This window comes from Barbus barbus (genome assembly GCF_936440315.1).
Source record: "Barbus barbus genome assembly, chromosome: 25".
In the NCBI taxonomy this organism is placed as follows: Eukaryota; Metazoa; Chordata; class Actinopteri; order Cypriniformes; family Cyprinidae; genus Barbus; species Barbus barbus.
The window spans coordinates 22,751,863-22,896,041 of NC_136753.1; the positions used below are offsets into that span (position 1 = coordinate 22,751,863).

General features: G+C 36.1%; 3 protein-coding genes across 6 annotated transcripts; all 3 read left to right on the forward strand.

The window, feature by feature from the left end:
* The first annotated feature begins 18,500 nt into the window (after positions 1-18,500).
* Positions 18,501-34,587, forward strand: mst1ra (macrophage stimulating 1 receptor a). Of its 3 annotated transcripts, none has more exons than XM_079376584.1 (21): positions 18,501-18,750; positions 19,371-20,641; positions 23,121-23,294; positions 24,020-24,145; positions 24,299-24,469; positions 25,468-25,628; positions 27,701-27,836; positions 28,028-28,164; positions 28,298-28,468; positions 28,580-28,673; positions 28,752-28,961; positions 29,499-29,645; positions 29,741-29,894; positions 30,106-30,195; positions 30,343-30,549; positions 30,664-30,744; positions 31,082-31,263; positions 32,132-32,241; positions 32,389-32,554; positions 32,687-32,823; positions 33,326-34,587. In XM_079376584.1, exons 2-21 carry the CDS (start codon positions 19,445-19,447, stop codon positions 33,540-33,542), a joined length of 4,068 nt encoding a protein of 1,355 aa, XP_079232710.1. In that variant the 5' UTR covers positions 18,501-18,750; positions 19,371-19,444; the 3' UTR covers positions 33,543-34,587. The 3 variants fall into 3 exon arrangements, with proteins under 3 accessions (XP_079232710.1, XP_079232709.1, XP_079232708.1); XM_079376583.1 differs by having other exon boundaries at positions 18,530-18,761; XM_079376582.1 differs by having other exon boundaries at positions 18,561-18,761; positions 30,367-30,549.
* A 19,058-nt stretch (positions 34,588-53,645) lies between these two features.
* On the forward strand, positions 53,646-76,983 carry camkva (CaM kinase-like vesicle-associated a). The gene is made up of 11 exons (XM_079378335.1): positions 53,646-53,776; positions 71,294-71,396; positions 71,596-71,727; positions 71,961-72,035; positions 72,548-72,686; positions 72,984-73,104; positions 73,996-74,071; positions 74,423-74,559; positions 74,654-74,732; positions 74,828-74,915; positions 75,047-76,983. The coding sequence occupies exons 2-11, from the start codon at positions 71,302-71,304 to the stop codon at positions 75,308-75,310; spliced, it is 1,206 nt and encodes a 401-aa protein (XP_079234461.1). The 5' UTR covers positions 53,646-53,776; positions 71,294-71,301; the 3' UTR covers positions 75,311-76,983.
* Positions 76,984-77,301: 318 nt separating this feature from the next.
* rbm6 (RNA binding motif protein 6) lies at positions 77,302-93,157 on the forward strand. Of its 2 annotated transcripts, none has more exons than XM_079376675.1 (23): positions 77,302-77,358; positions 78,026-78,132; positions 78,875-80,417; positions 80,764-80,853; positions 80,999-81,068; positions 82,247-82,320; positions 85,160-85,231; positions 85,322-85,610; positions 85,705-85,862; positions 85,965-86,065; positions 86,201-86,264; positions 86,551-86,638; positions 88,062-88,126; positions 88,239-88,362; positions 88,474-88,571; positions 88,666-88,950; positions 89,043-89,189; positions 89,959-90,030; positions 90,241-90,477; positions 90,759-90,833; positions 92,305-92,381; positions 92,479-92,530; positions 92,623-93,157. In XM_079376675.1, the coding sequence occupies exons 2-23, from the start codon at positions 78,086-78,088 to the stop codon at positions 92,713-92,715; spliced, it is 3,921 nt and encodes a 1,306-aa protein (XP_079232801.1). In that variant the 5' UTR covers positions 77,302-77,358; positions 78,026-78,085; the 3' UTR covers positions 92,716-93,157. The 2 variants fall into 2 exon arrangements, with proteins under 2 accessions (XP_079232801.1, XP_079232802.1); XM_079376676.1 differs by having other exon boundaries at positions 77,327-77,358; positions 78,006-78,132.
* The last annotated feature ends 51,022 nt before the right edge of the window (positions 93,158-144,179 follow it).

Consider the following 144,179-nt stretch of genomic DNA (forward strand, 5'->3'; position numbering starts at 1 on the left):
CTGATTTGGCTGTGTCTGGTTGTACATGCTGTACATAGACACTTGCTTAAATGTATTGCAGCACATCTCATGCACAGCACTTCCCTTTAAAATGAGTTTTGCAGAACATGCTGGTATCATAATAAGGACATACTCAAGCATATTTTTAACAAGAAAATTTTAAATGCCAAATATTTTTTTAAGGAATGTCCAGGGTTCAAAACAATAGCAGCTGTCTATTACCATAGATTATGATTAAAATTATTATTAAAATGCACTTGGAAGGAGCAAGGCATTACAGAATGTTTGAATTTTTCAGCTTGTATTTATTTGTTTGTGTCTGCCAAATGCATAAATGTTAATATGCTTATAATATTGACGTGTTATTTGAGCTCTAAAGTTGTCTTTGTAAAATAAGTAAATGTGTATTTTTGTAAAAACATAAATAAAAATTAAATAAAATTCTTGGTAAATCAATTATGTAAATATTGCTTTTGTAAAGAAAAAATATTTTTTGCAAAGAAAAATAAAATGAACATTAAATGAAAATATAAATCTATTAAATGTGCAAAAACAGTGTTAATAACTTTGTAAAACATTTGTAAAGTAGCCATAACATAAAGTATAAATATTATTTCTAGCAAATATGCAAGTACATTATTAGAATTAAACAATTTGTAGCTTGTTATAAGTTATTAAAATGTAATTTTTTAATTTACAGTTTACTTGCATGTGTCATCATAGACTTCCACTATTATAGCACTTTTTTGTTTGTTTTTATGATATAATTATTTTATGTGGTAATGGACAGCAGTCTTGCATTGTAACATTCCTGTAACCTACATAATTTTGGAGATTTATATATATATATATATATATATATATATATATATATATATATTTAAGAAATTGCAAAAAGGACATGAACAGAAATACAGTTTTCGCTTTTATAGATGTAACTATTCTCCCCCAGTCTGTTTTTTGGAGGTGTGAATGTGTGGTCTATTCTCAAGCCATTGCAAGTTGGAACACAGTGTACTAGACAAGCTTCCCATGCTGTGAGTAACCAGCACTATGCATTTCTTCATTTTAAAATGGATGACAAAACCAGAGAAAACACTGCATTCCTTTAAGATTTCAAAACAGACAAGGGACTGTTTTATTGAGTTGGTCAACCAATGGGAAAGAGTTAGAGACAGGCAAAGAGATAACATAGTACACAGAAGAGCAGACTGCCTACGCTCTGTGCCAGAGATGGCCTTTAGTGTGCCAGTCCGTGTTCGGTTTATATATAAACATGGTGAACCCCCATGAAAGGGCATGCAGAAATACAGAGCAATTTAGTAGTGCTGTAGTCATGCTCACACAAAGGGAATAAACCCCGTGATTTATGCAAAAGCCCACACAGACATCCAGCGTCCACATCCACATATCACTCACCCATAACCACCCACACTTCAAACATCCAACACAAATGCCACCCACCCCTCTCATCCCTCCAAGCACACCTGTCTGTTCTTCTCCGTTATCCTTGACGGCAGTGAACTCGAGGCATTAGGTGCTCACATACACAGTGGCTTCAAATATTGTGTTCAGTCAGTCTTATAAATGAACATATTGCAATGGAATGCAACAAAAATCCAATTACATGGATCAAGATATCACCAAAAAAGGGTTGCTTTTTTGGTAAATGATAAAACAATAATTTTGCACTCATTTATACCATGCAAAATGAAAATAAAAAGCATTTGAAGACTAAAATGAGCAGATGGTTTAAAGGCATTGCAAAAATATTGTATTTGTATTGTAATTGGGAATTTTTATCTCACAGTTTGGACATTTTTTTCACAATTCTGAATTTATAGCTCACAATTTGGGTTTTGTTTCTTGCATCTCTGAGAATTTAGAATAGCTTTTACTTTGTTATAATTGTTATTGAGATATAAACAGAATGACAAGAATTCAGGCTTTTTTTTTCTTCAAGTTCTGAGTTTATATTTCACAATTTAGTTTTTTTCCCACCACAAAATAAAAATGTAATTGGGACTTTTTATCTCCCAACTAAAATTTCATAAATACCTTTTTCATTTTTTATTCGGGGACAGAAACAGTCTTCCAAATGATATTTTGTTGTCTAAAGTAGTGATTTTATTTTTTATTTTTTCATTTAATCCAAATGAACAAAACAAAATACAGAATTACAATCTTCTGACCCCAACACATACAATGAAGTTAAAATAATGATAATAATAACATTTTAATTAAAAACATATACACAGATACACTCATATATACATACAGTACATGTATACGTAAACACAATAATTTAATAAATAAAATAATAACAGTAATAAATGAAAGAGAAAATTATATAAATGTAGTGAAATTTATTATTTTGAAGTGTTGCGTAAATATTCAAATACTTTTCGGGGCCACTGTATATTAAAAGAAAAATTCCATTGAACATCATAGACTGAAGGACAATGATCTCATCGCATTCTGGCAGAGATGCAGAGATGAATTCATGCATTGCTTGGATTGCAAAAAGAAAACAGTGGCTGAGATGTGATTTCATGCATTGTTACCCTGACATATCTGGTTTGTTTATCTTCCGTGTATAATGTGATATGTTAGAAGAAATAACGAACAAAGAGTGAATGAATCAAGGAGGAAGAGGGAAACAAAAATAGAAAGGGACATGGTAACTGTAAACCTCACTTCAACCGAAGTGGGATCCCCCCGAAGTCCCCTTCCCTTTTCGTTCAGCAGTCTTTCAGTCTCCCCTTTCATCCCCACATAGGCACAGCATGTCTCTATGAAAAGAAAATAGGTCTGTGTGTGCATGTGCTGCTGGATTATGAGGGTATGATAGGGCTAACAGAGTCAACAGTGATCTTCATATAAGGTTATTTGTTTACTACACTACACTCAATACTGCTTATTTAAGCTTACAGTCAGTTGAGGGTGCTTGATACATATCAGTAAGCTACTGGTTATTGCCCGATATTAGAGATACAGTATATTGGATATTTCAATTGTGCATGCTTCAGTTCTCTATTTTTACAATTATATCACCTTTGCTTCATCTAAACCCCACTGTAATTGCAACTTTTAAAACACTGATAATTTATTAAAACTGTTAAAGGTCAATATCAAAAATAATATTTTTTTATGCTGTAAATAGATTCACTTAAAACAGTTTATTTTAATATACTGTATAATAATAGTTCTTCATTTTAAATTAAAACAATACTTAATACGGATTAAAAAATACTATCCAACTAGTCATATAATTGAACACTCAAGACATCACAATAAATAGGCTTTTATTTTTTATTTAATTTAAAAAAATGAGAATGCTTCCCATCTTTTTTCATACTTAGAAAGTTAAATTTTACAATTATTTCTGTTTTCCATCAGTCTATCATGACTAAGTTATTGTTGTTCTGAAGCCTTTACTTTGTGATGTTATCCAGTCCCCTGGTTAGTGACGTTAATGGTTGTTGGTTTGAGACCAGCAAGTTTTAGGGGCCGGCATGAGCACAGCTTCTTCCAGAAATGGAACATACGGTCCAGATTGTACAAGAAAAGTGGCTTGGGACCAACGATTAGGAAGTCAATCATAATGTTCCAATTAAATGTAGGTCAAAGTCTCTAATGGTAAAGAAATGGCTTTCTTTTACAGAAGACCAACTCTAATATCACTGCTACTGGAGCTATTCAGAAAAGGCATCTAATTATATATCACATCCTCTTTCCATGAACTGTGCAAAGAAAGGCAGCTTTCAACACCTTCTCCGTGATGGCTGCCCTAGGTCTCGCGTCCCACATGAGAACTGAAAAACAGGGGATTGTGTGTTCCTTGAAGTCTTTGGGAATCTGGATCGATGGCAGGGAATGTTAGAGATCATGATCTTTTTCAGTTCACTAATGTAAGAGGTTAATTTAGTGTCATCGCTGTTCAGTCTTCTGGTGTCTTCAGTTTAGAGTTACAGCTGATGAGCCGAGCTGAAAATGAAACGTTGTTTGACGAATCCATGCACTTAGTTTACTCGCAGCATATGTATGTACGTACGTTAAAATGCCTCTGCTTCTTAGCCATATCTAAACTTGACATGACACTCTAGGGTATCGTTACTGACGTGATTACCAACCTCCCAAGTTTGGTGAAGTCATCCAAAGGCTATCCAAGACTCATCGGATTGTCTGGAAGGTCTGGACGTCACAGCCAGAATTAAGGCCAGGGTTTAGATACCAGAGACAAGGCTGTGTGGAGGGAGACACAGTACCACCACTGACTGGGTGGTACTAAGGGAAACCGTTCCTCTTATGCAGTGCAGGAGTAAGACGTCTGTATTACATTCTCCAACTGGTTTTAACTTAGAATGTTTTTTATTTATAATAATAATAATAATACTACATTTTATTTGTAGTGCACTTTCTAAAGCCAAAGCGCAACAGTGTGATACAAACAGAAACAACAAATAAAAACAATATAACAAATTAATTAAATAAATGGGTCTTAATCAACTTTTTAAAATATTCAAAATTTGAAGTATTTCTAATAGCAAAGGGAAGCACATTCCATAACTTGCATACAATTATATATTAATCGGTTGTGCATGCTCATTTACCATTATAACGTTATGATGACTAGCTTATAATTTGTATTGTTTTATTTTCAATTTAATTGAAACAAAGTGGTACAACATTTAAATTGATTATGAGCTATACCATGAAAAATAATTATGAGCTTATTGATATTAGCCAGAATTAAAATTTTGCTTAATCCCCCAATGTTACTCTCAGGTTTGGTTCAAATATACTGAATGTACTTCTGAAGAAACAATACTTGAAAGAACATTAATTTAATTCAATAATTGAATGTTTAATACTTTGTTTAATACCGGACTTTGTTAAAATCCCTAACCCGTATGAGAAATAGTTCTGGTAATCCTTAAGATCACAACTCTAATGCACCTGTACTGGGGCTTTCTGTGTGAAAGGTTGGTCAAACTGGGTTGACCTGAAACTAGCATCACTAATGACTTTGTCAATACACAACACTTGTAATCAATAGCAGTTTGGCTGTAATTAGTAGGTATGGTGCATAAAACCTGGGTCACTGGCATTGGCCTAGTTGGCTCTGAATTATACATGTGAGGAAGGGCCAGAGACAAGGTCATTCTTTGAAACTGGACCCCAGTAACACAAACCCTCCAACATGAGCAGGGAAAATGAGCACACACACTTACACACGCACCGATAGGGACACGCTTGCACAGCGGCACAAAGAAAGTCAAACAATTATACACACCCACAAAACCCATTTGTAGTGAAGCACTGTATACTAATTGGTTGGATATAGATATAAACAACCACCAGTCAGCAAGTTCTCACACACACCCACAAGACACACAGACTATCATTCTATCATCTATCCATATTATTGTATGTTGATATTATACAATATCTATCCATATTACTGTTTTACTGTCTCTTTTTATTCAATATATATCATTCTACATGACACATTTCTGTGTTCCTCTGGTCTGAAACTTTCAAACAACACATACAACTTTATTTACTTTAGTGTATTTGTGACTTGTCATTACTTGGATAATTTAAGAGATCATTCAGATCCTCTTTGTCATGTGACTACTTACAGGAGTGAACTGAAATCCTTTGTTTTGTATTTCTGGAGACATATTTAAAGCTAAATAATTCTTAATGCGGCATGAAGCACTGGGTTAGTCACACACTACACCAAACATGTGAGAGGTAAAATAAGATTAGGTTTTTGGGGAATCTCCGTCCACATAAATAAACTTTGATGTACAGGATGGACAAGACCTCCGCTTACATTAGGTACAAAAATCCACTGAAAAAGGAAGTTAAAGGGATAGTTCAACAAAAAATGAAATGGTGACAGACTTAGCTTTTTTTTTAATAAACGAACTCATTTTAAACAGTTCAATATCGTAGAAAACTGGTCTGAAGCCATTTTAAAAGAATAAGAGAGATACAATCAACCAAACACACGTATTTTATTCTGAGCCCGACTACTTCTGGAGAAACAACATAAGAGCAAATACTTTTTGAAAACCGAATAAAAGGCTGAGTGAAAGTGCTGCAATTATCCTGATGCTAATTGTATTGAACTACCCACTATTCAAAGAAGAACAATGTGCGCATCAAATCTGTCACATTTAAATCCATGTCCTAGTGATGCATATGGGGTGTATATTAAGACCCTACAATAATTAGCTTCATAATGGCTACATTGAGCTTATCTGCTGAATTAATTATAGGTCTGATGATTTGAAGCCGTGAACATGAGTCGGCCGCTTTGTTCCTGTCAATCCACCTGTAGAAATCCATGAATCAGTGTGCAACACAGAGATCTCTACAGCAGCCACATTAGCACTTTCAGAAATAATATGGGGAGGAGGAGGAGTGGACTTACATAACGCTACGATACACTGCAGCACGTGTTCTGGGTGAGACACAGACCAGGCAAAGACAAAACCAGATGTTCTGCGAGACACGTCTGGATAATGAAAGGACATTGGGCACGAATGGTTTCATAGGTCTGTTAAGTAAGAATGGTGAATGAAAGGATTGTATTTCTTCAGCAAAAAGAAGAAAGGAAAGATACGAGACAAACAAAAGGCATAAATGCTTTCTCCTGGAGCTGATAGATTGTTAATGTCTGAATCTCACTCAAAACAAGGTCCTTCTGGTCACATTCCATCAGCATGCATCCTACTCAGCCAGTTTAAGAATTCACTGAGCATCGCTCTCTCTTTTGTTCATGCATACGGTCGGTGTGAGACGGTAGCGGGTGCATATGAGTGTGTATAAGTGGTTTGGGGTGATGGCTATTAAGTGTTAGTGATTCCAGGAACAGCAGACAGCATGGGGTCTATTGATGCCTGTGACCCTCCTGCAGGGCTGGAACCATTCATCACACGCACTCACACACTTCTCTGTAGTCTCAATATTTGATCTAGATGGTTCTAGATAATGCAGCTCTTTTATAGAAAATGTTTTAGAGGCACAAAGTGTGAAAATTAACTGACTATTAATCAAGTGCCATTACTATTTACAAATACATAACTGCACAAAATTAGTTGATATAAAAAATAATTTCAAAATTGGTAAATGTTAAAAAAGTGAATAATAATAGTTTAATTGTATATTATCTCTGTCTTCATTTTATTATATTTTATTTAATTAACTGTAGCAGTAAGGGATATTTTTATTTATAGTTCAAGTGTATTGTATTTTATTTTATTGTATTATATATTTTATTTTATTTTTATTTATTTTGCCATGATGGACTTTCCAGGGTGTTTCCCTGCCTTCTGGCCGAGATGGCGGGATCCAGTATCTTTGTGCAGGACAAGTAGTCTAGAGGCTATTTTATTTTATTTTAACCTTGCATCTTTAATAGCGGAGTTAAAAATCCAGAAGGAATTGTTAGCACTGTTAGACTAAACCCCATATGTTATGTCTAGAGAGCACCCTGCTTTGAGCACCCACATTTCTGTTTCAGTTTAAACGCATGAAATGTCTTCACAAAGGCCTCAAGCTCCACCTGGGCATATGAATACCTCTACACACAGGAGAGAGTGAATCACCAGCATCCCACTGAAAATCACAGCAGCCACTCCTAAATATAAATATCTCACCCAGTCAGTTTTTGGTGAAACAGAGCCATAAAATCCACATTACCAGTATTTCTTGATTAAAATGCCAATGAGTGAATGGATCTGACATTAAGAATTCATTTAGAGTGACACACCATTAGGGTCAAGTGAAAGTAAACACTAGCCGTTGTTGGGCATTAAATTGCCTGCTTAAGATAAACATCTGTGTTTTAAAGACAGTCGTAGCTATACCATTGGATTGACTGGCGCAACCAATGTGATGAGTTATGTAACAGTGGCCATACAGGCTTCCCAAACAAATGGACCCATGGACCACATGACAGCACAAATCAAACTCATAGTTGTAAACTATATCCATTTTTGTTATGTGCCCCTACAAGCAAGTTCTTTGGTGTTTTTATAAAGAGCAATGACGCAGGCTAATGTAAAGGTCATACAACTGGGGCATGAGCCAAGCGTATCTCACAAGAATATCCAATAATTATGACGTTAGCAGTCCGCGGAGAGTCTATGTGTGTGGGTAGTTTATTTTTCACTCAGTCTCTCTTCGAGACAATGAGCCTTTTGCTCATCATACAATGGAGGATTATTCACATTCTGTTCTCAAACTCTTGACTTGTCCTCCTACACATTCGGGTGGAGAACTAATAATAATAATAATAATAATGTTATATTTGACTAGGCCAGTTTATGCTGGGCATTTGACTATTGACCTGTTTGCTGTGTACATCCTCTGTGATGATGACAACAGTGTTTGGGTAATTAAAGGTAATTAGAAGGACAAAGAATCCAAATACCCATTGAGCTAAAGTCAAAGAAAACTAATTACATATGAATAGAGGAAATCAGGCCTGATTGTCACACAGGAAATTTGTCACAAGGCCTATTAACGACAAGGTTTCAAAAGTACCAGGTTTCAAAAGAGTCAAAAGTACAGTTACACAAATGCTTGTTTCCTCAAGCAGGTTATTTTTTCAATGATTTGAAACAGCTAGTTTCATTAGGTCATTAACATTAGGTCTGCGTGTGTTTCTCAACACCAAGTACGCAAATTTCGGACTTGCATCCTTGGTAGTTCACCGCGGTTAAGTGAGCCTTCATCTGTGAACACCCGGTCAAGCCAGCCGCCACCTGGATCTAGTTGCATGTCTGTTTGTGGTATTATGGTACGGAGACACGAAGCGGCCAAAAATCTGACGAAGACCTATATTTCAGCGGTTATGAATTAAATGTGCCCCAAAATATATACCATTTCTAGGCGTGTTCCCCGAACTATAGCTTTTGGAGGTTGCTTACAGGTATACCTTCTCATGTGCGACGTTACCACATGCTGTCCATGAGGGTGGTGCTGAATTGGTTGATATTGATGGATCGAGAATGGATTATTCACTATGCAGGGGCTGCTTCAGTGCGTAATGTGAGAAAGCGGTGTTCTTTATAAAATAATTATTGATTTTAAATAAAGACACAGAGCTCTTTCCTGTTAGAATGAAACAACCTTGCATGAAACTTTTACTTTCACTTTGCAACATGCGTCATGTCAGGGAACAAAACCAAGAAAGATATATGCTCAGAGCACCTCCCAGTGGTCACCACATAAAACAAAGAAAAAAAACCTACATGCGTCACTGCTTAATAATTTAACAGCTTTTAACAAAAGAAAGAAAGAAGACTACTATGGTGGAGAAAAAAAGAGAGAAAGGGGAGAGGCGCCAGCAGCTGAATTTTGGGGCTGAGGGGGTAGCTCCATCGAGTTTGTCTCACCAACAAGATCTACAGGTACATCTCAAAAAATTAGAATATCGTGAAAAAGTTAATTTTTTCTTGCAACTTATTTCAAAAAGTTAAACTTTCATATATTTTAGATTCATTACATGTAAAGTAAAACATTTCAAAAGTTTTTTGTTTTAATTTTGATTAGAGCTTACAGCTCATGAAAGTCAAATCAGTATCTCAAAATATTAGAATATTTATATTTGAGTTTCAATTAATGACCATCCCTGCAGTATACATTCTGGGTATCTCTTGTTCTTTGAAACCACAATAATGGGGATAGCTGACTTGGCAATGATCCAGAAGACGAACATTGACGCCCTCCACAAAGAGGGTAAGTCACATAGGGTCATTACTGAAAGGTGTGGCTGTTTACAGAGTGCTGTATCAAAGCATATTAAATGCAAAGTTGACTGGAAGGAAGAATTTGGGTAGGAAAAGGTGCACAAGCAACAGGGATGACCACAACTTGAGAATACTGTCAAGCAAAGCTGATTCAAACACTTGGGAGAGCTTCACAAGGAGTGGACTGAAGTGCATCAAGAGTCACCACGCTCAAACGTCTTCAGGAAAAGGGCTACCAAGCCACTTCTGAACCAGAGACAACGTCAGAAGAGTCTTACCTGGGACTGTTGCTCAGTGGTCCAAAGTCCTCTTTTCAGATGAAAGTAAATTTAGCATTTCATTTGGAAATCAAGGTCCCAGAGTCTGGAGGAAGAGTGGGGAGGCACAGAATCCATGTTGCTTGAAGTCCAGTGTGAAGTTTCCACAGTCAGTGATGATTTGGGCTGCCATGTCATCTGCTGGTGTTGGTCCACTGTGTTTTCTGAAGTCCACAGTCAACGCAGCCATCTATCAGGAAATTTTAGAGCACTTCACGCTTCCTTCTGCTGACAAGCTTTATGGAAATGCTGATTTCATTTTCCAGCAGGACTTGGCGCCTGCCCACACTGCCAAAGGTACCAAAAGCTGGTTCAATGACCATGGTGTTACTGTGCTTGATTGGCCAGCAAACTTGCCTGACCTGAACCCCATAGAGAATCTATGGGGTATTGTCAAGAGGAGGATGAGAGACACCAGACCCAACAATGCACAAGACCGCTATCAAATCAACCTGGGCTTCCATTAGACCTGAGCAGTGCCACAGGCTGATTGCCTCCATGCCACGCCGCATTGATGCAGTAATTCATGCAAAAGGAGTGCATAGAAATGAACATACTTTTCAGTAGCCTGACATTTCTGTTTAAAATATTCTTTTTTTATTGATCTTATGTAATATTATAATTTTCTGAGACACTGAATTTTGGGTTTTCATTATCTATAAACCATAATCATCCAAATTTCAAGAAATAAAGGCTTGAAATATTTCACTCTATGTGTAATAAATCTATATAATATATGGGTTTAACTTTCTGAAATGAGTGACAAAAAATATTGACCTTTTTCATGATATTCAAATTTTTTGCGATGTACCTGTATAAGCTGTTGAATTTGCTGCTGTAGCAGGTGAATTTTTTTAAGAATTGCTGCTTCTTACATGGTAGCTAGGAGACTAAAGTTTTAGTGCACATAATTGCTCCACGGACAGCACCGTCTTTGATTTAGCTCAACCATTCCCTGTATCGCTGCCATAGTTTGACCAAACTCCCCCTTCAACCCCGAAATTCAACTGCTGGCGGCTCTCCTCTTTCTCTTTTCTCTGCCATATAGCTGTTGATGAAGGCATAATGCAGTTAGTGATATGCATGTTTAGTTTGTGCATGAGGTTGCGGGTTTCAAAATGAAAAAATTATATAAAAGATCCAGGGTTGGATTTAGTTTGCAATTTGGATTATTTTTATAAGATCGCATGATTCCTGATAAATGCCATTTCAACTATTTCTGAAATGCTTCTTGTTGGAAAGCAATCTGACCCGAATGGTCTTCTGTTGGACCTGTGCAGGCCTATGTTTTTTTTTTTCTTTTGTTAAAAGCTGTTAAATTATTAAGCAGTGATTCATGTAGGTTTTTTGTGTTTTATGCGGTGACCACTGGGAGGTGCTTTGGGCATATATTTTTCTTTCCTGATTTTGTTCCCTGACATGGTGTATGTTGCAAAGTGAAAGTACAATTTTCACGCAAGTTTGTTGCATTCTAACACGAAGGAGTTTTGTGTCTTTAACTAAAATCAACACTGCTTTTATAAAGATCTTTCTCACATAACGCACTGAAGCAGCCCCTGCATAGAGTGAATAATCCATTCTCGATCCATCGATATCAACCAATTCAGCACCACCCTCATGTACAGTACCTTGTGATGTCGTACGTAAGAAGGTATACCTGTAAGCAACCACCTAAGGTATAAGATATACCTTTAGAGTCTTCATAGTGTACTAACAGGCAACATTATCAGGAAACGCCACCAGTAATATAATGTATTGTGACAGATTTTGTCTTTAATTTTCTCCAAAAACTCTAAAGTAAAACCCAGTGAAAGTTGACACGGACAGAGTCTTGTGAGTCCTGAAGAAGAATGAATTGAAATTTTCATGGTAACTCTGAAGGAATTGGAATAATGCCTGTATAAATGTCAAGGAATGGTCAGTGCTTTAATGCATCGTGACAGACTTTGCCATTCATTTTCTCCCAAATTCTACAGTAAAATCTCATGAAACTCGACACAGACAGAGTCTTGGTCATTCTGAAGAAGAATGTATTAAAAATGTAATGTTAACTCTGAAGGAATTTGAATAATGCCTGTATAAATGTCAAGGAGTGCTAAAATGCATTGTGACAGACTTTGCCATTAATTTTCTCCCAAATTCGACAGTAAAACCCAGGGAAAGTTGACACCGATAGAGACTTGGTTGTTCTGAAAAAAAATTGACATTTTTGTATTAAATCTGAAGGAATTTGAATAATGCATGTAGAAAATAGTAGGTAATAATCAGTGCTATATGTATTTTAGCAGACTTTATGTTTATGGAAAACTCCACAGTATAATATATTTGAACATAATATAACTGTATCTTTTATCTTTTGGGGCACACTTAATTCATAACCGCTGAAATATATGTCTTTGTCAGCTTTTTGGCCGCTTCGTGTCTCCGTAGCGCAATACCACAAACAGACGTGCATCTAGATCCTGGTGGCGGCTGGCTTGACCGGGTGTTCACACTGTTTCCACAGACCAGTTTCAATTCAGATTAATAGTCCACTGCCCCAGGGTGTCACTCAGCCAGTTTCAAGACGATCTGATGTTGAATTATATAATAAAAGCCCTCCAAATCTCATATTCTATCTGCTCTGCCTGTGATTTGGGATGGCTCTAAAAATGGAAACTTCCTGTTTCCACAGACCAGTTTCAATTCAGATTGACAGTCCACTACCCCAGGATGTCACTCAGCCAGTTTCAAGACGATCTGATGTTGAATTACACAAGAAAAGCCCTCCAAATCTCATATTCTACTTGTTCTGCCTGTGATTTTGGATAGCTCTAAAAAAGGAAACAAAATTTAAGCTGTTCAAAAGCTCATACACTTCTTGTTTTCAAAGACCCCGTTCATTTCAGACTGATATTACAGTACACAGAATCACTCAGCCAATGGCTGATGAATTACACAATAAAAATGAATATAAAACACCCATAAAATGTCATATGGGTACATAGTTCTTTCCACTTTTTTTCTGATTAGTAATACACATTTTCCTGTTTTTACAGATGAGTATCCTTTAAAATGATATAGCGTCTGTTCAACTAAAAGTTTATTTCCAACAACAAGACACTCAAAAACGTGGAGATGACAGAGGATGCACAAGGAAGAAGTCATTCTTATGATCTGTAGTGCAACACTTAAATCAACTCTGTTGTAAAGACAACTCTGGAAGAGACATATGCCTATATGTTCTGCCATTTCATGGAGTTTGGGGGCACAAGTTTTTCAACTGTGTTGGACATCATTCTTAAATATCTTTGTTGTGTGTATGTATATATATATATATATATATATATATATATATATATATATATATATATATATATATATATATATATATTAATGTAATTGGGGTTTTAGCTGTGATTTTATTGACTTTTTATTTACTACTTATTTTATTTTGATGCTGTAAAGCACATCGGTCAGATGCTGCTGTTGTAAATGGTGCTATATAAATACATTAAAATTGAATTCATTCATTTATTCATTATTGACAGAGAAACTGGCTTAATAAATTAATGCTAGAGATCGCTTTTCCTTTGATCTGAGTTTTTACACGCTATTACCGCAACGCCTAGTGCATGCGCGCACCACAAAATAACGTGGGGCTAGACCGTGTTTTTCAAAGTGGAAGCTGGCCTGACCGCAGTTCTCTTCGGGATACATGAGCACTGAGCGCCCAGTGATCGCGTGGAACTCACGTCTCCGAAATCGGCGAAGCACATTTCAAATAGGCACTGTTTTTTTTATAAATAAACCGCAGATTTGAGTTTTAAACAACTACATTCTCGGCTGAAATACAGACGTCCAGTGTTGGCAGGCTTTAGCTGTTGCGGCGCGCAGGGTCCGGTGTAGACATGCTGTTACTCACCTATGGAGAAGAAACAACGCAACCTCGGCGTCCAATCGCAGGCCTTCCGCTCCTCGAGTTCTCTCCAGCGCTGGAAAGCTGATCCGATATGTACAAAGGTCCTACTTCGTGCCTTATCGTTCCACAGTCGTTTTCCTCTTTTGTTTTTTATCCGCCATCTCTATCTTTCTGTCGCTCGGCTCGGTTGTTCACTAAACGCTCTCTCCTTCATATCACGAGTAGACACGCCCCTTACTGCTGATTGGCTACAAGTTTGTTTTGGTACTCGGCCCGACTCAGTTTTTGAAAAATTGCTTACCCTGTCTTTAATGGATGGATTTGTTTCAAACATTCAGCTTTTTTCCTTTTGCTTTCTCCTGTGTAGATTGTCAGTCTTAATTTTTGGGTCTTAAAGATAGTCTTTAAAGATGGGTCTTAAAAATGCTTTAAGATAAGAGCTACTATCATAATGGTGGTATTTTTTACTGAAATATTGGAAACTTTGTTGTCAGGACCATGCATGTCAGGTTAGGGCAAGCTTGGATTTTCATGCATTTTAAATGTTTCAAGGCAATTACGGTAGAAATGTTCAACAGCTTTTTTTGTAGGCAAGAGACAAGTATGTGTCTATACAGAAACTGGCATTCAAAGTGCACTAAGTGCAAATATTTAATGAAGTAAGAGTGACAAATAGCCACCTCAGTCTCCTCTTTCTGTTATTCCAGAACAAATGTGCCAAGCACATGAAACATCTTGAATGCTCCATTATTATAGATCAAACGTGTGTTTCAGGTTTCAGACTTATTTAAGAGCTTCTCAGCTGGAGTTCATGGAAGTGAAAAAGGGAAATGGTGATGTTGGTTTACCTCATGCTGCTGCTTACCTTCAGACACATGTTTCTGTGCATGCATGATGTCACGCTATACACATGGAACTGAATGCAGAGTCTTCTTTTTCTTTGCTAACAATTGTTAATATATGTAGGTCTATTTAATAATAAACTTAAAAAGCATGATTTAATCCCTATTAAAGTCATTGCTGACGGGATATAAAGCATCATGCCATGATAAATCTATATAGATCTTGTACTGGTAAATAAATAATTGTCAGTAATTAATTGAGGAGTAAGATATGAGGAAATATGAGTCTGTTTCTGGTTCATTAACAAAAACTGTACATGCAATGTATTTTTATTTTCAAATAGGCTGTTACTGTAATGAAGGATGGAGCTGACAGCATAACTACAGCCTGTGAGTAAACTTTGTTTCCCATTGATTATGCAAAGAAAACATTGACAAAATAATTCTTAAAGGTTCAGCAGCAAATAACAGCTCATCTAATTTTAAGGGTCAGAAAGAAGATGGAAAGTGGTCATGTTACCATGGTAATCCTACCATTGTTTTTCAGTGAGACATGATTTTTTTTTTTTTTCCTGCCCTGGTTCATCTTTTCAACTTCAATCAATTTTCTGCTGTTTGGCAGTATCCTGCCTTCCTTCCTTCCATGTATCTAGTCATTGCCAGACTCACAGATCCAGCCAAGTACATTGAGAGAGGGGGAGTAAAGAGAGAGAGAGTCCGAAAGAGAAGCAAGACAGACAAATGTGCCTATATTGGTTTCAGTCATAACAAAATCAAGCTGCATATGCTGATTCAATGCATAAAATACAAATATTCAATAAAATTGCAAATTTTGTATGTCCCAAATTTGTCAGTTTGCCTTATAATGATTCTTCCTATTAAATGAACATAACTGAAGCACAGCATGCTTTCCTTTTTTATTGTTAGTGGTGCTTGCTTAACAGCAGCACTCATGTATTTCTCAAAACATGCAAAAATCTAGTTTTTTAATGCATTTTGCATTGTTCAAACGTAACCAGCAGCTGCTTTGGCAATACAATTGCAGCGTTATTTGTCATGCAAAGAAAGTACACTAAAACTGATAGAGAGAGAGTGAAAGAAGAAAGGAGAGAGGAATATTGTGTGTGTTTCTGTGACTGTTCCACAGTTATGCAAGCCAGAAGTAAAACGTCAAACTTGCCCAGTACAGCAGTGAAATAAATCACTGGATCAAAGTGACCGAAAGCGGATAGAGCTCCATGCTTCACAGCTGATTCATTGAGTTAGCAAATTGAATTAGTGACTTGTCTGTGGAAAAGCATCAGGAAGGGCTTTTAGAAAGTTGACTGTCTGTCAGAGAGTGTAATAAAGGGCAAAAGAGCATAAATAGGCTGCCCCCTGCTGGCTGTATTGAGAGGATGTGTTTTGTTACACCTCAAATTTGAAAATCTTAAAAATAAATGAAAACTGTGTAAAAAATAATGAGTTAATGATGATTTTCAGCAGCCATTACTCCAGTCTTCAGTGCCATAAATCATTCTAATAAGCTGATTTGGTGGTTAGTAGCAATGTTGAAACATTTTGAACAGCATTTATGTTATTTTGTAACATTAAAAATGTTTTCAATGTCACTTTGGATCAATTTAATGCATTCTTGCTGAATAAAAGTGTCCGTTTCTTTTTCTTTTACTTTTAACTGTACTTCAGCTAGACTTTGAAAGGTGGTCCATGAAAATATTAAGCAGCAAAAACTGTTTTCAACAGACAAAAATAAGAAATATTTCTTGAGCACCAAATCAGCAGCATATTAGAAAGATATTCTAATATGCCGAAAACATAATGATTAGAATGATAAAATAATATATAATTAACTTATAATAATATTTCACAATTGTACTGTTTTTACTATATTTTGATCAGTGCCGTCTTTGTTAGCATAAGAGACTTCTTTCAAAAACATTCAAAAGATGCATTTGAAAGACATGTTTAAAATGGACATAAAATAGTAAATAAAATGTCATAATTATGCTTACAGTTAGTTATAAAGTGAAAATAATGTTTTAAAATGGAAGCAAAAAACGTTTTTCCTCCCCTTTAAATGACCTCAGTGCTAACAGGCATAGACTTTAAACCCCAAAACCCTCATTTTGATTTCATGGGCTCTTTAGTCAGCTTACAATCATACAACCACTCTCTTTTTCTTTCTCTTGTTTTGGAAAGACTTTATGTATCACCCTCTTCCCCAGCTGAGGCCGGAGCTGCACCTTTGGACATTCAGAGACAGACAGAGGGAGAATAGCATTCACTCCGGCGTGAATGGCTATGACGCAAATTCCTGACCAATGTAGTTTACTGGCTACTGAGTTTAACAACAACTCTATTTCTAAACGTTCTGGCAAACAGACACTAACAGAAGAGATCTGAACAGACCCCAAACAGAGTTTGAGCTGACAAAAGGAAGTCTGGATGACCTTTGTGCCTCAACTAGCTGTCCAAAATGGGCTGTTCAGGCTAATAAGAGGCTGAGCTGTTCTCAAATGCAGTAATGAACAGAGAAGTACTTTCTCTGCAACTTTGGAAAGTTCTCTTTCAAGCAAAGTAACGCTAGTTGCAATGTACATGTAACTGATATTATATGTGTAACTGTAATTAATAACGGCAGCATCTACATTTACTATTTGTGTCATTTGTGTTTTATATTGCATTGCCACAAAATACTAACATATTTTGTGTGTGTTTTTAGTATTGCTCAATGCTTTGCAACATTAAAAAAAACAAAAGTAGACTGTGAGCATGCATATTTTATAGAATATTGTTTTAATGTCTTCATTTTCAAACAGGAATACATTTGGATAGCGTGCGTTACAAAAGCATTCTTAATTTAGGACGTGTTGTTTAAATTTACAGGTTGTGGCGCCACCATGTGGATACTGTGTTTCTAAAACCCGCAAATTGGAAGGATAGTTTCAAAACAGAATATATCGGTAATAATATTATATATTTTTAATACAATATAGTATCATTATCTATAGTATAGATAATATAATAAATAGAAAATGATAGGCCTATATTAAGTTTTAAATTAGCGGAACCAAAATGTAGCTAAATTATAAAACATTTGTACTGGGTCTTCTCTGAATTCTGCAGGTATATGAATCCCATTCTAGGCTACTAGTTCCTATTTTTTTTCTTTATATAAGCTATATATATATATATATATATATATATATTAATTACGTGATCATAAAAACATAATTATTTATAAATGATTTATTATTTATATATTTACACAAATACATGATTTTTTCTAAATATTTTGGAATAAGCTATTAGTAGTTGTTTTTTTTCTTAGACAGTGGAATTACTTAAGTGTATTACTGTGTGTGTAATACACTTATTACACACACAGTAATACCGCCCCCCCCCACCGCCCCCCAAACCCAGAATAGGCTATAGCCTGCAGCCTGCATGGGAAACTAAATTCCCTGCATTCCTTCAAAAATACTATTGAACCAAACTGCTCTGAAAACCACAAGCCGAGGAAATCCAAATGTTTGTAGACATATATATTTTATGCGCTTAAATGCTATTTAGACAAGGAAAGGGGTGTGCAAGCCGTCATTTGAAAGATAATCCCTGGGGAGATGTTTATGTTGGGGAAGGATTGAGCAACATCACTTCCTTATGAGGTGTTTAGGCGTGTTCTGTGAATGAGGGGTTGACCGCGTTCTCTATCTCATGCTAAATCGCTAGAAGTCGAAACTGACCTGTACGAAGAAACTAGTTAATCTTGTGAGTTCCCCTCCAGGTATTTACAACATTAAAAAAAGTGCAATCACTGTTGCCGTTTTCTGTGGAGTTTGTTTGTAATGGGAGTTTGACGTTTAACTGCGCACGCTCACTCTTCTTTGGAATTCGGGGAAAGAGGTAAAAGGCCACAGGTGAGCCTCAGGTAAATTCACATGCTTTTTATAATAAATAATGCATTTTCTCCTTTTAGTGCTCAGACGTTTTGTAACATACCCGCGAAACAGGTAACATTTTAGTTAATATTTAATTGTATATACCTAGTCTACCCTAAATGTCGGCTATTTACAATTCCGTGACCATGCGAAAATCAAAGCTGGTTACGGTGTGACATGTTTGTATATCGATTGTTATAAATTGCGCGTCAAGTTGCATATTATTCGTTAAAACGAGTAGGCTACTTTCCTAAAACCTACATTACTGTGAAAATCTTTCTTTTAAAGATATATTGCGTAATTACTCAGTCATCTTATGTCAAATTCGCAAAATTCCATAATATTGTATACAATTGATCCTATAACATTGAAATTAAAACATCATTTCATAATTTAATTTTAAAAGTAAAATGTGGTATCAAAAATCATTTTAATGAGGGTTGAATTGTTGTTCTTTAGCAGTCTTATTGCCAAGACTTACTGACAAGATACCGTAAACGGATGGAATAGATGTTCTGACATAATGATGAAAGCAACATTTTTACAATGTACATATTAATCTCTTTTTCTTCTGTTTTTGTCTTTTTTTCTATTCAAAGGTACTGGTTATCTTCATCATGTGTTAGCAGTAGCAGTGAAATCCATTCACCTCAGGGTACATAGAATAGCGGAGATGTTCATCAGCCCCAGGACCTTGTTAAAATGTGTCTGGTTGCAGATACATCTGACCTGTGCACTAAAATCATGTCCTATAGTCCCACAAATGAATGTAAACTTTTCTGTTACCTACTCTGCCTCTTTTTTCCAAACTGCAAAAGCCATACAGAACATAGTTGTAAATGAACATTTTAATGAGGTTTATGTGGCCTCTCAAAATATGGTTGAAGCCTTGGACAAAAATCTCACCAAACTATGGGAAATAAGGACTGGGCCAGTTGGCAGTCCAGATTGTGAAACCTGTCATTGTGATATAGAGAATGAACCGGGAACGCCACTGGACACAGATAACCAAGTTCTTGTTTTAGAGCCTCAGGGCTATTTTTACTGCCTGTACATCTGTGGGAGCACACAGTATGGAGTCTGTAACTTCCTTGACCTTAATCAAAGCGTAAAACCCTCAAAGCTTCAATGTTTGTTTGATAAAAGGGCCAACTTACCCTTAGCTTGTCCTGACTGTGTTGCTAGTCCTCTAGGAACAAAGGTCAGTGCGGTCACAGATGGTTTTTCAACGTACTTCTTTACAGCAGCTACCATCAATACCACCATTGCTAGATCTTTTGGCAAACAGTCCCTTTCTATTCGTCGCTTGCTTGCCACAGAAGACGGTTTCGACAGCCGAGTGAAGGGTCTGACAGTTCTTCCTGAATTTCAGGATACATTTACCATCGACTACATCTATACGTTCTCTACGCCAGAATATGTGTATTTCTTATCTGTACAGTGGGAGAGCCCGATGAAACCAAACGCCAAGTTGCAGACCCATCTTGGGCGGCTGCCGATCAAGGACAGCGAGCATTGGATGTACAGGGAAATCGTTCTGGAGTGCCGCTTTGAGCCCAAACGCAGGAAAAGGGACCCGTGGATTAAGGATATTGTGTACAACTCAGTTCAAGCCGCTCATTTCACTACGGCAGGCAAGGAGTTGGCTGATGAGCTAGGAGTGAAGATGGACAGCCCAATTCTTTATGGGGTGTTTGCTGAAACAGATGAAAAGGGGAATCCTATCAAAAAGTCTGCCTTGTGTGCATTTCTAATAGATAATGTAAACAGTGAGATTGAGAAAGGGGTTGTGTCCTGCTGTTCACATGGGACGGAGCGTCTCTCTCGGGGATTGTGCCATTTTCAGCCCTGTGAAATGTGCCCACATGAGGTGAGTTTGTATTTCTTACTAAATCTTCTTGATAATTGGCATTTCAATTTAAAGTTAGTTTGGTCTTTTTTATTAATAAATCCGTGTTTCTCCATCCTGCTCCTGAGAATCCATCCCCCCTCTTTAGATGTCTAGGGGGAGAGCTGGGTAGTAACCGATTACATGTAATCTGGATTACGTAATCAGGTTTCAAAAATTAAGTACTTGTAATTAGACTAAATTACATTTTAAAATACTCATAATCAGACTATAGATACTTTTTTTATTGCTTACACATTATTCACACAATGACAATAAATTATTCATAATTTATTGATTCTCCTTAATTCCTATTTTTCATCTTTTAAACATTTCATTTTAAACTAGTCTGCTTATACACTCAAAAAGTTTTCCAGTTTTTTGAGCATTCACACAAAGACCAGTCACTGGACCATTGAATTTACATCATTTCAGTTTTAAGAAGTGTTTTCTTAGCATTTCAACATTACATCAACTAATGTGATTTTTATTTGAACTGATTTGGTTCCGCAGATCTGACATCCCTGCCTAGCAATGCCCTAGCAACCCCCAAAACACTATAGTAACTTTTTAGCAATGACCTAGCAACCCCCAAACACCATAGCAAACCCCCAGAACATGCCAGGAACCTTATGAACCCCCACAGTAACATAATAGCAACCACACAACAACATGCCCTAGCAATGTTACAGCAACCCCCTGAACGCTCTGGCAACCACCTAGTAATGACCACTCAGATTACCTTAGCATCCACTTAGCAACATTGAATTGAACTAAGCCATTCTCAATATTATTTTGTCTTACTGAAAAGGCGAATGAGTAATTTTATGGCATTTTATGTTTCTACCTGAACTTCAAGACTTGTCCCCATCTTGTGTTTATTTAAAAGGGTTTATATAATTGATCTAGTTTATATTTCACAACCTATACCTTAAAAGGAGTGGATCATAAAATATTTGATGGTTAGTGAAGCCAGTTTCAGGAAATGACTCACACAAACATTTGATTTTGGTTTGAACTCAAATGTGGGGCTGCACTTGCTCAGGGATCACTCAGGCTTTATCATACACTTATTGCATGTGGTTTGGAAGTCTCTGTTGTGTTGCTCGATTCATGAAGTCACTTTTGTTTTGTAGATACCAGCCGGCACATGCTTGTACATGAACTGTAATACGTCATGCAATACCTTACTGTTAGACCGAATTTTCTGTGGCAGACGGTTGTGCTGAGTGTGGCTTTATCTCTCACAGTCTTAAACAGGCAATGAGCCAGAGCTGATAAATCAAAGAAAGCGTGTAGCGTCAGGATGTTCAATACTGACGTCAACAGTTTGTTTTTAACCAGTAGAAACAGAGATACTGAGGAGGTTGGCTGAAATAAAACCAGATTTACAATGCAAAACCTGTAGTTATAGATATGAATTTTAACACGTCCATTGTGAATAATTTCGGGACATTCCATCCTGTATATCTTATTTGCATCATTTTTGTGTTTTTCCTTTAATATTTGACTTTTTTATACATATTTTCCATTATTTTACAGAATATTTTAATCCGTTTATCAGTTGTTCTGGAAAAACAAAATCCTTTCCTTATTTACTCAATGATCCAAAGACAAATTCTGAAGAATGTGCTGATAACCACTGCAACACCAGACTGGAGATCTGGATCAGTCAGTTTCAAAAGCACATAATTCAGACAACAAAATAAAAATTTATATTATGAACTCTTATGAATGTGCCTCCTTGACAAAGGTCCAGATTTCCAGATGAACCACTTTAATTATACTTTTAAGTACCTTTACAGCCTTTTTGAAACATTGGAAAGTTGGAAAACTCTTTAAAATTTGTGCTCCATGGGAGCAAAAAAGTGAACATAAACGGCATGACAACATCTGCTCTTACATTTATTAATTTCTACAGTAATGGAAATGAAATCCTGACTGGACAGTACATGTTTGCTTTCTATTTATTCAGTGAGTGTTACCACATATCCCTCAAATCGTAATTTGGTACAAGGGTTCAAGCTTTAGGGGCAGGAAATCATTTATTACTGCCAGATGGTGTCTGTAGCCTTCCGTTTACAAGTTGTTGCTTCCTTTTCACTGGGGTTGCTGTTAAAGTGCATACATTTTTTCTGCCACAGTGTCACCCTTTTGAAGTTAGTAAAAAATCATAAACAAACATGGCACATGAAATGGACAATGAGGAAAAATGTTCATTTGAAAAAGTGTACGATAATGTTGTTGTTGTTGTTTTAACAATCTATTGAGCTCCAAATGCAGGCAGAACATATAGAGTGTATATTGTTGCAATTTTCATTTTGTCAGATTGGCACTTTCTGTGTATTCCGTGATTTTGTTTTTATGTATTTCTTGCTAAGCAACAAAAAGTTGCATGAAAAAAGTTTTTATATTCACTAAATATATTTATTCACTCAATATTTTGTTTTATTTTGTCTAGAACACAGATGATTTGACTTGCAACGCTGTCCCCACATTGGTGGCAAAGCCTTACTACAGAGTGGACTTCTTCAATAGGCGGATGAACGATGTGCTCTTCACTTCTATTCTGGTGACTACCATTGATACCAAGACTGTTGCACACATCGGCACGGATGATGGAAGGCTCTTTCAGGTTATTATGGCATCACTGTTTTTTGGTAGAAACTGGTTCCTTTTCAAATACTGTGAAAAGGGATTGGCATCATCTCATTCTCCTTAAATAGATATTTATATCTCACAATTCCTACTTTTTTCTGAGACATAAACTCACAGTTTTGGGGAAAAAGTCAGAATACTGAATATCTTGTAGTTCTGAGAAGAAAAGACTAAATTGACAATTGCAGAAAAAGTCAGAATTGTGATATAAAAAGTAACAATTTCCTTTATTTTTTAATTTTTATTCCATGACAGGAAAAAAACAGAAATGCAAGATGTAAACTCAAATTTCTGAGGATAAAAGTCACAATTGCAAGATGTAAATTCAGAATTGTGAGGGAAGAAGTCTGAATTCTGAGTTCATATGTTGTAATTACATTACATTACATATTGCGCAATTCCATAAAGGCTTCCACAGAATCCTCTTATTATTATTGGCTGAACATTAAGGTTCACATCTTTCCTGCTAGTCAGTGGCCAATATGATCATAAGCCAGGCACAATATGATCATAAGCCAGGCATTTGTTGGCTCCCTATATTGTATGGATACAGTGAAGGATTTTTGCCCTTTTAAGGACAAATATCATGTATATTTCATAACTGTGTAGCTGTGATTAAGTATCCTGTGTAGTTTTTGTCACATTCCTTGTTTATGTGTTAAGTTTTGACTCTTAACAGACAAAAAGTACTTTATTTTTCAGGTTATTCTGAGCAGATCATCCCTTGTAGTGTTTGCCAACTACTCTCTTGTGGAAGAAATGCAGAAAGTGTCACGAATAGCTGCCGTTCATTCTTCTGATTCTCTGCTCTTTGTCGTTGGAAACAAGGTATGCACGTTTATTCTGTACAGTTCAAAAGCTTATCAGCCATCAGTAGTGAATTAAAGGTTTAATGTTTAAAAATATACAGACTGAAAGTGACTCATAGTTTTCATCTGCATTTTTCTGTCAAACCGTTCTCTCTTCATCCTGTATGTGCAGCTGATAAATGTGTCTCCCAGAGGTCCAGGCTGTGCCCATTTCCTCAACTGTTCAGTGTGTTTAGCGGCCCCCAAGTTTATGGGATGTGGCTGGTGTGATGGAGTCTGTTCCCACATGCATCAGTGTAAGAATCAGTGGAGTAGCAACTCCTGCCCTCCAGTAATCACCCAGGTAACACATTGCATAATTGGGCAATAAATGTGACAATAAACTGTCTGTCTTTTAAGTTTGCTTTTATAATATACAGTGAATGTGTACTGATAATATGAAGGCTGCTTCAGAGTCATTGTAGTCATATCAGGGCAGGGCTGTATTAACAACCACAGTACCTGTTGGACTCTCACCCCTGTCTCACACTGGTCGGAATGCCAGCTTTGGCTGTGAAGTCATTTGCGTGAAACAAGTACCTTCATTTTGTAATATGTTTCACATATTAAAATAGTAAAATAAAAACAAACGGAAGTATGAAAATTATGTAGTGACACAAAATCACTACAGTAGTTTGTTAGTTACTACAAAAGTTTGTTAACAAACTATACAAATGTTTTATACTACCATTTAAAAGTTTAGCATCAGTAAGATTTTTTAAACCTTTGAAAGAATTAATATTAATATGATTTCTGAAGGAAGTAATGACTGCTCAAATTTCAGTTTTTCCATTAAATAAATAAATTACATTTTAAAATGTATCAAAATAGAAAATTACATTTTATATTGTAATAATATTTCACAACTTTTTTTTATTAAAGGTTTATTTTTGGCTTTATAACGATAGGACAGTGTAGATCTGAGAGGAAGAGGGGGGGGGGGGGGGGGGGGGGGGGGTCGAGTAAGGTCTGCGAGCCGGGATTCAAACCCGGGACACCCATAGCGCAACAGCGATGTATGTTGGCGCACTGCCCACGAGGCTATTGGCGCTGACTAATATTCCACAATATTACTATTTTTACTGTATTTCTTGTTAAATAAATGCAGCATTGGTGAGCATAAGAGACTTCTTACAAAAACATTTTAAAAAATGTACCAGACTTTTGAATGGTGGTGTAAATTTATATTTGCCTGTGCAAATTTCAAGCATCTAAGCAAAAGTGTTTTGTTTAAAAAGCTATTAAGAACTTTATGCACAACCCTAAAGCTTGATTTTTTTTTTTTGCACTTTTGCTTTTCAGTTTTTCCCAAGCATGGTGCCCTCAAATGGTAAGAGTGAAATCACTTTTTGCGGCTGGAACTTCCAGTCAGCTTCCCGACCTGCTATCACTCAAACCTTTCACCAGGTTAACGTGGGAAACAGTAGCTGCACTGTTATACCAGAAAAAAGCAGTAGCTCCCAGTAAGTAACTTTGTAGTTTCATTGTAGTTTCACATTGTAGTTCCTCCACAAAAAAATGATAAATACAGTAGAGTTCTTTCCTACTGTACTCTTCTTGACATCATCACCCCCCCCAAATATCCAATACCCTTAAGTTTATGTTACAGGCAGTGTTGGGTTAGTTACTCAAAGAATGTAATATATTACTCATTACTACTCATCGCTCCTTTCAGAACAAGTAATATTGTTACTTATTACTTTTTTGCAACAGTAATTATACACTACTTGTTACATTACTTTTTCTTCACGCCCCACAGAAGTTGTAACTGTGTATCTTCCACATAAAATTCTTCTAGAATGTTACTAATAACATTTCTGCCTCATCATTTGACCAAAATCCACATTGGATCGCAGTCAGAAGTTATTACAAACACTCAATAGTGATCGATAGTGACATTCAAGTAGAAGTGTTGTATTAATCTCATCAATTGCCATGTGTAGCTTTAAGCTAATTGTAATTTTTCCATTACCCATGAATGATTATATTTAATTATGTATTTTAACAAATAAAAAAAAAGTAGTGAAAGTAGTCCCCAGCTTTATCATAACTAGTTATGATAACATTTTATCATAATGTTATGATTATATCATAACACGGGAAGTCGTGGCCTAATGGTTAGAGAGTCGGACTCGTAATCGAAAGGTTGCGGGTTCGAGTCCCCGGCCGGCAGGGATTGTAGGTGGGGGGAGTGAATGTACAGCGCTCTCTCCACCTTCAATACCACGACTGAGGTGCCCTTGAGCAAGGCACCGAACCCCCAACTGCTCCCCGGGCATGGCTGCCCACTGCTCCGGGTGTGTGTTCACGGTGTGTGTGTGTGTGTGTGTGTGTGCATTTGTTCACTACTCACTGCTGTGTGTGTGCACTTGGATGGGTTAAACGCAGAGCACCAATTTCGAGTATGGGTCACCATACTTGACAATACGTCACGACTTTACTTTACTTTACTTACCTAGCTGTGAACTACTTTCAGGCACTGCATAATATCACTACGCCTGCTGCACCCATGGTACGGCAGCAAAGTTCCTTGATTATTACGCAGGAATGAGAGTATAGTTCCTAGCCATATCGGCCTAGAAAATCGCAACTTTTAATTTTCCGTCAGTCTTAGTACACGATGTAACTACAGAAGACTCAAGCTTTAAATAGGAAAATTATCGAAACTCTTTGGTCCTTTTTGAGCGAGTGGCTAATGGTCTAATCCAATTCAATGATCTGTGCTAAGCTAAGCTAAAAGTGCTACCGCCAGACCCGGAAATCTGAATGGATTCAAAAACGGTAAAACTCAACTGTTTCACTCTTGGGGAGTTGTAAAATGAGTGTTCCTTTAAGTCGCTGGGGTATATTTTTAGCAATAGCCAAAAATGCATTATATGGGTAAAAATTATTGTTATTTCTAATGATTTATGCCGAAAATCATTAGGATATTTAGTAAAGATAATGTTCTATGAAGATATTTTGTAAATTTCCTACTGTAAATATATGAAAACTTAATTGTTAATTAGTAATATGCATTGCTAAGAACTTGATTTGGACAACATTAAAGGCGATTTTCTGAATATTTAGATTGTTTTGCACCCAGATTCCAGATTTTCAAATAACGTTAGCTGTATCTCGGCCAAATATTGTCCTATCATAAGAAACCATACATCAATGGAAAGCTTATTTATTCAGCTTTTGGATGATGTATAAATCTCACTTTGGAAAAATTGACCATTACAACAGGTTTTGTGGTCCAGGGTCACATATGTGTTAATCAGTGTTAAGTATTATTTATATACCATTATAGTGTTTATTAATATTTCGAATAATCTTTTATTGTTATATTTTCAGTTTTAATTGTGATTTTAATTTACTTTTTGGTATGTCTAGTTGTTTACCTTTAACTTTGCCTTGTGTTTTTTGTTTTTCATCTGTTATTTTTATTAGATGTCAGGTTCATTTCAATGAATGCAAAACCAATTTTTATTAGTTTTAGTTAACAATAACAACTCTGGTATTCATAAATGTAATTTTTTCATTCTTCACTCAGGCTGGTGTGTAGGATTGATGGTGAGGTGTCAGGCCCGGAGAAAAATGTTGATATAACAATGCAAGTGGATGAAAAGAGTGTGGAAAGTGGATACTTCATCTCTGGGAAGGCTAGCACACAAGGCTTCAGTTTTGTGGTAATGAGCAGAACATTCTCAATCTTTAACTACTTAACTTAAATACGGTTTAACATATGGATAGAATATTAAGAAATAGTGGCTTGCAGTACTGCTGTTGATGAACTTGATAAATGCAAGCAAATTTCCTTTGTAGTATTTTGCCATTTTAGATTGATAAAGCTCTTATCATACCTCATATCTCTCATAAGACCCCAGAAATCACAGGTATCAGTCCAGGCTTAGGACCTAAGATTGGAGGAACCCTGATCACCCTGTCAGGAAAATATCTGGATGCTGGTGGAAGCAGAACGGTCAGCCTTGGAGACAGAATTTGCCCTGTTGAAAGGTTATTGTGCCAGGTTATGAAATTCACTGTTTAAGAGTTATAAGTCAAGGTTTAGAAATATAAGAAAGCCAGTCTATTACATTGTTTTTAACCACTGAGTTTTGAGTATTTTCCTACTGTTGTTCCTCCACAGCATCTCCAGCGATGGGACGTCTGTTGTTTGTAGGTCTGAAGGTGTTGAGGAAACTTCAGAGGTAGATGTAAAGGTTTTAATTGATGAATCAACTATTTCAGCCACAAAAACTTTTAGATACGTGGTGAATCCTGAGGTGACGAGTGTGAAGCCCAACTGTGGTTTCAGAAGGTGAATTAAAACATTCAGTTTTTCTTTTATAACAGCCATTTAACTGAATCTTCAACATTAAATTGATCAAATTTTTACTATGTATTTTTTGGGGGTCCTGCTACAATGAAGAGGATCAAAAATGACCATCATCGGGCAGAACCTGGACTCTGTTTCCCAAGCTGTCATTAACTACAAAGGCAACAACACGACACCTGTGCAAACCGTAAGACTCATTTGTATTTTGAAGAGCCATGTTTAATAATAGTGAAAATGTTGCCACTTATTGGATGCTGTACCTTAGGTGTGTGTTAGTCAAGGGAATCCCAACCAGATGGAGTGTACAAGCCCTGAATGTGAGGAGTCAACGGGAATCCTCTCTGTGGATCTGGATGGAGCCAAGGAACTCCTACCTCAAATGTTTACTTGCTATGCTAATGGAGAACCCATCCAGTTTGAAACAGAAGGCCATGTGCTTGAGCTCAGCCCTGGGCAGGACAAAGTCTCACTGCATGTACGTCTCAGTGGTTGCATATACTGTGTGGTTATATAGTCTTGTATATGGTCCGATCAGGCCACATGTCTTCACATGTTGTTTTTGTAAAATATTTATATATAACATGTTAAATATATATGTATATATACACTACTGGTCAAAAGTCATAGAATAATTATTCCTAAAAGTTATTTCTGTTTTTTATGTTTTTTAATAAGTCTCTTATGTTCACCAAGGCCACATTTATTTAATCAAAAATACAGTAAAAACAGTAATTATATGAAATATTATTACAATTTGAAATAACTCTTTTCAATGTTAATATATTTCAAAATGTAATTTATTTGTAATATTATTATAATTTTTTTCTCATCACATAACGCATTTTTTTCTGGCCAAAATACATAAAATAGACAGACATGAAAACAACAATGAAAAACAACATGAAAACAACACAATGAATGATGTACTAAATGTAAATTATGCATAAAATCTTTTACAGCCAGATTAGTGTTCCAGATGTATTGTATCATAATCTAATCACATTTTTTCCAGCACAAAAATCTAGCCCTGGTGTCTGATTGCATGAAAATCATTATGACAATTAATGGAGTGGATTGCAAAGCTACAGTTCTGTACAATGAGATCACCTGCAGGATCCCCAAAAATCTGACTATCCCTAGCCAGGGGGCACCAGTTAAGGTCAGAGTCTGTCTATTGAATTCAGCTTTGATAAATTCAAGTTGGCTCTGCATCTGTCATTCATGATGTGCTGCTCTGTCACGTGTGTTTCTCAGCTGTTAGTGAACGGAGAAGAATATGACATTGGTGTAGTAGTAACTGCAAACAGCAATTTTATTGTGGGCATGGTGCTGGGCATCTTGGCTGCAATTGGCATGGGAGCAGCTCTGGCCTATGTAGGCATGGCACGAGAGCGCAAAAAAAGGAAATGTAAGTGCGTTCTGTCAAAATTATGAAATTATGATTTTTTTTATGTTGTAAAAATATTTTGTAATTATTAAACCTTATACAAGTTTTTTAAATATATGGAAAATATATGTTTTTTTTTAATGATGATTTCTGACCATTAATTAGAAAGCAGATGTTTAAAAAAATGGTGAATGTGCATGAAAAAAACAACAACATTTTGTCTGGTTAGCAGCTGCGTTTGCTCAGGTTCGACTATCAATGCATTCAACACGCACCACGGTGGAGAATTATGACAGATCACCTGATGGTGACTACAGAAGAGGTAAGACGACCTAAAGTCCTGAACCTGAAGTTTTCGAAAACATTGAGACAGTACATATCATTTAAAAAGTATAAAACCCAACTTGGTACATTGCATGTTCATAAAGGGCATCCATTCTTCGATTAACATGAACTGTGTGTCATGTAGGTCTGACAGTTTCTCCATTCCAAGGCTCAAGCACAACGTTCTCCAGTCTGCCGTATGCTGGGTCGATGGACTCTGCAGCAGCTCCTTTGATTCAGTCTCAGGCAATCTCTATGTCCGCTCTCCGGCCAGATCTGTTGGAGGAGGTGAAGAATGTTTTGATCCCACATAATAAGGTTAAAATCCAACATGACCAAATCATCGGCAAAGGTACATATCTTTGGGCAACGGCAATCCATCTGGGTTTGCTACATTGCTTTTTCTCTTTTTTATAGTACATTCTCCTTCTATTTGACACTTGCATATTTCTCAAATCTTTCTCAGGTCATTTTGGAACTGTGTATCATGGATATCTTACTGATAGTGATGAAAAAGAGATCCACTGTGCTGTTAAATCACTGAATAGTAAGTAAATGAATACTGTTAAATAGGGGTACATTAATAATAAACTTGTGGATGATACAATAAACTGATAATGATTTTGTTATTTTTTCATTATGTTATGGCAAATAACATAATAAAGAATAATAATCAACATAAATTGAAAATAAACATTAAAAACTAAAATCTATCATTTAAAATTTTACAAGTGAAATTAGGCATTAGAATATACAGAACAAAAAAATTATCATTTTGAAATTACAGTATTTTATGTTAGAGTTTACTTACGTACAGCATTGTAATGCCTAGCCATTATGGGAAAAAAACAAGAAATATGCTTTTCTTAATTTTTTTTTGAAAGGGATCACTGACCTGGAGGAGGTGGAGCAGTTTTTAAGAGAAGGAATCTTTATGAAGGCCTTCCACCACCCTCATGTCCTATCCCTTCTGGGCATTGTGCTTCCCAGTGATGGACTTCCCCTGGTGATCCTGCCATACATGAAACATGGAGACCTTCGGCATTTTATCCGCTCTGGACAGAGGGTAAGCACATTCATTTTATACCATACTACAAATCGATGTTTTACATAGCTGGAACAACATAACCATGACCGAATCCTAATCCCTATCTTAACCCTCAGAAATGGTTGGTTGATGACTCAAACCCCTAGCCCCATCTTAAGTCTTACCATAACCATAATTTGACATAATTTCTCATAATTACATAATTTCTTGGTTTTAATAGATACTGCTACGGACTCTTAAAATATATTGTTTTCTGTTGATGCATGAATTTGTAGCACACCTGCTATCCAATAATCGCATTAAGCTTTGTGCTTTGTTACTTTGAATATGAAAGAAAGTCTCAGCTTTAAAATGGTTAGTTTTATCACCACCTCTGTTCAAGCGGCACATGATCCAATAATCTCTTTCTCCATACTACTAGTTATAGCACAAAATAAAAATGAATGAAACAGTACAAAACAGAACGAGACAGTACTTGAAATATATCATGTCTCACATAATTGCTTAAGCAATGTTTTAATCATTAAAAATGCACAACTAAAATAGCTTGTAAACTGTCACGTAATGTTACATTTACCTCATGAAAGACATTCTGTGACCATAGATAGCTCTCAAGAGCAGCATTTTGCTAAATATATGCACTATTTTACATATTAATTTTATTTAAAGTGAATAAATGAGATTTATTCATTGATAATATATCACTTAAAAAATAAAATGTATTTTTGGTTTGGATTCTGTTTTCGGTCAAGTGCATCCTGAATTTTTGACCCAGCAATTTTATTTCAGTACATTACTAATTTTAACATTTTAATCTAGGTAAAATCATGTAAACTTACTAAACATTTGCATTGAAATGTTGTAAAAATATATCCTTCGTGTTCAGAATCCCACAGTGAAAGACCTGATTGGCTTTGGGCTTCAAGTTGCCAAAGGAATGGAGTATCTCGCAAATAAAAAATTTGTGCACAGAGACCTTGCTGCACGTAACTGCATGTAAGTAAGAGGCAACCTGAATTTTCATAATCTATCTGGTAATGTATGCATACACCAAAATGTAACAAACTGTTTTGTTGTCTTATCGAATTACAATGAGTATAGACACAACATATCTAACAAATGTAATGAAACCACTTTTCCTAGGCTGGATGAGTCATTTACAGTGAAGGTGGCTGACTTTGGAATGGCTCGTGATGTCTATGATAAGGAATACTACAGCGTCAAGGACAGCAAGAAAGCAAAGCTGCCAGTCAAATGGATGGCTTTAGAAAGCCTGCAGACACAGAAATTCACCACTAAATCAGATGTGGTAAGTTTAAATGTGGAAATGTTCTTCAAAACATCTCAAGAAAAATGGTTTATGTCCAATAGGGGAATTTCTATTTCAGCAGCTAGGTATGATTCTACATTCTATATGTAACATGTATTTTATTCCGTTTAGTGGTCTTTCGGAGTTTTGATGTGGGAGCTGATGACGAGAGGGGCCAGTCCATATCCTGATGTGGACCCTTATGACATTACAACATATCTAATGCAGGGCCGTCGACTGCTACAGCCACAATACTGCTTGGATTCTCTGTATGATTTTTTATATTTACCTGCCTTTTATTTGTAAAGGGGTCATATCATGAAGGATCAAATTATCTTTGGCTTTTTGATATTTATGTTATATTGATGTAACTGTCCACATTTACATGTCAGCAACACCTATTTTGCATTCAGAAAATCACAAATCATGGTGAAGTAGTAAAGCAGGATAAATATATTATTAATGTTGTTGTTGTCATAATATTAAATTAAACTGTCTTGAAAAAGTATATACTTTTTGGGATGGAAAACTTTTACTAATAATGATAAGTAGACCACAAGAAAGAAAGAAAAAATGTAAAAAAAAAAACCCCGAAATAATTGAATATAGTAAAAAAAAAAAAAAAAAACCTATATGATGCCTTTAAAAACATTATCCAGAAACAGCTGTGAAAACCCAAAAGAAATACTTAGATTTACATGTAGATTGATAATTGGCTATAGACTAAAAGACCATAAAGAATAATAAATAATTTTGGATTCTGTATTATAGATGGTCCATCATGCTGCAGTGCTGGAATCCTGAACCCGAGCAGAGACCAAGTTTCCCTAGTCTTGTGAAAGTCATTCAAGACATCCACTACAGCCTAGAGGGGGAACATTACGTCAACCTCCAGATCACCTATGTGAATCTGGACCAGCCCCGGCCCTACCCCCCACTCTCTCCTGCCCCACCTGCTTCTGAACACTCAGACCAGTCCTCCACTTGACCCTGGTCTCAAATGAAATAAGTCTGAGCTGCGTTCATCCTGTGGATTCAGCGGCTCATATGGTCCTGTGAAGGGTGGGAACCAAAAAGCATACACTGAAGATGATCTGCTGTATTTGGAGAATCCCAACGTGTATCAAACTGAATGCACATTCCTTGTGTGTGTCTTTTAGATGATCATGCTTTTGTGAGTTTTGTGCATGGTGTTAGGTGCATGGCCAAACTGGTGTCACATCTTTGGGATTTTAATATTTTTGGCGGCAAGTGCACTTTTCTATATGAATTAAATTTTAAACGTATTTTTTAAATGAATGCAAGAATGTTTTGTTTTTATACTTTTTTAAAGCACATGGAATTGTTTCTTACACTGAATGACAACTGAAAATCATTTGTTATTGCTCATAGTATAATGCTGTTTATCCAGATGCAATGCGGCAAGATTCCAGTGACCAAACAATTTTGATGTTCACACTGCCAGTGAAAATGTCACACTCTCTTAGTCAGTGTTTGATGTTTAATATACATGGGGAGTGAGTTTTTGGTCTAATAGGCTTTCAGTGGGCACAGGGCTACCAGCACGAGTGAATTACGCAATGTAAGAGAGCTTTTATAACTTGTTGCTTTGCCATGTTGTGCCTGGTTAAGACACATAAGTGGTTTCTTAAAGGCTGTGCGACAGTGATATGATTACTTGAAAAATTGTTTGTTAATTTTAATTTTTTGTTTTGTTTTGTTTTAAAGTGTAAATAAAGAGTTAAAACGCCAAGGTCTGTGTAGTACACATCATCAATGAGCAGTTGACAAGCTACTTGATATCATTGATGTCAGGCAGTGATGTAATACACCATCTAAAACTATTTTAAACTGTATTTTCAAATAATTATGTAAATATTTGAGGAAGCAAATCCAGCAAAATCTCTTAAATTGCCTATTTTATTTTTCACTGTAGCAATTTGAAATGTGAAAATGATTTGCATTTGCTGGTGCACAAGAGTAATGAACTTTTCCCCCCTTAAAACACTACATTAAATTCATTTTGATACACGAATCGCGCGCCGCGTTGTGTTTGCACGTGATACCTCAACCAAAGTAAACAGCAAAACTCTGGATTTTCTAATTTAAGATTGTTTTATGGCTATACTGAAATAAGTTAACATTTTGCAAGCACTTATATACTCATATCGTATGCTATATGGCTTATTGCGACTCAGGTGCTCACAAGCTGCAGTGCAGTTCATTAAGGAAATCGCGCCTCGGCTGAGCTTTTTGTCCTGTCAAATATGCCGTTTTGGACGTCGCCATCTTTAATATTTATTTAGTCACTGTCGCTATGGTTACACAAATAGAACATTCATACATTCTGCTACATTTATGATGTCATGGATTTTAATAGCAGTTTTGTAGTCGCTTTAGGTCACGTGTTCGACTAGGACGAGCAAGATATCTGTTAATGTAGGTACATCTCTATCAAAATATATTCATACAGCGAAAATGATCGACTTCAAGTTAATTCCACAAGATGATGAAATCGTTTAAACATGTTTCTTTCCATCTTCATGTCACTGCCACGAATGTTAGGAGTGGCAACAAAGAGCAATAAAATGTTAGCTAATTTTGAGTTTAGAAAAAACAAAACAATGTGTAGCTTTTATGAATAGGCTACTTTAAAACTGTAACTTGTGTTCAAGTATTAATGTTATATGTTGAAGATGTCACTGTATTTATCTGTTTCTTTGCATGATTCTGCATGCCACGGTCTGAGCTGTCACAATGGCAAACATCAAACTGTTAACTTGTGTTAAAGTGCAGCATGATTTTTATTAGATTTTTTCTGAAATATCACTGTGTACATGTTCTTCACTCTTTCTTTGCGTGACTCTTTCCATCGACACGTCATGGTTTGAGCCATCACAATGGCAAACTTGTTGAAAAATGTCAAATGACAGTCACAGCAAAGCCAAATCTCAAAGTTTTATATGGAAACATCAAACACTGTATTATTGTATTAAATTCCAGCAAGCACCTTTAATTCTGGAAAATCACTGTATGTCTGAACATATTCTTCTCTGTTTCCTTCTTTGCATGACCATCATCTACATGCCTCTTTTTGATCTGCTATAATGGTAAACATGATAAGAAAGATCTTATGACCAAGAAGATCTGATGATCTTCTTGCTTTCCTTTCTTTGCATTAACCTTTCTGTCTACATGCCATAATTTGAGCCACCATAATGCGGTAGGAAAGATAATGTGACAACATTAAAAAAAACTATTAACTTATGTCAAACTACAATATTCCGTTTTATTATTATTCTAGAAATTCACTGTATTTGTGAACATATTCTGTTTCTTACCTTGCATGTGTCTTTCCAACTACATGCCACGGTTTGATCTGCCACAATGATATGGTAATGTAGATCATCTGACAGCAATATAAGGTAAGTCCAATCCAATTGAATGGATACATAAAAAAAAAACACTTTATTTTTGAACATGTTCTTGTGTTTCTTTCTTTGCATGACTCTTTCTAACTCTATGCCGAGGTTTGAACCATCACAATGGAAAACATACATCAAAAACATTGATAACTTGTGTTAAAGTGCAGCATGAAAGTTGTATTTTAGGAAATACCTAAATAATATTTGGTCAATTTTCATGACTATAAAATGTCATTAAAATGGTAATAAGGTAGACATGGGCACTATCAAATGAATTAAAGGCGATCTTTATCAAAAATAGTTGATTGTACTAAAAAAAATAAGTCGCCAAGGCCTTGCCGGCTATTAAATAATGTTACCTAATATGCAAATGGCTACTTAGCTATTATTGTTTTTAACATAGTCCGTATTAGCTCAGTCACCTAGCTGGGACAGTGTTCCGATAATAAATTCTTCTATAGGGATTCAGGGCATGTGCTTGAAGGGATTCACTTTCCTTGTCACTGGAGGTCAGTATATACCTACTGTAGGCTGGCATCAGTAGGTTGTGTTGAGGTTTGTGCTCTGGTGGACTGCAGTGAGTCATAGTTGTCACATCGGGAAAAAATGCAACACCTAAATGCCAGTGTCATGAAATGCTGAGTCAATGCTGCTTCTCAGTCTGACTGCTTGTTCTTGATCTCATTCAAATCTGCTTAAATTTACATTTAAATTATATAGGAGAAAGCTAGATTTTACAAGTGAGAATTAAAGTCAACATGAAATGAAAATGGCAACATTAATTGCAACAATATCGAAAAAACAAGCATTACCACTGAAATGCATCAAGATGCTCTGAAGTGTGAAGTTGAGCCTCCACAACCTTTCATGAAGCCTCCTTGCATTTATGTCTGGCTCAGTTCTGTTATGAAATGTCTACTTGTCAAGATCCAAACCATTTCTGATGGATAAAAAAAATCAAGATTTGTCCTACTGATGTTTTATAGTAAAACGGGTTACCAATGCCATGTCATGTTCCAACAAACTGAAACATTACTTCAAGTACAGTTCAGCTCCCAAGGAAATTACATGATTCAGCTACCGAAACATACATCTAGAACTACCGATATAACTTCTCAGAAACCCTTGATTGCATTGCTACCAGCTGCTACGAATTGTTCTTCATCTTAATTCACCTTGAAGACACTGCGTATTTAACTCTCACTGTTTCCATAGCACTCAGCCTTTGTTAGTGACCCAGTCTGTTTGAGCAGAGCTTTGCAAGGGTGAGAGAAAGAGAGAGAGAGGTGAGGGCTGGAAGTGAATGATGGAGGGTTGCTACTGTTCAATGAGCTTGTTAGTGGAGGGATTCTGGAACAGATTGCGCATGATGGAGCTACATGTACCACCGACTCTCTATAAAGCAGAATCCTTCAGCCATAGATGGTTCTTTGAGCGATAATCCAGTTCACATTGTTTGTCTTTACTGAAAGAGCGGGATGAGAGAGAGACAGAGTCTTGCCATGATTTTATGGATGATTTGAGTTATTTTCAAAAGCACTTTTCAATTTTTTCTTTGTGTGTATCACAAATGATACCAACTTGTTTAAAATAACACTTTAAAATAAACAACACTGGGTTAAATACATCCCAGAGCTAGTCACCAGCAATAATAAAAAGGTGAGCATTTATTAATAAGCAATTAAAAAATGTTTATTTCATTATTTACTCAACTTATTAATAAATGTTCATTGAACATATTAATAAATGTTCAACTATTTTGTGTTCATTTTAAGCAAGAAATACAGTTTTTTAAGCAATATGAGTTCAATAAAACTACCCAAAAGGTTAGGTTAAACATTTAACATAACCGCTGGGTCAAAAAAAACTAAACAAAACAAAAAGCTTGAGTGAAGTGTGGTATTGCTTTTCTAAGCAATCAAACCTAAAAAAATCCCTTAAACATGTATTAAAAAGAGTCAAGCATATCAAGGGACCGAACTAGTGTATATCAGAGATACAGGGATCGAGCCAAAGTAACACACCTAGTAACCAGACAAACAACTATAACAACCCTGTAGCCACATGTCCATGTCTCATTAATGGGCATGCTTTTATTTTGAAGTTTAGTTTCTTGCTCTGGTCTTGTCTGTTAATGATTTCTCTGTTGATTGTTCAGTTGTTGGTCTTTGTACATATTTGTGTCCAAAACCTGAACAATTCTGCTTATGCAGACAGTATACAGAGGTATATTATGAGAGTGCTGAATTAAAGGGATAGTTCACACAAAAATTAACATTTTGCCACCCTTAACAATAACAACTTAAAATTAACATTTACTCACCCTTGTGTCGTTCCAAACCTGCATGAGTTTCTTTCTTAAGTTAAACATAAAAGAAGATATTTTGCAGAATGCTGGTAATCAAACAGTTGATGATCCCCTTTGACTTACATAGTATTTCTTTCCCCTAATATGGAAGTAAATGGGGGACAACAACTGCTTGGTTCTTCAAAATTCTTCAAAATATCTTGTTTTTTAAAGGACGTGACATGTGGCCAGGTATGGTGTCCCATACTCTGACTTCGTGCTCTGCATTTAACCCATCCAAGTGCACACAGACACAGACACAGACACAGACACACACACACACACACACACAGACACACACAGACACACACAGAGACACAGACACAGACACACACACACACACACACACACACACACAGAGACACACACAGACACAGACACACACACACGCACGCACACACGCACGCACACACGCAGCCATTTTTGCTGTGGCGCCCAAGGAGCAGTTTGGGGTTTGGTTCCTTGCTCAATGGTCCTACAATCCCTGCTGATGCCGAGACTCGATTTTGCAACCTTTGGGTTATAAGGCCAACTCTCTAACCATTAGGGCACGACTGCTCGCCACAGTGTATTGTTTTGTGTTCAACATAGTTGCTTCTCTAGCAAAATCATACCACTGACTGCAAATATATGGTGTAAATTCAGATTCTATGAAAATATAACAAAAAATCTGTCCAGTGAGCCATCCAATGAGTCTTTCTACAGTTGTGCTCTATTTGTGGACTGTTTTCAATCCTTCTCGAGACTAGAGCATTTTTTTCTGTTTTCTTTTTTCAGCAGAGTGCTGGTGTCTTTAGGAAGCTCAGGATGGGGAGGAGGTTTCAGACGTCAGAGCTACAGCAGACACCTGTCATCTATTGGACACTGTTCTTCCTCAGCTTTGAAGCTTACCTGTACGTTTACTGTATGTGTGTGTTTGTGCCAAAATGTTCTACACAAAATAATGAGAAAAAATGAACAACAGAGCCACTGGAAAATAATGTTTTATCTTTATTAAAGAATCACTTTCTGTTTAGAGGACATGATTCAATCCTTTATGATTTTATAGTTATATTTTCAACCTTTCCTTTTGCCTTTATTGGAGCGGAGAAAGAGGAACAGAATTGTGAAATAGTTTTTATTTATTTGATTTTGTTTGTTTGTATTTAATTTGTTGTTGATTTTAATGGCTTCCATTTTGCTATACGTTTTAGTATCTTGGGTATACAAGCTCTACCATGAACTCAGAAGTCACGATTTTGTACATTCGTGCTTTACCCTAACATCATATTTTCTGTATTCAGTTTGAAGTTCAGCCTTGAGCCTGTGTGTTTCCAGCAAACAAGACTGCAGTGCATTCTTCATCCTCCTTCCACTGCTCCTCTGCATTGTCGCAAAACATCTAGAGAGATTATGTAAAGTCTCTCTCAGGTCACAAGGGTACAGATTGCTATTCACATGAATGCAGTTGGGTTGAATATGTCTGTGGATGGGAATTAATTGAAAAATGGTTACCATAACATGAAAAGCATTTATTTTTTTTCACAGACCCAAGGCCACATACAGCACTGTAGTGATTGTTAAGGTAAGCCGTTTGGGTCTCTGCAGATCACATTGAGAACGACAGAATGTTCTGTTTGGAAAGAAAGTTTGAGGTACTCTCTTAATCAGCACTTAGATTTGTTTTTGAAATATTACAAGTGGTAATATTTCACCTCTCACTATCATAACAGAATAAGAAAATAATTTTTCTTTAGCATATTTGCAAATAAATATTTCTTCTAAATTGTTGTAAATTGTGTACATTTGCTATTTTTTTTATTTCTGGCACTTGACATTTATATGAATATAATTTAAGCTTTTCTGCTTATATGTGGTTTATGTACTTAGAATATGTAGTCTAGTTCTATGTAGGAATGCAGCTATTTGATTTAGATTTTATTTCAGGCTGTATCAAGCCGGAATTGTTTTAATGGGCTCATGTCATTAGAAATAAACTTTTCCTTGATATTTTGCTATAAAAGAGCTTGATATGCTATAAAAAAAACACTGTTTCTAAACTGTTTTCAGATATTGGGCTAATTAAGCACAACATAAGATTGCATTGTTTTCTGATTTTATTGTTGATTTGAAATGTCATCAAAGCATAATCTTAACAGATTTTGTTGTTGTTGTTGCTGTCATTTCCCATTCACATAGACAGGAGTTGTACCTGCATACTTTTCACCCACACAGAAAATAGCTTAACAAGATGGCTGCTAATAAACAGACTTTTAATTCATACTTAAAGTAATAGTTCATCCAAAATGAAAATTTGCTTAAAATTTACTCACCCTCAGGTCATCCAATATGTAGATGAGTTTGTTTCTTCATCTAAAAAGATTTAGAAAATTTTCACATTACATCACTTGCTCATCAATGGATCCTCTCCCAGGTGAAAAAAAGTACACTTCCATAATGTACTTAAAGTGCTCTATTTTTGTTCTTAATGTACTAAAAATGACTCTTTAGTACTTCTTAAGATAAACTTAGGATCCTCTAAGTGTACTGTTTCAGAATATGAACTAAAATCCACTTTTAACATACTATCTTTGTATTAAAAAATGTACTTTGTCACCCCTTGTAGTACACTTGAATGTACTAGTATATGAAAGATGATTCAAGTGTACTACAAGTGGCAACTAAATCAATTTTTTAAATACAGAGATAGTATGTTAAAAGTGCATTTTAGTTCATGTTCATGGTGTCCCAAAATGGCACAGTTGATGATCCTAAGTTTATCTGAATCATTTTTAGTATATTAAGTACAAAAGTAGTGAAAATAGAGCACTTTAAGTACATTATGGAAGTGCACTTGTTTTTCACCTGGGCTGTAGTGAATGGGTGCCGCCAGAATGAGAGTTTAAACAGCTGATAAAATGTCCTAAAAATCCACACAAGTAATCCACATGACTCCAGTCCATCAGTTACTGTCTTGCAAAGTGAAAAGCCATGTTTGTAAGAAACAAATCCATCAATCAAACTTTTTAACTTTAAACTGTTGCTTCAGGCGAAAATATGAGTCTGTATGCATAAAAACTCTCTCTTTAGTTTAAAAGTCCATGGCTGATCCATCAGTTTCTCCACATCTGTTCTGAAGAAGAAACATACTCATCTAAATCTTGGATAGCCTGAGGGTGACTGCATTTTTTGGTGAACTGTTCCTTTAATGGAATATGGTGACTAAAAACAACAGTATGACTTTGCTGTGATATGACCCCTTTAAAACTTGAATTCACTCTTCATCACACTGGCAGAAATGTCTGCTGACCTTTGGGTCTGACGAGTTGCAACACAACCAGCACTTCACTTGCCTCAAATTGCTTGTGCAGCTTCATTAACATGCCTGGCTATGAAATATGCATCAACTCGTTTTATCTATAATTAATAACAGTACATATTCACATGATCTGCTATGCATATGTACTTTTCTGCGTATGTACTGTGAGGTTGCTGACGTACACAAACTATAAGCCAATGATCTGCCAGCAATTAGCAGATACTTGTGATGAAAAATGTGCACCAAAGGCTTTGATGAACTGAATTTGTTCGACAAATTGATTATGTATCAGTTGTGTTCCCTGTGTATTTGAATTGGTTTATTGCTCATTTTATAGTTTCCTCTTCATTTTTGTAATTCACAATATTCAACGGCCTGAGAACTACATATTTCAAAACCTGTTCTTATCAAGGACTCAAGTAGGCAACTCTATGTTTAGGGATAGATAGAAAAAAGTGGTCAATGAATTGTACTCAATTGAATTTCATTTGTTTACATTTTGCTGCAAAGCCTATATACTAGGCTCTTTAATGGCAGGGTCCATTGTGACAACTTACTCCATACAATGTGACAGCATGACCCCATAAAAGTCAAGCATGTGTTCTGTAAACTCTATATTTTTCCTGAGATGGATGTGGATGTGTAGCTCAATAAAGAAATTGAGCTACACAGAGAAATATGATATATCACTAAATAAACTTGCCTTGAAATTCCCTAAGATGCTTTTGAATTGTTTTTTTAACATGAAATTGTAATAGAAAATATTGATATATGTGATTAATTGGTTTAATAATAATCACATTTTGCATTTAACTATATTACATTGTTAATTATTAATTATTACAATGTTAAAATTGACAGTTGTAGTAATAATTATTATAATGTATAAGTGAAAGTGAAGTGTGGCCAAGTATGGTAACCCATACTCGGAATTTGTGCTCTGCATTTAACCCATCCAAGTGCACACACACAGTAGTGAACACACACACACATACACCGTAAACACACACCTGGAGCAGTGGACAGCCAAGTACCTGGGGAGCAGCTGGGGTTCAGTACCTTGCTCAAGGGTCTCACCTCAGTCGTGGTATTGAAGGTGAAAAGAGAACGCTGGTTATTCACTCCCCCCACGATCAACAATCCCTGTTGGACCTGAGACTCGAACCCGCGACCTTACAAGTCAGACTCTCTATCCATTAGGCCACGACTGCCCCATATAATAATATTTATACAATATAAACAAAAATACCTAACCAGAGTTGTTGTAATATGCTGATTTGGTACTCAAGAATTATTTATTATTATCATCTTAGTATTATCAATATTTTTTGTAGAAACCGTAATACTTTTATTTTCAGGATTCCTTGATGCATAGAAAGTTCAAAAGAACAGCATTTTTAAAATGAATTTTGTAACAGTACAAAAGTCTTTATTGTAACTTTTGATCAGTTTAATGCTGAATAAAAATATTAAATGTTTTTATTAAAAAGTAAATAAAGTATTTATTTTTAAAGTATCTTACTGATTTAATATATATACATACATATATATATATATATATATATATAGAGAGAGAGAGAGAGAGAGAGAGAGAGAGAGAGAGAGAGAGAGTATAGTATAATGATATAGTAAAATGATCAAATAAAATAAATATATATGCAAAATATAAAATAAAATATATTTAATTATATTTATACTGCTAATTTTCAATGGCCTATAATGGACACAGATGCTGTTCCCTGGATGCACAAAACAAAAACGATAAAGACAAAAGTGTTTATTTGTTCTACAGAATTTTCTTGTAACCTTCTTTTTGTTTTTTTTGCTGCGGCTATTCCGATAGAATTAAAGACTAAGACAAAAGTGACACTGACAGTGTGTCTCTCTCCTTCTTTATGTCTTATTCTTTCTTTGGCTGTCTCCATTTGTGCTGTGTTTATAAAATCTGTTCAGTAGAGTTTTTGTGCCCCGGGTTTTTTTTTTTTTTTTTTTGCTCGAAACTGATATATTGCAGAGTTGTGCGTAATACACCTGAGATAAGCATAGGAGACAGCTGCACTTTTCTGTTTCTTCTTGACAGAGGTAGTCATAGAAACCCTTTACTCTTACTTCGGAGAGCTGTTTACTAGCAGCTGTGAAAACTCTATGTGAATCTTCATTATTAATGCAATTTGATTTACCATCTGCAACTTCTAATGCAACAGACCGAAGGATCCGGTATCATTGTAGATGCCCCGTGTTTTTTTCTCCCTCCAATTCAGCCCATAAAAGTGCATTCATTCTTTTGATTAGGGTGGGTGTGATGACTTAACATCACTCTTAGGCATTCATACGCTACCTCAAGGCTGTTGTTGGTGGTGCTTAGTTTGTTTATTGCCCATGAATCAGCTTTATTGTGCAGTGCTCATTTCGCATCACTTTATTGTGCTCTGTTGTCAATAAATTTGGATTGCTATCCATGTTTACAGGACTTATGCTTGTCATTGCTGTGGGATTTGTTTGTTATAATATACATGCATCTATTATTTTGTCAGTTTGTCAACAGAGTGGATGCTTCCAGAATGCATTTGGGAGGAAAAGAATACACTAACAGTGCTATTTTTAGTGAATCCAGTCATTGTTTTGTGTGTGACAAACAGAGGGAGAGAAAAAGAGCAGGCGGTGAAATATGGTCTTTGCCCAGCGTTGTGCAAAGATGAAGGCAATTGGTCAAATTTAAGCCTAAAATGACAATTATGCAAAAATGTTTTTAGCTGGCATCTTACAAAAGGTCAGTCTGCCTCCAAATATTTCAATGAGAGGGTAGTATTAGTTTAAATGGCCTTTTAAATGTAAGAAAGTGTGCTTTAAAAAGCCTTTTAGTTTCACAAACATTGGGCTTACTGAAGCAGTACCATTCTTTTTATTTTTTAAATGCTAATGGGTTTTTTATGCAACATTCTCAACAATCTGCTGCATTTATATGTAATGTCATAAACTGCACGCTGAGACAAGCAAACAAATGAGACACAGCAAAACAAATAACAGACAGTAAGACTCAACATGTTTGAAATGAATCAGATTGTATTCTTGCTATTGTGTATATGCAGCATAATAGATAGTTGGCTAAGTACATGAACAGATGCTGGGAAATGTGTTTGCCCAATAACTGTTAACAGAGCTAGCATGCTAAGTTTGCTAGTCAATAATGTATTGTTTTTGAATGATCTCCATTAGAGGGATTTTTCAGCCAATATTAACATATATGTGTTAAATTTGATGTAATAATCAACATTTTTCTTTTAATTCTATTGCATTTGTAAACTAATTGAAAGTTCTAATAATTTTTTATTGCAGATAACCCTGATTTTAACATTCACCATCATCTTTTAATATATTTATTTTCAGACTATTTTTATTAATATACTAAAATATTTTAACGGAATTGTTCACCAAAAATACCTTACCCAAATATTTCCAAATCTTTACGAATTCCTTTTTTTCTGAGGAACATCAACAAGGTATTTTAAGAAAAGGCACAGTGTTTTTGTTCTTTTTCTCCATACAATGGAAGTCAGTGGTCACCATAACTGTTTGGTTACTAACATTCCTCCCAAATATGTTCTTTTGTGTTTTCTGCAGAAGAAAGGCATGCATGTTAGGAACAACATGAGGGCGAGTAAATGATTACATGAATTTTCATTTTTGGGTTAACTGTGTTTTTGAAGGTTGATAACAGCATGCCTTTTTCTGCTGTTCATTGGCCTTGACTCCTTCCATCGAGCACAAACACATCTAAGACTTGCACAATGTTCTCATCATTCATGCTGATTTAGTATGTTTATAGAATGTAACAAATAAAATCTAAAAACTAATTCATTGTTGGATAACTTTATAAAACCTATTGTTTAGAGGACCTTTATTTCTCAAAGTCTCTTCAATTATAGGATTAATTTAATGAGCAAGGAGAACATCAAAACAAAGTTTACAAATGCCACTTAGAGTTTTGCACCATGAATAATATCTAGTATTATTTTCATAGATGTTTTGCAGTGTAAGTAGATTCTATATTTGAAGTTTACAGCCTGAGTCACAGTTTAACCTAGAAGACCTACAGTACCGATGGATGATCCGGGCAGAGCAAATGGTTAATTCCATTACTTATACTCCATGTCTGCGCTTCCACAGATGTATACACACACACACACTCACACAAAACACTCATCTTCCAAGGACCCTGATTTGGTTTCTGTGTTTATCACCATGGCAACCTAGCTTTGACGCTGAATATGTTGGATGGCCAACATAATTCTTTAGAAAATCACGTTGCTGTATCAATTGATTTCAAATTTTTGCAGAAAACATATATTTGCTTTATTGGGAGTTTGTGCCAAGGAGAACCAGTGAACCGTCACTGCTTGGAATCAAAATGCCAGCTAACTCTCAACACTAACTGGAAGTGACAAATCACAAGACCAAAATATATTACATTCAAACACATCTAATGCAAAATATGTCATGTTAACGTTAAAGAACTAGTGGTCTTATGATCAGATTTGAGTGGTGGGTAAAGGTAGCACTGTATGAAACAACATTATTAAACATTTACACTGAGACCGGCTACATTTCACAGACAGGACAGAAGAGCTTGAAATGAAAATTCAATGCATACATTTTCTCTCAATGTCCCTCATATGTTGCTTTCACTCATTCAGTAAGCAAGTCCTCCAATCATTCCTTCCCCCGATGCAGCTCATGTGCACTTAAGATGTAATTCAGCGAGCCTTTCTGATTGGCTCTCCACAACCAAAGAGCCGTGCATGAAAATGCATCAATAAAGTTATATTAGCAGAAAACATATCTGATGTAATTTCTGAACTCATAATATGTATTATTAGCATCAATTTGAAGCTGTTCACATATTATTCTGGTAAAACTTCACACCGTCATAAGAGTTGATATGTATCAAAACATTTACGTAACGTTATCGTAGGGCTGGGCAATAAAATGACATAATTGCCCTCCATAAAGCGATAACAAAAGTTTGATAAATGTTCGATATAATGCCAAAAGCGGTACAAAACAACTCTACTCATCTGAACTGCGCCATGGACCGTTTATCAGCCCGCCGCAAAGTTCAAATGGCAGCGCAGTGCGAGCTCACTGGAGCAGATGCATTTGATGAGAAAAATGTGGGATATTTATATTGGATTTTATTTCATTATTAATGTAGACATGTATTAAATGTAAAGGAGTAATGGAATATAATTACAGTATTTTTTGTGATTAAGCTAATAGCGTTTGTGCATTTATAGCTATACTGTAAATGTAGCTATAAAGTAAATGTTTTTCATACAAACACTTAGAAAACATATAGTTACATTTTACCATGGTATTGAGGTGCTATATGTGTGGTTTTAACTGTGGTTATCATAATCTAAATGTATGCTACTATGGAAGACCATGGTTAATAATAAATAAAATTTGAGAATAATAAGAATAATAAAATTTCGCCATATAAAAGAAGTGAGGTTGTTTACAGATGTTACTGTTTTTGATAATGGAAAAGAGTAAAGAAATTAAAAAATGTGAAATGTTTGTCAAGCTCTGACCACAAAGAGTAGTTTAAACCCTCATTTAATGGTCTGGTTTCTACAGCTTTCACTTAGGAGCAAAAATCTGCCTTTAAACTTGAAAGAAAGAAATATTTGAAATGTATTGTTATAATTATCGATATTAAATGATGACATTTTTTATAATGTTAACATTCAGGCTGTGAAAGATGTGTCTTCTGCTGTGATGGAGAATGTGCCACTCTTCATGGCACTGGACGTAACTGGGGCATCTGTGTTGTGGTAACCATGACAACGTGTGAGTTTGTCATCTACAGTGGCAAAGCTCTGAGGGGATTGAGCTCATGATGCGGCGTCTGTACCACACACCCACCTATACACACGCGCACACACACACACACACACACACACACACACACACACACACACACGTAACATACTATGGTTTAAGTGCAGTAAAAGCATCTGATTTATATAGGGTGTTATTCAGGAAGGTTGCAGGTTCGAATCTCACCATAATGTGCACTTTAGTGACATTTATGAAAGAAACTGTGTCACTTTGAATAAATATGTCTGCTAAATAACTACTGTGTATTTTAGTAAACTTTGTGATGGTGTACGCAAATATGCAAAATATTGCAGAGTGGCCATATGTATTGTGAGTTTATTCTTTTCCAAAATATTCATTTATCAAACAGGCTACTATTCTACTCTAAGACCTCCTACTTTTCTTGCAGATGCTTCCCCCTCCCAAAAGATTTTTATTCACAAAAATGTGATAGAGACGGTTTGTTCCCAGCAAGCCGAGGCTTGTTAGCTGATATGTTTCACTCTCTCCTCTGCACTCCGTCATGATGGTTGTAGAAAGCGAGACTAGACAATCGTTGTCAAGGTAACCAATCATCTTTAAAGAACTCATAATGCAAATAGCATTTGAAATATGGGGTCAATGATGTCAGAGTTAGCTGAGATCCATCTTTAAAAATATTAGGAGAGAAAAAATTGTTGCACCTCTTTCTGAATCTGACTGTGATATTTATATATGTCGCAAATATATATGTAGGTAAAAAATGCATCCCGTGCCCCTTCGCTGGGCCCTTGGAATCGTACTAACCTCTTAACCCTACCCAATACCTAAACATACACTATATTGCCAAAAGTATTTGGTCACCCCCTTCTAATGAACATGTTTGACTACTTTAGTCATTTCTATGAGTACATATCTTAATGTTAAAGCATATAATGCTATTCTAGGGAACTGTGTGCTTCTAATTTCTAGCAACAGTTTGGACAGGACCCTTTTCTTTTCTAACATGACAGTGCCTCTGTGTATAAGGCAAGGTTCAAAAAGGCATGATTGATTCAGTCAGTGTGGAAGAACTTGACTGGTCTGCAGAAAGTAAAGTCCTAATCCCAGCTGAACACCTCTGGTGTGACTTTATATGCAGACCTTGAGCCAAAAACTCATCACCAAACACCAATGACTTGTATAGACACTATAAGGACAAAAGTGCTGGGACACCCCCTTCTTTAGAACAGAAAAAGGCACTAACAAAACTGTGGCAACAAAGATGGAAACATAATTCATGTATTTAAAAATTGTATTTCCATCTCTGTTGCAACAGTTTTGGACGTGTCTAAAATGACAGTACCCTTATGTACAAGTCATTGGTGTTTGGTGATGAGTTTTTGGCTCAAGGTCTGCATTTAAAGTCACACCAGAGGTGTTCAGCTGGGATCAGGACTTGGCTTTCTGCAGACCAGTCAAGTTCTTCCACACTGACTGAATCAATCATGTCTTTTTGAACTGTGTCTTATACACAGAGGCACTGTCATGTTAGAATAGAAAAGGGTCCTTTCCAAACTGTTGCTATAAAATTGGAAGCACACAGTTCCCTAGAATATCATTATATGCTTAAACATTAAGATTTGTACTCATAGAAATGACTAAAGTAGTCAAACATGTTCATTAGAAGGGGGTGACCCAATACTTTTGGCAATATAGTGTAACTACTACAACAGCTACTTTAGTATCAATAAGCAGCAAATTAGGTCTTTACTGAGCACAAACTCTATTAGTTAATAGTGAATATGTGTTCCCTAATCCCTAATCTACCCAACAAGCAAAGATTTTGCTACTGAACATCAGTGTTCATGTGATCTTCAATAGGAAGTGTCATGTAAGAATGAGACTATTCATAATGTTATTGTACAAACTTGATTTAGGGTTTACCTCAAGAAAACTAAGACCATAGCTGTCCATAGCAACCTCTCAGAACACCTTAGCAACCATCTAGCAATACCCTTACAAACATCTGCCCACCAACCACTCTGAACAGCTGTATTGCTCAGCAACCACCTAGCTAAACCTACATTTCTTCAACTTTCAATCTCTATTCAGACTTACTATGTATACAATCTACACAAAGCTATAACCTTTAAACTTTCCTTCCATTCAAAGTTTGTCTTTGCTTTTCTAGTTAATAGCCGTTTCTCTAGGCTGACATCCACATTTTTATGCTGTCGCTGTGGTAAGTGACAATTCAAATGATTAAATTAAATAAATGTCATAATTAACGAAGTGGGGCAGAGAGAGGGCAAGAAAGAAAGAACTACAGAATATCCAGTCAAAAAAAACAGACAATTAAAAGTAATTATTTTTATAAGCCAAGGCTAAGCTTTTTAAAAGAGTGGGTGGTGGTCTTTAAATATTAAACACATCTTTAGTTTCTTTGTGAATTTAATGACTGAATGTGTCTGTATGTCTCTCTGTCTTTCTTAATCACACACACACACACACACACACACACACACGGCCGTCTGTGAGTATAGCGTCACTAATGAAACAACTTTGGTGCGCCACATCAGAGTCCACCCACGTTGTTGGTATATGGCACAGGTGGCCGGCCCCCAACACGCTTTACCAACCAGCTGACTCACAAACACTCTCTCACTGGCTCTCTGTCTATCTCTGGCATAATCAATCATACCCAGAGGTAAGGCGTTATAAATATTTAGCAATCCACAATCTTTGAAGCTACTAAACCTGAGCATTCACCTGTCACAGACTTCTAGCAATTGTCATGAGATAAAACAATATGTGAAAAATTAAATGCGTCCTTTCTAAATAAAATTATTAAATGATTAATTTCATAAAAAACTTAACTTCTTAAAAATAAATTTATATTTTTATTTAGCAAAGAAGCATTGAATACTGAAGTAAAAAATATATCCCAGTTTCCACAATAATATTAAGCACAGCATTGATAATAATAAGTAATGTTCAAAAGTCAGCATATAACAGTGATGTCTGAAGGATCATGTGACATACACATATGTGACACCTGTAACTAGAAAATAATAAGAATTATATATATATATATATATATATATACAGGAGGTGAAAAGTTATTAAACTTATTTCAAAAACTTAAATTTTCATATATTCTAGATTTATTACATTTAAATTAGAACAACAAGTTTTTTTTTGTTTAAATTTTGATGATTCAAGCTCATGAAAGTTAAAAATCCAGTATCTCAAAATATTAGAATATTTACATTTGAGTTTCATTAAACGACCATCCCTACAGTATAAATTCCGGGTATCTTTTGCTCTATGAAAAACCACAATAATGGGGAAGGCAATGACCGTTCACTCCTGACTTGGCAATGGTCCTGAAGACAATCATTGACACCCTCCACAAAGAGGGTAAGCCACAGAGGGTCATTACTGAAAGGGCAGGCTGTTCACAGAGTGCTGTATCAAAGCATATTACATGCAAAATTGACTGGAAGGAAGAAATTGGGTAGGAAAAGGTTCACAAGCAACAGGGATGACCACAAGCTTGAGAATAATGTCAAGCAAAGCCGATTCAAACAGTTAGGAGAGCTTCACAAGGAGAGGACTGAAGCTGGAGTCAGTGCATCAAGAGTCACCACGCTCAGACGTCTTCAGGAAAAGGGCTACCAAGCCACTTCTGAAACAGAAACAATGCCAGAAGCATCATAGCTGGGGTGAGGAGAAAAAGAACTGAACTGTTGCCCAGTGGTCCAAAGTCCTCTTTTCAGATAAAAGTAAATTTTGCATTTCATTTGGAAATCAAGGTCTGGAGGGGCACAGAATCCAACCTGCTTGAAGTCCAGTGTGAAGTCTCCGAAGTCAGTGATGATTTGGGGTGCTGTGACGTCTGCTGGTGTTGTTCCATTGTGCTTTATCAAGTCCAAAGTCAATGCAGCCGTCTACCAGGAGATTTTACAGCACTTTATGCTTCCATCTGCTGACAAGCTTTATGGAGATGCTGATTTCCTTTTCCAGCTGAACTTTAGCACCTGCCCACAGTGCCAAAACCATTTCCAAGTGGTTTGCTGATCATAATATTACTGTGCTTGATTGGCCAGCCAACATGCCTGACCTGAACCCCATATGGAATCTATGGGATATTTTCAAGAGAAAGATGAGAAACAGTCGATCCAACAATCCAGACAAGCTGAAGGCTCAATAGTGCCGCAGGCTGATCGCTTCCATGATGCTCACTGATGCTGGAGTTTGTGCTAAACGAGCCCTGACCAAGTATTGAGTGCATAAATGAACATACTTTAAAGAACTTAAACTTTTCTGTTTTATTATATATATATATATATATATATATATATATATATATATATATATATATATATATATAATGGTTGTATGTTGTACAATAACCTCCTTTAAACATTACATTTGCAAAGAAATGTGTAAAGATGTCAGTGTTGTTACAGATTTAAATGACCAAATTGTGGGCTAACTTACTTTGATTCAACGGGACAGTTATTAAGGCTCATTTACACAGACCGTTGTCCTTCTCTTTTCTATCTTTTCTAATGTAAGGAGGAATCAAAAAATAACATCAACAATTTCCCAGTTCATCTACAATTTCAAGATTACATAATGCTCCTTTGAACAGAGGCTGTGGTGTCCATAAGGGACGTTTTGTTTGGGAGTATATTACAGATTTTGATATAAAAGCATTTGAATATAATCATCAAGAACATAATGTATAAAGCAAACAAAAAACGAATAACAATTGCATATTTGACTTTAAAGATAATGTCACAAAAATGGCACATATAACAAATTTAATGAAAAGCACTAAACATTTTAATCACAAAGGTGGTAATAACACTATTAAAGCTACTGGCACATCATCGCAAAATTCACAATTCGTTGGTATCACCAAATTTATATAGGCTATATAAAAAGGGTAAAACAATACTATACATAATTTTGCCATGTAACACATGACTGAAGAGGGTTTATTGTTTTTTGGTTTAGCAACTAAGAACTAAGAACACTGACCAAGATTAGCACACTGTTTAAAATAAGGTATGTGTGAGAAGAGCTACAATCATACTATGCCAAAACAGCAGAAACTGAAATTGATGCCACACACGCCACAATTACACCCGTGCTGTACAGTTACAAAGCTTAATTTTAGATAGTACATGCCTTTATGCAAAAATAGCTGTAATTGCAGGAGGCGTTGTTGAAATAAAAAAATGTAATGCAGCTGCCTCTTTTTGCATATGGGTCATTCCTGTCATGCAGTACTGTTAGAGCTCCGTGACTTTATGATTAAAGGAAGATTTTCTATAAAAGCATACATAAGACTTCAGAAATTAAATCTCTGGTCAAATTCAAGCCATTTAACTTTTATTATAGCCTATCTTGATTTATGGCAAGAAAGTGAAGATGATGGGAAATTAGATTATGTGAGAAAGAGGTTCTTTAAATTCTTCTTGAAGTTCCTTTTTATTTTTGCATTTGCCTTTATTTTACAGGACAGTAGGGGTGAGACAGAGGGGAATAATTTTGGGACATGTCCCAGGTTGGGATTTTGAAAGTTTTGTACTGTACGATCATAGCAGTTTCAAATACAACTTAGGCCCATGTCCGTTCTGCTGGTTTCCCTATTAAAACTGTTGATTTTATTTTATTGTTCACTCCAAAGTAGTAAACTAATTTAAAATGTATGCTTATTTATATAATATCATGTTTTTTTATCTTTAAATGATGAATTATTTCATCCAAAATATTAAGACATTTAACAGGGACGGACCATTACATTTAATGGGAGCTTTTTAGTCTTTTCATTTAACCCCCAACTGTTTTCGACCATTTTACTGTTATAAGGATGTGTGTGTTCTCACAACTGGTCATACATTTCAATGAGAAACTTACAACTTTACATTAATTTGATAGGAAAGGCTTAGAGACACATATTCTCAGACACTGTTGTTCAATCACCAGACGGGTGATTATAGTTGTGTAAAACCTGGCTGAGCAGCATAGCGCAGTTTGAGCTGGAGCAGTAAAGCTATACTGCACATCTACCTGACAGAAAGAGAGAAAGAGAGAGAGAGAGCAAAAGAAAGAGAGCGCAAGGGAGCGTGCTCTCCAAGTGCAGGTTTCTGGGTTGGCAGCAGAGCGCGCGAATAGAACGTGGCACGCGGAATATTGGCCAAAATTACCGCGAACTCAAACATCATCAGGAGACGCTCAGAGGAAAGGAACGAGAACGGTCGACAACGCCTATTTCTCTGAAACGTTCAAATTATCCGGTAAGTCTTCGAGTTTATATTAATTCCACACAACTGTTGCCGCTGAATGCGTATATTTGTTTTCCTTAAGGACTTTGCCGAACGCTTTCGTAATAGAATGTGCTAGTTTTGTTTAAGGGACCGCGCTAATATTTTTTTCCCTTCAAATTTCTTTAGATAATTCACCTGTGGCTAAAACAAGCGGGTAGCACAAACTCTTTTAACAACTTTAAGAGGTTCTGCGCCAGTCATGTTTGTATTTACATATGTATTTGCAGGCTTGCACTTCCATCAGGTGAATTTAGCCAGTTAAGTGTAAAAAGCACTTCAAATCTGTTTACATCAAACCCAAATCACTGCGTCTGCTGCGCGCGAGACTGTCGTTCGTTATTTCTTGACAGCAAAGCCTTTCTTATTCAGGCAAGTTCTGTAATTCCATCTTTTGATGTTTTGAATGTTTATTAGAAGTTATAAGTGCAGTGGGCTCTTTAGTTGAACTGTCCTCTTTATTTGACGAGAAATGTGCATTGTTGAATTATGTGTGGTAGTGGTCAGAAATATGCGGGTCATTTATTAAAACAGGTAAATCCTTGCTGGTAATAAACAGGTTATTAGATTTTTTTGTGTTCCTTTTTTTCAGTCTGAGACATCATGTACCACCTGTAGCCCAAAGATGCACATAATGACATTTTAAGGGTTTTGTTTCAGCATCTGTAACTGACTGGAGTTTGTTCTGGATAACTAAAACATTGATATAATAATCCCATATATATGTTCTTCAGATTTAAGTGGTTTAGAAATGTACTACATATACCTAAATTGTGTAAATTAATGTCTGATACAAAGAGTGCTGCTGGTTCAAACTAGCACATTAACAGCAATACAAACATTTTCTCCTCTACTTTACTTTTACTTTATTGTGTTATATATGTCTATATGTGCAAGTGTGGTGTGCACCCAATGCGCTTTTTTGTGCGGAAATGGAACATACAGTGGAAGGTGTTACAACCCTCCCCATCAGGTCAGGCTTGATCATTTGTTTAAACATGTAGATGACAACAGACTCATGTGTGTCTGTGTGTGTATGTGTATAAAAGTCTATCTATATTATGCACACATATGTGTGTGTTTGTAATAATGTTTTGCAATAACTATGCACTTTTCCTATAGACTTCCAACATTTGATGAACGTTTAAACATTTTTATGTTTTTTTTTTCTTGTGGTAATGGAGCTTAACCTAGAATTTTCCTTTAAATGCTCTAAACCTGTAATTTAGTGGTCACAGTATTTTTTGAAAGGCCATTATTTCTTATGTAACAGTCAATGATTGTTGCGCTGTAGTGTATAACAACACATTCCGTTGTTTAGTTGTTACATTCTATGTTATTTTTTTACTCATGAAAGAGGAAAAGTTTTTGTCGTCAGTTTGTATTGTGTGTCCACCTCTTAATTTAATTTTAATTACCACCCCATAATGTTTAAAGGAGTTCATCTACTTTTTTTTTTTTTTTTTTTACAGATGATGATGATGATGTTATGGCATCAGTAGACAGAATATAGCAAAACTGACCTTGCTCTCTGTGGTTCCCATAGAAAATGAGCAAAAAGAAGCCCGGACACTGTGTTTGTGTCAGTGTCTGTACAGTATGTGTGTGTGAATTCAACCCACGGGCTAAAACACCACCCACCACCTCTGTTCAAAACACCATCCTGTTCTCCAGAGCTCTTAGCAGGGCCCGTCATCCCTTTATATAACATAACACCTGGCCCACCTCCACCCCCAGCCAACACCCGCACTGCATCAGAGGTGATAAACAAAAGCACCCCCCCCCCCCCCCCCCACTGCAGATTTCCCAAAACTAAATCAAAACAATACACTTGTATAATGGCTGACCACTGGCCAGAGTAGTTGGAGGTGTCAGATCTAGCCTGATCTTTCTATTTTTACTCAACAACCTGTTGATCATTTGTGGTTCAGATGGAGGCTGCCAAAATATACAATAGAACCAATTATAATCCAGTGGTTAGCTGTTAAGAGGGTCTAAATCTGTGTGCTTCTTCCACTATTCAAGTGCCTGTTGCGGAAATATTAGTGTCAGAGTTTTGGCTATTTCTAAGTGATGTTTTTTTTCTTTTTTTTTCTTTACATAATTTTGTAATATAAATTGCCATTTAAATGTTCAATATGATTTTAGTTCAGAAGAAATTAATACGTTTATTTAGATGCATTAGGATGCATTAAATTGTTCAAAAGTGACAAGAAAAGCCTTTGCAATGTTCCAAAAATTTATATTTAAAATAAATGCTGTTCTTTTGAACATTCTATTCATCAAAGAATCCTGAAAAAAAAAAAAAAAATAGAGTTTTCACAAAAATATTAAACAGCACAACTGTTTTTACCATTCATAATAATAAGAAATTAATGATTTAGGAAGGAGCAGGTGAAACTGAAGCCTGGAGAAATTACTGCTGAAAATGAAGAAACTAGAAAACAGTTTAAATTTGTAATAATTTTTCACAATATTGGTATTTTATTCTATATTTGATCAAATAAAATGCAGCCTTGGTGAGCATGAGAGGCTTTTTTTTAAATTGTACAGTATGTGTTTGTTTATGTGCAATTTTGTGGAAAACAGAAAATAATTGTTTAATTCTGACCTTTTCACAAGGTCTCCATGACCATGGAACACCAGGAAGTGTCAGAGAATTTTGACTGTAGGCCTGGAAAATCATTTAAATGAATCAAATTTGGGTTTTTAAATACGTGAATATATAGTGATTATAACTTTATTCTAAGAAAAAGCTCTAAAATGTTGAATTGGCTAGAAACTGCCTAGAGCAAGAAAGTGCAGTCTTTATGATTCTTTTTTTAAGTCTTCATCCACAAATTATGAATGACTGGGAAGAGTCATACAAATTCATTGTTCAAAAGCTTTATAAAGAAGAGAAAATAAAGCAGTTTAAAAAGTAACAATGCAATTAATAATAATAATGCAAATAATGTAATGTAGAAAATGCTACAGAATTCCTGTTTTAGTTGTGAATAATGGAGAGATACAATGGCAGAAACCATACAGCTTTGTCTTTAAACAGCAGTACTGTCATAACTGTCATGATTTAGATTTAATCACCTACAGGAACATATCTATAAAATAAGTGCTTAACACAGTGTTACTATTGCCATAGCCGGGAGAGACAGCTTTTATCATGGGAGAAACGTCACTGAGATGCAGCCTGTGTGTGTTTGAGATAGTGAGATCTTGTCTGTTTTATTTCTGTCTAAATAGAAACCTCCAGTTGACACCAAATTCCCTGGAGCTGCTTCTAAGCATATAAAATAAGAGGACGAATATCACTGTGTCTGCGTGTGTGTGTGTGTGTGTGTGTGTGTGTGTGTGTGTGAATGAGAGAAGCAGAGAGGCAAATAGAGAGATGGATTGGAGTAAAAATTACAGAAGACAAATAATAGGACTGAATCTACAGTTTCTGAGTTTTATGGGGGACCTTGTTTAAAAAAGCATCACACACGACACATGCCCTCATGACCTAGATTTATGCCCCTGCCTGGAGTGTCTCAATCTGTCCTGTCTCCTGACAAAGACACTTATTTAGAACTGATAACTTTATTTAACATGAATATGAAATGCAATCAAATGTGTTTAAACTGTTGGACTGTCAATTTTACATTTACATTCTATTTTGAATTTAAAAAAAATACATAGATAAAAAATAACTTTAATTTCCTTGGTTAAGGACAGTAACTCGGCTTCAGAGAGTGACTGTCCAATGTCAGATATAAAGGGGAATGTAAAATGAAGATGTTAATTAATATTTTATCCACCCACTCATTTCATGTAGTCAACATTTCCATCATCATCTGGGGATGGATTAGTACATGCAGGTCTAATGGAGCTGGGATCCGGTCAGTGGATTTGAGTCATTAGTTTCACACAAGTTCAAGGGACATTAAAGCACCATATCTGCGTAATACTTCCAGTAACAGTAGATAATAGTTTTAGAGAGTCCATTTATTTTTAGTATTAACATTAGCGTGAGCACAGTTTAATCAGATGTTCAGTTGGATTTCATTTATCATAATATCTTTCTTTTTTATGTAGTGTTGGTTTTCATCCAGTCGTGAAAATTGAGTCTCTGTCTTTGTAAACCAGGTCTTATATTATAATTAGATTATCTTATAATTAGAGTTTTGGCTTTAATGGTGTCTCTTTTTTAGGTTTAGGTTTATAGTTTGAAAACATAGTTTGGGTTAGCAGTGATAATATGGAAGCCTGGTGTCGTAATGTGGAGCGCTCGGAGGGAGATGTTTTATCATATTACCAGCATTCGGGAGTTATTGCTTGCTGCTAACATACCCATCACCGATTCCAAAAACTAGCTCTAACGCAGCAAGAGAGCAGTCTGATGTAAGACATCCAAGTTAGAGCTGGAGAATTTGAGACTTCTCTTGAGAAGTGTTGTTGTGGTTCTCTCACTGCAAGCTAATACTTGAAAAGCAGCCATGGAATAAAACAGAGCAACATCTTTGCTTTTGTAGTCTGTTGGAATCCAGAAGCTATTGCTTTTCCCTCCTTTTTTGTTGCCTGGGAAACGGTGTTATCATGAGGCGGGTGCTTGTTGTTAAGTGATCCACCCTCAATGTTTTTCGGTGGAAGCATGCCCAGAACAGCCAGGAAATGAAGTTAACTGAGCAGTTCTCTTTGTTCAGTGCCATGGCATATCTCATTTCTCTCATGTCTGTGAAGAACATTTTCTGAGAATTATGGGATGCGCAGAACTAAAAAACAAATAACTTTCTTTTATTACTGATGACACAAAGCCCTCTTATTTTCCAACCTCAGCTACCTGTAGAGATCAATTTTCATGATCCAGGCAATTCCTGTAGAATAATCATTTCATGATTGATTGATTTTTTTTTGCACTGATACTTACAGATTTATTTGGAGGAATGATTGCATTGCTTTATGTCTTTATTTAATTTCTTCAACTAATAGTTGCATTATCTTTATTAACCGTACAGTATATTTGATAATAGGCATTTTTGACACCAAGTTTGCCCTTAAGTGTTTTGTCTCCTGCAGTTGAATACCAACACTAAAACAGAAAAAATGGCTTCTTTTTTTTATTGTTTTGATTTGAGTTTTCACATTCTGTTTTCTCTGAATCTGTGCACAGTTGAGCTTAACCCATCTGTCACAGCACAGATCATAATCTAAGAAACTTCATTTTTCATAACTCAATTTTGAAACTGCATTTTGCTTCTGCACAGCGGAATAGTACAGTGGGATTTCTCACACACTCTAAAAATCAGGAATCTGGAGTCTGGAAGTTTTAGTCATATTCCAAGAACACCTTAGAAAGAGATTTTCATGAGTGCTTAAATGTCGAATTGTTTACTTGCGTTGTGCAGTGCTGCACAATAAGCAGCTCCCCTCCTCTTGAATCCACCAGCCCAACAACTGCTGGCTGTACTCTAAAGCAACTGCACTGTACTGTACCACTGCATTTATGTATGACTGTAACCAAGGCAACAAACAACATAAGGAACAGAATGGACAGATTAACAGACTGGGTGTGAAGCAAATCCAGGGTTCTTAATACACACATAATTCTTCCAATTAGCCATTCCTCAGAGACACAACGCAAGTCTTTTTGGGAAGGTTCTGACTGCACCAGTTTGTGGCATTTTGGAGGTATTATAGACAGGTAAGATAAGATGCACTGCCTTCTTTGAAGCTTGTATTCATTACGGCGTGATGTAGGGGTGCTGAGGGTGCTGCAGAACTCCCTGGCGTGCAGCCCAAGAAAAATGGGGGTGCTGGGGGTGCGGTGTTAAAAATAAATAAATGAAAATTTTGTAACAGAAAATAAATAAAACTCATGTTATTAATTTGTATATTCATTCAAATTAATGGAAAAAGAAGCCTAAACCTACAATGACAATAAGCAACAGTAAAACATGAATTAAGTTGAATCAAAATGATTGTGAAAGTCAATCGTTTCAACTTAGGAAGTCGTTTGTTGCCATGACTTTTTGATCATATTATTACCTGCACCATACCCAAATCAAGAATTAATGACCATTTCTACAGCATCGGAAAGATACAGCAGAGAAAGATCGAGAGCGTCTGTTTACCTCAGCAGCAATTCAGTATTAGTAGCTACAATGGCAAGTTCGCATAGGCCTATATTAAAAATCTAACTTTTATTAACAAAATGAATAAGACATGCTTGTATTGTGCTCTTTGATGTTGTCCACTGAGTCTCAGGAATGTTTTCAAGCACATTCCATATGACCATTACACTAGAAAAGTAGAGTTTTAATGTGGATGAAATGTGTTTAATTATTGTGTAGTGAGTTCCAGCATCATGATTTGTGTCAGAATTCTCCTTGGTGTAAGGGAGGGAGTTTTTTTGTGTGTGCGTCTTGGTGCTGTACTAAGCCATCTGGCACCTACTGTTTCACCACAGCTTGATAAGATTCACCCTTTGAAGAGACCTATAAATCCTGCTGTCTGTTAGGCCTGTGGTGGCCATCTACAGACCTCTATCTCTAGAAATCTGGTGTGTTGCATTATATAATAGTGGAACGTGAGATATGACATGTTTTTGACAGATTATGAGAAATTCTGTTCTCAGGCTTGTGTACCTTTGATTTTAAATGTATTTTAAACATGTATTTTTGTTTAATAATTACTGTAGGTTTTGTTAACAGTGTACTTGGCAGAAAAGGGATTCACATTTGGTAAATTAAGTCATACCTTCCTCAGATTATTTGCTTTAAACATCATTTACCTATACCTTAGGTTGCTTGATACTTTTTTCCTAGGAGCACGGGAGGAGTTTTTTGTGGAAATGTCAAAGTAAATGAAACAGCTGTCAGTATCTGTTGCAGTTAAGCTGGTTTAGTTTAAAAGTTAATCATATAATTATCATTTATGAAAAAGCAAATGTGTTTGTGTGTTGTTTCGTTTATTTCTTTCCTGATTTTCCTACAGCAAATAAGCAACAAGTTATCATGCATATTTTGATTGATATTACATTGATATTGTAATCACGCAAATGTTTTGCTTTGGATCAGAATCAAAACTTTGCTCAGATAAACAGACGTGTCATCATGGCAGAGATGAGGCTGCATTTTTAGCAGGTTCACTCTGAGAATTAAAAATCTTCATAGAAAAAGTAATAAATGAAAATGAAGTGCAATAACTCATTTTCTTGGAAGTAAAAGTTTTCATCTCACTGGACTGATGGTTAACTGTGGAGGAGTGACAGCTCAAAGACATGAACTAAATCCTGGCTTTGTGTTTGTAAAGAGAGGTTATTTTTCCTTTTTCAAACAGTTCAAATGTTTAATGTATTACTATTTAAAAAATCATTTTGACAAGCTCTCAGAAAAGGACAAAAAAGACTGAGACGCTCTTATTAAGTAAATCTGAAAAGAATGCCTATTTCATATTCAGTCACTAATGCAAATGGATGGTGTATTTTTCCTCATTTGAGTCATATTATGAATAGCTTGCATTACTTTCACTGCACATCATGAATCCAACTATATTTCACAGCACAATATCATTGTGAAGAATATTGTGGATAATGTGGTAAATAACACCAGATAAAAGTGCTTTTGCTGTATTGGAAATGATAGACAAGTAAATGAGTTGTGAGCTCACTGTAAATGAGTTCAGTGCTCTGAATGTAGATTAGCTGGGGTTATATAGGGTTTATGCAAATTTCATTCTTCCTCCTGATTTATGTAAATCAGTGGGGTATTTATCTGATATATTAATACAATTGAGTGTAATATCTCGTAAAGATTGTAAGCTTGAAGTCTCAGGTCTTTTTCTAATGTCCATCATTAGTTCATAGCCCTGTGGGAAGGTCAGTTTAACAACTGGACTCCGGAAAGAACACAAGAGCATTAGTAATCCTACATCTAACTTTCAAACTTGTCAGTTTGATATTAAAAGGCTTTTATGTTTCATCCACATTTGAACAATTGAAGTTAATACATTTCTTAAAACTACTTGAAACCAAAAAAAAAAAAAAAAAAATCCCAGACTGTAGATTTCTTTGTTTAGGAAAAAGTTTCTAGGCCATTTACGTAAATGGGTGTAATCAATAAATTTCTTTTAGACTCAGAAGCTGCATTTAGGTTGCAGATTGATCTTTTTTGAGGCATCTGGATGTCTCAGGCTGTAAACATGATACATTTGGCCTTGAAATTTAATAAATAATTAGTCACCTAGCAGTTTTGTGTTATGGCAATAGTGTGGAAAGGGCTGACTGTACATTATCCCACTTATTACTCACCAAATAAATGAATGACAAATAACATGTAATAAATAAATAACATGTAATATTGACTTAAGTTTTTTATTTTATTTTATATATATATATATATATATATATATATATATATATAAATACTGTATATATACTGTATATATATAATTTAACTGTATATTATAGCTTCCACTAAAACAAAAAGGCAATCAATTACACTGTAAATTACAGTACAAATAGCCCAGCAACAAGAAAAATCTCCTCAGAAAAAATCCTTTTCACTTCAGTCGATAAATAAGATGAAAGATGATGCCAACATATCGGAGTGCTGAATGCCATGATTGTCCAATCAGAATCAGGTATCCAGAGATCTATGTAAAAGAAGCGTTTATAATGTCCATGATTATGCACAATCACATTTTGTCGTATGATTGGGGACAATTCCCTTGTTTTTAATCAAGCCTCAGCTTTCATGGCCAGAGAACATTTACAACACACAGCCTAATGCTATGATTGTGCCAAATGAGAGACACAACAACATGATGCACCATCAATTAGATTACTAAGTACCCATTTCTAAAAATAAATTCATCCATATGAATGTGTTTTGATAAATAATGTCTGTCTCCGTTTGTTGACTCACAGCTAATTGATGTTATGTCTCTTCATTTGTTTGATTGCTGCAAGAGAGCATGTTTTTTAGCTAAGAGGAGAATAAAACACACTTGTTATGGCCGATGGAGGCTTGATGGCCAATTTAGTGTAGTAAATGCTCAAATGGCACTTTGCTAATTGAACGTAGACAGACACATAATGGAATTACAGGACAAATTGTAGCAGGGTTATTGTAAGACATTGATGTCTATCTCTTTGTTTCCACAGGCAAATCTGTCTGGTTTTAAATTTCTTTTGCTTTTCTGTGTCATTTTGTGTATGTTTACTAATCTACGGAAGTTCTAAGCGGCCATGCATTATTATAATTTTTCTGTGTTGTTTTCTCGTGATCACGACTTAATTTTCTCGTGATCTCGACATAACGAAAGTTGTTTTGTAGTTATCACGACTTAATTTTCTCGTGATCTCGACATAACGAAAGTTGTTTTGTAGTTATCACGACTTAATTTTCTCGTGATCTCGACATAACGAAAGTTGTTTTGTCGTTATCACGACTTAATTTTCTCGTGATCTCGACATAACGAAATTTGTTTTGTGGTTATCTGGACATAACGAAAGTTGTTGATCTCAACCTAAAACCCGTTTTCTCACGACGTAATTGTAGCTATAGTGAGAAAATCAGGGTCGCTATATTGTCTTCGACGATAAAGTTGCAGACCCGACAGCCTCCTTCTCAAGTGTCGAACACTTATGTGTAAGTCGTCAATCACTGACAGACACAGAGCTAAAATGTCCGAGTATGAATATGCATGACAAGTATTCTATCATGGATCAATGTAGTCGGTCACACACACAACACCTTCAATATTTGGGATGGTACTTATACCATATTTTTATTTTTATTATTTCAGTTTGAGTGAGTCCCTGATCAAAGTAAAAGCGAATACGATCATCCATGATGCTGCGATGATGCTGCTTCTATAGCATTTTCTTATGCCGAATACACAGAGAAAATTAAGTCGTGATAACGACAAAACAACTTTCGTTATGTCGAGATCACGAGAAAAATTAAGTCGTGATAACGACAAAACAACTTTCGTTATGTCGAGATCACGAGAAAAATTAAGTCGTGATAACGACAAAACAACTTTCGTTATGTCGAGATCACGAGAAAATTAAGTCGTGATCACGAGAAAACAAGACAGAAAAATTATAATAATGCATGGCCGCTTAGAACTTCCGTACTAATCTGCTCAGAGGACATTTTATTGCTGAAATGTTGCACTTATAGTTTAAGAGACTTAATTGAGTTCTTATAAATGTTTGTTTAGTTGTTTTTAGATGTTTAAAGTAGAAACAAAATGAGATAATGCTGAATAGCAAAGTGTTGTATTTCTAGAATCCCTAACTTTGATGTTTTGGCAAATCTGAGCACAGTTTGAGACATTGTTGATCACAGAGACAAAAGTCTCAATTTGCTCTCTTTAAACTCATTGAGCAGATCTCGTTTATGTTTTATCTTTCTGATGAGTGCTTTCAGCTTAATGGTAAAACCATAGTACAGTTATTCAGTCAAGGTAAACTCATGCCATCGCACGAATGAATCCAAATATCATTATTTGTTTGAACAGTGCTGGTTCTGAAACCCTTCCAAAATCTTATTTGATGTTAAGCTCAGTAGGCAGCTTTAGTTAGGAACACTATATGGCTTTGCAGAATGTCTTATAGAAAAGGCTGAGTGACAGCAAATGTAGACACAGCTGGCAGCTCTGCAGAGAGAGAGCCAAACAATGCCCTAGGCTTCAAACTGAATGTTCAGCTTTGCAGAGCACAGACAGCTTCCACGGCGAGGAGACACATGCGCACACAAATACTGAAGCTGGATTACATAATTGATCAGAAACAAGGTAAAAGGGTTATATTTTGTCTATTGCTTTCTAAAGACAAAATATAAGAAGCAGAGATGACCCTATAATCCTTAGAGGATTTCGACGAGCGTCTAAATGTGTTATCTCCCTGCTGATGGAAGCTTGAGTAACTCTTCAGCAAGAAATGTTTAGAAGAGTTTTTCATTTACAAATTTGCTCACCAGAAATGTGCTTACAAATGGCAACAGATTTCCTTGGTGTCTCGCATCTTCCCTTTTCCTGACTTCTGCAGCCAAAGAAAAAGTGCAGCTGCCACTGAGACAGTATTGTCCAAATTATTCTTTTATATGTTTATTGTGTTACCTAATGGACTCGATTTAGTTTTATTACTTGCAATGATTGCATTTTTGCATGTACTTCAGATGTGCTAAGACCGTTTCTGGGAAAATGAAGAAAAAATATTAATTGAATCTCTTAATATCTTTTTCCTAGACAGCAGTGAGTTTAAATGGAGAGCAAATCGAAACTTGAGAAATTTCCAAAGATTTCAGTGTGAACTCAAACATGTTTTACTATATATACTATAGAGTTATGCTTTTAAAATTCATTTTATGGTCGCTAATAAAATAAATATTCCTCTTGGTGCTTTTTTGCAATGTGATGACACAGAAATGTCCTGCATGAATGTAATTGAGCTTTTGGTCATGCATTTATTTTAGTTGAATAGACCTTAGTCAGGTTAGATGCCATACTGAATTTTAGAGATGCACCGGCCATCAATTAGAGCCGACTGATTTTTGCTCAAAAACCTGTGATTGGCAACCTGCTTTTTTGTTTTATTTCAGCTGATCTCTTTTCCAGAGTTTTTTTTAAATTCCAGAAATACTGTCAGCTGAACAATTGGTATATTGTTAAACAACAGTACAATCCATTAAACGCACTGTACTTGCATACCTCGTCTCAATCCATCCCTTACACTCGTTTCCATTCATGTCAAAAATTTAATATGGCGCTACCGTAACTAAGGTCTATCAATATTTTTAGATGAAACATGGTTTTAAAATCAAAATTGGAATGGTAATACCTGGTTACAAAAAATACTAACAAAGCGAAATCAATAAAAATAAATAAAAAGCTTGCCACAGGCAAATAGAGTTAATCAAAATGGTAGCATGCACACTAAACATTCCCAATTTAGTTTTTTAAACATCTCTTCTCCACACTGTCTTTAAAGTGCTTCTCTCCCCTCATTACCATGCATGTATTGGCCTTGCAAAGCCAGTGTCTCCTGCAATCATAGGGGCCAAGGGGAGATTAATTAGAGACCTTGGTGCTCCTGTGACGGGCAAAGCAAACAGCCTCTTGCTCAGCCTGTAATTTATGTAATGCCTTTTTTACTGTGGATATCAGGAATGGCCTTTTTTTGGTCGATACTCTGGCACTGGGTGGTAATGATGCTTCAGTCTACTCTCCTGCCTTTTCTGGACTATTCTTGGAGAGTGGAGGAGAGAAAATAGGATGTTTTTGTACTGTAACATCAAACAAAGAGTTTCAGAGTAAGTTCAAGCCCGGCAGAGTTCAGAGGCGTGCAGTGCATGTGAACTATTGTGCTGGTTTTTGTCTTGGTTCTTTGTTAATGTTGAAAGCCCAAAGCCTTTAGAGACAAAACTCTTGTCACATTATCCGGTCGAGCTTCAGTGCGATTGAGGTCTATCATGGTGTTTGGCAAATTGTTGGGTCAGACCAGAGTAGCGGTGCAATTGTACTGCCAATTGCTTGTGTAATTGCTTGTTTGTGTGAGGCCTTTTTGCTGTTTGTTTCAGTGCGTTGTACTGCCATAGATAATGGCTGTCCTCCCAGCTCTCAAAAGAGTAAAGCAGCATTTTTAGAAGAATTGGCAACAGTTTTGAGAGTCTATAGGCTCTTCTGAGAAGATTAAACTAACGGAGTGTCACATGATGTGCTGCATAAGGGGAGTTTAGCACTGGTAGGGGTCTGTGGGATTTTAGGCTCTGCGGGTAGTGCATTTAGATTTGAGCACTTTGTTCTTCTTTGGTTGTTTCACTAGTTCTCTAGTTAATTTTAATGTTAAACCCTGTAGGGTTTATTACCCAAGGAATACCCCCTAGGAAACCTCCAAAATAAGTGCACATTAAAGCAAGTACTAACACAAAGAGAAAATGCTAAGCTATCAAGCTTTCTAGTGCTTATATAAAAAAATGAATACGTCTTTGATGGCCAAATTATATTATTTTTTAGTCTAAAATTGACTGCAACTGAAAGAGCAACCGTCTTGGTATCAGATCAAAAAGAAAAAAAGTAATCTTGTCCGTTGTACTTAAAAATCTAATTTGGTTGAAAGTTTCACTCAGACATACAGTATATCATATTGCAGATAAAATGGGTCACAGCCTCGTTTTGTCTTACAGACATTATTTACCCAGAACTGAAAATTGTCATCATTTACTCACCCTCATGTCAAACTTGTATGAGTTTTTTCCCTGGAATACAGAAGAACTTATTTTTAACTCTTGTGCTGTGCAGATAATCATTTACATAATTTGGTGTTCTAGGTCAAAACTGCCAGGACTTTTAAAGATTGCTTATAAATCTTTCATTATTTCATTAAACTATATTATTACTAAATCAGCATTTTTTTTCAACTTGTCCTAGAGTTCTATTTTATATATATATAGTTATGGTTACGCTCCACGAAGGACAGCAGGAACCAGCGGGTAAGTAGAAAACAGAATCTTTAATAACACAAGAGATACAATAAATCATTCTATAAACCACGTAAGCATAACTTTAAGACTTGACAAAGACATAAGGAGAACTGAGGACTTATAAAGACCGGGGAACACAGGAGCAAACTAGATAATTAACAGAAAACAGGTGAAAGGACTAAACGATGATTACTAATTAACTAAACCAGAACAGGAAGAACCAAATAAGGGCAAAAGGGGACTAAACAGAAACAGACACGTAACATATATATATATTAGGGCCGGGACTTTAACGCGTTAATTTAGATTAATTAATTACACAAAAATAACGCGTAAAATTTTTTTAACGCATTTTAATCGCACTTATTTTTGCACCGCGGAACGTTTCTCACTGGATGCGTTTCGGCGGACCGATTATACTGGAGCACCAACTAGCGTTCAGACCAAGGCTGTGTCCAAATTCAGGGTCTGCATCCTCCTTAGGATCCTTCCTACCCGGTTGAAGGAGGAGGGATCCTCCGACGTCCGCAAAACCCGGAAGTCGGTGTTTGTGAATTTGGACAGCCTACCCTTCTTTCAGTTCCCTCCCTTACCCGTTGCTCATATCCTGTCGCCTAGCAACCGTGACAGCGCCAAGCAAGAAGCGGGAAAATGGACAAACAAAGAGTTATTCTCCTCATTTGAATTCTTTTGGAAGAAATAAAGCAATTAAATAAATTAAATACTTTCTTTGCTCGTTGTCGGAGAGTTTTTTATATCAGACTACAAGACAGTCACATCCAGGTAAGCCATTATAGCCTATTTTTATTTGTTTTTAAGTATTCTACTAATTTCTCCTACAAATTCATTGAGCCGAAGCATAAACTTTAGCTTGTTTTGTCAGAGAAACTCCTCTCCCACTCCGCTACCGCTCGCTTCGTCCGCCATTACGCTCTGCCGAAAAGAATTGTGGGATAGGTAGGACGGGAAAGGATCCACCACACCCATCCTTCCAATTCGGGGAAAAGGAGGACGTATTTGTGGGCCACATTTGAAGGATCCTACGAAGTTGGACAGCCTTCGTCGCGGCGCTGTGACGTAACATCCTTCAAATGAGTACTCCGAAGGATGCAGACCCTGAATTTGGACACAGCCCAAGGGTGCTTCTCAATATCCCTCCTCGCTTCCTCGCTCCTCCGTCCTCCATCCTATGACCCGGAAACCGATCAAGCTTAGCCATCTTGAAGGACATCTCAATTCTCTAATTGCACCGTGAGGAGGCGAGGAACGAGGAGTGAGGAGCCTTCCAAAGGAGCTATGAGCGAGGATACACAGGTGTATCCTATGCGGAAGTCTTTTTCATCGAAAAACCTGACGCACGTGTAAATTCTCCTTCCCCTTCTCATCTGTTGTAATAATTTTTAATTTATGTTTTACCTTTGCAATTTAAATAAACCATACATGTCATATATTTCAACAGGGCATCTTGCTTTATTAATGTTTATTTTGAAAGTCTTAAAAAACAAACTTTAACAACATAAGGGCAGATCCATTTTGCGCAGCTGATGACGCTCTAAAGTGATGCTAAAGGGAGTGAGGATATATCATTTCACTTGATTCAATTCCTCCATCCTCGCGTCTTTTATGTGCATCCTTCCCTCGTATCCTGAAGGGGTGGAGCTAAGATGCGAGGAAAGGACGCAAGGAAAGGAAACGAGGATGCACAAATAAGAATTGAGAAGCACCCCATGTTTTATTTTGATAGGACCCAAAATCACTCTTATCATTTGATATCCTAATGCAAATAATTGGAGATGAGTGTCATTTATCTATCTGGTGTCCCTGCGGTCTTTTCCTTTCGCTTGCTCTCAGATCTGTCATAAATAAGCATGATTACTGCATGTTCAAAGAATCTGAATTTTTCAGAGCTACTTCCTGCCACAAGTGGAAATTGTCACTTTTGGAATAAATTGTAGGCATCACTCATGTGTGGTTATGAGAGTGCTGTCTGCCAAATCTCTCTCTCCCCCTTTTTCTCGCTCTCAGATAAATGAGAATTTATTCCTCCTCTTTGAGTTCTGGCTTAGATGGAGAGAAAAGCACAGGGTCGCGGAGCTCACTCGAAGCTCAATGGAAGAAAGAAAGAAACAACTGCGTGCATTTTAATTGTCAATGAATGAGCGGCATCTCAAGGCTTCACGGAAAAAACTCTCTTCATAATTTATTAAATTCACACCATCATGAACATGCACATCAGTGGCATTCCAAAACATACACAATTAAAATGTGCACTCAAAAATTCTCTAGTCATCAACGATATTGTACATTGAGAGGCTGATAATTTGCTTGGTAATGTCGAATGTGGGGTACAGGACGATTAGACTTTGTTTTTGTCTAATAATTGCTGTGACTGTTTGTGGTTATGGTAACCAAGGCTGTATTTATTTGATCAAAAACAGTAAATACAGTAATATTATGAAACATTATTTCACTTTAAAATAACTTTTCTATTTAAATATAGTTTAAAATTTAAAATAGCTGTTTGATATATATATATATCTGAAATCTGATATTTGATGATCTGAAACATTAAAGTGTGACAAACAAATTTAAATATTAATCAAAGATAACACAAGTAAACACAACATGCAGTTTTTGAATGAAGTTTTTTATTATGAAGGGAAAACAAAATCCAAACCCACATGGCCCTGTGTGAAAAAGTGCTTGCCCCCTAAACCCAATAACTGGTTGGGCCACCCTTAGCAGCAACAACTGCAATCAAGTGTTTGCGATAACTTGCAATGAATTTTGGCCCACTCATCTTGGCAGAATTGTTGTAATTCAGCCACATTGGAGGGTTTTCGAGCATGAACCGCCTTTTTAAGGTCATGCCACAGCATCTCAATAGGATTCAGGTCAGGACTTTGACTAGGCCACTCCAAAGTCTTCATTTTGTTTTTCTTCAGCCATTCAGAGGTGGATTTGCTGATGTGTTTTGGATCATTGTCCTGCTGCAGAACCCAAGTTCGCTTCAGCTTGAGGTCACGAACAGATGGCCGGACATTGTCCTTCAGGATTTTTTGGTAGACAGCTGAATTCATGGTTCCATTTATCACAGCAAGTCTTCCAGGTCCTGAAGCAGCAAAACAGCCCCAGACCATCACACTACCACCACCATATTTTACTGCTGGTATGATGTTCTTTTTCTGAAATGCTGTGTTACTTTTACGCCAGATGTAATGGGACACACACCTTCCAAAAAGTTCAACTTTTGTCTCGTCAGTCCACAGAGTATTTTCCCAAAAGTCTTGGGGATCATCAAGATGTTTTCTGGCAAAACTGAGACGAGCCTTTATGTTCTTTTTGCTCAGCAGCGGTTTTCGTCTTGGAACTCTGCCATGCAGGCCATTTTTGGCCAGTCTCTTTCTTATGAGGCCTGCAAACACTTTTTCACACAGGGCCATGTGGGTTTGGATTTTGTTTTCCCTTCATAAAAAAAATCCTTCATTTAAAAACTGCATGTTGTGTTTACTTGTGTTATCTTTGTTTCATATTTAAATTTGTTTGATGATCTAAAACATTAAAGTGTGACAAACATGCAATAAAATAAAAAATTAGGAAGGGGGCCAACACTTTTTCACACCACTGTATATATATATATATATATATATATATATATATATTATACATACACACACACACACACACACACAATATTACAATGTTATTAGAAAATATTAGTGGCCATGTAAAACTCATCAATATGGTGCTAGGGTATTTAGAGTGGTTGCTAGAGTATTTTGGGTGTTTTTTTATTTTTATTACTGCCACAAATTTTATTCTGGTCCCTAGAAATAGCTTGGGTATAATATAATATAAATCTGTCAGCAACCAAACAAAAATCATAAGTTCAGTTGCTTAGAGAAATAATAGCACCCCTCTCCTCAATAAATGTCATGGTTTGAGATGTCCATATCATTAATTTCCATGACATGACTTTTGAAGGACCATTAAATAACTTTTTTGTGTTTGTTTTCTATGGTAGGAGCAGCCATGCCATTTGGCTGTTTGACTCTGGGAGAGAAGAAGGACTACAACAGTCCTTCAGAGGTCACCGATAAGTATGACCTGGGACAGGTAGTAAAATCGTAAGTACCAATCTTTGGTTATGTCTACCTTTTGTTTTGCTCTTGTGTATTGTATTCTTTTTGTGCAAAATATATGCTTCTAAATTTTCAAATTTTAATATATACTTTTTTTTCTTTGTGTAAATTAGATTCTAATTCCCAGATTTTCGATGTTGACTCAACAGCACTGTATATGTGTTTTTATCATCTTCATTAACAGGGAGGAGTTTTGTGAAATCTTCAGGGCAAAGGACAAGAACACACTGAAAATGTACACCTGTAAAAAGTTCCTGAAGAAAGATGGAAGAAAAGTACGAAAAGCAGCCAAAAACGAGATCCTCATCTTGAAAATGTACGTTTTCCATGCAGGTTATTTATACGATCCACATTTTAGCAAAGAAAGGTGCTTGCAGATGGTGCTCAGTGTTGAAATTTGTTCAACAAGAGTAGCAGAATGCAGTCGACTCTTTACTATGCAAATGATTTTATTTTTGCAGATAGTCATGATTTCTTTTCACTTTCTACTCTGCTTCCTTTCACAGTGTCACAGTTTCTCTCTTGCTTTCTCTCTGTCTCTCCCCGCAGGGTGAAGCATCATAACATCCTCCAGCTGGTAGATGTCTTTGAGACGAGAAAAGAGTACTTCCTCTTTCTGGAGCTGTAAGTGCTTTGAGATTTTCGTATGTGAGAGTGAATAAGAAAGTACAAGAGTGTGAATGGATATGTTTTGCATTTATTGTGTTTAGATTTTAAAAATGAACCAAAATGATAGGGATGTGGAATATAGAATACACTATTTTGCCTATAATATAGTGGATTATTTATTTATTTATTGTTTGAGATTGGGTTGTAGTGGAGACCATATTTTTTATTCTTCTTTATCTTTATCCTGTTACTATTGTAGCAGTCCAGTCAACAGGTTAAGCAAATAAAAACATAAAAAATTCATTTGCCACTGGCGTTTTCAAACTGCAACTGGTTTAAATGTTGACAGAATTTTCATTTTTTTTAGATGAACAATTTTTTTTATGTAAAGATGCATTTGGACTTGCTTCTTGAGCATTTCTTTCTATAAACTAAAAAGTTTTTTCACAGTCATTATATTACAAGGGAAATTTTGACTCTCACATGAATATTTGGCTTGGCTGTTTATCATGTTTTTTTTACTTCAGGGCCACAGGAAGGGAGGTGTTCGACTGGATCTTGGACCAGGGCTACTACTCAGAACGTGACACCAGCAATGTGGTCCGGCAGGTGCTTGAGGCTGTGGCTTACCTGCACTCTCTTCACATCGTTCACAGAAACCTAAAGGTGACTTGAGGCTTTACTACCATCTAATGGTCTCCACATGGTATTGCACCAGAATGCAACCTCAGCCTCAGACTACAACATTTCATGAGACAAAGGTTGATTAGCTGCACTAAAGTGTTCATTTATTTCAAAGAAATATTCATTCTAAAAATCATAATATTATCAATGACATGTCTTGCAACTTGTTTTTTAATTAAATATATAACATTTCTGATTCTTTTAAAGGCTTCGCTAGGTGAAGTGTTCAAGGTTTTATACAATGATTGCATTTACTACTATATTTTCTCACCCTGTCAGCTGGAAAATCTGGTCTACTACAACCGTCTGAAGAACTCTAAAATTGTAATCAGCGATTTTCACCTGGCCAAACTGGAAAATGGTCTTATCAAAGAGCCATGTGGCACACCAGAATACCTTGGTAAGAAAAAGTGTCAAATCTTTCAGATGCAACTGCACCCTATATTGTGAATTATGGTTATGAATATAAATATACTGATCAAATTATAATATATTAGTGTCAATGATGTAAAACTAGTTATATATTAATTATAACTATATAGAAATAATAATGCAGTAAATTAAATTCAAAACACCTTTCATCATTCCTGAATTGCAATTTAAAAACATTTATTTTTACTATCACAAATGTGTAAAATATTTTTGAAATAATGATATGTGACCCTGGACCACAAAAGCAGTCTTAAGTGTCAATTTTTCGAAATTGAGAATTTTACATAATCTGAAAGGGGAATAAATAAGCTTTCCATTGATGTATGGTTTGATCGGACAATATTTGGCCGAGGTACAACTATTTGAAAATCTGGAATCTGAGGGTGCAGAAAATGTAAATATTGAGAAAATCGCCTTTAAAGTTGTCCAAATGAAGTTCTTGGCAATGCATATTACTAATAAAAAATGAAGTTTTGATATATTTATGGTAAGAAATTTACAAAATATCTTCATGGAAAATGATCTTTATTTAATATCCTAATGATTTTTGGCATAAAAGAAAAATGGATAATTTTGACCCATATATTTTTGGCTATTGCTACAAATATACCCCAGCGACTTAAGACTGGTTTTGTGGTCCAGGGTCACATATGTGTACACTAAAGTTCATTCAAGGTCTTCATGTTTGCACCACTTGAGATTGTAGTCATTACATCATAAATGTTTTGCAAAAAATGCATTAAACTAACATTAGTACCAAAATGACACGTCTAAGAACACTATTATATAATAAAGTGTTTTGCACTATGTTATATATTTGCGTTTGACTCATTATCATAATTCAGGCTTTCTCTTATAGCTCCAGAGGTGGTCGGCAGACAGAGATATGGCAGACCGGTGGACTGCTGGGCCATCGGGGTGATCATGTACATCCTGTGAGTTCATGCATCATCATCTATATACATTTCATTCATTGTGTGAGATGGTCCAACATATTAATTTCATTGTGCTCTTGAACCAGATCTTTATTTATTAGTAGACACCATAGATGTCTGTTTTGGAGTCACTTGCCCAACACGTTCTTGAGTTCATCAGCATGTACGTTCCATATCCTGTTGTCACATTGCGTGTTAGATCATCATTGCCACTCTGTAAGTGCACAGTATTTCTTGTATCTGTTTCTCTAATCCCTCCTCAACAATCAATTGTCATATGGTGTTATGGTCCTAATTAACCCCTTGCCCTGGGAAAATGTAATGCTCTGCTCATATTATTATTCTCAACAGACTGTCGGGAAACCCACCTTTTTATGATGAGACAGAAGATGACGATTATGACAATCATGATAAGAACCTGTTCCGGAAAATTCTGTCTGGAGACTATGAGTTTGACTCACCCTATTGGGATGACATCTCAGATTCAGGTACAGTACACAAATCACTGTACAGCAGGTGTGAGATGGATCTGTGGGATTCTGATCAGAACACAAATTCAACTATTCAACAAATTCTTTGCAGCAAAAAGCCTAGTTGCATGTTTAATGGAGGTGGATCAGGACCAAAGACTGACAGCACAGGAAGCCATCAATCATGAGTGGTAAGGAGCCCTTGCCAGTACAGAATCTGCATTTTATAATTTATCTATAGTTTAATTAAAAAATAACAGCTATGAATCTTTTTTGTTTTGTTTAGGATATCTGGAAATGCAGCCTCAGACAAGAACATCAAAGATGGTGTTTGTGCTCAGATTGAGAAAAACTTTGCTAAAGCTAAATGGAAGGTAAGGTCTTACTAACCTCATTTGTGCCAAATTTCAATATGTTTATGGACTAAAATATATTAATTTAATAATAATTTGAATTATTATTTTTAGTTATACATATTAAAACATTATTATTATTTGTTATCCAGAAAGCTGTCCGTGTGACCACCATGATGAAGAGACTCAGGGCTCCAGATCAGAGTGACTCTGGAGCCTCTAGTCCTGCAATGGGAGCCTCAGGTGGACCTGTTACTCCCAGCACCACCCCTGTTCCCCTGGCTGCCACACCAGTGCCTCCCCGCACCGCCCTGGATCACCCCGAGGCCCAGACACAGGAGGCCTCGGCTCCAATGCCGTGTAATGGAGAGATACTGACATCCCAGCAGCGTAGTGGGGAGACTAGGAAGGAATAGAATGACTGATTACATTTGGGCAAATAGAGCAGCACCTACACAGTACATACAGTATAAATTCATATCGAAATCTAATGGTGGAGCAAAGTTCAATTGTGCTTAAAAGCTTGATCGCCATTTTACATTTTCATTTGTGCAAAATGCTGTAATCTAGGAAGACTTTAAAATGTAAATCCCAGTCCCGTTATCTGTATTTTCTTATATAGAAATATTATTTGTTACTTCTGAAGTAATACTCCATGATTTAATTTCAATGATTATTCAAACCAATTTTAAAAAATCCTCATCAAACCTTTGCTACCATCTTTTTAAGGGTATTATACAAAATAAGATCCAGTACCCGGATGAAGCTTATTTATTTAGTTCTTAGATTTACTTTGAAAGATTTCATTAAAAGTTTATGTTGTTCAAATATTTTCAGTTGTATTTATTGCATACCTAAAACTTGCCAGTTTTTTTTTCCACATTGCAAAGAGCAAAGGAACATTTAAAAAACAAAACAGCCTCAAAAGAGGAATCTTAAAGCCATTAAATAAGATAATTAACAAACACAAACAAACAAAAGAACAATTAACACAGCAGAATATTATATATCTGCATCAAAAGAATGGTTGGACTTTATTGTAGAATTTCATTTGATCCAGAAGAGCCCAGCTGCTGAATTAAAATTCATATTAATATTTTGCGTCATAATATTGGCTTACCAGCAACTAAAACTGCTGCTGTACTTCATTGATGTACATGATGTTTTTTGTCAATACTATCATCATATCAATATAATCTTACTCAGTGTTTTTGTACTGCTGAATCATGTTTCTTTTGCTGTACAATCTTACAAGAAATTATGTAGCTCTTTTTGTCAATCTGCCCTTATATCCGTATTCTAAAGAGCACTGCATTTTATATAGAATACATCTGGTTTCATTGAGTCTGATATGTTGAGGCCTAAGGGTTTCCAAACGTTCTGTTAATGTGCAGTACAAACAAAGCAATATGAATATTGCTGTAATACTGTGAAACAGCTATAAAGGTGGTAAGATGTTCCTGCCATATTTCATACAGGCAGTCAAGCAATTTGCTCTCAATGGTTGTTTGTGTACTTGAACTTATATCTGTATATTATGTTCAGTTATTGTATTCTGCCTAAAACCCAGACCTTATTTTTACTGTCCATGTGGAGAGAGAGGAATCAAAATGTCCTAGACCTGCTAATCCTTCTGTAGCTCATGTCCATTATGGCATAGTTATTTGTTGTTTATTGTTTGTTTTAATTGATTGTCTTTGGCATGGTCACAATATACTCCTCATTGTATATAGCTTCACTGAGTTGTATCTGGTAGTATTATCTCAGTAATGTAAAAGGAACTATACACGGTACATTTTGACCTCTGTGTGCATTAGTTTGACCTCAATTGAAAACCAGAATATTCTCCTGTTTAGCCTATGTTTTCCTCTTTATGCACTGACGGCAGGCTCTGTAAACACTGAAATATATTTTCTGAGAAAAGTTTTCATAGAAGACAGAGCAGAAAACAAGTGATTAAAATGAGTAGAGTAAAATGTGTGATTCATCATTTTCATGTACTGTACCAGCTCAGCCTAATGTGTTTGTCACCGTTTGTGGCTTCTGTATTTTGTTACTCGATATGCAGAATAAATGTTTTTGGACAGTGTATGTTTCCATGGAGTTTCTTATTTCTGGTCTGGTACTAAATGTAAACAACATTTTGCATAAAGTCCTTATCTACATGTCCCCTGATTCACTGCAATTGCTATATTGTTTACAGTGAATGTGCATTGTCTTATAAAGCATTATGGCTGCACTAAAAATCCATATTACATGTAACACTTTTATTTATAATACATTTACAATATTTTTTGAAAGATAAAATTGTGTCTTATTTGCCGGCTTACTTTATCTTGTTTACTGAATTGTAAAACTACAACTCCCACAAGCCCTCATTCACCGGAAACGGAGTTTGTACACTTCCGCCTCTTTTTCTCGGGAATCCCAGAAAAGAACCTTCCAACATATCACTACAAGCTAGGTGAGACGTCTAAAATGGCTTTACAGATATTAAATTGAAGAAATATACCACTGTTATTTGTAAAATTAAGATGAACGGAAAAAACCTTGTTTACTTCGTCCATTGATATTGGGAAAATGTCTTGATTGAATCTAAAGTTAGCGCGTTAGCCTTCTTTTATAAGGGCAGGTTTATGAGATGAATAAAGCAATACTCTGCCTTCTTGTTAATAAATATTTGTGTACTCAACAAAGTAGCTGGAAAGGATTCTCATGTGTATCACTTTTACACAACGGTGTATTTGACATGTAACGTTAGTTTGATTTCATCACATTTATATAACGTTACTCACGCTAGCCAAACGCATTGTGTTAGCATTATGCTTTAACAACGTACTTACTTTTCAGTCTGAAACTGTTAATTCCAATGTTGTGACATTTATATTAAACGATTCTCATTAGCCCTCATCGTGTTGTTGTTATGCAAATATGAAATAGCAGTTCTTTTGATTGCGTTTACCTCTATAACCTGTACGTTAATTGTTAATGATGTGTGCAATGCCTTGACAAAATGTTATTTTCGAAATATTTTTCCGAGTGAGGCTTTAAAGCCAGGATGTTTAGCAAAGTTACATAAAACAGATAAATTATTTTTTCTTTAATTATAAGGTATTTATTTATTTCTCAAGTGAAAGGACGATCTGCACTCGAAACTCGTGCTGAGGGAGTTTCAAGGAGAGGAGGGAACAATGTGGAACGGTTCAAGACCTGGACCACGAGGAGGAATGCCCTTTCGGTAAGAGGTCTTAAATTAAATACATTTCTAAGATTATATTCTTCTTCAAACACATAGAATATGTCATCAATGTACTGTGTTCCTAAAAGGTCTCTTAATTAGAGTGCTGTCATACTGTGGGACATGCAGCCTAAAGTTTCTGTCAGAACATCATCTAAAATTGCTCAGATTTATAGTACCTGCATTGAATTGCCTGTTTAAAAAAAAATACAAAGTTGCAAATTTTGCCACATTACATAAGATATCTTTTATGAATTTGGCTTAGTAAAATCATGGCCAAAGTCTTGAGTGAGTTCCAGGATGTTATAAGAAATAATCTACAAGGAAGTGTAAAATTGATTCACATTTATAATTTATGTAACACGTTTTATGTATATTGATCCCGAAACATTTTAAACCCTGTTGGACTAGTAGACCAAATATCGAATCAAGTGACTTTTATTTCCAAGAAATATATCTCAAGCACATTTTCAAGCAAAACGTCTTGTTAAAGAGGTTTGTTAGGTTTTATTTTAAAACTTGCTATGAAACTTTGGATAGTCTGGGCCGCGATGGATGCATTCATTGTATCTTTCGTGACCCAGAAAACAAAGCGCATATTTCAAGGCTGTCGCGCTGCTGTGACAAATTCTTGGAATGCAGTCTTTTGAAAGATGCAGCCTCTGAATTGGGACACAGCATGTGTTTTGTAAAAAAGTAAATAGATTGCTCATTTGCAGTAATGCTTCTGATTTTATTGCAGTGGGGAACCTCGTGGAGGCATGTTTGAAGGCAGAGATGGCCCAAGACCTGACTTCAGAGGTCGGGATGGCATGAATATGGACAGGTCACCCATGGACATGAGGCGGTTTGACTGCCCACCTGATATGAGAGGAAGAGACATGGGTCTTCATGACAGAGGAAGAGAGCCTTCCCGAGACTTTTTCAGACCCGGAGATGAAATGGACATGAATTTTCGAAGGCGCTTTGAAATGGATCAGAGAAACAACCTCCAGAATTCTCCAGGTTTTATGGGTCAATCTAGGCCACCAATGGACATGGGTGGCAGAGACATGCAGGGTGGTAATATTAGGGGTCCAGAGGATGGATTCATGAATATGAGGGAGAGGGAGAGATTCCAAATGGATATGCCTGGGCTTCCTCCCATGGACATCAGAAGGAGACTTGCCATGGTGGCAATGGGTGGAAATGGAGATCTTGGGGAAATGAGAGACAGGGAGAGGCTACGGATGGGTGGCATTGATGGGTTCAACATGGACATGCCTCCTAGAGACAGACCGATGATCGATTTTGACAGACGAGGTGTCACTCCTCCACTTAATCCAAGAGGAAGGTTTGAATCCGATATGGATCTGAGAAACCGCATGGGGTCCTCCAGTGATTTTAGAGACCAGCCTCCTCAGATGTTTCGGAACAATGAAGGCGTCCCCATGGATATCAGAGGAAGACCTGATATGCCTTTAGGTCATGGTGGCCCAGAACCCATGATCAGACCCGATGAGATGACCCTCAGAGACAGAGAATTCCCAGAGCCAATGGACAGTCCAATGGGCTTCAGAGAGAGAGAAAGTGAAACGCTCTCAGACGAGTGGCACAAACATGGCATGAGAGACAGAGAATCTCTTCCACCGATGATGGGCAGAACACCACCACTTTTCCAGAGAGAGCTGCAAGACAAGTTCTTCTCTAACAGTGGAAAAGATGTAGACTTTGGAGAACGTCCCCAGTTCAAAGACAGAGACCGAGATGGGTTTCTGGGAAAAGACAGTACAGGCTTTAATCGATCCGAAAGAGACTCCAAACACCAAAACTGGGAGAAAAATATTCCTAGTGATTTCCCAGTCAGAGATCCAACTCAGAAGCCCCCTCTTCTTCCACTGGATCCCCCTCTAAATGCCCAAAGTAGAGATGGAGATAAACCTTGGCCTGGTGACCGAGATGAAAAGCCTGACAGAACTGCACCTGCAGTAAGCAGACCTCCATATTTCCAAGACAAGAACCAACCAAATCAAGAGCATCATTTCGCAAGTGATCGAGTGCCCTTTAAGGGCTCCAGTGACATGGCGTTAGATCAGGGACCACAGAGAGAGAACTTGGTGTCTGGGCCAAAGGAACCCCAGAGTAATAGAGGTGAGCGACAGGATCAGGATTATAGAGACATTGATTATCGCACCAGCTCAGGGCGCAAATACGACTACAATCTTGAGGATATTCAAGGACCTGAGAAAGATGTGAAGGAATCCAAACTTGGTCCAACTCAACGTCCAGATGACTCTGGTTCTCAGGTTAGATTTTGTCTTTTGATTTTGTTTGATGGAAAGTGACAGTTTCTTTTCCAACTACAAAATCATTCTGATTATATAAATGTATTATGTAAATAGAATGTCAATTTTTTTTTTTTTTTTTAAATCAGCTTGATTTTTGTTCTTTATCCTCAGTGAGAAAAAACGACAACTTTTTTTCAGGGATGGTAATGTTAACATAAAAAGTTAATGTAACATTTCTTTTCACAGCTCATATAATTGCTTATGGACTTGTACATAAAACGTAATGTACATTTAAACGTGCTAGTACAGATTGTCTTGTGAATTATCTGAATATTTAAACTCTACTGTGAATTTTGAAATAAAGGACCAGGATTACAGGAGTGCAAGTGTCCAGGATCAAGTCTCAAAAACCATTGCCATCTCTGGAATTCCTAAAACTGCCACAATGCAACAGGTAAATGAGATTTAATTATTCAGACTTTGATTATTTTCACACTTTTAGAAAAATGGTTCTTTCTTGGTGTTCTAAAAACAACATCATCAGTTATCTGAATGATTGCCAAAGTAAGTTTGACTTCATTTAGTTCTTTCTTTCATAGATTCTGGATGCTTTCGCAGTCCGTGATGGTGTGCCGATGCAGGGCATGAAAATAAAGGATGTTGTGCCAGGTGAGATTTTGTTCGCTTTTAACATCGATGACCGATTCGCAACCACATTTCGCTATTCGCTCTCCGAATCTTACGCTCACTGTCTCTTTTACATCGATTGTACTTTCTGCATCTGAGTCGCTTTTGCAAACATGCTACAGGATTTCTTGTTGTCCCTTTTCCCCATGTTCTTGTACGGGAGGTTGAATTTTCCCTGAGCAGCTTCCATCTTTAAGGTGGCATGTGCTTAGACGGAATTTCGAATTTCTTAAACGTGGTTCCCTTTATAAATAAGCCATTAACTGTCGAAACACAAATACCAACTACCACTACTTTGTGTTGATGTGAAGTGTTGCTGCAAAATATTCGTCTCTGGGTTCATCTGATAAAGGTTTCAGCATTTTTTTTTTTTTAGTTTTTTTTTTATATGCCAAAATAGTTTATTTTCTTCACAAAGGACTGTATCAAATAAGCTAATGTGTTGTTCAGTTTTCCCTGGAAAATCTGAAAATATCAGGAAAGGTTTTTAATTTTTTTTTTTTTTTAAATTAAGAAAATTATAATAAAATCATTCTTTGCCAATGACTCCAAATCATGGAAAATATAAAATTTCAAATGAATTGTATTTAACTGTATTTAATTACATTATTAGCTTTCATTCTTAAAAACATCTATAAATTTGCAGTGAAGAGAGCAACTTTTTCAGATTTAGTTGTTTTATTGTTCCACTTAATCAGATTAATCCAGTTAATAATTTTTCTTTTTTTAATTGTTCAGACTGTTGCAAGTTTGTTGGAAAATAAATGTGGGTCTTCTATGTTGTGTTTTAGATGTTAGATGTGATTAGACTTATAATTTACTAGAAACTCAGTTACTGTAGTGTCATTTCAAGCTCTCTGTTACATTCAGGTCCTCTTTCTACTGTTATTTTTTTTTTTTTTTGTTTAATTGTTTTATATAGATATATATATCTTGGCTTCAGAATTGCCTCTGAGTTGAGGCTACTCTGATTCTTCGCGACTGACTTCAAACAATTAAATAAAGAAATAAAATGTGCCCGACAATCAAAAGACATCCTGTATGAATTCGCTTTGTGATATGTCTCGTGAAACGAACCACTGCTTTTTTCTCTTGAAAATTCTCCTATTTACCTGCAATAACTAACACAAACCCATCTGTATTTCAAATGCTGTTCCCAGGTTACAGCTACGATATGGCCTATGTGGAGTTTTTAAACCTCGAGGATGCTGTCCACTTCATGGAGTCCAACCAGGTGGCCCATCCTCGTCCTTCTACAACGGCTCTGTCTGCGAACAGGAAGAAGGCTTGGGCCTGGGGAGGGGGAGGTGGCTGGGCTCTGGGTGGGAATGGGGTAGATGGGACATGAGACCTTCAAGGGAAAAATTTTCCCACTTATGTTAATCATGACCAATTAAAACATGCCACCTAGTTTGCAACATTAGCTTTCAGGCATTACAAGTGAGCGTAGTGACAAGGGGTCCACTATTTGATGATTGGCATAGGTGTATTAGCTGAGTAATTGAACCTTTACATTTCGCTTTTTTCGACTTCTTATACAGAATAGGTAGTTTTATGAATAGTTACATGGCATATTGAATTTGGAATTGGATATGCATCAAGTTGTGCAACCTGTTTCTTCTACTCTTAGGTTGTAGAACTCCAGACCACTGATATTTCATTCTTCGTTTTCAACTGTATAATATTTTATATTTAATATTTCCGTCATTTGACCATTTCGAGGTCATGGTCTTACGATCACTTTTTACTTGTTCCCACTGGCATATTCTGAAGTGGTACTGAAGCGGACCCAAGCATTCTTCTTTGGCCACCTTTATTGTCTTACTTTAAAATGATTCAGCTTTGGATTTTCATAATTTCTGTGGTGACTGAAATGCTATATGGAGCTTCCTTTTGTAGTTATTCATATTTTGTTGAATTGGAAGGAAAGAGGTAGTTGCTGTTTTGCTCTATTTGAATTTCCGATGAACAGGTTAAACGGTTGTAGGTAAAGCTTTAGGCTGTTATGCCTACAGCACAGTATCATCCTTGTGCCGTGTCAACACTTATTCCTTATCCTTTGACCTTATGGAATTACAGTTCCAGAACTGTGCTCTTTGGTTCTGCTTGTAGCCTGAAGTTTTTTATTCTTCTTTCCATGGATTATGATTTAATCATCTTGAGTTTGGGTGTCTTATCTCTTCCAGCACAACAAACTCGTTCTTTCCATTCCTGCTTACTCCATCTTGACCAATCTTCATGGTTGTTGTGTATCTGGATGTATAGAGAGATCCATGCTGATGTTTATTTGGAAAATCCAGACTTTGGAAAATCAGGGCTTGTTGTACTAGTAGTATTTTGACATTTCTAACAAAACTTTCACTATAAATGTAAGGCGAGTACAGCAGCTAGAGGTTTGCTTGGATTTGTGTCGAGCCATTGGCTGTTGTGCTGAAACTTGAATATCCTGTGGGTTGTATTGGTTGTATCAGCATATATTTCACCCTCGTTTTTGTTAAATGCCTGGCAAAGTACCTTTCAGAAAAGAATCTTGCTCCGGGTTCTTCTTTCATCTGAAACTACAGTTTCTCAGCTGCCCAAATAGCAGGGTAACTTATCTTGTTTATAATACTTGGTGACACACTTAAAAACAAATTTCTACAACAAGTAACTGTGGCAGTGACGGTGGGTAAGAAGTCATAAAATGCTGATCACATTACACTGTTAGGTCATTTACCTAGAATGTCCTTTCAGCCTAAAAGCTGAAGATCTTTTACCACAGTTATCCATAAACAGTACTTTTCTTTGATCAGGCATGAACTGGATTTTTCACAGTGGGCCAGTCAGTATATGGTCTGTCTTTTGAAAAAAAAAAAAATATAAGCAACATAAATATATGTGAAGTAAAATAAGAAAAGCTTAATGTCCTAGTTTTGACCGGGTCCCCCCATTTTGAATGTGAATTGTGATATAGCAGTTAACTTTTTCCAAGCTGCTCTCCAGTTATCTGTCGTCTTAGTCTTCTCACTTGAAAGAAGCCAGACATTGTTGCCTCTATTCATCCTGTTACGGATGAATGTGTAGTCACTTGTGAGTAGAGGTTGACCGATTGATCGGCCGGCCGATTAATCAGGCCAATTTTTGGCATTTTTTCAAACATATGGGCCAAAACATATCGGCATCATGTATCGGCTACCCTGATTTCTAAATATTGGCATCGGCCAGAGGAAAACCCATATCGGTCGACCTCTACTTGTGAGATGGATATGCTTCTACTTAGGGCTGCACAATTAATCAAATTTCTAATCGCAATTACAATTACGAATGTCACAATTACGTAATCGTTCAAAGCAGCAATTAATCGTTCAGAATCCACTTATGTTACTCCGTGTGCTTAAGATGTTTTCTTTTCTTTCTACATGTTATCTTATGGGTTTTTGCATTCTTTTAATTTGTTTTAGTATAGCATTATAATATTATAATAGTTTAACTTTTTTATTTAAAGAAGAAACCAATCCAATGTATAGTTCACATTTGAGGCTTAATATAGAAGTTTTTCAGTTAAGAGTGTTTTCAGCTTGTTTATTTTCATCTAAAAATATGGCATGCAGTTGCTGCAAACAATGGTATAAACATCATTCAATGTAAATTGTGATGATCGTAATTAATAATCGCAATTACAATTTCAAGGGAATAATCGACAATTGTGATTTGTCATCATGCAGCCCTACTTCTACTATTTACATTGACATTACTAGTTATATTTTTCAGTTATATTTTCAGGTTAGCATTCAAATTAAGGTGGTAGTACATAAATTGCAGCTATATAACCACTGTAAGATTTACTACACTTCAAGGTTTACACTTACTCTCATTTTCACACAGTAGTGTGTATTAAAAAGGCAGATGAAAAAACCCCCCGCAAACTTAACCCAAACCTGGGCATAAGTAAAGCCCAGATCAGATCTGCCTGTGTTTATGCCCTCAGTCGGGCAAATGGGAAATACCTTTTTTTTTGGTTGTTAGGTTGGGTTGTTTTTTTGGGAAGCTGTCAGTCACTTAGCACTGAGAGACTGTGTCATCGTGTTTTCTAGGGATCTGTTAAGGTTGGGGACAAGACTGCTCTGCTCAAATATATCCAGCCTGACAAAAATGTGAAAGAACAGGTGAGCTTCCTCTATGGTAGAGCTTCATATGTATTGATCTTAATTATCTATTAGTGTGATGGACATACTTAAATGTAATTTGGATTGCAGCATCATGAACCACCAGCTAAAGCGGCTCCAGCCAGCGATGACAATTTGTTACCAAATCCAGTCCTGCCACTTAATATAAAGGAGGAAACCGATGCCAAGCCTGTGCAGGATCCTGCCTCTCAAGGTGTGTGGCAAAGAAACTCCAACTTGACTCCTGAAGCATGGCAACAGCAAGTGGACCGACAGCTACAACAGCAGGAGGTAGAGCAACAAGCGGAACATTGTACCAATCAGAGAGCATCTCGCCAAAACTTGCAGCACTCCGATCCGGTCTTCAAGGAGAGCAAGAGTAAGTGATGTCAACTGTGAATACATTTTCTAAAAGAAAACAAATTAACAAAAGTAGGTGGCAGATTGTTCTTAAGTTTCATGTCTTTTTTCAGCAATGATCATCAAGAACATTTTGCCTACCACCACCGTGGAGACCATTCTGCAAGCACTCGATCCATTTGCGTACCTGGATGAGCGCAGTGTACGTCTGGTCAAAGGGAAGTCACCTGGATCCAAATGCTTCTGCTTTGTTGATATGGACTCACATGAGGTAGTGTACTGATATCTCAATCTAACTACAATATAATGTCTCAAAATGGTCCACTGTGTTTTTTGATGCATTCGTAATGATACTACTCACTTTTATATACAGCATGTGACACGATTGGTGGAGCTGCTGACCAAACCCCGCCCTATCATGATTGATGGGGTTAGAGTTTATGCTGAAGTTGCCAAACCTTTGAAAAACCAAAAGTAAGTCGCATTTTGTTAAATGAATATTCTAGTTTCAGTTCAGAGGAAACATTTCATAAATCCTAAGAGAAGAAATTTCAATATGAACTGTGGTTATTATTTGAGCTTTAAAGGAAATTCTCATTTTCACTGCAGCTATAGGAGGGAAAATGATAAGTCAAACACTTCTCTCTTGGGTTTCCCTCCAGATGTTATTATGGTAGGTCATTTCAATGCATGACATACGTTGTTACCAAAACTTTCAGACAGTTAGGCAATGTTTTTGAGGTACATTTTATAAGGGTGAGCTTCCTTTATCTTGAAACAGCATTTAAAAAATTGAGTGCTCATTGTGTGAGATGCAAAAAAAAATAAAAATAAAATTCACTTTGTCTAGTATATATTTACATAGAACAGTGTTTAAAAAATATCCCAGTGGAATGCAAGATCATGTTTTGAACAGTCCATATCGTATTCAATTTTCATATATAATTTTTTTTTTCTAGCAACAACAACATCAATTTCAGCAGCCACCGCAACAATTTTATCCTCCGCCTTCTCATACATCTATGGGTGTTGCACCTCCCATGCAAGGTATAGGGTTTTCAATTAATGATTATACATTGAAATTGATTGTTGCATAATACAGTGCCCTCCATAAGTATTGGAACAGTAAAGACAAAATTGCTCTGTTGGCTGTGGAGTCAAGACATTTGCAAATATGATTAAAAGATGAATATGAGACAAAACTAGAGAATGTCACATTTTAACACCGTTTCAACACATACATGTTTTACCAAATAAAAAGAACAGCACTTTTAGAGTTCATCCCACTCATTGATGTGAGCATAAGTATTGGGACAGTTGAACATAAGGCAGATAAAAAAATATTAAAATCTATTATTTAGTTGCAGATCCCTTGCGCACAATCACAGCAGTGAGTCTGTGACCCATAGACATCACCAGACTCTTGGTCTCATCCTTTGAAATACTTTTCTCAGGCTTTAATGCAGCCAATTCCAATTGTTGCTTGTTTTGGGGAGTTTCTGCCTTTACTCTCCTCTTCAGCTGGTGAAATTCATGTTCAATCGGATTTAAATCTGGAGATTGACTTGGGCAATCTAAGACTTTCCATTTCTTTGCCCTTATAAATTCCTTGACTGAACTGGCAGGGTGTTTTGGCCCATTACCCTGATAATATGTAATATGAAGCACTTCCCAATGAATCTGGTGGCAGTTTCTTGAATATTGGTAGGCAAGATGGTTTTGTACCCTTCCAAATTCCTTCTGCTACTGTCATCATACATTAAGTCATCAGTAAAGTTGAGAGGGCCTGTTCTAGAGACAGCCATGCATGCCCATACCATGGGCATTGGTGATTTTACAGACATGTCTTTTAGGGTTCATTTTCACCGCTTTTATGATTTGTCTGTCATCAACTACTGTTGTTTTCTCAGCCGATCAGGTAGTTGTTGGTTGCTGGTGTCACTGGTGGTTTCCAAACTCTTGATTTCTCCATGCCCTTTGTTTTTGCTAGAGCTCTAATTGACCTCCTCTTTTCTTTTAGCATCCAAATTGCTTGCGTTTCTCTCAAAGTCAGCTCCTTCATCTTCATCCTGGTTTGTGTGTGTCATCATCGAATGCAAGATTCAGAATACAGAAGTAATGGATATAACTGATACGACATTCCCCTGCTTTTAATATCTGAAGAATTAATGCAACAGGACACAGCAGATCACTTAGAAAGACCTGTGAGGCAACTGTTCCAATACTTATGCTCACATCAGATAGAGGGATGAAACTCTAAAAGTGCTGAACGTCTTAGCTAGTAAAACATCTGTGTGTTGAATCACCCAATAATAAAATGTGACATTCTGTAGTTTTGTCTCATTCATCTTTTAATCATATTTGAAAATGTCTTGACTCCACAGCCGACAGAGCAATTTTTTCTTTACTGTTCCAATACTTTTGGAGGGCACTGTATATTCATGTATGTGTTCTGTGGGACTTCCTGCAGGTGGCCCAGTGGGAGCAAATGCCACCTTGTCATCAGCTGTAATGCCGACTTCAAGCTTAACACAGGTGATTGTCTTTTTGAACTAGCACAGAGGCACATTTTTGAAACCACGTGGCCAGTTGTTGCCAGTAGAGATATTGGTTTTTGGACTGTAATTGACTGTCTGGCTGTGTGCAGGGTGTGATATATTCTGAGACAACGGCAATGGCGCAGTCAGTCCAGACAGCTGAACACCAGACTGCAGCTTTATCTGACACTGCTCTTTCTGGAGCCGCGGAGTCCATTGACGGCTATAGCTACGGTACGCCACTGTTCAGTTAAATATTAATGGTTTTCTTTTTGTTATATTCACAGTACTCACCAGCCCTAGTTCAGTATAGTAACTCATCTTATAATCATACCCTTACTGCAGGATCTGAGGCTCCAGATTTGTCAGCCTTCCTTTACGATGCTACATCAGGATTTTACTATGACCCTCAGACTACCCTGTACTATGATCCCAACTCAAGGGTATGTAGAGAAAATAGCCTTTTGATTCTCCTGAATGTTTAATATGAATGAAATACAACATACAGTGACTAAATGTTTGTTTTTGCTTGTATAGTATTTCTATGATGCTCAGAATCAGCAGTACATGTACTGGGACAGTGCCTCAAAGACCTACATCCCAGTCCAGAGCTCTTCTACTGATGTTCAGGAGCCAGCCCCTGAAGTTGCTGTCCCTGTGGCAACAACTGCTGAGGTTATAGCTACCCCCATCACAGAGGAGGAAGTGAAGGCAGTTCCAGAGACAGTGCCAGATGTGCAGGTGGAAGAGGAGCCTGCCCCACGAGCAGAAAAGAAAGAGAAGGAAAAGGAGGAAAAGCCGAGAAGCTTAGCAGCTTTTAAGGTTTTAATATCACTTAATTTGCATTACATTCAGTTTTTTATTAGCAACAAAAATTGTTAGATCTGTGTTGTAATTTTGGATCTGATCATCAGATAATGAAAGACATGGAGCGATGGGCGAAAATCCAGAACAAGCACAAAGAAATTGTCCGATCTCCTTCACCTCTTCTCAAGTCTGGCGGAGATGACCAAAGACCTTCAAAAGCTGCTGATGCTGCCTTTGCCATCTTTGAAAGGAAGGTCAGATCACTTTAACCCCTTCTCTCCTGTCCATATTGTTCATAATCAGAATTAAGAATTTAAACAAAACACACACCTTACATATTAAGTAACTTCAGTGCGCACACTATGATTTTGACATGAACGCTGAAAATTGTGCAGCAATTTATTACTTAAATTGTACTTAAGCTTATTACTTATTACTTAAAGCAATCAGATTTTTTTTAATGCTAAACCAGTCAAAAAAGTCCATATAAAAATATCAAAATCTAGTGTTTATTATTATCCTTACCAGAGATGATAATCTTTACCCGTCACTTAGACAGATAGGGTTGCATATGTCATGCTCTATTTTTAATCACTCAGCAAAATATTGTAATGCTTGGTATTTTTAGTCATATGGAGTGTTGTGGGTTGCAATGTCCCATAAATGATTCAGTTGGACTACATTTGAAATCTCTTAATTTCTCTCTCCAATCCTTACATGTCCCTCCCCTCATATATTTTCACTGACGCACATTAAACTTTTTATATTTAATTTTTCTTATCCCTGTTAGCGTCCTTGACTTTGGAATTGTTTATTAAATTAGGGAAATGCAACAGGCCAGATATATCATGTAAATCATTTATAATATATCATGTATATCATTTAAAATTCAGTACGTTTAACAGCGTCTGATCTTACCCATCGGTCATGGGTCTATAACAGCCTATTAACCTTCAGCGATGATCTTTCTTTTAAATGTTTTAATGTCTGTTATTGTTCCATACTGTTCCTTTATTTATATAGGTCACGGGTGCAGATGAATTATTCAAGAAACCTCTTGCTCCACCAAAACAAAAAGAGGAAAAATCATCAAAGGTGAGAGTTTACAGTCTTACTATCAACAACACACACACATAACATGCACACAAATACACTTCAGTCTCAGTTTTCCCAAACAGCTGAAATGGCATCACCTTGACCCTGATTGATATAGGTAATTTGATATTCCACACTAAAGCAGATTTACAGTGAGTGTCATTGTAGATCAAAGCAAAACTCCCCTCTCTCCCTCTTGTGTGTTGGCAGCGGCCCATGGGTTCTCTTGGAATGTTGGCGGCCGACTACGGGGCAGGCAGCGACGAGGAGGAAGAAGAGAAACACGAGAAGCAGGAAGCCGCAGGGCCTGCAAAGAGCCAGCCACAGGCGGATGAGAAGGAAGACAGGTTGACAGATTGGAAGAAGATGGCATGTCTTCTGTGCAGGAGGCAGTTCCCTAATAAAGACGCTCTGATCCGCCACCAGCAGCTCTCAGACCTGCATAAGGTACCAGATCTCTAAATGAAACTTTTATGATCTATCAGGACTGTGGACTTAATGCAAGGTGTTAGAAATCGGTTATTAAAATGGTATAAAGAAATGTTGTTATTCTTATGTTTTATTATTATTATTATTAGTATATGTGTGTGTAATTGTATTTTTTGTATACATTTTGATCAGTTATTTTTTTTAATAAGTAAATTATACAGTTGACTAAACTGGATTGTTTTGAAATTTGTGGGTCAGGTTTTGACCTTCCCTTTATTGTATTTTTCTCTTTATTTTAGCAAAATATGGAAATTCACCTAAAAATCAAAAGGTCAAAGAGAGAACTTGAGGCTCTAGAAAACCAGGAAAAAGAGGTATTTTTTTTCTTTCATTAATTATGTACTGTACTCTGCACAACCCCTCTGGAAAAATCCTTTTTTTTTTATGATCCCTAATAAAATTTGTGGAGAGATGGCAAAAATGGGTTTTAAAAACAAAGGGTTGCAGAAATCAGTACACCCTTGATTAAAGTATAGTACTCTGTAATGAAGAGAAGGTTGCATCCTCTGTTTAAAGTTTTTGTATTACACAATGGTGTGTGAATACATGACACAAATAATGAAGCACACAGCCCCACACCATCAGCAGCACTCACTCTATAAAAGAACTTCACAACCTCCAAACTTCACTGGGAACCAGGCACTTCTCTCTATATTCTTCCTCTAGAAGCACCATAACATTTTGGATGCTGTTAGATCCAAAATGATTGAATTGATCTCATGAGACCAGAGTATGGATTCCTAGAAATCTATATTTTGTAAATATGGGCATTGGAAAAGGCTAAATGAGTTTGTACTGTGGCTACAGTAGGTAATGTGTGAGATGAAACAGTCTCTCTTTTCATAGCTTTTGCCAGCTCTGAGACATGCCATTTTTCTTTTTCTGTATTCTTTTTCTTTTCCTAGCAAGCTTCAGGTAAAGGTGTAATTATTTCAGGGACATTGTCACAAGACCTATTTAAATTTCTGTGCAACTATTGCTATATTTTCACACTTAAAACCATGATTTGGTATTTCACTTGTAATGCTGTCCTCTTTTGAGAAATTAGTCTCCTAAAAAATTCTCTCCCAAATAGTTCCATTGTTGTCAGTATTATACATGGGATTGATGCAACATGTTTAATTGTCAAGAAATCACTCCTCTTTAGATATTTTGGTTCAACATGCTGTTCATCAAAAATGGCTTACACCAGATATGTTTTGTTTAGTTTTACATTTACATTTATTCATTTAGCTGACGCTTTTATCCAAAGCGACTTACAATTGCTATATATGTCAGAGGTCGCACGCCTCTGGAGCAACTAGGGGGTTAAGTGTCTTGCTCAGGGACACATTGGTGTCTCACAGTGGATTCGAACCCGGGTCTCTCACACCAAAGGCATGTGTCTTATCCACTGCGCCATCACCACCCATTTTACTTTGTAACTTTTAGGAGGGTGCATTTTTGCAAGACATTTTATCACTTTGATAAGAAAAAAAAGTCTTTGACATGCTAAAACATATGCACAGTTCTCTAATATGTGTCTTCTGTTCTAAGTAAAGAGTAATTGCTAAATTTATCAAGTTTCAGAGGGGCTGAATTTATGTTGAGGACTGTATATCTTCTTTGCTAAACTATCTATCTAGTTATTTCTAATAGATTTTCAAAAGAATGTAAGAACATTTTGCTTACAGGTCAGCATGTGCTTCAAATAATATACTTGATTTCAAACATATCCTCCATTGTTTTCTCACAGTAGTCTGAAATGAAATGATTCACTCTCATTTTGAATCCCCTGTTCTTTAGATAAAAATAAAACAGTCGAACGGTTCACCTGAAACAAAAAGAAGAAAATCGCAAAACACATGGGCTGGCAGCTCAAGGTTTGTGATTTTCTGAATCCTAATACATTTTATTTGCATTTAGCATTGATATAGAAGTATCATATCTTAAATGTGGCGTGTTGTGTTGTTGTTGCAGGGACAGTCATAAAGGCAGCGAGAGGCCAGGTTTGGGTTTAGAAATTACTGAGGTGAGTCTATTCAGCAACAGGATGTTCTGAGCTGCGGCAGCTGGGAGGCATTGGTTTCATTTTTTTTCTCTTTCTCTTGTTTCGTACCAAAGCGGAAGAAGAAGGAACCCGTCGTCTGGAATCATGCCACATACAAACAGGCAGTTCGGAAGGCCATGTTTGCACGTTTCAATGAGCTGGACTGAAAGTGAAATGAATGAACAAAAAGGGTGTTTGTGAACATACATGCATACACACACATACACACACACACGTGTGCGCACACACCCAGTGTTGTGTGGTCCGTTGGCAGGTCTTTCCAGGCTTTATTCTGTGAACTGATACAAAATTCCTGGAGAAGCTTATTGTGACTAACCCCTCATTTTGTGGATATGGTGATGTGTGCCTGTATAAAATGAATGCATTCTTTCCTAACAGCCAAATGTACTGTTTAATCATCCTTCTTGTAGCTCTATTCTTCAGGGCTTTTTAAATATTTCCTCATTTGATAATGTTCTATCATGTTTTTTTTTTATGTAGTACATTTATGTAATATTTCATTTGTAAAATGAAATATTTGAGTTGATGAGCTTAAACATTTAATTTGTCCTTGGGTCAATAAACTGCCTCAATGTGACTGTACACAGTTTGTCTGTTGTTTTTTTTGTGATTTTTTTATTTATTTATTTTTTTTTCATTTAAAAATTATAAACCGATGTGTCTTATTTTTACTGCATGGGGCTGTCTCAGAAGTGTTACGAGTCACTAAAAGAGTATAGATAGAGCCTGATTTCTACACCCTCCTCCTCCAGGTGGCAGTACATAGCCATTACTATTTGAATTACACAGTGAGCCGCACCTCAGAGATGTCTAATGCTGAAAGAATGAATCTACACATGCAGTCATGAATTTCGTCGATACTTCATTAAGCTTTCCCCCTTGGCTTTATTTTCCATTTCTTGTGGTTCTTTTATAGCAGCAGAGTGCCTCGAGTTATACTTGAAAGTGGTGCATTGACAGTACACAGTGCTTTATTCAATGAATGCACAGGCAGCGAATATATTTCTCTTTAAAAGTTCTGCAGCTTTCACTAAACCTTTTAGTGCTTTGTTATAAAATGTTGAAATCATATCGTTTATTACAGCCAGTAACCCTTGTGCATCATGATTCCTCATGTTGCCTTACATTCAAATGCATTTATGCGCACCGCTTGAACTTTTGAATTGTGTGTTTGGATGAAGTTCTACAGAAGTCAGCAGCAGGTAATAACATCAGCAGAACCTGCAATAAATATCCCTCAGCCAGACATTCAATGAGTGTGTGATCCTTTTCCTGCTGGACAAATAGGCTCTGTCCATTGAGTTTGAGCCTGTTGAAAGAGAGGAATGTGGACTCGCACACTTTGTTTTGGTCAATCATGCTTGAATGATTGATAAGGCGTAGAACCATAAAGACGAAAAAAAAATAATAATGCACCCCAAAAATGGTTTCTTCTGCACTCCCTAAATAGCCCATTTCTTCAGCCGCAGATAAAAGCTGATAATACTTGTGTTAGGATAATATATGGACACTGAGACTAGCTCTCCACAGGGCAAATTTTAGGGCTCTGTTCTTTATCAGACTCTGCTTTGATGTGTAAATGGCTGTTGCCTGTAGTCATGGTATAATGTAGAGCGTGTCAAAGGTCGGCTTGCTTTCCTTCCTCCTCATGGTTGTTGTCATCTGTAATTGCTTTTTAATTAGTCATTCTTTAAAAGAAAGCTTGCAAATGTCAGTTTCTGCCAGCTGCTTTTGAAGGGGAGGACTTTTGTCGTATTCGATCTTTTCAGAGTTTGTTCCCATACATACTTCTCAGCCTGTTTCTGTGTCTATGGTTTAAAGAAGTCCAGAAACCGTGTCCCAGGGTGAGACTTTTAAGATTATCCTTTAAAAAAGACTGAAATCTGCAATCAAGGTGCCCAAACATTTAGCAGTTCACAGGTAGCTGTCATGAGTTCAAACTTAGAATTTCTAAATTTATTTTTCAATTTTAAAAATCATTTTAATAACAATTACTAAGTTAAAACTTTAATAATTAATAGCCATGCTAATAAACAATGTGAGGCTGTAAAATTCTTTGTAATGAATGTGTAATCTTGTTGGCTGCAACAACAAAAAAGGAAGAAAAATATGTATACATATGCAGTATATATATACACATACAGGCACACACACAAAATGAATTTTTAGGGCTGCCAAAGTTATTAATTTAGATTAGTATGGCTTAGATATTAAGATCCGCAACATTTTGAATTTACATTTAATTAAAAATGTTTCACTTCTTTTTAATATTACTCTAATAGGGGCTATGTTATCAGCTTAAAACTTAGGTGAGCATTTTCCATATATTTGAATGATTACAGAAACAATATGTAGCCTTTATGATATGATTTTATTTTTTACACAATATAAAAGGGTCTGTATAGATAAAAATATATAATTGCCTTCAGGATTATCTAGTTTATAATGAATATTTTAAATGACAAAAAAGTCATTTCCAAGTGCTTATATCTAATTTTCCACCTGGAATGCTTTCTTTTTTCCATGTCGGACACTTGGACTCTACTGACTGTCAAACAAATATGTTTCAAATGTTTGGATGACCATCTGTCAGCAAAGTCGAACAACAATGCATAGTGTTGGCTTCATGGTTTGACCTTCTTTCCTCTTTATTTGCAGAAGGTCTGCAATGACTTAAGGGAGTTCCAGTCCTACCAGACTTTCTGCTTGTACAAGAAAAGATTCTCCTCTTTATCTGAGGCTTTGCAGTCCTCAGTATTTTTGTAATCCATCATAGTATTCTCGATTGTCTTCTTGCACCTTAGTGGGCTAGATGTCAGCAACACCATGCTCATTACTGCAGAGCGCATCAAATTACCTTTGGCCTTCAGATGAGTCCAGACCATTAGAGTGGGGATACAGAGGGGCCGGTGAGGATGAATGTGGGGGTCTGGGGTTTTGTACCCACTGCACGTGCGGCTCGAGTCCTCAGAGGCAGCAGGACAGAGTGTGGAAACCGTGCAGGGGGCCTCATTATCTCCGGCCAAAGCTTCTTCTTGCACATAGAGCAACCTTGAGATGGCCCTCAAAAAATACACAACACAATCAGAGTGCAGGGCTGAACTGATGATAAAAGAGGAAGCAATTATTTTAGCACTTTAAATAAAGTCGTAATTCATTGTGTTTAGGATTGAGATTTCATTTCTACATAGCTTATGGTTGTTTTGGGATGTGTGTGCATTGTGGTTTGTGTATGCTTGTGTTTTTTTCACTTTTTTATTTTACATTCTCAGAGACTATGTGGATGTGTAAATTATTTTGTTTATTAATTTAAATTTTTATATATAAATAGGCTATCAAAGTCACCGGCTGGGCGCCAGATCCGGACCATTCTTTCTCCAACTGTCAGCTCAAACATGGAATGAAACTCTAAGAAAACCCACAAAAATATGCATTTAATAAGTAACCTACTGTGCAAATGTTTACATTCGCTTGTGATTTCCAGGAGACCACAAGTTTATTTAGCTGAAAATGATCCCACCACAATGTGTAATTATATCAGCCCAACCTAACTACATTAACCACAGGACTCTTATTATTAAAACTGCTTCTTGCAATAATTTCCATAGGAAGAAAGTGTAAAATTACCAAAAACAAATCCTAGTTTGTTAAGTATGCACGTTTCATATACGGTAAAAATATCAGAACTGCATCTGAATTTCTGTTTTTTTACGTTAGGTATGCAGGTGTAGGCGTTCTCAACATGACCTGCCTCATCCACCATGTTGACATTGATGTGAATCTCATTTGACCTAGAATGCACTAACAACAACTGTGAAAATAATTTACTCAAAAAAAAAATAAATAAATACAATTTATCAACCAGGAGTAACTTTATGAACATAGTGTCTCCAAATCCAGACCTCAAAGGCAAAGTGCTCACTTCAGTATGTAAGCGGATGCAGATCATCCAGGTAGCCTATCATTCCTGTACAGTTTTTGGATATAGGTTTATGTCCAGCCTTTTGCATAATTTGTTGCAGATAAGTATGCTAAAGGTACGTTTGATAATCTTTTCTCTCTAGGTGTCACACAAGCTCTTTGCCGCATTTTTCTAAACGTGTCTTTGCACTTGGAAATTTGGATGATATTTGATGTGGATTCTTAGATTTCGTTTTTTATGTTTTAGAATTAAGTAGCAGTTAGGAATGTTAAAATAACCAAAAATAGATTTGATAGCCTAAATCAACAGTTTTTCAGTAACTGAAAAATATGTTTAATATTTGAGTTAAAAAGCCTTATTGTTGGGCCTAAAGGCACAGTAATTGCTCAAATAATTATTATACTTTTCTATTTGTTGGCATAATATTTAATTCAGATGGTCATTATTATTTATTATGAGATATAGGCCTACTCTTAATACTCACTGTATCATATCAAATCGTATTACAACTGTAGCCTGTGTTAATTTATTATTACTATTATTATGTTAATGCTGGGGGCCTTTTACCCCATGGTGGGGAGCCTTTCCCCTGGGTAAAAGTCCCCCCTCGCCACCTCATGCCATTACATGATTTTCAAACAACAGTATGCTTCACCAAATATGCTGATCCATCAGTGTTCAATTATAATTAAAAAAAAAATTCTGCAATCATTCACTATGGAAGTGGTGACAAGTTGAACCCCGTGTATAGCATGTTATACTCTTTGCATAATCGGATGTAAGGTGAGTTTCAGGGAGGTTTCATATTCACCAGTTTATCTTTGTATGAGAATCAATAAATGAAATATTGTATAAAAAAGGATCATCTCACCATGGCTTATCGTTTGGTTGTATTTCAGTGCTCATATCTGCAAAATTTCACTTTTTTTCTGACATTTGGTTTAAAGAGGGCCTGTAATTCAAATACTTTCCCCAAATCCATTTGCTTGTACAGTTGGAAAAGTTTCAAAAACTGTGAACTGTGATTAAGAATTGAATCAAGTCTTTGGCCAATTGGCAAGCAGCGTTCTGCTCTGCTACATAACTTATAGCTTATTTCTTTTGAACATATTTATTGTCTTTTTCCAGTTGTCATCAGCTGGTTTTATTGCAGCCATCATGAGGTCTTGTAATAGTTTCTGACTCCCTCATAAATCAGAATATTTGCAGTTATTGCCCAAGCTTTGTTCTCGTGGTCCATTTTCCACAACTGTCAGCTTCATTTAGGTGTAAATACAGCAGTTTGCATTTGCAGTGTTATGTAGGACTGCTTATTTGGAATATTTCTGAGTTTATTAATGAAATGCTTTGACTTGATACGTCACTGTCAGACAAGGTGTGAATGATAGGCAGTGATGGTTCAGTAATTTGTTTGTTAAACGATGCTGTGACGAGCAAATAATTTTTACTGTTGACACGTCTGTCCTTTTCCCAACCGCATGCTGCCTTTATTTCCACATTCATTCTCAGGTTCTTTGTCAATAAGACAGCCAGTGTTCACATTTGTCTCATCAGGCAAGTATAGTGCCGTCCCACAGTTCAAGACTGATAAATGCTAACAAACCTAAGTAACTTTCTTTGTGCGTCCTGGCTGTTAACATCGGCCTTTTAGCAAGTGAAGCATGTCTTTAACCTTGTTTAGCCTTTTGGAATCAAGTATAATCTTCTCTGACAGGAGATTAATGGCACCATCTCTTTAGTTTTTACTAGCACTGTCAGGGAGGAGCGAGAGGCAAAAATGAAGGGGAGGAAAGGAAAGAATGAAGGTCTGCAGTCTGTCATCATGCCATACTGGGATGAGTTTGGGTGAAAGGGCTCCGCAAAAACATTATGAGAGATGTATGGATGTTGCACTCTTTTGCTCTCCCCCCTCTATCTGTTTGCTCTCAGTAATCTGTCATTCTGTCATTTACTGGGGGTTGAGTTGTCTGTCCTGCTGGCCTACAGAGATATATGTAGGGGAAATTAAAGCTGGTTCACTCTTTTGGACATTTAATTCTCGTTTTATCCAGTTGCCCCATTTTTCTAAATTTTTCTCCCCTTAATGCTCTCGTTTCAGTTGTTTATTTAAATAAATTAAATGTATTAGTAGCCCAAACATAAAGAAAAACTCAGTAATTGTGTAGAAAATCTTGATTTAATATACAAATGTTTACAGTCTCTTGTGGTTTATGAGCAGCCACAAGTTTATTTTGCTGAAAATGATCCTACCAGCTCATAAATGTTTTTTTTAAACTAGTGTAAGCTGCTCAGTCGAGTCTTTTGGCTGGTTTTAGAGGCATTTGGGGTGTTTTAGGGAGGTGAGACTATATTAAAGCAACTAAGACCAGCAAGCCAGTTTAGACGGGTTTAGAAGATGCTTTTTTTCCAGCAGGGAAAGAATGCAGTCCTGATTGACCCGCATCCCTATAGTTACTGTTGCTACGTCCGACAAGCCATGGAGCTCTCACACCACACATCATGTTCTCACGCAATGAAAAATATATCGCAAAGCAAGAAGAAAACTGACAATGTGCCGGCAGACAAGACAGAGCAGGTTACTTTTGTATGAAACAAAGTCTCAGCTTTCAAATTCTGTCATTTTTGAATAAATTCAAAGAATAAATACCATTTTGTGACTCTTTGAGTCATGACAGATCGCTGTAGCACCTCAGCTCAAGCAGCATGTGAACCAATCATCTCTTCCTCTTTACTAGATATAGCATGAAATAAACATGTTGTATCTTTGAGTATCTTGTTTTAAACACAGAAAGATGTCAGTACACACCATTTTTCAAGTCATTTGTCAGCATTATGATTGGTCAAATCGCCTGTTAATCAAACTCCCAGCGAAGAGTGAATTATATCAGCAATATCTTACTATATCTAGTCAGTTTTTTTATTTTTAAATCAGACTAAGATGCTACATTGGTGACTCAAAAGAGCACCAAATGTTTCATTGTTGAAAAGTAACAAACCTGTCCTTAAAGTCAAGCATTGATATTTATTTCTTGGTAATAATGCAAAATTATGAACTCAGCATAGGCTAGAAATCGACTTTTTCATTTGACATGGTCTGTCGTTATAGTTTTAAGTGGTTTCTAAAGGTGCAGTAACATTTATCGCTGTTTGACAATGTTTTGCGGGTGAAATCTACTCATTTCAATAGGAATCTGTGCGATTAGGAGTTCTGTGTGAGGGTGAACAATTTCCCAATGCAGATTTTTCTACAGGTTCAAGTTGGTCGCACAGATTTCCTGCGATGACCAACAAAATCTACTTGATTTATATTGCTATGAATATATTGCTATGCTATGGACTTTTTTGCCTTCAAAATGTCACAGAAATTTCACTAATGTGATCACACCTTATTTTTTGGGAATTTCCATGGTTTCATGGCATAAAATACAGCACAAACTAATTTTTTCCCTTGTTGCAAATGAGACTGCTTGTAATGTTTTCTGTGTTTGTTCCTTGTTTTTATGTTGCATGGTTCTTTGTTTTTGAGAATGAGGGTAAGTCCATGTTGGCATTGACCTAATTCAACTAGATTCTAGCAATCACATAGCAACAAGTTAAAAAAAAACAATCAGAGCAATTGCATAGCACAACCCTGGCAACGGCAAGTTGTGCAAGCACCACTCATACATGTTCAGGAAATGTAAAAACATCTAGTAAGCTGTTAGATGGAAGCCACCCCATGTACATTAGCTTATATGTATTGGCATGTATATATTCTGGACTCTGTGTGAGGAAAGAGGTGGTAATACCCTGAAGGTTAAACCCAGATGGTAGCATTTTTTCCACAGCCCCAAACAGCTGCTCAATCGTTTTGCAATTCTGCGGTGTGACGACTGACTAATGGCAAAGCCCCATCAGTGTGTGCACACACGTGAGAGTGCGTATGTGAGACTGAATGATGGCAGGGACCTGGGGGGGGCGGGCTCACTGTTACATTTAAGGTAATACCTTATTGCACCGGGCCCCTAAATGTGTAGCGAATCAAGGTAGTGTTGAAAAGTGCTTACAACACTCACTCGCTAAACTAAAGCAACGTCTAATAATTAGTTTCAGACCATTACCTAAACTTTACATATCAGAAATCAGTCCGCAGCATGGTAGAACATAGACTGGTTAAACATTCAATCCCTCGTGGTCCGCTGTAAAGGGAATGGCTGCATTGCCTTGACCTTCCTGGTGGATCAGGAATATCAATGTATAATTCAATGTAGGCTCTATCGACAGCATTGGCTGCATAATGTTGATTACCATAAAATTTTAACTTGTCCATCCATTTTTTGGAGGTTACGTTAAGCCAGCGCTTACATTGGAAGTTATTGGGACCAATTTTTGATGTTTTAAAATCAGAAAAATAATTTTATAAATGTGTGTATTATTAAGATGTGAAGTTTTCATCATTTTTATAGTCATTTTAGGGTTTTGGCCATTTTATTTTATACAGGAAAGTTAATACTTTTAATAATTTTGCTTTTATTGTAAAAATCGACTTTGTGTGAACTTTTATATTTAATGCATTATTTTATAAATTTGTTTTATAAATGTTTATGCAAATTGCTTTACAGTTAAACCCATGCATATTATTAAATAATATATTGGTTTAATAAGATTGTGATATGTGTATGTAATAAAGTGACAGCATCAACATTTTCAGGATCTTCAAAATATTATTTTGATATTTTTATTAAACAAAAATTAAGTTTCTCAGTAAATTGTTCAAATTTGTGCATTATTTGAGCTGTAAATGTTTCATCATTTTTTTTACAGCTATTTTAGAATTTTAGCCATTACACACATGAAAGTTTATATTTTGAAACAATGAGTATTGTAACGTTTACAGACCGAGCCCATTAATTTTCACTGTAACCCAGATTTTAAATTATCTTTATTTTTAAAAAGTACACAAATTTACCCAATTGAAGTAACTGTTACGTAACTGCTGTTGACCGAACTTGCCAAGCCCAGAATGTTCCTTTAATTGTATCGTGTGCTGTATTTTAGTGTGCTGTGTGAGATCAGAAAAGGAATCTGTACTGGTGAAAGTGGTTTCATCAAGTTTAGTTTTATTTTTTCCTATTTTTTTCAACATTAAACAAAAAATATGTAGGGGTTTGATAATGATACTTTTCTGCGTGTGTTAATTTTTAAATTTTTCTTCTCAGAGGAGAAAGAAAACCATTTTAGCTTCAATATTATGATCATACTGTTTTATTATTTCCCCGCAATGAATATTTTTCTGCTGGTGTGAACATGATATAGTTATTCTAACCTTTTATACAGAACGCCTCAAGCTGGAACATTCTCTTCCTTTCTCTCCACCCTCATACCACTTTGTGTTGAGAAAACCTTCCTTTTTCTAGCAATGAATAGCAAACAATCAGCATTAATAGGTTTGTCTTCAAAACATTTCTTTGGCATGAAGAAAAGTCTCTCCTGATTTGAGAGAGAACAGTTTTGTTTTATTATACAATATTATTTTATTGACTTTTTTGTGGAGTTTTATATTTAATGTGTTATTTTAGTTTTTATGTAAATTATAAACATATAGACTCAAAGTGCATTAAACCCATGCATATTATTAAATAATATACTAGTTAAGCTTGTGGTAACACAATTACTGCACTGATGTTTTCTGTATCTTCAAGTATTTTAATTGTTCTCAGAACAGTACTTCCTGCAAAAAATAAAATAAAAATAATAATAATAGTATTATTAATATTATATAATTAAAAGACTGTAGTTTTAGTTTTAGATCCAGTAATGTGCTAAACAAAACAAAATATTTATTTATGCACAAAAACTGCTCAGGTTTTCTTTGTTCTGCAGGATTTGTTCCCTAAGCTGTATTCTTCCTAGAGGTTAAAAGTCCATAGGTTTTTAATTACACGTTAACATTAACAAAATTCCGCTACAACCTCCCAGACTTTTATGTTTTAGTTTCATGTTTGTACAAATACATTAGTATTTCTTAAATGCCTTTGAAGGTGCAATGAATTACAGTCCTGGCCGAAAGTTGGCATTATTCCTTGGGATTAAAGGTTCAAAGTTCAACTTTCTTTATGTGCGCTGACATCAAAAGACTTCAGTACAACCTCCCGGTCCCTTAAATGGTGTTTTGTGGTGGGAAAAGATCATTAGATAGCTGATATGAATGTATTAAATATCTTGGAAGGTTCGTCAAAATATAGTAGGGTTCAGGTTTGGCGTATCACAGTGTTTTAAATTCTGTAAGGCAAACAAAATTAGGTTGACATGCTATGCAAGGTGATGCATAAATATATTAATAAACAGCCAATTGTGACATACTGCTGTGAGATCTACAGTTAAAGCTGTTTACTTTCTTAAAGCACATGCATGCTCTCATCTCATATTTCTTCTTTTCTTAATTGTTGTCATAGTGAGAGGCCGTTAAAAGCCTATTATAGCATCTCAGCTTCTCTCCTGGGGTTGAAAGGCCAGCATGCAATTTTTAGCATAAGAATGCAGACCCTTATGCATTCCATTAGAGTGGTGTACAGTAACCATTACCCTCCATTTTAGATGACAGCAGTGAAAGACCCCTATAGAGAGGATTCAAAGACCACCATGTTTACGTCATTAGGCTTCGGAACCGCACTTGCTTATGTATTTATAAAATACTAAACAGCCTTAGGGCTAAACATGTGAACTATTCTAGAACAGACTTCCCCGTGTAAGTGATCTAGACACTTTGATTATTAGCTTTTCTTGGTAGGAGATATTCTGTTATTTTGGTCATCTTATATTTTAATAGTGCTCAGTTCCTTTCATTTGCAGCGCTTGAGTTCCCCCTTATCCCTGCAGGATCTGTTTGTACTTTTTCTTAATGGACTTTGCTCTCAAATGCATTTAACATGCAGGCAGTCGATTGTTTATGTAAAGTTTGGTGTCAGGTTGCACTCTTCGGACGAAATGTGGGTCCACCTTGGCCAAAGGAAAGCATACGCTCAACATCCTCCCCAGTTAGACAAAAAACGTGGTATAACACTGAGATGGCTTGCTAATTTTGGGGGGAGCATGTCTTCGCTGCCATAGAAAAGAATGCAATGGTTGCCACTCATGCATTAGGTCAATGTCCCAGAGTTCAAAGGAGGTCAATGGGTTCTCTTGGCCACGAGAGAAGACTGAAGACACTGTGAAATGTCTTTTTTGGAAACGTGCATTTTTTTTTTTTTTTTAGATATCTAACATGTGTAATCGTTTATTTTCTGGAATGGAACAGGTAACTGGTTTCTTTATAGTTCCCTTGTGAAAAAGAAGTGTGCTTAATTGCAGTAAAAGTGTACTTTTTGTGTACTTCAATTATTAAAACTATACTTTTTAAAAAGTGCACTTGCAGATAATATAATATAATTTAAATTAAAGTCCACTTAAAGAGAGTACACTTTAACGACAATAACATACTTAAGTGCACTTTTTAAAAATGCACTTTATAATAATGTCTAATTAAGTATAACTTAAACATACATTTTACATAACTATGATTTTATTGTGTTTTAAATAAGTACACTTATTTTGATATATTTATCAATATACTAAAGCACATGTAAAATAATTGATTTTAATATCAACAAGTGTGTTCTTCAAAATTACATTTGATAATGTATTTTAAGTGTGTTTAGTCTATAATATATATTATGAGCATTAATGCACTTGAAATGCATTTTTCTTCTAAACTTAAATACACTTTCTTATACGGTATACTCCAATAAAACTTATTGTTGAAATTTTCATCACCAGCTCTTGGGCTATGAACTCTATGAAGTTTAATTTCCTACATAATATTTGACATACAGTGTCATTTAAGAGAGTACTGTTTTTGTATGTAATAGTACTGTACATTATATAGCCTATTTCAAATGTCTGTGAGGCAGCCGTACGCTGAGTTTTGGTTCTTTTCTCTGACACGCTCCAGCTTCAGAGATGGCAGAAAGCACGTCCTGCTTTCATTATTTGACAAAAGCAACGTTTTGTTGTATTTATGAGTGTACAGAAATAAAATAAGTTTCAAACTGATTTTAAGTTGCATCATTATCAGGAAACAAAGCTGTTGCCTTGAAAATAAAAGCAGTGCAGTTGTATTGCATACACATAATTATACCTATTTGCGATTGACTTTTAATTGACAAATTACCTGCAGGCCGGTCAAGGCCGCTACTTCAGCAGAGTTTGAAAAATGTTTCTGTGTGTGAAGGAGCTTCGCTGATCAAAGGAGAACAGAGGAGCGGAGCGTTTGGATGATTACAGATGAGACTTTATGCACTGCAGATAATGAATCAAGTATATCTTGATATAAGCTTTCTTTATTCTTAATTTAGTCTTGCCATTCCTGTCATTCACACCCGGCAGTTCTTGCTATATGGAGTCACTATCCTTATGGATTTTAAATGCTTTGAATCTTTCCATTTGCAAATAATATATTCCCACCTGTGCATTTACAGATCCCCTTCTAATCATCATGTATTTTACAGGTAACAAACCAAAGGAAGAGGACAGCAGCTTTGCTGTGTCAGTCGTGGTAAATACAGGAACATTCTTCATGAAGATGTGTGAGAGAAGCTTGCAAGGCAAGATGAGGGGGAAAAAAATTAAGGTACCTTTCTTCATTTTCATAGATTTTGGGATATTTGTCTATATTTGGGTAATTGATAAAGTTACGTTTCATTCCCTGTAAAGTAGGAATAAAACAATTTGTAAAAATATTATCTAGTTTTAAAGCCCAGTGTCAGTGAAGATGGTGTGATCAGGAAATCTGAAAGAACATCTCCCAGCATTCTACTATGATGTTGCCCTGATGATTGAGCTAATTCACCTCTTAGGGTTAAAATTAGATGTGGTCAAAAGTTTACATACACCTTTCAGAATAAACTGCTTCATCAGAGCATAAATTGCACATTTTTAATGATTCTACCCTCTTACTACTTAACTTATTAACATTTTGCAGATACCGCAAGGTGTACATAAACTTTGGACGGCAATGTGTATTGCTTTCACTGAACTGATTGATTTCACTTTTTTTCCTCAAGGTATTTTTTTTCTCTGACTTTCCTGCCTCTTTGGAACATTTACGTTCACAGAGATGGTGTGTAGCTCTTCCCAGCAAGTTCATTTGAAGTTCTTTTTATTATTATTATTAATTAATTCATTTATTTATTTAGTCAAACTTGCATTCACTAATGCTGGAGTGAGATTTTAGAAGAAAACTTTTGGTCCTGTTTAATGTTGGTGCTAGTAAGGGTTTGAGAATTTATGGCCTGGTTTCACAGACAGGGCTTAGACCAAGCTAAGATTAGGCCATAGTTCAATTAGGACATTTAAGTAATTTTCATTAACATGCCTTAGAAAAAAACATTACTGGTGTGCATCTTGAGACAAAACAAAGGCACTGATATTTTTAAAGATCAGTCAGTGCAAGTTTCTTTCAGTTGAAACAGCTCAGAATTACACTTTAGTCAGGGGCTGGTCTTAAGCCTTGTCTGTGAAACCAGGGGTACCATTAACACAGTTTGGTAATGTTTTACAATAAGGTCTCAATAATTTGTTGTACATTTTTTTTTTCTGGATTAAGTATGTGTGTTAGTAATCCTATACATTATGGAGACCAAATGACTCCACAAGGATACTAATACCAGTAAATTTTGACCTTGTGAACATTTTTAGGTCCCCGATGAGGAAACAGGCTTATGAATGATGTTTTCTATGATGGCGAGAAGGTACTTTTGTAAGTAAGTGATTTTGCATTGTTCTCCAGACTCTTACTAATAAGTGAGTTAAAGTGTTGCAACTGTATTTGTTTTAGAGATTGTTTCGTCAATAAATATAGAGGGTTTTCCATTTTGTGTTTGTGTTGATTGTAACTAAGAGATTTTTTTTTAATAAAATTCTAAATTGCCTATATTAAATTTCAACTTCATTGCCAGAGATATATGTCATTTAAGTACATTGAAATGACATTTAGGTATATTTTAGTTCACATTAATTATTTATTCAGAAGTACATATTTACCATATTTCAAAGTACATAAAGTCCCACTTAAGTGGTTTAAAAAATTACTCAAAAGTTAATTACAAATACAATGTATTTAAGCGTTGAAAATAACATTTAATTTGCACTTATGTGTGTTCTTTTAAAGTATATTATTTCTGCAATAAATACACTTTATAAAAGTATACTTAAGTGCATTTCCTTTTCACAAGGGTTAAAAAATACATTTCTTCAACACTTATAGACCGTCTATTTTAATAAAAAGAAGCCATGTTTTTTGATTATCATCATGTGCCTTATCTTTCATTTCATCCATCTGCAATTTACTGCTGCCAGCCTTTACTATGCGAAAAAAACTGGCTGTTGTTTAGAAAATCACACTATTAATCATTGTAAATGGGGCATGATAACAGCAATTAAAGCCACGCGAAACAACGCCCTTGCTAAGACTTTCTTTTAGCTTGGTAGATACTTTTTGTAATCTGTGCTAACTTTACAAAGTCTTACTGAAAGGACATAAACCACAAGATAGACATGAGACCATAAGACTTTTGTTTGGAGAGAATTATTTCACCTGAAAGGAATTATGCATGATGACTGTCGGAATAACAGCCCCTGGGCTTTGAGGAAGAGGAGAGAATAGGCCTCTTTACAACTGGAAACTGATCTTGCTTTTCTTTTGTAGACAAGAAAGCTCTTTTGCAAAGAATGAAAGGAATGGTGGATTGTTTTCTGTGTATTTCCAGTGTACTGTTGCTGTAGTAACGTAGCTGCAATAGTAAGCCAAAAAAAGATTTCTCCCTTCAATTTTTGTATATAGATAGATAGATAGATAGATAGATAGATAGATAGATAGATAGATAGATAGATAGATAGATAGATAGATAGATAGATAGATAGATAGATAGATATTACCATAGAATAGTGTAAGCACCTGCAGTAATATTTATCATTCATTCATGAGTCTCGCTCTATAACTGCCATCTCATCTCATTAGGTAAACACAGCTAAATGAATGACAGTTCTCACATTATGACCTGTTCGAGTTTTGTATGACAGACAGGCTTGACGAACAGTAAATATCTCATTTCCTCTTTCCTAATTATGTTTGATGAGTGTTTGTACCCGAAAGGTCAAACAGCCAAAATAGAGGCAAGTCTTAATTATTTGTAATTAATTAGAGAGTAGTATAATTGATGTTGGAGATTAGTTTGTTCTCAGTTTAAAAGTGTAGAAGTCACTCATGGATGTAAACAGAGGCATTTGTTGAGCTTGTGCATAAAAAAATTCATTTGGCTCCATCCTTTTTTTTTTTCTTGAGACAGTGAAGCACTAAAAGCGGGTTCTCATGAGGCCATGAGATGGTTAAGAGTAAAAGTAACTTGTTACGCAAATGCAGTGGTTAACGACAAAACAAAACTTTTTTTTTATCCCATTTTTTACTGAAAATATCTAAGCATCCTTAAAATAAGGTTTATTTCAGATTGTTTCATGCTCCATTTGCAAATTTTATTAATATAATTAAAATTATTAAAATTATTTGTTAACATTCTCTTAGAATTTTCATTTCCTTTCGATTTTGTCAGTTAGTCTTGTAATGTAAAAAAAAAAATATTACTGAAGTAATGATTTATTTATTTATTTTTTCAGTTAAAGAGGTGCCTTTTGTTCTTTACATACTGGATATATTTACAGAAATTAAAATTATATAATGAATTGCATACTGGGTACATTTACAGAATATTATTATTATAAATCTTTATAAAATAAATAGTTATTAGATATTTTGATTAGCCAACTAATATATGGCAATTTTAACCAGGTCAACTTAGCTGATGAACTGAAGATTTACCTCCCACTTGTGTCAGTTCCAAAATCTGCTGACACACTTGTGAATGGATAACAATTTAAATTTTTCAAATATGCTCTTCAGTGAATTTGAGGAAATCTTCTTTAAAATTAGTAGTGTTTCATTGCAGCAATTTTGTGCACATCTCAATTGCTGTCATTAAATTATCATGTAAATTTCAGCAGTATTTACGTTAGTCACTCTGCACTTTTCATTTGCTGGTGAAAAGCATACTCTTCAGGTGGGCTTCTCTGTTAAAGGCAACCCAGCATTCAGAACATCTCACAGATACTTTCACAGTGTTTGAATGCTACTGAATGGGTGGTTTGTCTGATTGAATCGGAAGTGGTGCTGGCCACACCTGGACCCGTGCGAATAATGCAGGATAATAAATCAGATGAGGTCAAACGATCTCCGTTCACATTTGTGTATGTGTTCTGGACTGTGGGAATGGGAGTGTGTGTCATGAGCGTGATGGATCAGGGAAGGGAGGTGTCGTTGGGGTTAAAAGAGGGTAATGACCCCACTTTTCCTGCTCTGGCTCTGACCTCCCAGCGAGTGCTGGAAACCTGAACTGGGCATTGTCGTGAAACAGTGAGAGTAAGTGGCCTCTGGAGGCCGCCCTGACTGACTGCCACACGTTTGACTTTCACACTGGAGATCTATTCTCAGTGTCAAGTATGGTGCCGGTGGTCCGACATGTAATTGATGCTGTGGTATTAAAAGTGGCTTTAGGGTTAAACTTCACACCATATTGCATGTCAGCATCACAAACTACTTGCATTGACCTTTTGCTCAAGTCAGTCTCATGCAGTGTCCTGACTTACATGTATGTGTCACTTTCAGTTGATTCACATGCCAGATTTATTGCACTGATATGTATAATGTGAGTATGTCCATATCAAAGGTTTGTAATAGGAATAATACCGCTATTAGATAAGCAGCTATTAGTTTACATCCGTAGCCAGTAGGTGGCAATGCTTGACTTTTTGAGACATCATTGTATGATTTAGTCAGCTGATTTGTTCATTTGAATCATTCATTCAAAATAGTTCAAAATCAGATTAATTCAGGAATGAAACAACAATTGATTGTCTTATGAGTGAATCGTTTAATCATTCACTCAACCTTTTTGTTTAGAAACGCTGATTTATTCAGTAATGAAACAAGAGATTGAATGAGTCATTGAATCATTCACTCAAACGATTGATTCAGAAAAACAGATTCATTCAGGAACAAAACACTCCTAGTGTGTTGCCTGAAGATACAACTTTGTTTGTTGATGGAACAAAAATAGACAAAGATATTGTTAATATTATGTCCAAAATGTAAGTTATTCATTATTAACTTTGTGTTTATTGAACTGTTTTATAGAAGCAATATGTGTGGCGGAGCTAAAACAAACAAAACCAGCAAGCTATGTTGTGTATAAAATATCAGTTACTATTAACGTCTTGTTTATGGAACTGTTTTAATTGCAGGATAAAGAAATAATTGCTTGCCTTGTATCCCATCCTTCTCACTACTATATATTGACTTTTGCTTGACATTTGGGAATTAGCTGCTAGTGCTGTGACAACGAAAACCAAATAAACTGTCGGCTATTTGCAGAAAACAGAAGCTCAGCTTATGATGATGGGGATGGTAGTAGCTCATATCAGGTTTGCTGTGGATTGTTAGCGGATCGGATAAACCTTTCCTAATGTCAACCCACTTGTGTTCATGGATAATTATCCGCAGTTCTCTGAGCTTGATGGATTGATTTGGTTGTTCGGATTTTGTTACACAACCGTTTCTCACCTACTGTTTTTCAGATCACAGGTTACGAGACTGCCCAGCTGCCCCAGTATAAATCTCCCACAGAAATCTGATCTGGCATTAGCAGGGGCAGCACAAAGCTGTAGGCCTGTGCATGGGCATCTTTATCATTTCTATACATCTAGACATCTTCATCATGTAATTAATACTTTTTCATACTATTTTAGCATAATATAAAGTATTAGCATAATGTAAAATATTACATTCTAATAATTATTGTATAATGTGATTTAAGTGTAGCTGTCTTTGCATATATTTGGGGTGATGAAAAGTAATAACAATAATAGTAGGCTAATATAAATCTAAAAAATATAAAAACGTTGTTTTAATGTATTATTTATGCCTTGTATTGCACCTTATAATGCATTGTACAATTTCATGAATAATTATAACCACAGTTAATGCATTATAACACTTATCAATTCATTGTTACACTATGCATTTTACATTTCTTTATAGGTATCTACAACCAGATGTAATGTATTACAATGAACATTATGAATAATTATAATGCATTTTTAATAACCCTTTATAATGCATTAAAGGCTTTAGGAAGTCAGTGCCAATAGCCTTGTGGGCACCGCGCCGACATATATAGCAACATATATGGCATCCCGAGTTTGAGTCCTGGCTCACGGACCTTTCCCGACCCCTCCCCCACTTCACTTCCTGTCTTAAATACTGTCCAGCCCTAATAAAAGGCAAAAACCTTCAAGTAAAGTGTTACCTATATATATATATATATATATATATATATATATATATATATGTCATATATTACATGATCTTTTTCCTGACTTTGTTGTCATTATTCCATATTTTTCACACGTCTAAAAAAAAGTCGTATTAATGCCTCCAATTTTGAATATGAATCTTATCAGCTGTAATCTGCATGAATAAGTGTGTTCTGACATGGGCGCCACAAATTGCTTTGCACTTCACGGCAATTTATGTGTCAATTGTCATTGTTTCACATGAATGCCGTTGAGGGTACTAATTACCGTTATCATCCTTCCCGATCGTGGAATTTGCTTGAATTCCACTCTTTTTGTTTCTGAAATGAGTGATGTAGGTTACAGGCAGGGTCTATACTGTCATCAGGATACTTGATAGTCAAATCGAATATGTCAATGCAAATATTATAATGTAAAGAAATGCTTGAGTCAGTGGGACTGTAAAGTCACCTGCCTTCAGTTACCATAGCAAACATATTCTTGTTTTTGCACAGAACATATTGCACCAAATTCTTTTAAGCTTATGTGCAGAAATTTGACAGCAGAGGAGAATATACACAGTATAGGATTTCTTTGTATGTGGAATCTTGCCAAGCACAACATTAATCCAGACCATCACGAGGTGAGACGTTAAATATACACGCACTCATGCACCGCTGTTTTTGTTCTGCTCTTTGTTCATTCAGTGTGGCAGGTACTTCAAAGGGTAATTATAAATTTACTGCTTCATTTCTTCCAAATATGAGCATAAATTTAGTTAACATATATAGTCACGTGAAGCCAGATTTATTTGTGTAGTGCTTTTCACAATACACATTGTTCCAAAACAGCTTTAAAGTTAGAGCCTATCAGTGACTAGATGTTAGAGAGGAGGCACATATTAAAATAAATGTCTACAAGGCAAATATTAAGGGGGCCAAGCATTGTCAAATTCTAGTTCATCAAATGATTTGGCAGATGTGTACCAATAACATTTTCATGCATGATGACTATCGGTCTGTATCTATTGCACAAACACTTTTTCGTCAGTATCAAAGTTGATACAGTAAGCTTCAGCAACAGGACATTCAATAAAAATTGCAAAAAATAAAATAAAAATAAATTATTATTATACAAACATAAAATGCATACACAGTTTTCTAGATATATAAATCCATCTACAACCCGAATTCCGGAAATGTTGGGACATTTTTTAAATTTGAATAAAATGAAAACTAAAAGACTTTCAAATAACATGAGCCCATATTTTATTCACAATAGAACATAGATAATATAACAAATGTTTCAACTGAGAAATTTTACACTTTTATCCACTAAATGAGCTCATTTCAAATTTGAAGCCTGCTACAGGTCTCCAAAAAGTTGGCACGGGGGCAACAAAGGGCTGAAAAAGCAAGACATTTTTAAAAGATTCAGCAACTAATGAAGTTAATTGACATCAGGTCTGTAACATAAAAGGGATGTCTTAGAGAGGCAGAGTCTCTCAGAAGTAAAGATGGGCAGAGGCTCTCCAATCTGTGAAAGAGCGCTTAAAAAGATTGTGGAATACTTTAAAAACAACGTTCCTCAACGTCAAATTGCAAAGGCTTTGCAAATCTCATCACCTACAGTGCATAACATCATCAAAAGTTTCAAAGAAACTGGAGAAATCTCTGTGCGTAAGGGACAAGGCCGAAGACCTTTGTTGAATGCCTGTGGTGTTCGGCTCTCAGACAACAATGCATCACTCATCGGCATGATTCTGTCATTGACATTACAAAATGGGCCCAGGAATACTTCCAGAAACCACTGTCGGTAAACACAATCCGTCGTGCCATCTGCAGATACCAACTAAAGCTCTATCATGCAAAAAGGAAGCCATATTTTAACATGGTGCATGATCGTGTCCTGTGGGCCAAGGCTCATTTAAAATGGATTGTTTCAAAGTGGAAAAGTGTTCTATAGTCAGACGAGTCCAAATGTGACATTCTTGTTGGAAATCACGGAGGGAGAGGAGGGAGACCTTCCAGCGTGTCATTCAGTTCAAAAGCCAGCATCTCTGATGGTGTGGGGGTGCATAAGTGCATACGGTATGGGCAGCTTGCATGTTTTGGAAGGCACTATGAATGCTGAAATGTATATAAAGGTTTTAGAGCAACATATACTCCCCTCCAGATGACGTGTATTTCAGCAGGACAATGTAAAACCACATACTGCAGCTATTACAACAGCATGGCTTCGTAGTAGAAGAGTCCAAGTGCTGAATTCATAACCTCGATGCTCGACGTCTTCAAACTGTTTTGAAAAGAAGAGGAGAGGCTACACCATGGTAAACATGGCCCCGTCCCAACTATTCTGAGACCTGTAGCAGGCATCAAATTTGAAATGAGCTCATTTTGTGCATGAAATTGTAAAATTTCTCAGTTTAAACATTTGTTATGTTATCTATGTTCTAAAATAAAATTTTGGCTATGTGATTTGTACGTCTTTTAGTTTTCATTTTATTCAAATTTAAAAAACGTCCCAACATTTCTGGAATTCGGGTTGTAATATAATAAGAGCAACACCACAATAATGTTACTGAATAACACTAAAACTAATACAAAATATAAAATTAAAACTGCAAAAAACAAACATAAAATGCATACACAGTTTTCTAGATATAAATCTATCTAATACAATAAGAGCAAAACCACAATAAATCATGCATGCAGTATAACATCTGAACGCAAGGTCCAGTCTTTATGAAAGTAGAACAATAAGAGAGAATTTCTTGAGAAAATAAAGAAAAAATAATTATAGAATAGATGCAGGCAGTCCCACGTTGTCTGGTGCATATTTATCATATTTGTGTCCAGGGATGCTAATATTCAAAATCAACAAATTCTGTTAGAAAATCCATTGCCAGACAGGCAGTGCAGCTCAATAGAAATCCACAGCCTCCTCTTGTCTAAGAACAGTAGAGCCTGCTATCATGCCTGCCAGACAGTTTCTTCTTTTTTCCTGACAGACAGTTGGAAGTGATTGCATTTTGCATTAATGCCTCATTACTCACAGGTGTGTATATGTACGACGCGTGTGTGTGCGTGTGTGCTCTGTCTGTCTGTCCGTCTGTTGTCGGCTCATTAGTGTTCTCGTTGACAGATGCGATAGGGCTTTTAATGTATTCCACCCACTCTGTCACCACCCAAGGTCAACTACTGGGCAGTATAAGACACAGAGACTTGACAGAAGGCTGTAACAGACAAACACAGACAAACACACAGAAAACCTGCTCATAGTGTCTGTGTGGAGCCCGTCAGCTTAGTTTCTTTTGAAAAACATCTAAATGACAAGAAACATTCATAGGCTTTTGTAAACCAATTGTGCTAAATTGAATGGATTAAATATATGTATTTTAGCTAAAATGATGTTGATACTGATGCTCTGTTTATTCCTGTGGCCTCTTGAACTTCTTCTTGTTAGGCCTCCACGATCCAGGAGATGGTAAGGAAACATAAATCAGATTTTTTTTTCTTTAAGAAACCCTTGTTTGAGTGGATTGTGTTAAAGACATTGGAGGAGGCAAAGGACATAATTGTAATTAACACAATTAATTTAAGCATAATTGGTCCATGGAGGTTTACTGACTGCAAGAACTGCAGTCATTATTAGATCATTAAGAAAGTCTAGAATTTAGACTCAAACAGGCAAAAGTCATTTGGCGTTAAATAAATTTTCACAGACTATATACTGTATAAATGATTGATCGCTCTTTTTTTAAGATAATATTATATGTGCAGTGCAGGGATAACATACTGTACAGTCAGACGATCATTATCACTAAATAAATCCCTGAAGTTTATTTTCAGATAAAAACTGGCTGACTGAATATTATTCTACCTTTACACAGCTGTTTAAAATTAAATACATGGACTTTTTTGAGTTCATATATTATATTATATTATATTATATTATATTATATTATATTATATTATATTATATTATATTATATTATATTATATTATATTATATTATATTATATTATATATCCATCCATCCATTTTCCAAACTGGTTGTCTTATGTATAGGGCTGTGGTTCTATTCTATTACGGTAAAAAGCTCTTCTTTTACTCAGAAGCTGATCAGTAATGCCTTGAACTGCATAGTGTATGGTTAAAGACCTATTGTAGGATAATATACATATTATCATCTATGAATGTAAATTTAAAAAAGAACATAATGTAAATATTCTAGGCCAAGTTGTAATCACAAAAATAACATTAAAGTATTGCTTATGGATACATTTTAAATTACTTTCTCATGTGATATCAAAACAGCTACTGCTTCTGTGATACAGCCTGTGAAGGCATGGGAACATGCCTACCAGAACTATTCAAGACAGCTTTCCTTTAGCTGAGGTTTGTCCTGGTTAGTAATGTCCTCAGAAAAAAGACCCGTTCAAAGTGCATGTGGAATATAGATGTCTTTGTGTGAAACGCTGTCACGATGGGACCCTTGTTATGTCTGTGCAATTTGTAGCCTGAGGCAGAATACAAAGTCATTCCTGGTTTTCCTGCTGTGTGAAGGCACACGGTCTGTGAGGAATGTTCGCTGAAATTAGGTCTGATGCTGAGGGACCCGTCTGAGTGAGATGTTCATTAATGCAATATATTGTTTGCCATCTTTAGATATTAGCTTTTGTGTTGGATAAAGAGGCTGACCTAAAGATGCCTATTTCAGTCGGGTGCCCTCATTAAACTTCCCACCTTAGTTTTAAGCCTTGTGATGTGATTGCATTCCTCCATTTTTAGAGGTTTTTATTGGGATACAAAAAGTGTGTACCGTAACTGAACATACTGAGCCTGAGGGAATTCTATTGCTTATAGATAGCTACTGGAGAACTATATTATCAACTTTGTTTCAGATTAAAACAATTTGACAGTTGTTGACATACGGTAAGCATTAATTTTTATCATTAATGTGGGTATAATGGTTAAAATGATTTGATTTTGGAATTTGATGAGAATACTTGAGCTTATGTTGATACCTCTTTTTATTGTACACTTCAGCATCTTGGAAAATGTCTCATTTTGAGTCATTGTTGAGATATTAAAAATAAATCAATGGACATTAAATATTCCTTGAGTTTAAATGTAAAATAAATAAGTTTGTTTTTGCGAATGCTTGGACGCATAGCGATTTCACACATTAAAACCTTGGAAAAGCTTTTCATTTTGAGTTGTTGTTGAGCTCTTGTTGAGACATTTTTGAGACTGTTTTTCTCATGACAAAAAACTGACACTCAGGAGACTTCAACAAGACTTACTATTGTTGTCTAGGAGAAAAAATAGAGATATTGTTATGTTTATTTGCATTGTTTTTATTGTTAAGTTTTTAGTGCTGAGAGACAGAAGAGAATCACTTTTCATTTGATGTATAATGAGAGTGAATGATTGGCGGTGCCATTCTTATTTCATATATTCACCCTTAAATACACTCACCTTTACTGGCTGGTTTTCTTTCCTATTAAAGAGTCAATTATCTGCTGTAGTGAGTCTACTAGGGGAGTGATATCAGAATGGAATGGAGCTGAATCTTAATCAAACTGTTCAAATATTAGCCACGTCTCCATCACCACCCCCCAGTCTACCCAGCCTTCTCACTATACACACCTGACCTTACATCCCCAGTAACACACTGTGTTCTTATGAAACTCATTGAGTGTGGCTTGTTCTAGCTTCATTGTTATATAAAATTAGTTCAGATGGTTGGTGCTAAAGAAAACTGATTCTGTCTCAGTAGTATCAGACACATTCAAAAACTATTTTTCAGAATAAATTTACTTATAATGCTAAATTACACTGACAGCACTGCAGACTTGACTTTCCAGGGAATCAGTCTTCAAACTGGACTGAACGGTTTCCCATAACCGATCGAAGATTAGTCCAGAATTAAAATAGAATTTATTTGCCAAGTTTATACTCGGGAGAAATTGGAAAGTGTATTGGTCCAAAGATAACAATGAACAACACACTGATAAACATACAAGGTTTACTTTGTGGTGGTACAGAAAAGGGAGAAATTGCTATTGTTTGTCTTCAGTATTTATGCAAGGTCTGTGCTGCTTCTCAGTGAACCTTTTTTTTTGGTCAAATATTATGGGCAAATGTCTTCTAAGAAACCAGCATTTTATTATTATTATTATTATTTTTGTATTCAGCAAAATATTATGTGCAACCTGTTTTTGAGAACCAACCTTATAGATCTTATATATCATTCTCTAGGTTTAAAGCCAGGTTAAAACCTGTTAACTAGCACCAGGACGCCGGCGCACTGAACGCTCTTTGTTTGCACGTGTCATTGTTTACGAATAGATTAAATGAAACGGGACAAAGTTAATCTTGACAAACTATATATCATTCTGAAGGTCTAAGCCTCAAGCATCGATGATCGCTGTTTTTCAATGGAAAGCTTATAAGGAATGTATTTGCTAAATTTGTGTAAGCAGTACACATCAAAACATGCATAATAAAAAAGAAGTAACAGTTCCTGAATGTCTAAAATTCTATTATTTTATAATTGAAAAACTATGCTTGACTAGAAATATTCTCAGAAAAATGATTGCAGGAATCAAATTTTTCATGGTATCTTCTTAAAATTTGAAATATAAACTCATGAGACATATTACTTTCAACCCATTACTTTTCTGGATTTCTCCAGGACTGATTTCATGTATTTGTATATGAAAAAACCCCAAAAAACATTCAGTGTGGTAAAACATTTTTCAAGGCAATTCAATATCTATAACTTTTTATCTTTATCTGAGCATTATCAACTCTGGATGATGGATAGTAAAGCCTAGCGTGTCTTCTTTCCAAAGATGCCTAAATTGTGTGTGTAGCACATTATTGTCAGGAACTGTTACTATTTTAATTTAGGTAGGTCATTTTCAGCTGTGAGGCCCAAAATGGGGGGTGCTGGCTAACAGGTTAAGTTTTTTTTTTTTTTTTTTTTTAGCAAGTATGATATATGTTTTGGTCTGTTTGTCACATGCAGCTAGCATGGTTTCAGATAATAAATATAGTTTTATATATAAATGTTATAGTTGTATATATAGTGTATATTTTTATGATATTCTTATGATGCTTTGGTGTGCTTCTAAGCTTCCCAGCCCCAATTCTCATTCTGTTTTATTATTTAGCAATTTTAATAGATACTTTCCAAAGATTTAAAGGTTCATTTGTTTTTTTGCTGAACAGAATCTTTTTTTTCTTTTGTAGTAATCTGATCTGGATAATATTATATCATTCTCCAACCTCATACCAGATAGTCCATGAAAGTGAAGTGTCGGGACATGAAGACAAGACTAGAGGTCATATATGAAGGATATGAAGGTTGAAGTCTGACCTTGACACATGCTCTACCTTCTTCCACCTCTTATGTTGTTGTAGAAGAATCCAGATGGTTCTGTGGGCAAGGACTTCTCTGAATGCCAAGAGTGATGTGTGTTGCTGACTGTGTGAGGTGAGTGCTGGCTAGCACTGACAAATATTCACTGAGGGGGTTCTCAAAGTCAGTCGTAACAGCTTACAGCCATTGAGAGGTGCACAATGCCCATTGTATTGAAAAAAGGTGTCTGTTGTCTGTCAAACTCTTTGTGATTCAGTCCAGATCATGTTCCTTTGGCTTGTGGCTACTAATGTGCTCATAGATTCCACAGCTTCTTTAGATTTAGTAAGTCACGAATATGAAAATATCTCAAATTACAGTATGGTACAAGATTTAGTTCAGGTTATCTCATCTTATCTTGGAGCATTAAATACATTGATGAAACATAAATGTTATATTCAGAACTTGAAGAGTCCAAATGTAATAGTTTGACAATCTATTCAAATACTCACAGTTTTTTTATTATTATATTATAATATATTTTATATATGCATACATTTCCATTCAAGTGCGGGTTCATTCATATTTTGGGGAAATAATTTGCTACATATGTTCAGAAAGTAAATTGATTTAATTAATTGATCAAATATGTTTTTGACTGCATTGTCTGAAAAACAAATGGCATACCGATCCCAAACTTTTCAACATTAGTGTAAATATTGCTTATGCAGATATACATATTTTCCTTTACAGTACATAACTATTTGTTGTACATATATTATTCCTATTTATTTGTTATCATGTTTATATTATTCTGTAAATATGCTGTTGTTCTGTAATTTGTGTCTGTTGCGTAAGCTTTGTTACCAAACCAAATTTAAATCATCAGGTTTGGCCAAAGAAAATGGTAGACAGGCATTTGCAAATTATTTACAAAACATCTGCACAAAACACAAGATAAGCCAAATACAAAACTAGCCTGGGATTAATTCTCTTAGTTTTAAAGTAGAACTGGAAAGTCATTTTGACATAGAGACCATCTGGCTTCTCTTTTCGCTCTCTTCCCAGTCCCTTGTGAATCTTTCTATCAGTGTTGCAAAATATTACAACCTCCCAAAGGCATCCACCATCACCTCTGCCCTGTCACATTAAATAAAATTGTGAGGAAAATGGAGAATGCGTTCCCTACGGAGTGTCATTCAAGCAGTTTCTCTCGCTTGCCCTTCTTCCATCCTCCCTGACTTGTTCTCTGGATCTCCAGCTGTGGCGGCTCTTAACAGTTCGGCTACTCTGTTCTGCTGTTTAAAAAATCCCTGGAGCTTCAGGAAGTCACATGTTTGTGCATTGTTTGCACAACATGCTAGAGGGCAGCTGTGAGGCTGTTGTTACCCATTGTTGTTGGCCTGTAGGGTACAAAGGTGTTTATTTCAGCAGATACACAAATGATTCCCACCTAGAGATATGCGTATCCCAGGAAGTGCTTTAGCAGGTTTTTGTTGCATGGAAGTCATTAAATACTTAATTAACTTTTATAAAATGTCCCATATGGATTTCATTTATAAATAAAATTTGCCATAAGAGCTTTTTTTCCCAGAGAAAACCTGATGAACAATATGTGTGTGCCATATGTGTTGTCATCTGATTTTTTTTTACATTTTAGATCATCTTAAGCATCTAATACTTACTTAAAATTAAACAATGTAGTTAAATGTAGAAAATTAATATCTATTTTTTTAATGTATGTTATAATGTATGTTATAATTAAGGGGCAGTCATGGCCTAATGGATAGAGAGTTGGACTTGTAAGAGTTGTAACCCGAAGGTCGTGGGTTCGAGTCTCAGGTCTGGGATTGTAGGTGGGGTAGTGAATAACCAACACTCTCTCCACCCTCAATGCCACAACTAAGGTGAGATCCTTGAGCAAGACACTGAACCCCCAACTGCTCCGGGTGTACGTTCACTACTGTGTGTACACTTGGATGGGTTAAATGCAGAACACAAATTCCGAGTATGGGTCACCATACTTGGCCACACACCACTACCCCTTTCCTAATGTACAGTGGTGGCTATAAATTCACTTGTTCCATTTAAATAATTTTTTAATTGTATTATTTTGAATTTCTTTAGGCCAAGAATAGACTGTAGCGTTTAATTTTAATATTGAATATTTATTGGTTATTGTCTCTAGCATGAAAATAATCATTGGCTTATCAGTATCGGCTAAACTGGTGCATCACTAGTATTATTGTGTTATTAAAGGGCTACTTGGTGAGTCTGTTTTCTCCCAAAGTATTGATTGTTTTTCAATAATAATGCAATTTCAGATGGTTTGAGAGCGTCATGAGTGTGATTAAACATTGACTGGATTTTTTATGTTTGTGTGAACTGTTCCTTTGAGTGTGGCATTGTGTTTATTCTCAAGGCTTATTTTCTTTATCCACTAATGACAGAACAGTGGGTTATTGTCTGTTTTTCCATTGTCTGTTTTTTCCATGTTTTAGCCATGAAGTGTCAACAAACTACTTCCAAGCAGCCATTAAAAGGCATTGGCGCCTTTATAAATAATTCAACCACTTGACTGGATGCTAAATGAATGGAGATGATACGGACAGAAGGTTTTAGTTTCCAGGGAGTCCTTGAGGAGGAGGGAGTGTTTGGAGGGTTAAAATCACCTCCTCAAAACAACACCCACCCCAACACAAACAAAGAGAGAGGCTTAACACCAACCGAGCCGATCTTCCCTCCTCTTTCTCTTCCTCTTCCTCAGACTCGGTGAGAAATTGCAGAGGTTTTCCTGCTCTTTTCTCTCCTGAAACAAAAAGAGGCATTTCTGTGAATCAAAGCCACCCCTCAGGAGTCTGTCTTAGGTCCACCCCGGAATGCCACCATGGAGTTTGAGGGCTTGCAGGGGCCCAGGGTGGACAGCAGGTGGAACGGTTCCAGGTTTTGTTCTCATTTGTCAATAGCCTTGGAGTGAAGTTCTGTTCAGTAGGGAAATGAAGAGAAATTACTTGTTGCCAACCGGAAAAAGTATTGTCAACAGGACAGAGAATAGATGGATGAAGTAAGAGACAAGGGAGGCACAATGTTGCTGCATCTGCTGAAAGAATCTGTCATGGATATTCTAGACATAGATGGATTTAAGTGGATAAATGAGGCAGATACAGAACAATCGTCTCAATTCATTGGTTGCTAATCAACAGAAGATGACTCCATTCAAGTGTGTGAGAATGTTACCCCCTATTGCTCTGATCAATGTGATGGGAAAAGGCCAAGTATGAGAGATAATGTGTTTTTTTGGAATGAACCTGCCCTGAAGAATAATTTTAAGGAATATATGAATGTCAGATGCCAGCATAAATGTTAACTATAGCATACTCTTGGGTCAGAATTATCTGAGGACCCAAGATGATAGTAAATAACATCATTAACCTTTTCATTTTGGAACTGTTTTCCCTTGATTAGCAACCACTGAATAAGGTTGTTGTTGCAGTAGAGTGATAAATGGATGTAAACATCCTCTTGAAGTACTTGTCCTATTGTGATGTTAAACAAGTGAATAGTAATGTTTTGAACATCCATGTGTCCCAAGTTTAGACCAAACAAACAGGGAGGAAAAATGCATATTCTGAGATTCATTATTTTATTTTGTTTATACGAATGAATCTTGTTTTGTGCTTAGGGTTGTGGGCCATTCAAAGTTAACTAGAGAATGCACTTTAAATTTCAAATCATTCACAATTTAAAACGAACAGGATGCTAAATTGCCATTTGAATTTGAATCTGCAAGGAAGCATAATTAAAATTTAAAATCACTGTATGTATAATAGCTGAATGTAATACTTTGAAAAAGTAAAAAAAACCTTGAAGTTTGAAGGATAATGGATGGTGAGAACAATGGATAAATGAATATATAGATTTGCCTAGGGGTCCTAACTGATTTCCTGAAATGCTGGTAAATGGGTGAAACACATTATGATTATTGCTTACTGATTCTGCGTTGATATGGCTGCACATGGCTGCCGGCTCAACCGGTTGGCACAGGCTTCTGCTTGGTCTCAAAGCCATTCTGTGAAACCGACAAAAATATTTTCTTTGCTTTGCAGCTAAGCAAAATTAAGCTCTTAAAATATAATGATTGTTGAGAATTTTGATATTTCTGTAATGGTTGCTACTCCCCTAAATTTGGAGAAGCTACTCTGCAATGCATCTGATGCAAAAAATGAGGAACAAATAATGTCTGAAAAGTTCCACCTGACAGTAAAATATGCCTTCCAGTTCCAGCCCTGTTTACAAGCAACAGAAAAACAGCTTGGAAACTAAGAAGTGAATTAGCCTGCCTTCTTTGTCAGTAAACCTGGTAAACTGAGAGCTTTTACATAAATATTGTCCCTGCTGGACTAATGAAACCCTGAAGCAAATGGATACGTGGTTGAATGGGCCGTAGTGAGGCTGTCTCAAGAGTGTGTGTGTGTGCAACACCCAGCTGTTGTTATTTCTGTATCATTTCAATTGCAGCAGCTGTCAGGGGAACTTAGTGCTGTTAAAATCTAAATGAGCACAGGAGCCAAGAGCTCTCCGCCTGACTGACGGGTCGCAGACCTGGGAAAGGGAGAGAAAGAAGAGTGCGCTGGGGGAACATTTTGTTTGGATGGAGAGAATAGAGAAAAGGAAGTGCATGCATGGTGCTGACTTAGAAGGAGTGAATTAATTGCATGCCTACTAATAATTTTCGCTAGGCCATATAGTACCTGTTAACAATGTTTTAACCTTTAAGTGGTTTTCTTTTTTTAAAAATATACTAGAAACTAGAATCTTTATTTCCATCTTAAAGCCTCTGAAAGAAAACATTTCACATACTTTTATCTCCTATAACAATAGCAAACAAGATGTTTTCATTTTCTGTCTGAAGGGTTTTCAGCATTGTTAGCTGGTTGCTAAGATGTTCTAGGTTGTTGCTAGGTGGATGCTTGTCAAAAGAGCCCATTAAATGTGTTTATACTGTATTCTGGCCCCTTGCACTTCCTTTTTAACCTTTGGGTACTGTTGTGGCATAAAGCCGAATGCTACATATAACACACCTTATTTAGTGAATCAAAATAGCAACGAGCTAAAAAGGTTATGGTCTGTCTTATCGTTTTGGTGACGCTCTACCGGAGCAGCACCTCGTTTATCCATTAGCTTGGTCGGTTCATTACTGGGGGAAGTCGGTCACCTGGGTGGGGGCCAGGTAGGGGCCATCGATTTTTCCAGCATCTTCTCTCCTTCTGCCTCAGTTGGCAGGCTTCAATCTGAGCCTTGCATTAGTCTCATCTTCTCCGCTCTATGTGCAATCGATTGCTCCACAGCTTTGTGATGATAAATTCATGGCATGCTGCTGGACTTACTTTCTCTAACTCACTACTCGACAGTGGAGGTTGTTGCTGTTATACGAAGAAGAAAAACATTTATTCTTGTGGGTCTCCTTGAATTCTGTAAACTTTAAATAATTGATGTGGGTTTTCATGTTTGAATGAACATATCGCTGATGAAAGTGAGGAGGGATGTTGTGCAGTGCTTGATGTGTTCACACAAACACAACCATGTGCAAGCATAACATATAGTGTACAGTTTTTGCTGTTCTTTACACTTAAATTTTGCTTTATTTTATTATTTAATGTTCATATTTAGTTTTTTGCTTAATTGTATTTTAATAAATTAAATTAAATGTATTTAACTGTAGTTAAAATGTCTGAGAGCATCGCTGAAATAGTTAGATTTTGGTAGGTTGTTTCACACCAACTTATTTGACTGAAAATGCGCCCTAGTTTGTATGAGGTTATCATCATGGTGTTATTTTAGAATTATTTATATACTATTTGAGTATTTATTAATATTTTGAATAGGCTTTTATTTCTCCATTTCAGTTTTCATGTACTTTTGTCATTTACAATTTTTTTTATATTATATTCATCTTTTTTCTTAATTTACGTAGTAATAGTATTTTAAATTAAACTTCTTTTCAGTTAGCTACCAAGGCGACAATTTTTATTTATATTTTATATATTTTAATTAACTAAAATTATTTTTAATACTTTACTTTATTTTTAGTTAATAACATCACTCATTATCGACAGACAAAATAACTCTCTTTACCTTCTCTCTCAGATTCCTTGTCAGGGTTTTTTCAGCAAATCGATATGAAAGAACTTGTGGTATGTGGTTACTGTAATCTGTGAATATGTGTGATTGTGTATTTATCCCATTTGTCCCAACTTTTTTACTTTTCTATTTGTCATTTAGGTGTAGAGGAATCCCAAAAAAGGCCTTTGCTACACAGTCAATGTTGATAAAACAACCATTAGCGATATTTGCTTTGTGCAGATCTGAGCAGTACAGTACGTACATTTACATATCGTTTAAAAGTTAAATTTCACTGTAGTTCGATTTGAGCTGTGTGTGCATGCTTCAGACATGTGGTCAGAGAGTCGGCACGACCAATAACTCATTCACTGGTAGCCAATCCATCTGTATCTCCTTCTCTCTGTCTGTCCAGGAAGATGGGCAGCAGGTTCTTCTGGTTGTCTCATTAGCACTGCGATGTCAGGTTGTCAGTTAGAGCAGTGACTTTTGTTAGCATAATGGTGGGTGGAGGCCACCTTCAAGGGGGAAGAAAACAGCGAATCTGTTCCTCTTGGGCCCGTGAAGGGAGGGGTTCTGGGTGTTAAGATCCTCGCCGGGGTCAGCGGTCCTTTGGACAAGGATAGAGTGTCCACACAGCATGCCAGAGTTTATTTAGTACCGAGAAACAAGTTGTGATGAAACCTGAGCCTCTTGCAGATGGTGAGCTGACTTCCCTATCCCTTTTCAAAGCCAATCTGTCAGATAAGGACTGACTCTAGCATCCCAATACAGGATGTGTTTCACAATGCCTAAATGAACTTCCTCAACGGGAATCCCGTTGCTGAGCTTTTAGCTGCTAAATGAGGACTGCATGCCATTTTTGTCTGGGATCAATGGCTTCAGATTGATGAAGAACACTGGCTGTGCGTAACTTTGTCTTTTTATTGACCATCACTTGAATTAGTGTCTCAGAATTTTAACAACCTCAACTTTTTAATGGTGCTTTCCATTTAGTTCCTCTTCCTTCCTTACAGTTTCAAAGAAAGACTCTCTTCTTTTCTCCTCCACTCTTGTACCCCTCGACCCAGCCTATACGCTGAAGATCAAGTTTCTCCGGCCCTGGAGCTAAGTCCAACTGACGACAGACCCGTTGGCAGTCTTGTTTGATGCTGAAAGCGGATCCCAGTGCAGCTCTATGAGCTCTGCGTAGCAGGAATGTGCAGGAGAAAGGGATGAGCATGTTGTGGTGTCTCTCCGATGCCCTTCATGAGTAACTTGAGAAGGCATGTGTGTTCGAGACATCCAGGGGGTTGCTATCGCTCTCTCATACACTCTTTTCTCAAAGAGATCTGTGATACCTGAAGAAAGCTATCCATTAGCATTTCCATTCATTTCAATGGCAGTTACTTGGAAGTAGATGATTTGAAATCTGTCATCTTTGCTCAAGAGACCACAGAACTTTTTGAACCAATCACCTGAGCTGTTAAATCATGTGATGTCATTTTGGAACCGTAGGAAAATTACATCATGACATTGCTGATTGCGACAGTTCTGAGCTGTAGTAAATACTATACACAAGCTGTCACTGGGGTGGTACCATTTCAAAAGGCACACTTTATTTACCCCTATAGGTTGCATATTAGTGCCTCAAAGATATACATATTACCTAAAGTGCACCTATTAGTACCTAAATAGTACCTTCCGAAAGCTTACCGTCCCAGTGAAAGTTTTTTTTTCTTTCCGAGAGTGTAGTAAAATATTAACAATATATGTTACTTGCAAACAATTGTATTCTGTCAGAGCTCATTTTGAATGGCTGTCAATGGAGAAAGAGGTTGTTTAAAGCCAAATGGTGAAGTTATGGCATCTACCAACAGGATAACAGGGCTATGCAATCCAGACAAACCTTTGAACCTTTTCTCTCCCTCATCAGTATTCTGAGTTCTGATTTGTGCTGCTAATTTAGATGACTGTCTGAGATTGTAACTTGTTTTGGTCTCATTAGTTATCATAGCTCTTGATGAGAACAAGAGAGATCCACTTGACTTTTAATCTTTTGTTGCGATAGCATCTCAGCAGTGATTCGTCTGGTTATACGTACTGCCTGCATTTAAGTGGAGAAATCTTTCCTCATTTGGATGATGGAGAAACTTGCTCTCCAATGGTTTGCAGACTGTGTTTACGAAAGCATTTCAAAGAGACAGTTGAAAGCTAGCACACCTAAGGGAAAATCACAAAACCCAGAGCATATCAATCTCTTATTTTTTAGACTTAACCTTGGCTCTAAATTCTCTAGCAGAGAGAAAAAGGGTATTAAAAGTTCCCCACCCCAAAAAAGAAGCATTAATTAAACACAGCCTGCTGTCAGCGCTGATTGAATATGACATGCCTGTATTCTACGACTTTTGAGTGTTTATGCGAATATCATTTTGCTTTTGATTGGTTTACAGACATGATCCAGACACAATAGGACATCACGTTGAATGTTTCATTGTCCAAATACATTTTATTTCACTAGTGTATTAAGTCAAAAGTTTTCACAAAACCTGATGATTAAGAACATCTTGTGAGATTCAGTGGAAGCAAGGAAAAATTAAATGCAATTCTTTCTCATTCTTCTTTAATTTAAATGTTTCTGGTAACTTTCTTGTAGCACTTATGTTAGTAATAACCTTAATAATGAAGAATCTTATTATTGTATATATATATATAATTTATTGCATTTGTTAATGTAATATGAACTATTAATGAAATAATAAAATAACAATAAAATAAAATAATGTTTGTAATACATTAATATTAATTTACATACCTTTGGAAATTAGAAATCAACATGAATAATTTCAGAACTTTATTGTAAAGTGTTTCCATCTTTCTTTTATTTCTTTGGACCCCACAGTTAGTATAAATATGTAAAAGCACAGAAAATTGAAATGTATACAACAATTGGCACAATAAACAAAAACCATTTCTTCAAATTTTCCACAGTCAGAAATCTGTCAAAGTACAGCTAGATGTAAAGAACTCCATGAGCACGGATAGCGTGATGTTATCGAATCTGGCCGAGTGAGCCAATCATGCTTAGGCGAGATGAGAGGATAACCTATAGCGTGACTCTTTTCCGACTTCTCTCTTCGCAACAATATCAGCCTCATGTAATCAAAACATAGTTATCCTCTGCTGCCTGTTGACTGCTTTGAAAAAACAACAATAACAGACACCCACTCACGCAATGCAGGACGCCACACACAAACCGGGAGAGATATCAGTCCCTTCTGGTAATTCCACCATATTGTTTTCATTTTAGGATAAATCATGTGTCCTGCTCACTTTGATGTTTGCATTTCTCTTGTGTAGGTGTAATAAATAGAGCACAGATATACTCTACAGCTTTAAGTGTTTTTGTACACAGACATATCCGAGGTTGACTGCATCATCCAGAATGTTCTTTCAGACTTTTTTAATGAGTTTCAGGCATTGTTAATCCATGAACATGATTCAGGTAGGCATAGCTACTGTAGATATTATGCTATACATTGTGAACATGGCATTGCTATGTAGATTTGAGTCTATGCGTGCCATCAAAAAATGCTAAGTCAAATACCCCCATCGCTCGTGAGGAACAAAGGCGTCCCAAGCTGATTATCTCTATGGCATGCGGCAGTAGTGAGAGTGCCTTTTAGTCATTGGCGCACTCCTTTCTCTTTGTTTTAGACAAAGTGTCTGCATTTGTTCGAGTCATAAAGATTAAGAAGATGGCTGAAGAAGATGCAGGTGAAAGAATGAGAAAACTATACCACAATTGTTGGCCATGATATAGTGAGCTCTTACGTGGGTAATAATTACAATGCAATGAACAAAGGTTAATTTTAACAGACTTTTTTCTCCCAAATTTAGCAAATAATCGTGTAGACTGTCTTCGTACAAGTTTTGTAGCATCTAAAGATAAACATCTTATTAATTGTGATGACTAAATTTCTGTTCACTGAATTGTATATTGTCATTAATTTCCAAAACAAACATTTCTTTGTTGTGTTTGTATTCAAGCAGGATTTTTAGGAAATGTAAATTGTGTAATGGCATGTTCAAGTCACAGTTTATACGCACAGTAGATTACATGTACTGGATAAAACGAAAAGTATTACACAATGTTTCCTACAATACAAATGAAATAAAAGACTACTAGAACGACTTTAAACTAGACAATTGAACATAGCTGCAGTGATTTGCTTCCATTCAGACACCAAAGCAGTGATGTTGGGCAATGCGACCTGGCTCAGAGTCTATATTTGAGTTCATCTCATTTGTGTTAAATTCTGGATAGTCAAGAGTCCACACATCTCAGTAAACCAATTTTTATTGACCTTGCTTTGAGCAAATTGTTACGCTGGAACAAAACTGTTTCCACAAAGTTGGAAGCACACAGTTGTCTAGAATGTTATTGTATGTGTGTAAAATTTGTGTTCTCTGGAATTAAGGGCCAAGCCAAACCTATTAATTTTGAAGGGGGTGTCCACATATTTTTGGCCATGTGGTGTATATTGGTATGGTGTCATGGACAATTGCAGTAGGAGTTAAAAAAAAAATCTTCATGAAAAAACGGTGAGATTTTGAGATTGTGATTTTGAGTATCTGTATTTGTGGTCTTGTCTGTTTATTTTAACTATACACTCAATTCTCACAGTGATTATAAAAGTCACAAAATATTTCCATATTTCACATGTAAAAATACAAGTATAGATTAGATTCTACACTTTCTGAGGAAATTGTTGGTGTTGCTTGCCGAGGCAAAACTCCTTAAGCACCTTATTTGCCCCTAAAGTGTGGATATTTGTACCTTAAAGGTACTTAATGTGTTCAAATTAGTACATATAAGGGCCTTTAGAAAGGGTACCATCCTAGTGACAGCTATTGTACCTTTTTTCAGCAGCATGCTAAGAAAAGTAGAACCAACCATTTCATAAACAAATTGCACTATAGCTACATGGCAATATTTAATAGTAAGTGTTAGGCCTCATCCCTGAGTAGTAGTTAATCTGCAAGAATGGAAAAGGTGATATACAGAGAGAAACTGACAGACAGAGATGGAGAAAGGACCTGATGAGCTGCTGATTGGTTTCTGCTCTCAGTGATACCCAGTCCGGCTCCTCTAATCATACCACACACGTCCTTCCTGGCGGCAGGGGACCACAGGGAGACCTTCACCGCACCGAACATGCTGTCTGCTCCCATCCACCTACGCTTCACTTGCTTGTTATTTGATGTGAAATGGAATTAAAGCTGGGCCGTATTACACCCAAACAGTAATTATCACCGAATTTCCCCTGTGACATGCCTCAGTTCGCACACTTTTATTCCCTTATCAACACAAGGTGAGAGACATTCTGACAGCCAAGGTCAATACATACATGCCTTCAGTGACCCAGAGAAGACACTGCATACTCAAACACTGTTCAAAAACACAAAGGAGAATGAGATACTGAGAACATGTACATATTTATTTTTCTGTGTAGGTATTTGGAACGTGTCAAACATTTTGGGCTGCTCCATCAGAAATGTTTAGAAACTGACATGTTGACAGCTTAGGCAAACATTCCACAATCAAATTGATTGGCTACAATTTGTGTGGAGAAATGCATAGCAGTGCAACGTTTTGTTTTTCTAGGGTACAACACATCCACCCATTTTCTGCTTGTCATGTTTTTGGATTATTAGCCTACAATCATCCATTACAATATATCTGTTTAGGTTATTAACCTATAATTCTTCATTGTAATTTCAGAATTTATATTCTTAATGCATTTCAAAACAAACCATGCACATAGTCGTACTTGCTTTGGGGAAATTGGAGGAGGCTTGGTTGGTGGACAGCAGCCAAATTTTGTTTCTTCCTTTAAAACTCCATTCACTTACACAATCCAGGCATTTGTACTGCAGCAAAAAAACAAAACATACAGATGATTTTCAATACATCTTTCCTGAAACAGGACGTTATTGTTAAGTCAGATTTACTGCCTGTCGTGTATAAGACTGTGATTTGATTAAAAAGTAATATCCGAATCTTCACTCATGGGGCTGAAAGCAAGAGTATTATCTTGTCATTGACAGGATTAGTCTTGATGGAGAATGGCTGTACATGCAATATCAGGCAGATCTATCATCTACAGTATCCCTCTGCTTGTGGGGGAATATGATTGGGGTTACAAATAACTTGTGTAAATGTTATAGTAACATTTGTCTTCCACTTGCTCTGTCATTGGCTGTTCTGCTTTCTTATGGATTTTTTATGAACTGAGCTTTACATTCTTAACATATTACAGTTTTAGCATGCAAGAAAAAAATCAAGAAATTATTCTCTGTAATGCATCTAAAAATTTTACTTTTTTATTTTTATTTTGTATAATTCTCATTCTTAATAATTATTCTTGATGATATTATTACTGTAGTAGAATGTTTTTGAACTGTAAACGTTCAGGAAAAAATAGTGTACTAATATAAAATGTTTTATTAAAGCCAGCATAAATTTAAGTCAGTACAATAACTAATAACATAATGTATAAGTATTTTATTTTTCTTGTGTTAAAGAAATGTGAAACATATCTTCACATTATGAGATTTGTTGTGCTTGAAAATAATGTCAATTCAAATGATCCTAATAGCAACCTTTGAACATTTTTACTTTACCCTGGTGTGGTCATGTTCACGTTTTGAGAGATTCAACCATCTGTTGCATACTTTAAGGCAGATATGAGAAATTGATGTGGTCAAAAACATCAGCAATGGGGCAAAAACATCTTGTGTCTCAATCATGTATTCAGAAGGAAGAGCTTTTAACTTGTAAACATAGGTCATTAGATAGAAGTGAGATTCCTATAGTGATTTTAATGGTGTGCTGCTTACCTCTCAGGAGTGACGGAGCCTCTCGAAGGATGTCAACTCAGCAGGACGTGCTGTGGAAGAGACGCTTGCGATTAATCACTTCCCTTTGGATGTGCTGTTTTGCTGAAACCCATTTCCTCTGGCCCTAAAAATCAGTGTGAGGAGCCAGTTTAAAGCCCACTGGGGAGGAAGGACGAACTTTGAGCTTTTGCCTTTGGCCCCTTAGGTTTATGTGGCTGGTAAAAATGTACTAAGAACATGGCACCAGAAGGTGGTTTTGGATTTCGTCAACACGATTAACCGAAAACCTAAATGTAAAAGTCTAAATGTAGAATGCACTACTATTCAGTTTTTATGAAAATGCTGTTGTAGAAAACAGCTACTATTCTCTGGATGGGGAAACTGGCGCTACAACTAAAGTTCGAATTCAGTCATCTTATATAGTTTGTTTACATGATCCATCAGTACTGTGAATGTGTGTAAGGGGTCTAACTCATGACCCTCACATTGCCCTCTGGGGTTTCAGAGCAGTCTGGACGTTTGTTTAAGAATTCCATTTAACCTTGCAGCAAACAATCTTGTTCCTCTGTGAAAGGTGATGTCAGTTGTGATCAGTGGATGTCTACTCTATCCTCCCCAGAGAGCAACAAATCCATTCTATCTGCAAACTTCTCTCATTGTTTCTCTCTCCCCTCTTGGTAGGTACAGCAAGAATCCAAACCTGAGACTTTACGCAAACAAGCGACGGAGGCCAATTCAATCACAACCGAAGGCAGTGCAGTGTCAAAGATCAGCAGAAACATGTGAGACCCATTTGGTGGAAAATAAGATTTTAGATGGAAAGGCGTGAAGATTGTACTGATTATCAGCACAAAGACTGAGGAACTGACTTTGGTGGCTGGTGTGAGGTATATGGTTTGAATGCACATACTGAGCATCACACTCTGCATTTTAAGAGAATGTGAAATTTAAAGGCCAGCTCACAGATAGAGATAATGATAACTATATTATCACACCAATGCACAATAACATTGTTTATTATAAGCACTCACTGCAGTATGTCATCTGCTGCTTTTAATGCTCAAGCTTTTTAAACCAGGTAGATTCTGATTGGCTGTCAATGTTTTCATTGTTCATCAGCTGGAAAAAATTACTCTCGAAGTTATTTAAAATATATTGTTCCTATGTATTGTTGTGGCCTGGAGTATTTTGTTAAATGTAAAACATTTTTGAAAACTATATCATTATCGTCCTTAGTATGAACAGGCCTTAATGCATGTGATGCATATTAATATGTCTGTCAGTCCTCTGTCCTGTGTGTCATGTGTTCCCGTCTCTTGTGTCCATATTTAGTTTGTTTCCTGTTCTTGTTTAATGTGATCATTAGTTAATTCTTGTCCAGCCGTCTGTGGTCTGTTCAGTTTGATTTGGTCTGGTCTACTCGTTACTCCCCGGTGTTCCTGTCGGTATCTGCCTTGCCTTGTCTTGCCCTGCCTTATTTGAAGTAAAGACTGTTATTTTGAGTTACATCCTCATCTGCGTGTTCCTCGTTCCTCCCTGCTGTGTGCACCGTGACAATATCCTCGTCATATTTCACCCCAAAATCAAAAGAAAAAAATAGCTATAAAAAGCTATTTTAGTGAACTTTTTAAAACCATTATATCCTGAATAATATATTTTATATATTTTTTTGTATTATTTTTGCATACATTTATAATGTAATATATATATATATATATATATATATATATATATATATATATATATATATATATATATATATATATATTTAAAGCAATGAAACATGTAATGCATAAACAAAATTAAGTAATAATTAATGCAGATATTATTTTATTATTCATATAATAAAGATTCATGGTAGCCTTTGCTGCACAAATGTCTTTGTTGATTTTAATATAAGAACTGTGAAAATGTCACAATGCAAATATGACAATCCATTTTATTTTATTGTATTATTTTTGTATAAATATATAATGTAATATACATTAAAAAAAAACATTACTGTAATGCATAAACAAAATTAAGTAATAATTAGTAAAGATATTATTTTATTATTCTAATTATTTTTTTTTACCGATGTCTGATGAAGGCCTTGATAATGGCCAAAACGTCATTTTAATTAATATAGTTCTGACCTCTTCAAGAGTGAGTGCTTCACATTTTTCTATTGACATTATTCTCATAATAAAAATGTATGGCTGCCTTTGCTGCAATGTCTTTATGTTGATTTTAATAAAACAATTGTGAAAAAATGTCATAAGGCAAAGATGACAATTCATTTTATTTATTTATTTTTTTGGCAGATATAATAATATAATTTGTGCTAACTGAATAGTTAAAATACATGAGATAGTGAAGCCATTTGCTAACAATGAAAAATAGCATTCAGTGTTGCCACATCTACTGCCTTCCTCTATAAAGTTGTACTGTGTTACTTATGTCGTTAGCTCTCAGGAATTTCAAAGAGTTTAGCTATGGGCATAAACATTGAGCACATCTTTGAGATTCCCATAAACAGATTATTTTTGGCTGTACTTGACTTTTGACTCCTCTGCTCTGGATGTGCCTCAAACGGCATAACAGGATAGAGGTTGCGGTCAAGTACTGTGAAGTTGTCACTCTTTTGAAGACTGGTGGAAATGAACTGTAAGACTACAGAGGTCAATGAAATCAAATCTTCATGAGTGAGAGACACTAAAGGGACATCAAAGAGAATGGAAACGGTACAGCATATCTAGCTGTCCGGCATGAAAGATGTGACTGCTTTTTGGCCATTGGAACGAAGTGTAGGGTTTCCATGTGTTAACATGCAAATAAAGATAACAAATTAATAACACTTGATTACCTATCGTTGATCATCTTGAATTAAGTTACATGGTCTAGCTTATGAAGAGACAGCATAACTAGAGTCAAGATGAGGTTCTTTGGGAATCACGGATATATGATCTATGTCTTTGGGTGTGTGTGTGTGTGCGCGTGCATGTCATGAGAAAAGTCAGTGAAGTTGATTGATTCTGACCGAGGTCCCATTGCGATGTGATGTCTTCTACCACACATGTGCTTGGGATTTAAAAGCACTTAAACCCGTGTTTCCCTCCAAGTGTAAGGCAATGATCATATTTCTGTCTCATCTCTCCCGTCTCATCTAATCAGTCTCACTTTGTATTCTTCAACTTACTTTGCCAACAGGGAACAAACTCCACCAACAAAAGATGCACTTTTAAACAGAAACCGATTCCCTGAAGCTTGAAACCAAACCCTGTTTTCTCATTAATCCTTCCGGGGTCACGCATCAACTTGAGCAACCATGGAAACACAAACCAGACACTATGATTGACAGTGCAGGGGCAAAGATCAGGGGGCACATCCTTTGTGGTCAGTGGAAGCCATTGACAGACCTTCGCTCCACTAATATTTGCTAGCCAGTGTAGTTTGGTGAAAGGAAGTTCTCCATATGGTGGAGGAAATGAGTGGTCAACCAAGTGACTATGAAAAGGAAGCTCGTTTGCTGCTCGCTTTCAAATCATATGGTGTGTTTAGTCTGTATAGAATAACACCCAGCATTTAGAAGCATGAGCATCAGCCTCAAATATTTTGGCAGATGTGGTAATAATGTTATTCATGTTAAGTTCATGAGAGATTTCAGATAAAAATGCTCTAAAACAGGAAATCAGAAACTTTTCTGCCTTTCATAGGGCCCTATGAAATCAATTGAATTGTTTCGCTGTTTTAATGGTTAAATTAAATGTTATTAATCAAAAAGCATGTCTAATGAACTCAAATCATGAAATCTTTTTTTCATGAAACACAATTTAACAGCAATTTATTAAAAGCTTAACAAAAAAATAAATTTTAAGGCCCAAAGAAATTTTCCTCAAATTCAGTTATATTTTTCTTTAACCAAATTCTGTATTTTCCATAAATTTTCTGGATTAAATTTGAAAGGTTTCAAAGTAATGAAAGAAAGAAAAAAAATTTGTTTATTAAATTTTTTTGTGGCATTTTGTTCGCATTTCTTCAGATGGAGGCTTTAGACACATCACCTCAGGTCAAAAATGTCACGAAATTAATTTTTGTGTTATGTGACTGATACTATTATGTGAAATAGGAGTATTCGTAATGCTATATGAGATATGAAAACTACAGCAGAGGAGATGATAAGTTTAAAACAAATTTTTAAACATGAAGGTCGTTAAATAATGACAAATTTTGGGGGTGAACTATTCTTTACAACTGTAGTTAGCATCTTTTCATACTCTCGTGTTTTCGAGACATGGTCATTGAAGCAGGGGTCGTAGAGGCCAAAATCCAAAGGAAATCGAGCCCAGTGAGGAAGAGAAGGTGATAAAGGACTTGAGTGCAATAGGAAACCCGTCAAAATAACAGGACTATGAAGATGGCAGGTGAGAATTTTGTGATGACACAGTCCTGTTGCTCTCAAATTCTCAAATTTCAGTATTATTTAAGATTGACTGTCATGCCCATTATTTCCCAGGCTGTAAATACCTTCACCTTCACCAAGAATGTACTCTGGAGCATTGATGAACACAGGAACTTAGATGACTGAAAGGTTGATATAATTAACCTGTCAGTTTGCCAACCCTTAAATTTAGCATGAACTCTCTGCCTGCACAAAAGCAGACCCGTGTTGCTAAAAACACCTTTTCACTTGCGAAATTCTGAATCGCTTGAAACTTGAAGTAAGACAATTAAGCAAAGTTGCACAGAGCTGTGTGTGCGTTTGTATGTGTTAGAAGAAAAACATGTGGCCTATAGAGCACACATGATCCTTAGAGGAAGGTGAGGAGACTTTTGAATAGTTCTTGACCAGATGGATGTTCTTAGGGTCATCTGGACATGTGAGAGTTGATGGACCATGAATCCTCTTGTGCCAAACATTCGGAAGTTTGTTCAGCAAGATTGGACCAGTTTTGCTAGCTCACATTTTTTTGTTTAGATTGAGTAAGATCAAGCTCAAAATAATGTTATAGAGATATACTGTGTAAATTGGCCTCAGAGGACATTATTCCAAACATTGTTATTCATGTTGTTTCAGTGGTGGTGTGAAATAAATATAAATATAGCAGACAGATTGTTATGTTCTGACTGTCAAGCATTTTGCTTGAGTTGTATTCCAATCCTGCAACATACATTTCTCCCTTGCTATCCTACGATTTTGACTGATAGTTATTTAGACAGGGACGTTTCTGCCTGACAAGACGGTCGTGGCAGCAAATTTTTGTGCTCATGTGAGATTTAAAAAAATAAATTACTTATGAATTAGTAGCAGGTACAGAACAATCATCAACTGTCCAAGCAATTTTTGCAATATGATCCGCAAGGCCACTGCTGGGTGATGGTGATTGGACCATGGCCTGAGTGTGAAAGTTTTCTGCGAGTCAGGACTGTGATTATCTTTATTTTTAGGGGTGTTCTGGCATCATATCTGGCCAAGGCTGCTGCACTTATGGTTGGAGACATTTCAGGGCTACACAGATCCTATTTTAGAGGGCATTCAATATCTAACTGTCTTTCCAATGACTTCTGGGAAAGACTCTTTGAATATAGAGGAATTTTTAGCTTCTTCTTAAAAATTCTGATGCAATCGCTTACGGAAATTTGAATAAATTGCAAAGCACATCTCTTGTATAGTTGTATATTGGTACATTATTTATTTTATTTTTGTAATTTTGATTTTGATTTTTTTTACTATCTGTGTCCTGTCCTGTTGCTGTCATTCTGTAGCACTGTGGAGCTACTGTCACTAAAACAAATTCCTCGTATGTGCAAACATACCTGGCAATAAAGCTAATTCTGATTCTGATTCTGATTCTGATTCTAAAGGGACAGTTCACCTCAGATATTAAAGTTTTGTCATTATTTACCCTTTCTTTTTTAAAAACATCTCCTTTTATGTTCCACAGAAAACAAAGATCAAACTGCTCTTTTCTATACAATGAAAAGTAAATAGTAACCAGGGGACGTCAGGCTTCAAAAAGAGAGCGAAAGGGAGAAAAGTTTTCCATATGACTTAAATATATAAGCTGTATGGTGATTGTGTGAGGAATGTTAAGTTATTGACTAAAATTTTGCTCGATTTTTACAGCTGTGGCCATAATTCACTTTCATTGGAAAACAGCAGATACAATAGTAGTTTCAAATATCATCAGGGTGAGTAAATCATGACAAAATGTTCATTTCTTTTCTGGGTAAATTAATAATAAATTGCACAAGAATAATACATTGTCTAATGATTAAAAGCTTAATAGCTGGATCCTTAAGGTTTAGTTAACAGATTCTGTCACATATTTTAATGAGCTAGCCTAATATATACATAATAGAAACACTATATACTGTACCCTATTATTATTTTAGCTCATTACTACAAAGTGTGCTAGAACTATGTTATATGTGACCCTGGACCACAAAACCAGTCGTAAGTAGCACGGGTATATTTGAAGCAAGAGCCAACGATACATTGTATGGGTCAAAATTATAATTTTTTATTTTATGCCAAAAGACATTAGGATATTAAGTAAAGATTATGTTCCATGAAGATATTTTATAAATTTCCTATCATAAATATATCAAAACTTAATTTTTAATTGCTAAAATGCATTGCTAAGAACTTCATTTGGACAACTTTAAAGGCGATTTTCTCAATATTTTTTTTTTGCACCTTCAGATTCCAGATTTTCAGATATTTGTATCTCAGCCAAATATTGTCCTATCCTAACAAACCATACATCAATGAAAAGCTTATTTATTCAGCTTTCAGATGGTGTATAAATACATCAATGAAAGTTTAAGAAAATGGACCTTTTTTTTTTTTTTTTTACTGGTTTTGTGGTCCAGAATCACATATAATAATAATAATAAGTCTAAGACAATAATAATGCCTAATTAATTTTGAGAGCAGGAGTCTTTTAGAACTGAGGTCCTGAATGGGTCCCGTTAACCAGTATTTACTCTTCACCCATCATGCACTATTCATTAAAATGCTCATCCCTCTGTCTCTATGGTAACACAATTCTCTGAGATGCTGCTTAGACAGTGTGAGATGGAGTGTGTTTGTATATGTGCATTTCTTTGTGTGTGTGTGTGTGTGTGTGTGTTAATTGTACTTGCGCTCATTTTCTGAATGTCTGTGACAGATTATCACAGATGGAACATGTTGGACGTCACCTTAAGCAAGCCTGAAGCATTTCCTTTACCATAGCACTGTGTCACTGAATAATTCATCACAGACAGGTGAGACTTGCCCTTCTCTTCATCTCTTCAGCCCTTCTTCTTTTCTGAGACAAAAAGATTCTCATTGAGGTTTCTTATATTCAGGGAAACCTCACATGCTTATATTTAGCGATGATACCCTCTATTAGGCAGTCTATATGAACAGATGATTGATGGTATCTTTACAATGCAACGTGAAAGGTACTTTGCCAGCAAGACAGACAAAAAATCATGCCCACATTTAAACATTTAGCCATGAATAAAATAATGTTTATCCTTAATGTTCACCAGCCGCATCAGTGGGTAGTAAGCACATTAAAGCCATAAAAGCACTTTTAATTGAAAGTCTGCAAGCTGTGCTAAGCAATAACAGCTTTTGTATGTGTGTGCGTCTGTGTGTGTGTGGTCTGCAGTGTTTGGCAAAGCTAATTTTGTTCTGCGTGACCAGTCTAACAGGCATAGCAGACCTGCTGGACACTACGATCTCATAAATGTGATCCAGCAGAGGTCAAAACTCAAAGGAATTCACATATTTAAAAGGATGAGGAGGGTCTGTTAAAAACAAACAAACAAAAATAACCACATTTCTAATATTGCTTCATTTTGTTTATCAAGAATAATTTGGTTTATGTTGAATTCACAACAGATGTGTATAAATTCATTCCATGATTGTCCAGATTTTTCTAAATGAGGGAGTGTAATGAGATTAATACATTTCATAATGCACACCTAAACTATCTATGTATAAAGGCTTTCCATACAACCTCTCCTGCCATTTATTTCTGCAAACCGAGTGATCTTCAAACATGTGCTCTTGGCTTGTTTTTTCCACCAGGGATGGAAATTTACAAAGATTTCCCATTTTACATCATCAAACTATTCAAAGTAATTTTCCACATGCTGTTGTAACACTGCTTTACGTTCAGAATGAGCTTTGCCTCTGTGGATAAAATCGTGTTAACTGGTCCCAGTTGGGTCACAGGCATTAACACATGCAGGTGCACATATGTTCAATACCAGCCTTTGGCACAGACCTGTCAACTCTCTCTCCTCTCTGTCTCAGGCTGAGGTTAAAACCTTCTGTGGCTGCATTAATATTGAAAGGACCCCCCTCTGCAGTTGGTCACATGTGAAGCTCCTCAGATATGAAGCCAAAGGGTGAGATGACCCACCCCCCACCAATCCCCTCGCTCTTCCCCCTATAGTGCAGATTAGGGTGCCAAGGCTGATGAGGTGGCCGTGGCTTCATCACGACAGCAGGGGAGGGTTGTAGATTTCCTCTGAGGAGCAATCAGCTATCTACCTCTAGTCAGGTGGGCTCAAAATGTCAAGTTTTGAAAATGTCAATTAAAGACTAATCTGAGCTCAAATAAAAAGCAATTTAATGATAATCATGCATTACAATTGCTAAATATTCCATAGAATTGGATTTCACATGATTTACTGCACAAATACATTACCAGCAACTTCTGAACTCTGGTTAGATGACATTACTCATCAAACTACCTGATTGCAGCCTGAATCTCATGGTGGAAATTAACACTGTTGATTCATATTTGAATTACTCACATAACAGGAGTTATTGATAACTGATAGTTATTGATAATTTTTTGTTTATGCTTTATTTAGATATTCTACTAACTATACAGTAAATAACTTTGTAACTACATGTCAACTAACTCTCATTAGAGTATTAATACTGTTTAGTAGAATGCGTTGACATACATGCAAAGTTACTTATAGTCTGTAGAATATCTGTTGGAGGACCATTAAAATAAATTGTTGGCAGATATTAAGCAGACAGTCTACTAGTACTCTAATGACATGTACTATATATACAGGTATATAATGACTATATACTCATATACCCATCATATTCTCTCATATATCATATAATACTCTAAGTGGACTATCAAAGTGTTACTGTTTCTTTTACCTTTTCCATAATGATGGGCGGCCATCATCTTATTGTCACTACATTTTATACAGTTTAAGTAACACAAGAAAGCTTCCATAAAGTTTTCTGCAGAATTTGAATACCACTTCATAATTTTTTTCTACACTTTTTTTTGTTGTTGTATTTTTGATCAATTGATTGAGCTAGTACTCTCTTCTTCATTTAACACATTTACAGAATCACAGATTTTCTCTTTTTAAGTCAAAACAGAATAAAGAAAAAAAACATCTGCATATTCAGTCTGGTTTTGCCTGTGTATGAAATTAAGCCTCTAATCATATCATTGAGTGTGTTTACATGTCAAAAATCAGCTCATTATAAAAATCCTGTCAACATAAGTCAAAATTAGTTTTGAAATTGACATGTTTTTCTGGTTTTGACTTAAAAACATATGCACACAAGACTTGCACATCTTTAATAGCCCTGCAAAGGAGAGCAAAATTTGAGTAGTGGGCAAAGGATTTAATCTTTATGACCTATACCTGATAGAAGAACACAGTTTAAGATGTTTACATGAGCTTACATGTTGTCAGGTTATTAAGCATAATAATAAACACACTCATTGAATAGTTGGGAGGATGTTCCTTCCACATCTTTACTCTGTTTTTTCAAACGTCTTGTACGCAGATGGTCAGATGGCTGTATTTCTGGCCAAACAAATGTTTCATAACACCTTTTTTAGGCTATGGTATGTATAATGTATATTGCCATGCTGCTAATGGGGCAGAAGTCTGCTATGACGCTAGTGAGGGCTAATGGGAGTTGACAGCAGAGAGCTGCCTGGTGTCCTCAGCGACCAAGAGCAGTCGGCTCACATTTACACTGATGACAGCTGATTAGAGGAGCACCAACCTCTGACTGACAGAGAAAGAGGGAGAGAGACATAGATAGTTCTTTGATTTCTTCATGAGTGACTCATTTTCATGTTGGAGCATCAGTTTTAATTAAAACTGTGGCGCTGCATGTTCCTCTTTGCAGTTTGAAGTCAGTCAAAAATAACTGCAAGCTACTAGTGCATGTGGAATAATCACAACAAAAAATTATGCATTACTTTTTTATCCTGGTCTTTAAGCTCAAACTTAGTATTTGCACTTAATTACTTCAAGCTGTAAATTAATTAGTCCAAATCATGGTAACTTTTACTCCACACTGAGTTGTAATTATGGCGCCTTTTACAGACAAAAGCTTTTTTGATGTGGATAAAACAAACCTTAATTTATTTTAAACTCAGCCCATTAGGACTCCCTCAGTCTCTCTCACACACACAAATACTTTTGAATGGCTGTTATCAGCTTCAGTTCATAAGCAGGTCCTATCAGCGTATCACATTTCCCATAGTGTTGTTTGAGGCTTGACAGAATAAAATCCCTCAGGCCCGTGAGCAGAGGTATCAGACATGCAAACACAGAAATACACACACACATGCACACAAATGCAGCGAGGGATAGTTAAAGAGGTATATGAAGGCTCACCACTGCTGCACAAACTAAAGCAATTTAGCTCAAACAGAACAGCTACAAAGAAAGAATATTGGGTATTTAGAAGAATGTTGCATGAATACTTAAGATCTTTTTGAGTTTTGTTCCAGTACATTTTCATACAAGCTCTCAGAAGAGTGTGTACTAAAGCTGAAAACTAATTTTTAGGATTGGGGGGACCGGATGTAATACTTGAAGAATTAGCTATGTTGAAAAACCCATATCAGTTGATTAAAAATCTAAATGTTGATGAGATGCATAACAGTCAAATTTCTATGGAGTTTATAGCCTCTTTAAAAAGTCCATAAGCATAGGATTCAGCATTTAAAAGGCCAATACACACTGCACCAAACTCCAATAGACATGACACAGGTCTATAGAAATCTTCATGTGCATACTTTTAAATGATTGTTTATAATTGACCATGTGATTATAGGTGGCACATCCTCAAGACTTAAGAATGCTGGGTGGCCAGTTTCCCTCCATTATCTGGACCAAAAGCACTGAGACATCTTCTTTTATGTTCTACAGAATATGTTTGTGTACTATCCCTTTAGCAGCTGTAAACTTCAGTTTTGTTGCTATGTTATCCAATTCAAATAGAGAAAGTGAGAGAGGGGGGGGGGGGGGGTGAGTGCTTGAAGGTGAGTAAGGTAAGACAAGCATGAACATTGAGAATGTGTGAAGTGACAAATGCACCTCACGCATCAGCTAATGCCAAATTAAAGGCGTAAATTACATTTCTAGTCATAAATTACTGAAGAGCTTTGAGTGAACCATGTCAGTTTTACAGCACAGTGCTTGAAGTGAAGTCTTGGTTGAGATTTTGGTGTTCAGATATAAAAGAACCATTTTTTGGAAGAGGACAAATTCCATCTTGTATGTTTTGACCTGTGGAGAACAGAATATGGTGAATAGCCATGATGGTTATTCAGCATTATCACAAATAAAGACCATATGCATGTGTTCAGTTCTACGAAGTCTTCTTTCAAAGAGATACTTTTAAAGAGATACTACACCAATGTCTTTTAAATAATAAAGTATATAAAGTTTGTATATGTCTTAATTTGAAATATAATATTTTGTAACATTGTAAATGTCTTTACTGTCACTTTTGATCAATTTAATGCCATTTCGCTAAATAAAAGTATAAAAAATATTACTAAACCCCAAAATTTTGAGTGCATGTATACTGGATATATTAAAGATTGACTTATTATAATAGTGGCATGATTTGTGAACAATGAGTAGTTGTGTACATATTTATAGCATGTCACCTCGTCAGTCAAATGCTCATTAGTGTAAAATGTCGTGTCTCATTAGTACCTCATTTGTCTGATTGAAAATTAACATGTCAAGTTGCGAGTGTTTTCTCGCCCCCCCAGCAGCATCTTACCTGTGCTTTATGCAAACACCGTCTTGTGACTCTGTGCTGTAGTGGATGAATTTAATTTAACATGCGGTTAAAATTAGAACTGATCCTTCTAACTAAATATTTATGATTCAGAGTGGCATTGCAGCCAACCTTCCCCCCATACCAGTGAGAGTAATGAGCACGAGGTCACATGAGGTTACAGTGCCTGAACTTTTCAGCTCATGCAGCAGAAATGTTGCTCAGGTATGGAGGTTTTAATTGACTCATTTTGGGAAAAGGTCTCCAGGTTAACCATTCAGATAATTTTGTTTCTGCTGAATTAGCTTTTTTGAAGATCAGATTATAATACGTCTTGTGAAAAGGACATACATACAATATGCATGCTATGCAGAGGTTATGCGTTTAATTGGAGGGTACGGACTCTGGGAAAAGATAAGTGTGCTTCATATTTTATTAAATTGTTTTATATCATATTATGTTTTAATAATGGTATTATTTTGCTGCATATAAAACCTAAAAGCTGTTTTTTTTATAAACAAATGTCAGTAATAAACTTTCGCGTGGCTACTTTTGTGAACTGAACAAATGGTTGTAAACCTGCAGACTTATTAGTACATTTTGAATATTTTTATAATTCAGGTAAATTCTGCTATTAATTGTTTAGAGCTGATCAGACATATAATGTCCTGATGACAAGTGAATATGTTTGTAATAGCGCTTGAAAACTAAACAAAACATTTAATTAATATTTTTTTAAAAATCTTAATTTATTTATTAGAAAATTATTATTATTAAGTATTATTGTTATTATATTATTAATAATATTTACTATTTTTTAAATGGTTTTATTTGACCAT

Excerpts from the sequence above, each read along its gene's own strand:
- mst1ra (XM_079376584.1), top strand. The coding sequence starts at position 19,445 with ATGTTCATCAGCCCCAGGACCTTGTTAAAATGTGTCTGGTTGCAGATA. Across the intron at positions 30,196-30,342 it reads TGATGGTGACTACAGAAGAG|GTCTGACAGTTTCTCCATTC; the intron begins GTAAGACGACCT and ends TGTGTCATGTAG. Across the intron at positions 32,824-33,325 it reads CAATACTGCTTGGATTCTCT|ATGGTCCATCATGCTGCAGT; the intron begins GTATGATTTTTT and ends TCTGTATTATAG.
- camkva (XM_079378335.1), top strand. The coding sequence starts at position 71,302 with ATGCCATTTGGCTGTTTGACTCTGGGAGAGAAGAAGGACTACAACAGT. Across the intron at positions 74,072-74,422 it reads GGGGTGATCATGTACATCCT|ACTGTCGGGAAACCCACCTT; the intron begins GTGAGTTCATGC and ends TATTCTCAACAG. Across the intron at positions 74,733-74,827 it reads GAAGCCATCAATCATGAGTG|GATATCTGGAAATGCAGCCT; the intron begins GTAAGGAGCCCT and ends TGTTTTGTTTAG.
- rbm6 (XM_079376675.1), top strand. The coding sequence starts at position 78,086 with ATGTGGAACGGTTCAAGACCTGGACCACGAGGAGGAATGCCCTTTCG. Across the intron at positions 82,321-85,159 it reads ACTTCATGGAGTCCAACCAG|GGATCTGTTAAGGTTGGGGA; the intron begins GTGGCCCATCCT and ends CGTGTTTTCTAG. Across the intron at positions 92,531-92,622 it reads TGGGTTTAGAAATTACTGAG|CGGAAGAAGAAGGAACCCGT; the intron begins GTGAGTCTATTC and ends TTCGTACCAAAG.